This window comes from Panthera leo, chromosome A1 (assembly GCF_018350215.1).
Source record: "Panthera leo isolate Ple1 chromosome A1, P.leo_Ple1_pat1.1, whole genome shotgun sequence".
In the NCBI taxonomy this organism is placed as follows: Eukaryota; Metazoa; Chordata; class Mammalia; order Carnivora; family Felidae; genus Panthera; species Panthera leo.
The window spans coordinates 112,042,668-112,186,386 of record NC_056679.1 but is presented as its reverse complement, the minus strand read 5'-3'; the positions used below and the strand labels follow the sequence as shown (position 1 = coordinate 112,186,386).

Here is a 143,719-nt window from a genome sequence, read left to right as displayed (position 1 = left end):
AATTTCAGGAGATTCTGGGATTACCCCAAAGTCATCTTTACGGTTCCTTAGACTCTGTGTGAGCAAGTCCTATCTTAGACCACCCCAGATGGGGCATCCAGAGGCTGCCTGAATGCTTCTTCTACTACCGGGAGCCTCACAAGGCATAAAGCAGCCCACTCCGTGGTTGGAAAAGTGCTAGAAAGTTGTACGACTCTTCCTTGAATCAGGAAACTGAAAGATGCTTCCCGAGGTCTATCTTTGGAGCAACACAGAGGCAGTATGATACCTTCTTCAGGGGCCAACCCTTGACATTTGTGGAAAGCAGGACCCATGCTCTGACAGGTCTGATCTCTCCAGGCTAACCTGTGCGTCCTCCCAGCCGTTCCAGGTGATGGCTTCCAGGCCCTCTGCCATCCAGGTCGCCGTGCCCAAACTACCTCCTGCATGGCTGTGGGTCCTTTCCTTTATCTAGGACACTGTGCTTGTAGGGACCCTCCTAAGTCTGAGCTACTGTTCTTAGCCACCTCATCACATCCATTAGGCAAGCATTGAACTGATCCCCAAGGCCTCATCGTACAAGAGCAGAGTTTCATGCCACACATACTCCCACTCCAACCTTTCATCCGGCCACCTGATCTTTTGAACCTAAGCCCACCACTATACATCTGTCCCAATCAAATTTAGTCTCACCGATTTCTTCCCTGACATTCTAAACCCCTCGGAAGTGTTTGAAATTCACATTCTATCACCCGGTATATTAACTCTTGTCTCTCAGCTTTAAGACATTTGCAAATCGCATCCAAGATAAGCCAATCAATAAGACTTACACATCTCCCTGTGTTAAGCTCGGGGCAAAGTGCCTTACACATGTTCTCGTTAAATTTTCACGTCAACTCTATGAACTAGGCATCGACGACTGTACTGTCAGCCCTGTTTTATGGAACAAAATGGAGTCTGACGGAGAGTCCGTCACTCGCATAACAGCCGAGGTACTAAACAGCCGAGCCGCAATTTCAACTCAGCCCTGTCCAAGCCGTACTATTTCACCACACCTTCAGCATTTCTACACTGAATGGCATTTTTATTTCTAGAAACGTCTGTCACTGCACCCAGGCTGTGGGATCTCTGGTAATAGTGAATGGGTTTTGTCTCTGAATTCCCAGCCCCTGGCAAGTGCCTGGGGCAGAGGAGTTGTTTCAAGACCAGTAGAGAAAGGAAAGCAAGGAGAGGGGTCACCGGGGCCGGTGTGTGAGAAAATGCTTCTAGAGCTGAGCCATGAAATTCAGGTTCTTCCTTAAGAGCATTTAATCTACCCTGTGGAAACTTAAGATACATTGCGGTCCACACATGACCAGAAGGTTCCAGGTCCCCCAGGGTCATGCTGGCCCTAACACTGCGACATTCATTCACCCAAGTCATCGGAAAGCTGACCAGAGGGTGGCCTTGCACTCACAGCCCGGTCCACCTGAGCCCAGGGGTGGCTCTCCCAGTGTGTCCCCAACCCCACTGCTGGCCTCCTCAGCACAGGGGGCTGCGTGGTGCGAGAGAGAAGGTTCAGGAAGCCTGAGGCCTGAGATTTCTCAAATATTCCTGAGAGGACACCCACATCCCTGACTAACTCAAACGCTCTTTTTCATGAAATGGACTCTGGGAACGAACTCACAGAACTTATATACTGAGGAATCAGGCTGAGGGGAGCTGAGGGAAAGGGGCTTAATACACTGTCAGAACATCACCACTGGGGTGATGTCCACACAGCACCACGTTTCCTGGCACACCGCCCCTCGGGGCATACAACCCCTCCCGTGGCCTGCTCCTTTCACTACAGGCGGCAAGGTCTGAATTCTTCTGGGAGCCACCAGGGAGGAGTCCCACTCAAGATCTGCGGGGTAACTGACGCAGAGGAAGACCCGGGCAAAAGGCAGTGTTCACGTGAAGGAGAAAGAGCGAGGGCGCCACCTTGTGGTGACTTGACAACTTGCATGCTGCCTAACTTCCCGCTTCGGCAGTAACACCCTGCCAGCCTCTGGCACTTTCCTCTGCAAGCCCCTGCCCCTGCCCCTGCCCCAACCCGGAAAGCCTGAGGGGGCTGTGAATCACGACGTCCACGCCCACCTGACCCCAGCAGTAGGCGCGGTCCCTGAACCAGGATGGCCAGGCGGGGCCCAGCATCCTCCACCAAGCATGCCGATTGGCTGAGACATGGACACATGATGCAAGAAAGCCAATCAGGAACGTCACAAGATTTACTAGGTGGAAGCGGGAGAAAGAGGCTTCTCTTTTCTCTGGTCACAAGTCATAAGAACGTGGACTCAGAGCACCAGAGGTCACGTGTGAGATCGTTGAAAGAAAACCTGCCTGAGCACAAAGCCAACACAGAAGGAATCGGAGCAGAGAAACGGAGGGCCGGGACTACAAAAACGACGTGGGTTAGCCCCTGGATCAAACTCTGCCTGAACTTGCACCCGCTCTCTCTTCTCAATTACAGGAGCCAACTCATTCTGGTTTTGCTTAGAGTCAGGTCTCTGTCACTTTTAATCAAGAGACATAACATATGAATAAAAGAGAAAACATATTAAGCCCAGTTGTAGGGAATAAATGATGCTCGCAATAACTTTATAATAAGGCTTGTAAGAATAACTATTCATAGGGGCACCTGGGTGGCTCAGACGGTTAAGCGCTGGACTTTCGCTCAGGTCACGATCTCATGGTTTGTGGGTTCGAGCCCCACGTCAGGCTCTGTATTGACAGCTCAGAGCCTGGAGCCTGCTTCAGATTCTGTGTCTCCCTCTCTCTCCGCCCCTCCCCCACTTGCACTCTGTCTCTCTCCTCAAAAATAAATAAACATTTTAAAAACTTTTTTAAAAAAGAGTATTCATAGCAGCTCAAATCTCTCTTTGCAGCCTTGTGGAAATATGGAAATATCCTCAGGGACTGCAGGATATATCCTTTCAGCCAATATGATTTCTAAGGAGTCCATCCTAAGAAAAGAATCCCACTCAGGAAAAAATAATACTTGCATGGAGATGTTCACTGCAGTATTATTTACGATAGGTATAAATAAACAAATAACTAAGCAAATTCAAGAGGTTATGATACAATTGAATATGTTATGGTACATAGTTCAATTTCATTATATATACATAGTCAGACAACCTATTCTATGCCAACTACAGAAATATTTATTCAGACAGTCGCTGAACACCAGCAATAATTTACTGAGTTCTTATTGTGGGCCACATATTTTACATCCTTCGTGACGTTTCACCCTGAAACAATTTAAATGTCATGGACATCTTTATCAACCCTTTTAGAAATGAGTAATCTAAGGTTTGAAGGAATTTACACCTTTTTGGTGAAAGCGACAAAGAATTGGAATCCAGTAGTCCTAATACAAAGTCCACACACGTGCTCCCTTTGCTATTCTCCACGAACCAGGTGAGGCAACAAGGTCACCTGAGTTACATGTAGAGGCAGCACCTGGCCTTTGTGGGAGGTATTCTGTATGTTTAGCTGTCCTTTCCAGCTCAAGGTCCAAGCAGAAGCAAAGAGCCCTTCTCGTCATCTCCCAGGGGTCAGGCACTGAGCCAGATGCTTTGTTTCCACTGTCTCCATTAACTCTTGCAATGATCCCCAGAGAGGAGAGCTCACAAAACCTTTATTTCTATGGGAGGTGACTTCAGAGAGAACCAGAGCTTTGTTCCTGATCAGGGGCTTGGCCTCTTATCCACATGTATAATGGGAAGATGAACGGGAAAATCACAGAGACCTGCCCAGTCACAGGAGAGGATGCAGAGCTGGAAATGGTCTGAAGGGCTCTGAAAGTCCGGCAGAAGGATATCTGTACCATAAAGCCTGGAACAGTAAGAACACTAATACTACAGAAAGGATTACTACTATAGGGCGCTTACTCCAAGCCAACGCTGTCCACGATTTCTCACCTCATCCAAAGAGCAGGACTTCAATCCGGGCATTATTATCCCATTTTACAGATTAGGACATCCAGCAGGTGGCACAACCAGGCTTACAGATAAAGACCCCACAGCACCTGGCCTCTCTGGAGTCCAGCAATCTCCACACCTGCACAGTTGAGTCTGTGGCACATTTCCAAGCACCGGAGATAGAGAGGGGCCGGGTGGTGTACCCCACGTGGCTCCTGGAGGGGTTCTGAGCAGCAGCGGCATAGCTGGTGAGAGACAGCAGCCCAGCTCCCCACTAATTGTCTCCCTTTGTGGTGTTTCGTTAAGGACTCAGAAGAAACCAATCTTTGTGTCTTTTCACGGTTAAAATTCTACATAGAACAGCAACCTCAAAGCAGCCACCAAGCCAGTCTTTGTTGGGTTTCTAGGCAGTAAGGACGCTGCATCTCAACACTTAGTGCTCAGAGAGAAAGGGGCTCGGTTATTCAAAGCGGAGCTTAACAAGAGCCTTTTTCTCCCGAGTCCTTGCAATTTTGGACTCACTTTTAATCCCCGGAAGAAATCTTGGATCGCTTTTCTCCTCCACATCTCAACGTCGTTCCTGCAAGTTCACAAACTGTCAGTGGAAGATTTTCAGGAGGTGGGCAGTTCCCACTTTCTACCCCATTCTGGTAGGACCAGTTTGGTTTTCAGAACCTTGAAACCTCCATTTTTGAAAAACATCAATACACTCAGAAACACGTATTTTTTTTTAACTCAGGTTTCTAAATACAAATAAATTTATGCATTGTAGTTTCACAAACAAGCCTCAACTGTATTCCTTCCAAATAAGATGCCAGGCAGGTTTCTGAAGAAGCCACTCTGTGGAAATTGGCCGAATGCACTTGTATTAAAAGAGCATATGTATCCTGAAAGAAAAGCCAAAGGCAGACTTAGGTGCCTGGGTTCTGGAAACACACCCTCCCAGGTAGGACAGAGGCTGTTTCTAGTGCCTTGAAGAATAAAGACCTTCTAAAGACAAAGATCTCTTGCCTTCTCTGGGCCCCAAATTCCTCTATGGGCCACTCATCATCATTATCACCAAAACTATCACTCATAGGGCAGCTAAAATGTGCGGGCCCTCCCTGGAACACGTGACATACTTTATCAAATCCTCAAATTTACAGAGAAGAGGAACGTTTATCCCCATTCTGTAGATGTGGAACCTGAAACCCAGACCCTTGAAAAAACAACACAGCCAGCAAGGGGCAAAGCCAGAGTCAAGCCAAAGCTGTCGGACCCAAGTCCAAGTCCTTCCTGCCTCAACCTTTCACACCCCTGCCCCTCTCCACATCCTGGGTTCTGCTAATGAGGAGATCTATACACCTGTAGCTTAGACAGGGATACCGAGGTGGGAGGCCTCCCTCCTCCTCTTCGAGAGGCTTCCCGTTGACATACTCACACAGGCTGTTCCCAAGCAAATGTTCTCTGACCTGTCTCCCCCAACAAAGTAGTACTCCAAACTCTCTCTTTTCATCACTCCAGTCAGCCAACCAAGTGTATGCAAAAACCCTGCTCAAGGAGCCTGAGATCCAAAGGCGGCAATGGTTCAGCCATTTTGGAGAGTAGTTTGGCAGAATTGTCATTATCAAAAGAATTATTATTATCAAAAGTGCCCGTTTCTCTTTTTTTTTTTAAGTTTATTTATTTTGAGAGAGTGAGAGTGAGCTGGGGAGGGACAGAGAGAGGAGAGAGAGAATCCCAAGCAGGCTCCACCCTGTCAGCATCGAGCCCAACGTGGGGCTCGAACCCATGAGCCGTGAGATCACGACCTGAGCTGACGTCAAGAGTCGGACACTTAACCGACTGAGCCGCCCCCAGGTGCCCCCCAAATACTCATTTCTGACACCCTACAAAAGATCTGACTAGTATTCCTTAAATGGATAGCACACTCCAACCCAGCAATTAGAGGTAACTTAATAAAGGAAAATCAGTGACGTGCTGGGGCCAGCACTACCAGCCCACGAGAGCCAATGGCTACATTTTCATAATGTTTATAAGCCAGCTGCTAAACTGTGCTAAGCCTGGAACAAGCCATAATGGGAGCATTTATTTGCATGACAGGAATCAGGAAATGCTACAAATCAAATTGGTTTAGTTAGGGTTTTCCCCAGAGAGACAGTGATTATACATTTACCAGCACACCCCTGGAAGGATTTATAAAAATGTGGGCAAAGTTAAGGGAAATCAAGTAGGATAATGCAGTCCTCTGGAGTTAGCGACAGGGGGGAGCTGTCAGCAGTCAAGCCCTGAAGGAGCAAGGAATGGCACCAAACCCACACGGGAGCCGGAGGGCAGGGCAACTGGTAGAACCTTTGACAGAGGCAATGTAGCAGGCAGGAGACAGGAAAAAAATACTCCAATTTCAGCCCCTTCTCAACAAACACCTCTGGCTGCCGCCTGCCATGAATGGAGCCCACCTGAAAGCAGAGGGCGTGGGAGCCCCCCAACCCCACAAGGTCCATAACGATTAGCCTCGGGGGCACCATGCAGAGTGATGAAAGGTAGAAGGTGGATCTGGGGCACCCTGTATCCAGAACAATATGCCACCAATTGTTACCACACACACACACACACACACACAGTCTATGCACCAATACATATATGTATTTCTGGAAGAGCCCCCAAATGGTAACAGTGGTTACCTCCAGGGAAGGATGCTGGCAACTGGGTCAACAGAGGGAGACTTTCTTTTCATTAGACTCTCTTTGCTATTGTTTAACTGTCATTCCTGCACATATATTACCTTTTTGAAAAGAAGTCAGGGGCGCCTGGGTGGCTCAGTCACTTAAGCGTCCGACTTCGGCTCAGGTCATGATCTCACGGTTCGTGGGTTCACGCCCCACGCCAGATTCTGTGCTGACCGCTCGGAGCCTGGAGCCTGCTTCGGATTCTGCGTCTCCCTCTCTCTCTGCCCCTCTCCTGCTCACTCTCTCTCTCTCTCTCCCCAAAATAAATAAACATTAAAACTTTTTTACAAAGCAGCAACGTTTTTCCCTCTCTTCACACACTTGCGGTGGCGCGCCAGGGCAGAGCTCTCATCTGGTGTGGCAGCAAGGGGCTGCCACAGTGTGTGACTTCGTTTGCTGAGGAGAGATGGACACCTGGAATCATGCCATGCAGCGACCTAAGGGGAAGACAGCACAGAGCCCTGTGACAGAAGGTAGGCTCCGCACTCGGGGTGGGGGTGGGGGGGGGAGAACGTGGACTTGGGACCTGGACTCTGCCCCAGATTGGCTCTGGGAACCCGGCAAGCCCTCCAAGCTTCCGTTCCCTGGCCCGTGGTGGAAGGAAACGGCCCCTAACGTGGTGGGGCAGGAGGGGCTGGGGTGGTGCCAAGGAGAAAGGATTTCCTTCAAGGCAGAGAGTTTGTGATGCTCGTCAAGGGACTGGGGTGGGGGTGGGGGGGGTTGCTTCTGAACACTTTTCTTTCCAAGTCCTTTGCACCCATCTCCCAGCCCGGGAGTCTGGAAAAGGCTTCCCGGAGGGAGCCGATGTCTTTCGGGGCTTGGTGCCGAGCTCCACCTGGTGGCCGCTCAGTCAGCGACCTGGAGGGGGCAAGGGAGTCCCAAAGGGAGTGCAGGGGCTGGGAAACGTTCCTAATACGCTTCGTTCACCCACAAGTTCACGGACACCTTTGCCTCCTCCTTGCTCTCGCCCTGTCAACACTGTGCCTTCAGAGGAAGAGCCGCCCCTGTGAAGGCTAGCCCAGGTCCCACCGGGATCACGGCTGTAGGGCAGCTCCGAAAAGCCCCTCTCAGGGCCTCTTCACACTGCTCCACTGAGGCCTTCCAAAGGACAAAATGCCAAAACAGAACGCTGTAGCATCTCTGTTCTCCATTTAATGAGTGGGTGCTTTTAACCTTTGCTAATCACTAAATGACATTTTGTCCTAGACCCCTAAAATCTGGCAGACTTTTAAATTTCTTTTTCATGTTTATTTATTTTTGAGAGAGAGAGAGAGAGAGAACAGGGGAGGAGCAGAGAGAGAGGGGGACGCAGAATCCGAAACAGGCTCCAGGCTCCGAGCTGTCGACACTGAACCCGACGCAGGGCTCAAACCCACAAACCACGAGATCATGACCTGAGCCCAAGTCGGACGCTCAACCGACTGAGCCACCCAGGCGGTCTGTAATCCGGCAGACTTTTATGGTATGATGTAGAAATAGAGGCAGATTCAAAGTAGGAGGATACCTGCCTTCTCTCCAGCCTGCCATTTTTAATTATAAACTCACTGGAGATAATAACATTCAAAGTTAGGGGTATCAGCGCAGCTCAGTCAGTTGAGCCTCCATCCAACTGTTGATATCAGCTCAGGTCATGATCTCACGGTGGTGAGCTCGAGCCCCATGTCGGGCTCTGTGCTGGGCGTGGAGCCTGTTTGAGATTCTCTCCCTCTCTCTCTGCCCCTCCTCACCACTACTCTCCTCTCCCTCTCTCAAAAAAAAAAAAAAAATAATATTCAAAGTTAATGGCAGCCCCTCCCTGAGTGGGAGGAGGGGCCAAATGGCACTCAAGGCCCCTCCTCCTCACCCCCTTGCTCCTGCAGCTGCCCCCTAGCTCCCCTTTAGGGAACACTTGCTAAGCAAGAACACACACAGCACTTGCACACATACAGGGCTCTGATTCATTCCCATTAGATGTTCAGGAAGCGCATTCAGGAAAGCAAGGGGAGAGGCTGGCCTAAAGGACCTGGTCTCCACACCTGCCATTGAGGGACCAGGGATGGTTCTGGCAAAGTTGGAGCTGGAAAATGCCTCCTCCATTGGCCTCTTGGCGACCCAGGGGAAGAGACTGAGGCCTGAAAGGGGAAAAGACCTCAGCCCAGACCCAGGCCTGTCCCCAACTCCCTCTCCAATGTTCCTTCAAGGAGCTACACTGACCCTGACTGGGGCTCAGAGAAAGATCATCTTTAAAATCATGGCAGAAAGGTGGAGAGAGGCCATGCCCACCTGAACACACTGGACCCCCACTCCCTGGGAAATGTTGTGAGCTTCCCAATGTGTTCATCATCATGGCCACAGGGGATGAGTTCTAGAAGGCCTTAGCAGGTCCCCTGGTCCAACCCTCTTATTTCTCAAACAGGTAAACTGAGGTCAGAAAGGAAACACAGCCCAGTTAGGAGGCCTAGGAGGCTCCCCCACGGCATACGAGGTAACAAGAGCAGGCCAAGACCCCCATGACCAAGGCCCTGGCACCAGCCACAGTGCAATATGTCCTAGCTGCTGTAGCCGACAGAGTCAGGCCTAAGACGCAGGCAGGGGCCGCAGGGCAGGGCGAGGGAAGGAAGATCAGAGGCTTTACCAGCTGCATGTGACCTCTGCCGCCGTAAGACTGGAAGCAGTGACCACCTCTCTGTGACCAGGGTGTAGCTGAAGTGGTTCTTACAATAATTTTAATGGAAACTAAGAAAAAGAAACAGAAGGCATGCCTTTGTTTTTTAAAACGAACACAGAGCACTTGAAAAATAAAACACACCTGCTCTGACAGTAAAAAAAAAAAACAAAAAAAAAACCAACCGCCATTTCTCTTTGACCCTCTATGTTGGAGGAACATTCACTTACCGCTCACGCTTTGAGTCTCCACGTAAGCACTTCCATCTCCCTGAAGCCTTCCTAGTTCTGTCAGGCAGACTCAAGGGACTCCCTAACTGGGGCTCACCAAGTGCTCCCTTCTCTCCTTCCAGGCGGTAAGCCCCTCCTAGGGCAGAACCTGGGACCAAGGCTTCTTTGGGACAATCCCAGGAATAAGCGCAGTACCCAAACCTAGTAGGTGCTCAGTAAATATGGGACAGCAACTAAATGACGCATCACCAACCTGGACTCATCATTAATTACAATTAAGTACAAAAGGCTCATGAATGCAACTTGGTGAATCTTGATATCCAGAAATCAGAAACAAAGCCTTACAAGAATCCTTTGAGAAACAACATATCTTCCACATACGAGGTCTATAGGGTTTCTAAATCAGTGGGTAATCCTCCAGAAAAGTTCTCAGATTCTAGAACTCTGGGCCACGCATGATCCACAAAAGTTGGTCAGCTCTAAGACCCAAGGAAGCAAAGACCCAGGGGAGGAGAAGCAGGGCCAAGCTCCAGTGGGATCAGAATTTCATTTTATTTTTGGTTTGTTTATAATTTTCCTGTTTAAAAAAACCACTAACTTGAATATGGAATAATATACTTAATTTGAAAATTAAAAAATAATCAAAAGATACATTATCCCTCCCATTCCTGCCTCCATCCACTCACTCTGGCAACCACTGTGTTAACAGTGTCCTGAGGAGGCCTCAGAGTTTTCTTAGCTTAGGCAAGCAAAATATTCCTTCTTATACCCTCTCTTTGTATATATTTCTATCCCATGGCATACTATACAAAGTTAAGTCTTCACCCTTGTTTTTCTCTCTTAATACACCTTGGATACTTTTCCCTGTGGGACCTAAAGAGGGTTTTTTATTGTTTTCTTATAGCTACATAGTATGCTTTTATAGGAATGCAACATACTTTATTTACCACTCCTCTACTGATGGACACATGGCACGTTTTTACCAAAATTTTACACGTCAAACAACACTGCCGTGAATATCTTATGCAAAAACACTTGCTTGCTCAGGTTTGCCTCATTGCCAGAACCTCTCCAAGTTCCTCAAGCCCACCCAGATCCCTCACTTCTGGCACATCCATTTTGTTGAGATCCCCGGTACCCATAAGGAAAGACCAAAGTAGGGAGCTCCACCTCCCAATTCAGCCTTTTCCATTCTGGAAGCAGAGCTATGTCTCCGGGTTCTTCTGCATACTCTTACCCACCCCATCCAGGGCAGGCCGTACCCAGTAGATGACTAGCAAATATTTCACGGGTGATGATGAATCGACCTGATCTCGTGTCATACGATCATCACTCTCTTTCACCAACAGGTGGCGCTGCTTTCCACCTTTAGACAGCTAAGCAACCCCCCCCCCCCCCCCCCCCCCCCCCCCCCCCCCCGCCGCGGGAAGCCCTGCTCCAGAAAGAATAGGGAAACTCTTGAGGATAGAAGCAAACGATGACTTTTCCATCGTATGATTATCCACACACCTCTCTCCATGATCTTTCAACAGCCTAAGGCCATGACTACAATTTTCTCTGGTTCTCCCTTCTCTGTCCTTTTCCATGTCACAGGTACATGCCGTTTGTACTGTTTCCTTGGACACTGGGAGATCAAATCGCCTAGTGGTTATGAACTGGGGCTCTTGAACCAGACTTAGGTTCAAAATTTGATTCCACCACTTGTCTTGCTGCGTGGACTTTGGCAACTGGCTTGACCTGTCTGAGCATCCACTGCCTCCGTAGGACAGGAGCACAGCAGTATGTTTGTGGGAGGATTAAATCAGGTGTAACACTAGCATTGTGCCAGGCACATGGTACCTGTTACAAAGATACGCACCCCCTGTCCAAATTCTGCACCTCGCTTAGGAAGGCTTTCTCAATATACACTGGTCTTCCATCAGTTCTTCACACACAAGCCTGTTCCTGCCCCAGAGTCCTCACTTCCTAGGGCCTCCGCCTGGAATGCTCTCCCCCTAGAACCTCCCATGGCTGACTCCTTCTCATCCTTTAAGTATCAAATTCCATGTCATCTCCTCAGAGATCATCCTTGTCACCTCAGCTAGAGTAAGTATCTCCCGCTTTGCCCCTTAGTGGCACCCAGTTTGTTTGCCACTTGTTACCACCTGCTATCTTAGGGGTTTATTCATCTTTGGGACTGTAGTCTCTTCCTGTTGGGATGTAAATTCTAGGCAGCTCCAGTTTTCTTGGGTTTTCCAGCACTGCACACAGTGACCCTTCCACCTGGGAGGTACCCCGTAGATGACTGGTGGGTGATTGGCTGAGTGGATGAGAGCACACAGGCAGAGTTGTGTCTGAACTCTGTCCACTGGCGTGGGGTTCTATCGTGTAATGGTTAGCACTCTGGACTCTGAACTCTGTCCACTGGCTGCTTTGCACACCCGTGTTCTGATTCCCAGAGTACCACCTCTTTGAGGGCAGGAATGGCTCCCACGTGCAGCCCTCAGCTAGAGCCCCTGCCACTGCTCAGTGGGCAGAGCCAGGATTTGGGGGACGAAAGGGAGCAACTGAGAGGGCTGCTGAGGGCTTGCTGGAGGGTGGCATCACTGACATTTCCACCCAAAACATACCATCACGCGTGGATTCCCGGAAATGACAAGAGATGCGCCTCTGGCCCCTGCCACTCCACATGGCTTTCCTAAGAACCAGTCCCAGCTTGCTTCCTGCTGATGGTCACCTACGCAGGTGAGCCTTGCCCCCAGCAACTGCTCAGTCCCGACTCTACTCTGAGGGGTTCCTTCCTCTTCCCTGCCCCTTGTGAGCATTCTAGGGAGGTCCATTCTCCACTGTGGACTGGAAAGCCTGCCCCATGCATTCCCACACTGCTTAGAGAGGCATGCCCACACACTCTTTCATAAAGAGAAGAGACATCTCCTTCAGCAGTGTCTCCTCTGGGCACAAACAGTGTGATTCAGGATGTCCCGTGGATTCCAGGAAGACACAAGATCATCCCACGGGACTCAGACCCAAGTAAGAAATGTGCCCCATCCAGCCAAGTCAGAAAACATCCCCGTGCCTAGAGAGACACTCATCTTGGACACACTCCACCCAGAAGCACCCAGTTTCCCACTGTGTCAAACTAAATCCCTCGCCCATGACTCAGTCTCTCTTCAGCCCAGATTTTCCTGGAGCTGGGAAGGTGGAGACACACACAATAGAGAGACGGACAGATTTCACCATTTAAAATACATCCAAATGCACGTCCACATTCCACCGCAAAACGTCCTGGGCACCTCTTACGTAGCAAACACTGTTCTAGCTACTGGGGAGACGGAGGTTAATAAGCCAGAGATGGAACTGCCACACACAGAACGTTCAGTTTAGTCAGAGACACGGACGAGGAGCAGCAGCATGCAGTGTGCAGACCAGCCACCGATTCGTGTGCTAGTGGGGGCAGCGCTGTGACGAAGGGTTGCTCAGGATCGTCAGGAGGTCCTCCTCTGAGAAGGAGCCACATGGGGAGAGCGCTTCAAGCAGAATGACAAGGACAAGGCCCCGAAGAGCATTAAAAGCACTAAACGGAGAACAGTGTTGCTGGAACCCAGAGGGCCAAGGGGAGAGGAACTGGCTGTGAGGTTGAGGTACCCCACAACACACCCCCAAGCCGGCAGGAGGGGGACAGATAGCACAGAGCCTTGTTAACTAGAGTTCAAATTAAAAGATGGGGGCACGTTACACTGAGTGCCGTGGGAAAACTGTGAAGGGTTTTAGGCAGGGAAGTTGAATGATCTTCTACCCAAGAGAAGTTGACTTAACATCCTGGTGATGAATGAAAGAGTGAGTGAATGAATTGCATGAACAACCACAGAACCAAAGAACATGAGTAACTTAGAGTTTCTGGGTGCTAAGATCATGCTGAGTTCTTCAGGGACACGGGGACAAGTAGACTGGGACAGCCCACACACTCAGAAGCACGAACTCCACACTAAAGAGAGCACACAGAATGCCTCCTTCGCCACTCAGGGAGGCTGCTGGCTTCGGCTTCAGCACAGGTCAGCTCTCTGGCCCCTCATAAGCTCTGCTCACCGAGCAGTTAGGGAGACCAGAGAGGAGATGAAACCATTTGATGTCATATGGCCAGGTGACTCCCCAAGACCTCAGGTGTCAGCAGTACTGGAGCCTAGATGTCTCCCCCTGGACTGCAAGCCCCTGGGGACACCTTACACCCCCTCCATCTCCCACACCACCATTCTTCTGTGAGATTCAGAGAGTGAGAGAAGAATTTTCTCAAGGCTGCGGAGGGCACAGAACCCAGACTGCTCAATTCTCACCAAGAAAACGAGAACAGAAGCTGACTTCAAAACAACAACGTCTCCTGTAGTCCAGGGTCACAGCCCTTCTCCACAAGAGTGACCAACCAACAGACAAGAACAGACCTCTTTCCACAGAGTCTCACCCACACCTGCAACAGCTGCCCTTCCCCACAAAGTAGGGCTGTGGTTTCCATCCCGTGTCCACCAGCCCCTGGGTGGAGCTGGCCACAGAGTGGATGTTCACATAAAGTGAGAAAAGGGAGATGACCAGTGGTCAGTGTCCTGCATGCTGAAGCCAGGTAGCCCTGGGCTCCCATTCTGGCTCTACAGCCTGCCAGCCCTATGACCTTCGTCATGTATCTTAACCTCCCTGAGCCTCAGTCGCCTCACATTTGAGAGGCAGATTAAAATGCACCACGCACAGGCTTGCAAGTTTAATAAAATCACACAAACTGAGGGTGAAGCTTAACATCCCTCTAGGAAAAAAAAAACTGTCCAGAAAGGTATTTATATGAATATGAATGTTGATGATGAGGAGGATGGTGGAGTCAAGCAGTAAAGAGGACTGTCATGGAACATCTCGACTCTGGGCACTCCCAGGGCGCATGCTCACCAGGGGTATCTGGGCCGTATTTGTTAAAGCAGGAAAGAGGACAGGGATGCTTTAGAAATATCTCCATGTTTCTAACCAAAGTTTTCTGCAAAGCCCTCAAATAAGCAGAAAGTCTAGTCCTACCGGCTTCCCAGCACCCTACCCCTACCCCACCCCAGACTCCAGGACAGCCGCTTCCCAGCCCCCACCCCAGGATATACCTCTCGATGGTAACAGGTGTTGCGGTGAGCAGCTTGTGGCCAGAGCTTTGAGAGCTGGTGTTGTCACTGCGATCGCTCCCCCCCCCCTTTCAGTGTCCAGAGGGGAGGCTGGGAGCATCTGAGGGTACAGAAAGAGTATCATGTGGCCGGCGCTTTGGCAGAGCTTGGCTACAACTTACCTGTGGCCATGGGTGTGATTGGCGGTGGAGGCGTGACCAAGGTTTCAATCTGCCCTTGCCTCGCCCCCACAAGCCAGCAGGGGTAATTAGGGACCTCTCATCGGATTATGGGCCTCCATTTCCCAGCCCATCCCATTCTAACTCCTAAACTTACACCACCACAGAATGAGTGAACAGATACCCCCCGGCGAGCCCTCTGCCAGCCGGGGGCTGGGCACCCAGCAGAGCCTAGGGCTGTGGTGCCGACCTGAGGGCCAACACTCAGGTTACAGACGTGGGGTAATCCCAGAGAAGAGATGCAACCCAACTCCCTGCTCTGAAGGCGAGGAAGGGCTGCGTATATGTGCACACATGTGTACACGCGCATGTGAACCACACACGGGCATATGTGAACACCCAGTGCCCACACACAAATCCTCTCTGTCCGAAGATATCCTTCGGGCACCAGGCATGCCAGGCCAGGCACTGTGTCTGAGAGCACAGAGAGGGTGTGGCAGAAAAGAGTGGCCTCACCTGTGGGCAGATGTGACTCTGTCACCTCAGTAAACAAGGGCTATTCGATCATTCCGTGGCAGTCTGCTTTGCTGAGATTGCTAATGAGTAGTATATTCCTGTGCCCAGACTCTGCAGGCACTCACAGGACCTCAGTGGCAGGTGCACTGAGAAGTTGCCTCCTTTCCTGTAAGGAGCCATCATTACTTTGTCCCTCAGCGTGTGCTAGATGCAATAGAGAAGCACCAGAGGCCCTAATAATAGCAATGATAATGAAGGGAGAAGAAGGGTCTCTAAGGCGGAGTCTGCCCTAGAAAGGAAACAGGAGAAGCAAAGGTGACAGAGTCACATCTGCCCACAGGTGAGGCCACTCTTTTCTGCCACACCCTCTCTGTGCCCTCAGACACAGTGCCTGGCCTGGCATGCCTGGCGCCCGAAGGATATCTTTAGACAAGAGAGGATTTGTGTGTGAGCACTGGGTGTTCACGTATGCCTGTGTGTGGTTCACATGCGTGTGTACACATGTGTGCACATACACACACACAGTGTGAGCTGATTTGCACACTTTTCCTGCTCATCTTTCTCACTCTGGTTTGTGTCTTCCCCCACCTGTTCCACACTCAGGATGCCTCTCGCCTGGTCCCTACTTCTCTTTCACTATTTCTGCTTCAGAAATACTAAAGTGTCCATCCTGGCTGCAATTAACATCAGCTGAGGCACTCGGCACAGCACCCTACTCAGAATAACCAGATCCTCTGCATCTTTTTTCCAACACACACTGCTGATCTGTCATCAGACAATAGGGCACTGCACCCTCTCATGAGCCCCCTGGGTCAGGCAGCACTGGGCTCTTGGGGACTGAGTCCTCCTGGCTGTCAGAAGGCAGTCCTTCTGAGAAGTCGGAGTGGGCTGTGTCCTCCCTCCCACCGCCCCCACCCCCACTTCAGATGCAAAGTGCACATATGGCTCATCTCCATCTTTGGGGGAGGTTCCGTCTAAAGTCCTCCCAAAGATTCAGATTGTATGACAAATCACGTTCTAGACTATCCATGGCGAGAAAGGGCTGGGGCATTTGCATCATTACCCCCAGACAACAGCTTCATTAGGCTGAAAGAGAGGTTTGCAGCCGCGTGAGCTCCGCCACTGACCTGGGCCTCTCACTTCCCCCATTGTCTGTGGGCTCCAAGGCTCTCGCTCCAAACCATATGGTCCATTTGGGCACCTCACACTGCCTTCCAGGAAAAGCGGGCTTGTTGGGAAGAGCTTGGGACAAGCCAGAGGCTTGCCTGCAAGATCCCAGGTGCAATCCTGCCCAAAGCGGGGTCGCTCCGGGCCCACAGAGAGAAACTTCCAGAGATCAGAGGGGGCTGAAAAAGCAGTGTGTGGGCCTGAGAGAGGAGAAAAGCGCCTTAGCAAGAAGGCAAAGGAGAGAACCTTGACATTTGTCCTTCACAGAACAGGCAGCCTGTTGTCCCAGACCTATGACAGCACATGTGGCAGCATCTTGGTGTGGAGAGCACTGGAGTATTACTGCTCATGTTAGGTCTACCCTTTCTTCCCTATAGCTCCTAGTCGGCCCAAGTATCTGGAGACCCCTCAAGGGTCCCAGACTTCAGGCCTTTTCTGCACAAATATAAGCAGACCCACTGTCTGGCAGGCTGGAGTCTGAGACAGCCATTCCCCTTCCCCAGTCCCCAAGAACCTGAAAACCTGAACACCAGCCACCCATTTCAAGAGGACACCCTGAGGTCTGGCTTAAAGGAGGATGGGAGACAAGGCTGGGTGGATGAACTGTCCCATCCCTATCTCCTCAAAATCCCATCGCCTCGAAAATCCACTTTGCTCCAAGCTTTTGCAAGATGCCAAACAGATGGAATGAACCTCGGAAGCCAGCACAGCGACAGGAGCCTGGCTCCCAGGGGCGGGGGAAGCGCAGCACCCCTGTCCAGAGACGGTGGGAGATGTCGCCTTGGGCAAACCAGTGTGCCCTCCTTGTCATCAAGAAATGGGCTGCCGAAAGGGTCCTCACCTGATGTAAGAGTAGGGAAAGGAAGCATAAACGACTGTAGCACTGCACTCCAGTCTGCCAACAGGGCGGATTAGGGCCAGGATTAACATTTTAAACTCAAGCGGACTTTCTGACTCAAAGATCTTCGATCGCTAATCGTATTACTATCCCTGGGATCATTGCTTTACTGGCTGCAGAAAAGATTCTAAAATCAAATTGCTTAAAGTTGTCTCCTGTTTTCTCTTGGCTCCTTTTGGTTGGGTTGGGGAGTGGTAGCTTGTTAAGGGGACGACTTCTAAAGTCGAATCTCACTTAAGATTTCTCTCCTTCCCTGCGCCAGGCGGCGATAAGAAGACGGGCGACACGGTTCCTTTATTCCCGCCCACGCCTGCTCCTAATTCCTGGTAATTTATCCCATATTAAAACTTCTTTAAGTAAGAATGGACAAGCATCAGCACCTGCTATGCAAATGCGGCCAAATCCAGCCCGGGCCGCGGGGCGTGAGCGCCCGCCCGACCGCGAGCGGCCATTCAGCGCTCCCAAGGCGCCCGGCGCGCCCTTCATATGGAAACGGGGCCGAGGGCTTGACAGATTGCGACGTGCGCTCGCCCGGGCCGCGGGGGCGGGGGCCGGCGGGGCGGGGACCGCGGGGCTGAGCGCGCGCCGGCTTCGGAAACGCCCCCTGGGGGGTGGGGGCATCGGGCCGGCTCCCGCGGGCGTCCTTCCCGCGAACTCCTTGTCTGGCAAGCTCCCCACGTGCGCGGCCACCCGCGCATGCCCGAGCACCCCCGACGACACCCTAGCCAGCGGAGTCTCAGGCCCCGCCCCGCCGTCCCGCAGGCTGGCCCGGGGCTGCCCCCGAGGCCGGCGGGCTCCGGGAGCGGGCGGGGGAGCCAGCGCGGAGCGGCGGGCCCCGCCGGATAACAAGGATTAGTTGGGGGGGCACCTTTGAAGCCCGGTCCCTCCTCACGTGGCTGGAGGCCGCAGCGCAGTCGCCTCTCGTGCGGCCCTAATCCCCGCACGCGGCCCGCCCCGCCGCGCCCTGGCCCGGGCGCTCTCCCCGGCCGCGCCGCCCGGGAGCCTGTATTGGGGGCTCGTGAAAGGAGTGGCGGCGGCGAGGGAGGGGGCGCGCGGGCGCGGCCGGCGTCCCGAAGACGTGCAAAGTGATAAATACATTGTTTCTCGGCCGCCCGCTCGCTCAGGACTGGGGAAGGGGGGGTGGCATAGAAAATGAGGCACTTTCTTCCCCCTTTAACTCGAGGGGAGTACCAATAATTCATGTATGTTATAATTCTTCATTGCCCCTAGGTAGTCTGGGAAAACTGGAAGAAAAGAAAATGCCAGAAAGTTACGGTAAAACTTAAGATGCGGCCGAAGTCGCTTTCTTTGCCCCTGCTGTGAGTGTTTGAATAAGAAGAATGCTCCCGGACTGTAACAAGCAAAAAGAATGAAGAAGACAAAAGATTTCCAGAAAAAGGTTTAGCTAGAAGACAAGGCAAGTGAAACTGAAAGGAGAAAAAAAGCATTTACAATGGAACAATAAGTGTACTAATCGCTTTGATATATTATACAAGCCCAAAGACCCAAAACATTGTGTAATTATTTATAAATGACTTCTCCACTCCTGTGTATAATGCAGAGGAAAGAATAAAACTGCAGGCTACTCTCTAAACTATTTCTAAATAGACCTGGTTCAAAAGAAGGGAGAAGTGTTTGAAATAAAATAATTAATGGTGGATTTTATGGTTGTCTCATTAAAACATTTTAATTACTACAAACAAAATGCATTTGTGTTCCAACCCAACATGAATTTATGTGACGGAGCGTTAAGGTAGAGAAAAAGCAAAAGGAAAACACCTCCACTATATCTCCATTCTCTGTGTTTATTTCAGAATTGTCTCCATAAAACGAGAGTTTCAATTCCATTAGGATAAATTTCACCGTGACTTCTTTTGTACACACAGAAGAAAACACCCTCGTACGGTTTTCCCACATTTGACCCACAAACTTTTGGGGGGGGGGGGTTGTGTTTTTAATCCCCAGGGAAGATGTTCTTAAGGATGCAAAACCATGAAACAGACAAAAATGAACTCTGGCTTTAGCAATATCCCGTGGCAGGTGCGGCCTGGATGTGGGAAGCTGAATCTGGTGACAGCAACAGCAGGGCCTACTGTTCTTAAATCTGAGTCCAAAAGTTTTCACTTCAAGAAATCTAGGAAGGCAAAACTCAGAGGCTTTGAAGGAGGTTCTGGATTGATTCTAGCCTCAAACAGCTGACGTGAAAATGATTCCAAGCCTCACTCCTGGGGGGGGGGTGTACCTTCTGCCCTCTCCCTCTTCATTTCAGGGTCTGCACCCCATGGGCCCTCCCGCCACAAGCATGCACACCCCCCCTTCGCCTCCCCCACAGTACTTAAGGCACAAAAAGGACATTGTTTCACCCAAGACTGGCCCAAACCACAAACGCACCTCAAACCTTGGGCGAGGCCAAGCACATATTGTTCCTGCTACGAGGCTTGAGAACTCCAATCAAATTTGAAAATTTCTTTTGGAAAGAATTTATCCAGCTGCAGAACTGCCCCATGTGTTTTTGGAAGGCACATCTTGCACAGCACTAGAATAAAGTTGATTTGCACCAGGACTTCCCCTGGAGGCCAACATTCATCCCACAAGTAGGCAGACTGTACATAACCAAACACATCAGTATACAATGCCCCAGAATATTCAAGCAGACATCTCTGAGGTGGGAAATGCATACAGCCGGCACTGTATTTAGCAGAGCAGGGGCCGAGGGGGCCTCCACGGATTTCTGGAAACCATGGATAATTTGCCATTTTCCTTGCTCTGTCACTGAAAGACCCCTCTGTTTCCCCCCTCCTGCCTCGTTTCCCCCCTCCCTTTTACCCCCCCTTCCACAACTGTCATGGGTCATCAGTAAAGAAAATAGGGAATTGTTTCTCCGTTCCTTTCCCCACCCCTACCCTGCTTCTCTTAGATGGAAACGCATATCTGCGGGTGTATTTAACAGACTGAAAGGAACACTGTGTGCCTCTGGGTCCAACATCATCCTTCATCGCTTCCTCTGGAGTAACTGCACCTTTTTCTTCTTTTTTTTCTAAAAAAGATGACAGTGTTTTCTTTCTAAAATGCCACCCACCAAACCAATGCCATCCCTCCCCACAGGTAGCTCCAGAAAGAAAACTATGATGGTAGTTTAACGTTCTTGTTTGGAAAGGGTGGCCCTCATACTTTAATTTGTGCAAAAATCTGCCTTATAAACTCAGTACACTGCCCAGCCCTGTGCCCAAGACCCAGGTGGATGAGTGGCTGAGTAACACGCCAACAACCTTCACCTATGTTATCCTAAATGGCATCTGAGAGTTCATGTATACTGGAAAGGAAGGAAGGGAGGGAGGGAGGGAGGGAGGGAGGGATGAAAAAAGGACAGACCCTGCCCATAACAAAACTCAGATCTACATGTAGATGCCACAGCACTCTTGAAATTGATATTCTAACAACTGGTGTGGATAGGGAATGATAAATTTCAACTAAAGCAGTTTGGGAGAAAGGTATGAAGTGTGATGGTGTCCTCCCCATGCCCCAACACATTCAGATGCTCATGCCAGCACTTGGAATTATAAGACACTAACCTTTCGGCCTCATTCCCGAAGCAGCATCTCTAAAAGGTAGGTAGTTTGTTCAACCTCAGGCTTACATGTTTCTGATAATTGAAAGGGAGCACAGCAAGGAGGCCATCTGGCTCAGCCTCACGTCCACAAAAGGGCTCAAAGGCTGTGGGCACTAACTCCAAATGAAGTCACACACATGGCCACTGAGTCACTGACAAGGCTAGAGGAAGAGGATGTGCAACAACAAATTTAAATCTGCTTCCATCCTTGCATTTCCATATCTACATGTGTGATGATTTGATGTTCATTTAAAAATTCTGAAATTTTCTGGGGTGCCTGGCTGGCTCAGTCAGTAGAGCATGCCACTCTTGATCTCGGGGTTGTGAATTTGAGCCCCACACTGGGTGTAGAGTTTACTTAAAAAGAAATAAAATTGGTTAAAAATTCTGAAATTGTCTTGTGAACAACACAGTCAGCTTTGTATATGTACATGCTGACCATATTAATTTATTACAGGTAAACATTTATAATATGCCACTATTTTCTCCTATTTTGGCCTTTCTTCAGCTTAAAAAAAGAAAAACACCAAGAATTTCAAATTTCCCTGGAAACATCAGATGCCCTCCTCAACCCTGAGAGCCTCTCCTCCCATCTCTCCAGAAGGCTGGTTCCTTCAGCAGGGTGTGGACAGCAGAATGGTCTTCTCAGTAAGGGACTGAAATCACCTCCCTGCTGGTTCCACAGCGGTCTTGAGTCAGACCTCCAGAACTGCCCAGAAGAGGCTGTACCTTCCAGCCCCTAAATACCTTCCGGGAATCCTCCCCTAGGGACACCCCAGGGTGTCACACAGGCAAGCAGAACAACAGAAGCCCCAGTCTTGGCATCACTTAGAACACCTCTGAGCTGTCACAGAAACATGTCTGATCTGCCTCAAGGGCTTAGATAAGCACGGACAGGAAGGTGAATGCTAAAGAAAGGCTTTTATTCCAATATGAGGGGCAAACAGAGGCTCTAAGTGTCAGTCAATCACGACTTCAGCATGTGATCCGTACTTCCAGATTCTGACGGGCTGGGGTCCCGCATCATCTGGGCTGGGGTCCCCCATCATCCCTACCGCTTCAGGTGACCACAATGTGAGAAACTCTGGTTTAACCCAAATCCTTGGAACATCTGCCCTACCCACCTACCTCCACCCCCAGCAGAAGGGCAGCTGGACGGCTCACACATCAGGCAGCCAGAATACCTACTGCAGCCCTCGCCACCTGGGCGCCTGCTGTGGCTGGATTTACTGCGTGCCCAGATAGCATCCTATTGTGCTCTGAGACAGACGTGCCCTTCCACAGACGTGCCCTGCACTAGGCTCCAAGGGATGCGGGGGGTCAGGAGAAACTTCTCAAACTTTTTCTTCGGAAGGGAAAGCCCTGAGCCTCAAAGGGGACACACCTGAGCCTAAGCTACCACCTCATTCTCATTCTCCCAGAATTCAGCTCCACCCTCAGCGGGTCACTTGCAGGAGAGGTCCCCCTCCCAAGCCTCAGATGTACTTACTAAAAGCAAAGTGGGCAGGCACCAATGTCCAGGGAGGAGCTGCCCCATGCACCGCTCAAGAGCCAGGAGCACGCAGGGCAAGGTTAAGATGCCTACCCAGTCAGGTCACGAAGGTACTGGCAGAGGAGGGGGACACAGGCAGGAGGGAGCACAGAGCCACTGGGAGCTCATAAAGTGCCTTTGGGCACACTTGAAAAGCACACCTCTCTGGAAATATGCAATCTCACATCACGATGCACGGCTTGGCACATGGTAAAGAGATTGGAATGTATTCCCCACTTGCGATGGATGCCCTTGTGCAGTAAACCACTGAACAACTGTGACAGCCCTGCTCAGAGAAAGCACCATGAGAAGGAAACAAAGAGGAAGAAGAAAGACCGCCGTGGCCATTCAAGGCCCATCACAACTGCTTCCGACCCTCTTCCCGCTGGCCCCCACAGTGCTGCCACAGTCATCCCCACACACCCCCTTCTACCTAAATTATCTGTTCATGTCCCATTCATTCTTCAAGGCCTTCTCAAGCCTCCCTCTGCCAGGAAGGCTTCCCTAACCACCTCCTTTCCTTTTGGAGGTGCACGACGCTCTTCAGGTCTGCTCCCTTAGTAGGCCCTCAGTGCTTCTCTCAGCCAGGGAAAGGTCACTTTTCTGTGGCCACATCTCCCCTGCCCCATGACTACAGGTCTGCCCGACTCTATATGAGCATCTGGCACAGGGCAGAAAGCAGAAAATGCTCACCATGTACTTACTGATTAACTGTGATGGAAAAACATGGAATAGGGGCTGGAAGTTCTCCTGAATCCGGCTCTAGTTTGACCACCAGAGATCCCTGGGGTCACCTGGAGAAAAGACCCCTCCATCTGCCACTTCAGTTTCCTAAGTATGAGGTACAATGCATGGATGAATAATCTCCAAGAGTTCTACCAGCAGTGAACCCTAGGCTTATGAGGCTCAGAGCCCATGACCCCCATCAGCCAGGTTTTCATCCCTGTTAACCCAGTGTCTGGCACAGTTCTTGCCCCAGAACAGGCAAGCAATATGGTATATGGGTTGCCTCAATCACCATGCTTTGGCAACTGAATGTTTAACTTGGGTGTTTTATTTAGCACACACAGACATCAAACCTAGCTAACTCAAGCAAAAGAGCCCTACTAGGAAAAGCACTACTATGGAGTTTCTTGTGCAGTCAGTGAGAAGACTAGAGAACCAGGCATGAAATCTGGGGGGCTTGGGGGACAGGCAGACCCAAGGAAGAGCTAAGGCAGGATATCCACTGCTCCTGGCCAACCCTTCCACCACTGGCCACTGGTCCTTCCAGATTGTCAGCACAACACATGTATACTCTGAACTGTCACTGGCTCAGAGCCTAAGTTCCAAGCAGGGCATACAATTGACCCCACTTAAGGCACGTAGCCACACTCCAACTGCCAAGAATGGGGAGGGAGGTGCTCATGCATTCAGATTCCTCAACAGGAAGGCTCCTCAGGTGCAAGGCAGCCAAGAAATGACAAATGGCCACTCCAGTGACCCTAGTCCCCTGAACAGATTCTCTCCTCCAGGGATTCAGAAAAAGAGTTGTAGCATGTTGAATAGCGGCTCGCCAAAAGACACGTCTATCCAGAACCTCAGAACGCGAACTTATTTGGAGTAAGGTTCTTTGCAGCTGGAATACAGATAAGGATTTCAAGATGACCTCATCCTAGATCAGGGCAGGCCCTAAATCCAACGACAAGTATCCTTACAGGCAACAGAAGACACAGAAGCACAGAGAAGGAGAAGGCAAAGATTGAAAGAGCAGCTACCAGCCAAGTAATGCCAAGAACTACCAGGAGCCACCAGAAGCTAGGAGAGGCCTGGAACACATTCTCGCTCAGAGCCTCCAAAAAGGGCCAACCCTGCTGATGCCTTGACTTCAGACTCCCAGCCTCCTGGAGAATAAATACCTGTTGTTTTAAGGTGCCTCGTTTGTGGTGACTTAGTACTCCAGTCTCAAGAATACAATACAGGGGCCCAGCAATGTCAAGTCACAGGTAGTGGGAATGCACCAAGGCCTCAGGAAAGCAGGAACGGAACAGGCTGGAAGCAGGGCTGAGGATACCTAGGCTCCTGTAGGCTCACACAAATGCCGGCAGCTTTGTGTTCCTTGAAATGCCTCGCATCACCCAACAATCTCCCTTTTCTTGCTTAAGCTGATCAAATCCACTTTTTGCGACTTCTAACAAACCTAAAGCTCTTATACATGACCATGTCCAGCCTTCTCTCCAGGTTGGGAGTACATGTAAGGCGCAGCAGAGGTGAAGGCAGGGCTGGATAGAGTCCACGAAGCCTGAAGACTGTCACTGGACAGTTTGCGGAGGCAGGCTCTGCCTCCAGACAACACCTCTGTAGAAAGGGGACGGTGTCGCAGGCAGAGACAACTCTGAGGACAACAGGCCACAGACCAGGCCTGAGGCCATCATCCAGATGTCACAGGGAGGACAATGAAACTTTGCTGAAAGGTGTTCATTTCGTTTTTTAACTTTCCCACCTGCATCATCTGGTGCTGTTCCTTAGTGACTATTTCCCCCTAAGTACAAACGTGGGGGTGCCTGGGATCTACTGCTCCAACATGAACACTGGTGGAAAAGCGACTGCTGACCAGCAGAGTGAAAACCTGCTCTAATAGGTGCGTTTATATCACTAAGGTATAGAAAGGAATCAAGGGAGGTGGGTAGTGACTGCTACTGAGTGCTTGCTACCCTTTCTCCTGGGCCAGGAAAGCCAGGTCCCCTGTCTGGCTCACATTCCAGGGAGCCTCAGAGGCCACAAGCACCTTCTGGAGAGGCAGAGCAAAGTAGGGGGGGCAGAGAGGAGCAAGGAGGGTTCCCTGAGAGGAGGGGATTCTGTTACTTTAAAAGTCATCTGAAAGTGTTGGAATAAGAGGGCTGGGGGACTAGGTTGGTGTTAGGAGTATTTGGCCAAGATTGCACTCGAAAAAATCATCCATTCTTTTACTTTCCAAACTGCTCCTCCACCTCCTGGCTCCCGGTCCCCAGCCCCTGGGCGACGGTCAGCAGAGACCTTCCCTTATTTCTTCACCAACCTGGAAGAAGCGAGAGCGCTTACGCCTGCCCTCTGCTCTATGATCCACACCCGGCCACTCTCCGTCTGTGGATAGGGTTTTCCCTCGGTTCTGAGGGCGCTGTCTCTCCCAACCATTTATCCGGCGCTGCGTTACAAAAGCGCCGCGCCAACTGTCCTCCGAACATCACTCCACAACATCCTCAACAGGGTAGACGTGTGTCCCATTTTACAGACGGGGAAAGTGAAGTCAAAGCATTTGCCCAAAGTCACGCGGCCATTCAGCAGCGGGAGAGAGGAAACGAACCCAGGCTCCCAGCCGGCTCCAGGTTTCCGCAACTTGCTCCGCGGCTCACACTTTCCAGCCCGAGCCCCGCCTCCCCATCCCACCCCAGCGAGGGGCGCCGGGCCCGCCCCCGGAGGAGCGTGCCTCGGCCGCTAATCGCCGGGCGCCCCCGCCTCCGTTTCCCTGCCTGGAGACGCCCCCGCCAGCTTAGCCCGGAGACTGCTCCCGGGGCCGCGCGCGACGCCGCCGATTGGCCCGCGGTAATTACGGGCACGCTCCGGGAGGGGGGAGGGGCCGGGGCGGCCCCCCGCGAGCATAAATTATGCAAATACCCGGGCGCCGCACGGGGCTGACCTGCCGCCTCGCTCCATTCACGGGGGCTGCCGCGGGGGCGGAGGTGGCAAGGGAGGGGGGCGCCCATTGTTGGGGCGGGTACTTAAGGGGTCCTGAGGCCGGTCGTGTGCCACACTCGGTACTCACACGAGCTGATCTGCTCGCCGGCGAGATCACTCGGGAGACCGACTGGGAGCGTGGCCCCTGCAGCAGACGAGGCGAGGAGGTGAAACCCAGCTCCAGGTGCGCCCCAGCACCTTTCCTGGCCTTCACGCCCGCAGCGGCCACAGGGTTGGCCTGGGCCATTTGGAACGTAAGTGCGCCCCGGCGGCCCTACCCTCTGTCCGGGCTCCTGTCCTCCAGGCGCCCTCCTACCTGCCCGTCGGTCCTGTGCCACGCAACGATGCCGGCCCCTCTGGAGAAATGCCTCTCGGACCTCGACTGCGCCAGCAGCAGCAGCAGCAGCAGCGACCTATCCGGCTTCCTCACCGACGAGGAGGACTGTGCCGGGCTCCAGCCGCCAGCTTCCGCCTCGGGGACGCCCGTGCCAGTGCGCAGGGGCGCTCCCGCGGTTCCTGCAGCGTCCAATACTCCCCGGGCGCAAGACGACGAGCAGGAGCGGCGGCGGCGCAGGGGCCGAGCGCGTGTGCGCTCCGAGGCGCTGCTGCACTCGCTGCGCAGGAGCCGGCGTGTCAAGGCCAACGACCGCGAGCGCAACCGCATGCACAATTTGAACGCGGCTCTGGACGCGCTGCGCAGCGTGCTGCCCTCCTTCCCCGACGACACCAAGCTCACCAAGATCGAGACGCTGCGCTTCGCCTATAACTACATCTGGGCTCTGGCCGAGACTCTGCGCCTGGCCGACCAGGGACTGCCCGGGAGCTGTGCCCGGGAGCGCCTCCTGCCGCCGCAGTGCGCCCCCTGCCTGCCCGGGCCCCCGAGCCCCTCCAGCGACGCAGAGTCCTGGGGCTCGGGTGCAGCCGCTTCTCCCTGCGCCGCCGCGGCCTCGCCACTCTCTGACCCCAGTAGCCCCGCTGCCTCGGAAGACTTAGCCTACGGCCCCGGCGACCCCCTTTTCTCCTTCCCCGGGCTGCCCAAAGACTTGCTCCACACGACGCCCTGTTTCATCCCTTACCACTAGGCCCTTCAGGGACACCGTTACCTTCCCCCTCCCAAGGCAACAGGCAGTAGATGGAGCCCCAGCTGCAGTCTCAGGACCCCCAGTCTGGGCGGAGGGAGGAAGCGGGAGCTTTAAAGGGGTGGGAGATACCTGAGCCGCTTGTTAGGTCGCTGCACCCTCGCCGCCGGCTGCCCCTTGGTCTGTTTCTCCAGCCCTCAGCCCTGGGCCCCTCCTGCCCGCCCCTAGACGGCCTTTCCTTTTGCACTTTCTGAACTCCACAAAACCTCCTTTGTGGCTGGCTCAGAGCTGACCCCAGCCACCACTTCAGTGTGATTTAGAAAAGGGACAGCTCAGCCCCTGAAGACGAGGTGAAAAGTCAATTTTACAATTTGTAGAACTCTAATGAAGAAAAACGAGCATGAAAATTCGGTTTGAGCCGGCTGACAATACAATGAAAAGGCTTAAAAAGGAGAGACAAGGAGTGGGCTTCATGCATTATGGATCCCGACCCCCACCACTGCAGGCTTGCTCTAGGAAGAACCCAGACTTGCGTAGCTATTCAGGCACAGGGCTGGAAAGTACTTTAATTTATTCAAGATGCTTCTTTCATATGAAAATGTATTTTTGTACATAAAGAGTTTATTCTATTATTATGAAGTATCAAAGTTTACATTTTTGTACTGCAGATGTTTCGTGTAAATAAAAACGAAGTAAAAAAATAAGTCACCAAGTTTCTCGCCTCATGTTGGTGTCTCTCTGAGGCTTTCTTCCCATCCCCTGGCGGCTCAACCACTAAAGTGAAACACTATCCTCACCCACCTCCAAACTCTCCACTCCCTTTTCAAAAACACTTAAAAATATACAATGCACTTGATTTCCACCAAGAAATGGATAAAGACGGGCCAGGGCATTTGGGATACATCATTTCCTTTCACCTTATAAGCACAAGGGAGATCTTTCAGGCTCCCTGTAAGCCAATTAAGACTTTTTAGTGGGGAATTAGCCCCGGATATGCAGCTACCTGTAGAGGTAGGGGCGGTGGGAGACTCTTTCTTTTGAGGAACTCCACATCAGCTGGCTCTGTGTTTCAAAGAGAGGGGATTAAAAAGATCAATACAGTGTGACCACTGGCTAGGAAGTCCCAGTGACAGGTGGGCCCAGGCTGGGCAAGCAGAAGGGTCCAGTCTTATAACAGCCTATTTAGAGGGAGAAATTGATTGGTAAACAATGCCTCCAAATTGTTGTCCATTGAGGCTAGGATCACCCTGGCTGTGAGGTGTGGGATGAATTACCCTGGTGTGGTATGTCTGGATGGCGTGTGCACCTGCCTAAAATTGTGAGTTAGGGTGCCTGCACACCCCCCCCCCACACACACACATATATCTCCCCAGCTGTGCCTACAGTGAGGGGGGCGGGTAGGGAGACATTCGGTGGGCTCAGTCCTGTTTTGCTCAGCCCGTCTTTAAGGGCAACAGCCAAAGCTTTCATTTGCTGCCAGAGAAATCAGACGCCCAAACCCAGTGGGGATTTTTCTGACTGCAATGAGTTTGTCTGTTGTCTGACAAGCAGCTAACAGCATTGGCCACTAGCAGTTTTGTTGTAAATTTCAGAACGTGGATGATTACAAGAGATACTTCCTAAAATGTCCTTGTGGCCTGTTCCCCGGCTTACAAGTTACCACACATGAAGACCAATTTTTTTCCCCACTGGGTTGTCCCTTTTCATGAATTGAATTATTTAGAGGCAGGAGGTAGAAATGGGTTCAGGAAAATAGTATGCTCTAATGTTAAAAGAAATTGTACCTGTTTAGGAGGTGAGTAGAAGCAGAGGGCCAAAAGGAGAGCCATTAATAGCATTTGCCCCTTGTGCACGTGTTAACCCTCCTCACACATCCTGATGAGTTGGTTCCACCGACTCATATGCTGGGTCTCCAGCAGGCATTGCTAAGCCTAGTCACCGGCAAGGAGCCCTCTTTCAGATAAAAAGGCTCCTTTACAGAAGGTTCTGGAAAGTTGGATGCCTTCTCTAACTGCTCTTGGAGCAAACAAAGAATCCTCCAAGAAAGCTTCAGAAGTTGTGAGGGCTCAGAGTGGAGTTGTTTCTGCTGAAAGCTTCAAGGAAGAAGTTGTGTCTCTTGAATGACCCTGCCCGGGGCCCCACTCTATTGTCTGTCCTGGAATTAATTCACTCTACTAGCTTTGCATTTTCCTATAGCAAAAGACACAAACGGGTTGCCTCAGATTTTCTGCTTTCCTGTGCATAGGATGTTCGGAAGTGACTCCCTTTCAGGCTGGGACAGCAAGCCGGGCAGGGGACCCTGCTCAGCCATGGTGTAGGTGCACGTAGCTGGGCCAGAGGAAGAGAACAGCTGCTTATGTTTATTATTGTCCAAAATCCTTGGGAAAACTAGCAGCAAACACCCTGAAACCCCCCAGGCATCCTGGAGCTCACAGCTACAGTAGGACCTTTGTCTGCTATAACTGTATACAGTCAGCACCGAAAATGGGAAACATCACTACCCCCAGGACTGTAGAAGAGCTAACCATATTCCCGACTTTGTTGCCAAAACAGGCTCACAACTTAAGGTGCAGGGCCCAGAGCACCTTGCATCTAAAGGAACATCTTCGGCAACATCAGTTGCTGGGGGGGCGTCTTCACCCCTGCCAGTTAATGTTGTCCTTCCAAAGAAGAAAGCATCTATGTTCAGCCCTTAGAGCTCTCAAATGGAAGGAAAGAAGGAAGGTGATTTAAAATGCTCATCCCCAGCTCAGGGGCCTCTTTGTTCCTGCAGCAAACTCTCATCTATCCACTGGCATCTGTGAAGACAGACCAGAGGTTACTAAAATATTCTACTCAAGGATAGAGCACAGAACTTCCTGCTGACAGCCGTGTTTCACTTCTTCAACAGAAACTTCCACTGAGGAATCAGAAGGCAATGAGACAGGCTTATTTATTCTCTACCTTTGTCTCTCTGTTTGCTTCTGTCCTGGTGTGATGTGTATTTTTACACACTGCTTCCAAGCTTTCAGGAAACCAGGCCAGGAAAGCCCGGGATGCTCAGGAAATGCAGGATTTCACCCTTATCTTTAATAACTCTTTGTGAAGCCCCTGCTGTGTGCTGAGCACCATTCTAGGCACCATGGGGACCAGGGCACCCCAAAAGGAGCTCACTGAAAGTTTGGAGCCTCACAGGGAAAGACAAAATAAATTCATGAGAGACTGTGGTAGTTGCTGAGGGGGAGAACATGAAATCAAGTAAAACAAGGGGAATATGGAATGCCAGAGTTCAAGGGAGGCTGATCTTTTAGAAAAGATGGTCAGGGAAGGGCTTTTAATGAGATGACATCTGAGGGGAGGCTCAGGTGAGAGAGGAGAGGAGCAAGCCATGGCATTATCTGGAGGGAGGTGTCCCAGGGAGACCAGACCGCAAGGAGAAAGCCCTGGCCGTGCATGGTGTACAGAGGGACAGCAAGGAGGCTGATGTGACAGGCACACAGGGCGTGGTGGGCAGGGGGCGGGGGGTGGGGGTGGTAAGGATGGAGACAGATGAGGGGGAGTGCAAATCATGATTCTTTTTTTCAAGGTAATTGAAAGGTTGAAACAGTTGAAAACTGATATGTGTGTGTATATATATATATATATATATAAAATAATAAACTTATATAACTTATATAATGTATATTATATGTAATAAGTTTTTATTATATATATACATATGTATACACATATGTACTGATATATATTATATATATATAATAAGTTTATTATACATATACACACATATATACACATATATATACACACATATGTATATACACATATATATACTGACATATATATATAATAAGTTTATTTACTTTGAGAGAGAGAGAGAGAGAAAGCATGAGCAGGGGGAGGGGCAGAGAGAGAGAGGGAGAGAGAGAATCCCAAGTAGGCTCCACACTATCAGTGCAGAGCCCAATGCAGCGCTGGAACTCACAAACTGCAAGACCATGCCCTGAGCTAAAACCAAGATTTGGACGCTTAAGGACAGAGCCACTCAGGTGCCCCTCCTCCCTCCCAACTTTTTTTTTTAATGAACTGATTTATATTTTTAAAAGCCACACAGAGGGATGTAGGCTTCAGAGATCAGGACAGAAGCAGGGACCCAACCAAACCTCTGTGTATTCGTCCTAAAGAAAGGCTTACAGTGGGAGAAGGGGTGAAGACCTGTCAGAACCAGTACAACTTGTGAAGAAGCCAAGTGTAGGATTTGTTTGGGGTCATGAAAGAAAGACAGAAATCCAGGATGCCCTCAACAACTTAGATCAGGAGCAATGAACACACAGAATCCATCCCCCCAAAGCCCTCTGCAAGCGGGTAATTTTGCTGAAACTGCTCATTTAGCACCCAAAGCAAAGATGGGAACGTGAGTTGCAGTGTCCATAATATTGAAGATAGATTGCTGCTCAAAACGACCATAACTTGCTCTGGGCTTGGGACTACAAGAAAAATGCCCCAGAGAAAATTCACAATGGGATAGGGGAAGGGGGCTCCTGATGTCCTGGGCAACGTCCTCAACAATATCATCACCATTGACATCACCATCCTAGCTAATGCTTATGTAGCACTTATTCTGGGTCCTAGGTACTTTCTGAAGACACAATGCATATTAATCTAAACAACTCGTGACGTCAATAATATAATTATCTCCATTTTTCAGATGAGGGAACTGAGGTACAGAGCAATCAAAGAACTTTCCTGAAACCACACAGTCGTGAAGTTGGGGTTTGAACCTAGGCAATCCTCTAGCAAGCCTGCTGCTTGTTACACTGTCTCAGAAGGAAGGCAAATGGAAGCATGCAGGCCACAAGTGGAAAGGCCCAGAATGATACAGGGGTAAGCTTAACCAAGCAACAGGGCTGCAGCTGCTGTACAGGGCCTGTGGAGGAATGAGGAATAGCACCTCTCCTCTGCCTCCACCAGGTACACCACCCCTGTGGCAGGCTGCACAGTGGGGCGTGGACCCCCCTCCCCCTCCTGTGCGGGCTGTGCACGGGGCACAATCTGTAAGGGCTAATCTAGTAGCCTGGCTTAGGTGCAAGGATGGTCACCTGAATGTGCCTTTTCCTGACTAAAGCCGAGAGAGCCTGGAGAGTGTATGGGGTGAGCTTTCTGGCAAGCAGCTGGGGTGTCACTGTTAATTTCAGTTTGCAAAACCAGCAGGGCTCAGAACCTGGTGGCATCCTTGTGTGAAAAATCAGTTTCTTCATCATTTATTTATATCTGGCTAGAAAGTCCCCATCCATCTTACCAAGTCCTACGGTTCCTTTAGAAAATATTTCTGGGGGCACCTGGGTGGCTCAGTCAGTTAAGCGGCCGACTTCGGCTCAGGTCATGATCTCGCGGTCTGTGAGTTTGAGCCCCGCGTCGGGCTCTGTGCTGACAGCTCAGAGCCTGGAACCTGTTTCAGATTCTGTGTCTCCCTCTCTCCGACCCTCCCCTGTTCATGCTCTGTCTCTCCCTGTCTCAAAAATAAATTAAAAAAAAGTTAAAAAAAAAAAAAAAAGAAAATATTTCTGGGATTGTTCCAACCTAGGCTACACAGGGAATCGAGGCTCTAAAGCTCTACACCTAAGAGCCTAATGGTGAAGGCAGGAGCCTGGTCACACCGATGGCCTGTATAACCCATAAGCCAAAGCCCAAGGTGTATGTAACTTTTGGAGCTGTCACTTCCTAGGGCTAGCTCAGAACAAACACCTAGCTTGAATACTGTGCTTACCTGCTGCCCGCCGGGCTGGTGTCTGGGAGCCAGGCATCCTGGAGGCAGATGCAAAAACTGGAGGTTAGCGTTTCACGTGGCTGACCTGCCTTCCTTTCTGGCAGCAGTCCCGGTTGCCTGCTGAAGTCATTCTCTGGTTCAGGCGAAGCCCACTACGCCGCTGACCAGCATGCCTTTCTCCAGTTTTGATAGGAAAGGACAATGTGCACCCAGCATATGCCAAGGTGGTCTCAAGTTATTGAGTCACAAACGAAAAGACACTACTACTTTGTCGCCTCAAATTTGATATTTGCTCTACCCAAAGAATTGCACTTATCCCTTAAAAATATTCTGGTTGGATCTATTAGATTAACCTCACCCTCAACACGACCTGGGTACCTACTGTGCACCTGGCACAGTCCAGAATTATTTTAGATTTCACTTGTTTGGAGACTGGTGACAGAAACTGCTGGTTATTCACCAAAGCCCATTCTCCTCTTCTTCCTGGGCCCATGACTATCCTACATTTCCCAGAATTCTTTGCAGTTAAGCACGCCCATATGACCGGGTCTTTGAACTGGATCATGAGTGGAAATGTTGCAAGCCACTTCTAGGATGACACTTTTATGATGATGGTGGAGGGGCACCTGGGTGGCTCAGTTGGTTAAGAAGCGTCTGATTTCGGCTCAAGTCATGATCTCATGGTTTGTGAGTTCGAGCCCCACATCGGGCTCTGTGGGGACAGCTCAGAGCCTGGAGCCTGCTTTGGATTCTGTGTCTCTCTCCCTCTCTGCTCTGTCTCTGCCTCTCAAAAATAAATAAAAATCATTAAAAAAGAGTTTATGATGATGGTGGAAATTTGCACTTTTGTATAAAACATAGAAAGCTGCAAAGAACATCACTCCCGGTCTAAAAAATAATAAAAAGTCATATAACCTACAAAATCATGATTTTTTTGGCAGCTAATCAAAGATGGAAGGTCACAAGCCATTTAAATAAAGTGAATTACAGGAAGAGAGTGCTCCTCCAAGGAGAGACAGAGCATGTGAACTGTTTCACCTTGGGCAAAGCATAGGAGAGAGAAGTGGCTGCCATACAGATAGGTAAGAAGATATTGGCTAAAATATTAATAAAATCTAAAAGTTAAATGCAGGCAAAACCACTTTGGAACAGTTTGGCAGTTCCTTCTAAAGTTAAACATACGTTTACTATAGGACTCAGCAATCCTACTCATAGGTATTGACTTAAGAGAAATGAAACCATATGTTTATACAAAGACCTTTATGCAAATGTTTATATTAACTTTATTTATACTCTCCAAAAACTAAAAAGAGCCCAGGTGGCCATCCACAGGAAAAGGGATAAAGAAACTGTTGCTTATTCAACTGAAAGTAGTTAATTGACCTATAGGAGAACATAAATGAGTCTCAAAATCATAAAGCTAGGTGGGGGGGGGGCAGACTTAAAGGCTACATATTGTATGATTCCATTTACACAGCATTCAGAAAAAGCAAAACTATAGGAATAGAAATTTGATTAGTGATCTCCAGGGGCAAGTCGGGGAGAAGATTAGAAATGGAGCAACAGAGATCTTTTTGGGGTGATAGAAATACTCTGTATCATGATTGTGATGATAGTTACACAATTTGCCAATGCTCATACATCTTCAAAGGGTGAATTTTATTTTATGTAAATTATATCTCAATAAGACTGACTTAAAAATACAAAGAAATGATCATGGAGTGAGGTAGAGTTCCTTCCCATGACTGTCACCTGGACATGAGGCAACCCAGCTTCAGCCATGAGGATGATAACAATATCCAGACCAATGCCACTCGAAGGGTTCTCCAGCACTAGTCCCTGATGAAATACAGACAGAAATGGAAAAAGGTGTATTTAGTAATTATTTTAGATTTCATTTTATACCAATATAAATCTGTTATATATAATAATAAAATACTTTGAGCTTGTACTTCGCATGTCTTTGAGAGGTTTCCCCCTACATTGTTCCAGTAACACCTTTTGATTTTTTTTTTTTACAAAAATGCTGGTATGAAATGGATTGAAAATGTTAAGAAAAAGTAAAAGGAAGGAAGGAAGGAGAAAAGGAAGGAAGGAAGGAAGGAAGGAAGATGGAAAGGAAAGGAAAGACAAAAAACAAGAAAAGAAAGAAGAAAAGAAGAGAATGATAGAGCCCTAAGGAATGGTAGAGCAAGTCAGAGGAGCCTGCAGCCCTGAATGACTGCATGCAGTAAAGCCACCTGGCCACCTAGAATGCTCCTTTTGGAGTGTTAGGTGAAAGAGAAATAAATTTTGTTCCTTAAGCCACCATATCATTGTGCATCTCTGTTATAGAAACCGAGGCCTCCCCTAACTGTCTGGGATCACCGCAAGGGCATCCTACCTGCTGAGTCTGAGATAATGCTTTCATCCCACAAAGAGCTAGAAGCAAGCTCTTTCCGGAGAGAGCACAGGCTCAAAATATATGGGAAAACAAACAGGTGAGCCTTAGTTTTCACACACAGAGAGTCCCCACACAAGTGAGGAGGTAAGAGCTAAACTCCTCTTAGCTCTTTAGCACTTCTTTAGCAGGGCACAGGCAGGCTGGCAGCAAAGACGGAATGTGGAACCATTCTAACACCCTGCAAGCACCCAGCAGGACTTGGCTTGCCCAGACAGGTTGTGGGACAGGCAGGGCTTCCAGTAGAGCAGTATATCAGTGGCAGCTGAAAGACTGTTGCTGCCCAGGAGAGATGTCTCTCCAGCCTCCCCTTAATGGGACCAACTTACTGGGAATGGGTGCTTCTTACTATTCTTGAAAGTGCCCCAGCAATGTAACTCATCGTTCCAGTTCTGCCCATTCCTAATTGCTCACCTCTTTTCACCTCAGTCTCCTCATCTGTAAAATGGGGAATAGGGACAGCACCAATCTCTATCATAGAATGTTTTAAGGTTTCAGTGAGAAGTAATTCACATAAACAGCTGAAACTGTGCCTGGCTCATTAAAAGAACTTGATAAATGTTAGCTATCGACTGATTTAGCTACAAGCCAATTATCCTTTGTAATGAGATGATCTCTTTCTTTGGTCACCAGATGGTCCCTATGGTGCTTGAAGGCTATAGGCCTTAGATACAAACCTGACTAGTGTAACTTGATTCTAATGCAGCAATTTGAGTTTAGGGGCCGATTCTATACTTCAAATGTAAAACTGTGATTAGAGGACTTAGGAGGGATATTAAATTATACCTAGTGATGGTCTGGTTGAAGCCAGACACAAATCTCACAGCCTTTAAGAACTCTTCATATTGAGTGTAAGTACAGTGCCTTCCAGTTTACAAAGCAATTTCACATCCATCATCTGATATTAGCCTCACGATGTCCAGTGAGGTAGAAGGGATTATTGTATCTATTGCACAGATGAGACAAGGGGCTCAGAGGTTAAGTGGTTCACCCAAGGTCACGGGGTTAATGAGAGGAGAAGGTGGGGCTCAGAGTCGCATCTGGTTCTAGGCCCAATTCTTTTTCCCAGATACTTTTCTGCGTCTCCAGGCTTGCCTCACCTGACCCTGGGCACACCTCTGCTTCGCAGCCATTTATACGTCAGGAATTGGAACCAAGCAAAAGATGAATAATAATGATGATATCATTAGGTGGAACCACATAAAATTGCCGAGATTTAAACTACAGAAATGGTGCTTTCATATGGTTCAACCTAGTATCTAACACTTACTTGGATACTTACCACAGGTTAGGCACTAAGCCAAGTGCTTTATGATTGCACTGGGATTTTATCTAATCACAATAGCTCTGTTACCTCCATTTTAGAGATGAGGAATCAGATAGCAGGGCTGCAAGACTAATGAGCGATGGGTGCAGGATTTAAATCCAGGCATCTGAGCCCAGAGCACAAATGCTTCACCAGTATACTGCCTTACCATTTATTTCTGAAGACACAAGCCATAATAACAGAAACCATGTCTTACTTGACTGTGTAGTGCTGTGTGCAACACTCGCTATTCATTCATGCCTTTGCTCAATAAATTTGAGAGCCTACCATACTTCTTATTGTGAGACAATGCTCCATGAGTCTCAAGCATTTCTATACATCTTGTGAGTCGAGGCACTGGCTACTCTTCACTCCAGATTACCTTTTCAAAGATATTTGTATATCAAACATCCTTGGAAGACAGAGTTAGTGTCTCCCTGTGGGCAAAGGGAACTATCCAGTATAAGAGAATCAGGTTCCCGAAGCTCAGGGTTCCTCTCCTGTAACTCACTGTGTGTGTGTATGTCAGCCGGCCCTCTTCGTGTCACCTTTGGAAATCGGGGCTTGGGAAACCATCACAAAGATAGTAATACTCTGATTACTGCTAGTGCTGTGAGTAAGAAAAAATCCTTTGCCTCTGACCCGAGAGCCTCATATCTTCTACTAATGCGAAACTAGGGCAGGCTAAGTTGTTAGCCTGTAAGTAGGAAATGATCAAACTCAGAGTTCTTGACAGTACAATGCAAGAGCTGGCCAAATGAATGAATGCATGTAATGAACGCTCCTTGTATACAGGCCACTGTGCCACAAACATTCTAATAGCATTTCTTGGAAGCCACAGGCTGCCACTCCCAGAGAGATAATGCTGCAAGGAAACAGCCAGGAATGTGGGTCTCTTCTCCCTGGGCTGACCACTGATCTGCAAAATAGCCACATCAACACTAGTATTTACTAAGAATCGACTGTGTACCTCGATCCAATTTTCTTTCTCTTTTTAATTTTTTTTTTAATTTATTTTGAGAGAAATCATGAGCATGGAGGGGCAGAGAGAATCCCAAGCAGTCTCTGCACTGTCAGCACAGAACCTGACATGGGGCTCAACCTCATGAACCCAGAGATCATGACCCCAGCGGACATCAAGAGTTGGACGCTTAAATGACTGAGCCATCCAGGCGCCCCCTGGCTCACATTTTCTGAATGCCGCAGTATCTCCCTAGAAACTTTTTGTAAGTGCTCCTTGAGCAGACACTCAGCTATTCAACAAATATTTATTTTTTGTGCCTACTATGTGCCTGGTTTTGTTCTAGGATATGGGACAATGAGACAGACAAGATCCCTGCTTTCACAGTCAATGCACAAAACACCAGATCGTGATAAAAAGCTCTGCAAAGATTTAAAGAGGAAAATGTGCTAACGAGTGAATGGAAACCACTCTAGAAGTGATGGTCTAGAGGTTTCTTGGAAGACAGCCTCTCAGCTGACACCTGAGTGATCAGAATCAGCCCTGCTCAGATCAGGGGGAGTGAGATCCCTGTGCTCTAAGGACAGTGACAGGACCAGTATGGATGGAGCTCTGCCAAAAGGGGGCGTGGTGGAGGCTACAACATAAAAAGAGACAGGAGCCAGGTCCTGTGGGTCCTAATGAAGCTCCAAGGATGTTTCCTGTCAAAATGACAGTGTGCGCAACTAAGCGCGTTCAGTCAGAACCCATCAGCCATAATGGCAAGGATCACCACGCTGAAGAAGGCCCTCAGTCCTGGACCATGAAGTTGCCTCAGCAACTCTGTCATCTGTAAGGTGACCACTTGCTGGGGGAGGGGGGGGGGGTGGATAACTTAGCTACCATAAATCTCCAGAAAATGGATTTTTTATTGTTTTATTTATTTTTGAGAGAAAATGTGAGCGGGGGAGGGGCCGAGAGACAGGGGGACAGAAGATCCAAGGTAGGCTCTATGCTGACAGTAGTGAGCCTGATGCAGAGCTCAAACTCACAAACTCATGACTTGAGCTGAAGACAGATGCTCAACTGACTGAGCCAACCAGGTACCCCATCCAGAAAATGGATATTTAACAAATTAAACATATCATGGGATTTTTTTTTTTTTTTTTTAAGAATACAGCTTCTGTGACCCCAGCTGAGCTCAGTCAACCTGGGTTCATACAGAAACCCTTTCTTGGAGATTGTCTGAAGAACAAAAATAGTCTGCCCCCTGATTTTGGGCTATACAAGACCACCAATATGTTGGGGGCACTGCCAGACATCAGAGGAGGGGCTGAGGAACACCTTGCAGGTGCATGAGAAGCCTGGAGTTTTTCAAGGAAGGGAAAGGGGTGGGAATGGAAGACTGGGAACCCTTGCAAATATCAAAGCACCTCGCAGAGCCACCTTTTCTAAAATAGTTAAAGGAAATATTTTTTAAAAGAAAACACTTGGGGCACCTAGATGGCTCAGTCAGTTAAGCATCTGACTTCATCTCAAGTCATGATCTCATGGTTCGTGACATCGAGGCCTGCGTTGGGCTCTGAGCTGTTAGCCTGCTTCGGATTCTCTGTCTCCCTCTCTCTCTCTGCCCCTCCCCACTCTCTCTCTCTCTCTCTCTCTCTCAAAAATAGTAACTGTTAAAGATAATTTTTAAAGAAAACCCTCAATGGCCAAAGATGCAAATAAGCCATTGATAACAGCAACCACCATACAAACTTCGACGTACGCAACCCCAGGGCAACAACTCAGGAAACAGAGCAGAATCATGCCATGGAAAAAGTATTCTCTGCTAAGAATGGCTGTTAACACTATATGGGCACATAAAGCTTAAATAAGATGGTAAAGGGAAATAGATTACAAACTTTACATACACATTGATGAAAATGGTGCAAAAACTAGCTATGTGTGAAAATCAAGACTGGAGGAGTTAGAACTATCAACAGAAGCTCAAAAATGGTGAGAAAGTAAACTTACAAATTTTATAAGGCTGCTTAGTCAATTAAAAATTATAAATGAAAACTGATTTCAAAACTGGAATACAAGTTTTGAAGAAAACAGGATTTCCAGAATGGTCAAGACCTAAAATAACTTCTAGAAGCCCCTTACTTTAGCCAAGTGATTCGCTTGCAAAGATACAAAATTTGATAGTAATAAAAATGCACACCATTAGCTTTTAAATGTCCTTAGGCATTTACGGCTTTCCCTCAGCTACAGGCAGCAGTTTTAATAAGTCGCCCTGTCCAGATTCCCTTAATGATATGCTTTCTACATAAAAAAGGGCTTGTGAAACCTAATTCCTCTGACAGAAGCGAGCTCGGGTCTCTGAAGCAGCGAAGATTTCAGATTTCCGCTGGGTTTCCTTGCACCTGCCCTTGCAAGGCATGAGGTTTTGTGTGCAGAAGCCTCCAGGGGTTGAAATTTAGCCCTGTCCATGTAGCAGGAAGGTCAGCTGAAGTCACTGGGTCCCAAGACACTGGACTTCAATCTCCGACCAAAAACAAAACATCAAAACACTTCTATTCACCAGGACGTGCTTAGCAGCGCGCTGGCATTCACAAATGTAACGCAGCACCACGCAGCTCCGAGAAGGGGCTCTGCTTAGAAATTCGATTGTTCTTCGGAGATCTGACAACCTCTATCAGATCTGTGTCAGGCCGGCTCCAGCAAACACTCTGGAGAAAGCCGGCCTCCTCCAGGCTGGGCCTTGGTTGCCACCTGATACCTGAATGAAGAGCAGAGCCAGCAAAATCCAAACTCCTTTCGGGATGCCTGCTCCTGTGGGAAATGGTTTTGATTTTCTCAAAAACCATTAATGTGGAAGAAAATTAATTTTTGATTGGCTTTTAAAGATTGATGTTACACACCACTAGTCAAAGCAGAAGTCTTTTACCAGGAAGAAAACCCTTGCTTCATTTACCTGTGTATATCTTAGTACTTTCCCTTACTTTATATTATTATTGTTTGTTATAATGACAATAATTGCAATAGCAGCCAGCATGAACTGACATTTACCGTGTGTCAAGCATTGTGCCACTTAGGCTTCACAACAAACAGGGAGAGGTTTGCCCCCTCTTTGCAGAAAGAACCCTGAAGTTCAAGGGGTTTGTCAAAGGAGGTTATGCAGCTAGCAACTGGTTCCACTTGAAGTGAAGTTCTCAGCTGCTCTGGGTTCTGCTTCAGTCCCCCGCCCTTACAGTGAGTGCATATAGAGGTGATGCCAGCTCTGAACTTCCCCCCAGAAACTTCTCCCCAGTCTCACAAATCCCAGCTGAATTTGACCAACTTTGTACAGCTGCCCACCACGCACAGGGTTCTGTGCTAACACAACCCTCCCACCACTGGGCGACCACAGAGCGTGGAAGAGAGTACAGAGGCAGGAACAGTAGCCCAGGACAGAATGCAAATGGATTGGCAGTGGTCCCAACACGGTCAGAGGGGATTGAGAAGAGGGGACAATTAACTCTGACAGAGGCATTGGGTAAGGCTCGCAAAGGGGAGAGCATCTGAGCTGAAGCTTCAAAGATGGAGAGAATGTGGGGCGCCTGGGAGCTCAGTCAGTTAAGTCCCCAACTTTGGCTCATGAGTTCAAGCCCCACATCGGGCTCTGTGCTGACAGCGCAGAGCCTAGAGCCTGCTTTAGATTCTCTGCCTCCCTCTTTCTCCGTCCCTCCCCTTCTCACACTCTGTCTCTCTCAAAAATAAATAAACATTAAAAAAATTTTTTTAAAGATGGAGAGAATGTTTTCACAGTGACAGTGTATTTTTGAAAAGGAAAGTGATGAGATCATTACTGTAGAAAATTTAGAAGCACAGAGAAAAATTAAGAATAAAATAAAACTTTAGGGGTGCCTGGGTGGCTCAGTCAGTTAAGCGTCTGACTTCAGCTCAGGTCATGATCTCACAATCCGTGAGTTCGAGTCCCGTGTCAGGCTCTGTGCTGACAGCTCGGAACCTGGAGCCTGCTCGGCATTCTGCGTCTCCCTCTCTCTCTGCCCCTCCCCTGCTTCTTCTTCTGTCTCTCTCTCTCTCAAAAATAAATAAACATTAAAAAAAGAATAAAATGAAAAATATCTTTACTTCCATCACCCCAAAATAACCACATTTCCCTTCTCATCAAAACAACTTTATGAGGTATAATATATAGGCAATGCAAGGTGCACGTACATACAACTTGTAAACGTGTACAACCTGTAAACAGGTTGAGTATTGACAAAAGAATACACTGGTTTAACCACCATCTCAATCAAAATACAGAACATGTCTATCGCCTCACAAAATTCCCTTTTGTCCCCTTCCATTCAATTGTCTTCCTTCCCTGACCCCAGACAACCACTGATTCACTTTCTGACACTTTAGGTGAGTTTTGCCATTAGTTTCCACATAAATGGAAGGAATCATATAATATGAACCATTTTATGTCTTTGAGATTTAGTCATGTTGTTATGTGTATCAGTGATACAAACTATTCTATTTGCTGAGTGATAATCCCACGCATGTGTGTTTCACCTGTTAATGGGCATTTGGGTTGTTTCTGGGTTTGGCCTATAACAAAAATGGTCGCTATACACGTTTCATGCACAAGTCTTTAAGGCAACATATATTTTCACGTCTCTTGGGGGAAACACCTAAGAGTGGAGTTGCTGAGCCATATAAGAAGGGCATGTTTAACTTTATGAGAAATTGCCAAACCGCCTTCCAAAGTGGTTGTACCATTTTTGACTCCTATCAGCAACTGAATCCACACCTTGGCCTAACTTCTTCCCCTGCCGTGTCCTGCTTCCCTCACCCCTGTGCACCCTGGGAACACTTATTCAATAAACCACTTGTTCAAGAATGCTTGAATTGGGCTCTGCTTTCTGGGAAGGCAACCTAGGCAATTAACTAGGCTTCCAGGAAAGGATGCAGCTAGCCCCAACGCCTACGTTGTCATGTCTCTTCCCTGGGCTTCAGTCTCCCCAGTCAGGGGACTGATTAGGATCCTTTGCTGTACTCACATTCTGTCACCTCTAGTGAGGACTCTGTGTGATCTAACTGGGACAGATGATGCTTTGTCCCCCTTCCCCTGTAGAAAAAGTTTCCCAGAATATACTGCTATATGCTAGCTCTCGTGGGTCAGCAGCATGCCTTCCACTCTGCCAGTTTTAATATATGTTATTTCAACCAGGGGATGCCTACGTCACTCACCTTGGACTAAGTCGTGCCTTGAGCTAAAGGTGAGCATCTCTTTTTATCCATTATCCAGAATATAATATGCAAACTTTCCGAGAGGCATCATGCCACAGTAGGCTTGATTCGGGCGTCTAGAAAACACAGCCTGCAATTGCAAACCCATGAAATGCTATACCATAATTACAGTTTCCAGGCACCTCTAATGACCCATTAAGGTGGATTTGCAGAGCAGGCAGACTACGCAGTCAGCAGCAGGTGAGGCTGCAGGGTCTGGCGCTTTCTCTCCGAGGGCAGAGACCCACCAGAAATCATCTTTGTGGAGGAAAATCATGGGGGGGGGGAGGTGAGATCTTATCATCTAATACCAATACAGAGGAGATAAATTCTGAGGTTTTTGCATTTCCTAGACCGAAAAAAATCACTTTGAGAATGGAGAACATGGTGGACTTGGCTCATGAGAATGCAAATTGGTACATTCACTCTGGAAAACAATTGACTTCATTTTGTAAAACGTTATCCACCTGGAGCCCAGCGATTCAACTCCTAGTCATATATTCTGGGAAAACTTTTGCACGTGAGCAGCAGCAGAGAGGTAAAAGAAACATCGCTTAATTGCCCCAAAGTGGAAACAACAACGTGAATATTCATTTTCAGGAAAAGGAATAAATATCCTATGGTACCAGCACATAGTAGAGTGTATTAAGCATGAATGCATTACAGCTACATATGTCAACATGAGTGGGTCTTAGAAAGATAATATTGAATGAAAAAAGCAGGGCACAAAGGCACTGTAAGCTATGTAATACCCTTTTTATTAAGAAAAAGAAAATACCAACTTCAGGATGGTGGTCAAGGGCAAGGCAAAGGGATACAAGAGGGGCACATGGGTAAATGTAATGGTGATTGCAGGGGGTTGAACAGTGTGCCCCCCACCAAATATGTCCAAGTCCTAACCCCTAGTATCTGTGAATACGACCCTATTTAGAAATAGGGTTTTTGCAGCTATAATGAAGGTAAGGATTTTAGGTTGAGATCACTCCAGATTTAGGGTGGGTCTTAAATCCAATGACTTGTGTCTTTCTAATGGAAGTGAGAGGCAGATTTGAAGCACAGACCCAGGGAATAAGGCTATGGGAAGACAATGGAGAGACTGGAGTTATGCTAGCATAAGCCAAGGAACATCAGGAGCCACCATAAGCTGGAAGAGGCAAGGACAAAGTCTCCCCTAGAGCCTTCAACAGGGGCGTGGCCCTGCTCACACTTTGCATTCTGGAGCTTATAGCCTCCAGAGCTATGAGAGAATAAATTTATGTTGTTTCAAAAATTTTTTAAATGTTTATTTATTTTTGGGAGAGAGAAACAGACAGCAAGCAGGGAAGGGGCAGAGAGAGAGGGAGACACAGAATCTGAAGCAGGCTCCAGGCTCTGAGCTGCCAGCACAGAGCCCGATGGGGGGCTCAAACTCACAGACTGCAAGATCATGACCTGAGCTGAAGTTGGGCACTTAACTGACTGAGCCACACAAGTGCCCCAAAATTTCTGTTGTTTTAAGCCACCTCACTGGTGTCGATTTGTTGCAGCAGCCCTAGGGAACCACTACAGGGATGCTCTAGATCTTAAGTTGAGTGATGAGTTTCCAGGGGCTCTTTTTTCAATTTTGTGTCATAACTTATATACACCTTACATGTGTTCTATTGCATGAAGCAAATACTACAAAACATGGTCAGAAAAAAAAAAAAAACACTTCAAAAAAGCATGTATAAGCAAAGCAAAAGTTCTCAAGCCTATTTAAAATCCCTGAGGGATTTGAGGAATTTCACAGGTATTGAGTCCCTACTATGTGCCAGGGATCATATGCTAAGCACTTTCCAGACAATGTGATACATGACTCTCAAAGCAACCCTGTAGTAAATAAGTTTCTCATTCTGCTGATAAGAACACTGAGAGGGGAGGAGTCAAATGCATACTTGAGGTAACACAGGAAATAAGCAGAAGGACTCAGGGGTAGGTCAACTTGCAAAGTCCCTGCCTTTCCCACCCTAACACCTCAGGTCACCTCTGCTTACCTCAAGTATGTTAACCCCCAACTCCCTAATGTTACCACTTAGAACTCTAGACAAAAAAGGTAAACATAAACCTCCTTTGTCTCCTATTCTAGATTTCTCTTCAGATGGAGCTAGACACACATTGTTTGATCTCACCCTCTTGATATGAATTATGCATTTCATGGTCCTCTTATCTTCCAACACTCTCACCATGACCTGGGTAGATAACGTTACATTAATCAGACAGTGACTCATCCAAGAACTGTGACCCACTCCTTGACCAGTTCACACCAACCACAAGGCTGGCAATGCAGAAGGCGAAGATAAAATCAAGTTTCCTCCCTCTCCCTCCTGGGAGCGGGGGAGGGTGGGGGTGATGTTGCCACTTCTGTAGTAACAGGGATCGATTCAAGAAGAATAAACTCTCAGGGAACACTTATCCTGGTTTGCCTGGGACAGTCACTGTGTGAGCACTGGAAATCCCACACCCTGGGAAGCTCCTCAGTCTGGGACAAACCAGGACAGCTGATCACCCTTCCTGGGGGGAAAAGGTTTTCTTCTGGGATCTGAAGTGTTCACAAAGGGCAGGAAAGAGAAGCCATAGGAAATCTGGGTCATCTGATTCAACTGTGCACTTCCTTCTGGAGACCAGCTTCAGGTCATGCCCCCTCCTCATTTCTTGCGATGAGGAAAGACATTTGTCAGAGACTGAAGCCAAGCCAGGATGCTGGGGTTGGTGGCTCACTCCATTGGAGCAGGTGCTAGACTCATTCCTTCCCTTCCCCACCCGCTTCAGCAGTCAGTGGGTTTTAATTAATTGATAACCACAGGTCAGCTTCCAATGCTGCATCCCAACTCCCCTGCCATGGAAGCTAGGAAGGAAAAGCCATGATGACACCTTGGACCGAAGTCCCAAGGGTGCCCCACACTCATCTAATGCCTGCTATTCAGGCCCTTCCCTTCCCCAACATGGGAAAAACAGGCAGGATCACATCAATCTATAGTTTATAAAACTTTTTGCAGATAATGGCTCATTGGGTCCTCAGGTAAAGAGCATGAACGTGTTTGTCTCCATTTCTGGATGGGAACAGACAGAAAGGGTAAGGATCAAGCAAGTGGCAGAGTCAGACCTGATGCTGGGTCTGACACCAAGCCTCCCAGGGCTCTGAGAATAGCAGGGGAAAAGTCAAGAAGGAATCACCATTTCCTCACTCTCTTCTCTCCCCGACTCCCTCAAAAAATGTATCATAATCCTGGAAAACACACTCAGCAGATGGTTGATTCAGGAATAAATTCAGGACTGCCAGATTTTCTCCACTACAAAAACCTGACACTTCTCCTCCCCCACCATCTCACACACAGGGTGGGAGCTGACGACCCCAAAGGTGAGAGCCCAGAACCTGGTATGGGGCCAGGTGGGGGTCAGGGGTGAAGGGAAGAGGTACAAGAGACCACGAGGACCCTCCAGGGTCAGTTTGAGGGTTCCCTACCACCCTCGAATGGAGAGGGCTGGTTCAAGACACTTGCAGGCTGCCCCCCAGAGCCTGCCTCAAAGTCCCCAGGCTGGGCATGACAGATGTAGCTCCCTTTGAGATCCCAGTCATTTAGCAAAAAAAAAAAAAAAAAAAAGCAAACAAGGAAGCAAGCAAGCAAGCACACAGCTCATCTTTCGCTTCCCTGGCTGTGAACCTGGGTTGGGGAGGGAATGGGGTGGAAACAGATCTGATAAATCCCATTCTGGAAGATGGCTCTGTGAGGTGGGGGCATGCACAAAAAGGACTCTGCAGAAAGGGCTTTAAAACAATGCTTGAGGGGCGCCTGGGTGGCTTAGTCCGTTAAGCATCGACTTCGGCCCAGGTCATGATCTCGCAGTTCATGGGTTCGGGCCCCGCGTCAGGTCCTGCGCTGGAGTCTGGAGCCTGCTTCAGATTCTGTGTCTCCCTCTTTCTCTGCCCCTCCCCAGCTTGTGCGCTCTCTCTCCCTCTCTCTTTCTCTCTCTCTCTCTCTCTCTCTCTCTCTCTCAAAAATAAATAAATACACATTAAAAAAGAAAACAATGCTTGAATCCATTTGCCAACATCATCGGCTTACTGGGCCTCCACCAAAAGGGCTAGACCCTGTGCTACAAGTTGTTGAGGAAGCAAAGATGGGTGGGCAGGCTCTAGTCTTCAGGGGAAATAAATGCAACCACTGTCTTTACCCCGAGGGTACACTGAGCCAGGCATAGCAGAAGTGCTGGGAGAACATAAAGACTTACTGACAAGGCTTTCGTTACATTTCCAATGGGAGAAAAGGGGAAAGAGAGTTGGTGGAGCTCTTTTGAAACAAGTCCCCTCTTTTCCAGTGGAAGCAGTACAGAGTTGAAAGGGCAGCAGATCAAAGCCCCCCACCCCTTGTTCTCTGCTGTCACGTAGTGACGTGGTCACCCAAGGCCTCCTCCATGAGCAGTCACTGGGCAGACCCCAGGGAAGGGACCTGCAGATCAGACTGGAGGGTCTCTGGGCCAGGCCCCGTGCAGTCCTGCAAGCTGGGATTCCTACCTTTTGCCTCAGGGTCCCTGCACGAGCATCCTCTCCCATCTCCCTGCCTCGGGTCTCACCCATTCTGTCCTCCAGAAGCCCACCCATGGGCTTTCAAACAGGTCTGACAACCTCATTCTTTAAGTCTCGCTAGGGCCACAAAATAAAAACCCTACACGATAAAATTCCAGACCGTTCACCTCTTCACCTCCCCAGTGTCATCTCTCTTTATGCCTCCACATGGGCCCCCCCATACCCTGTTTTCTGGGACTTCCGGCTTTTATCCATTTCCTATGCTGGGACATTCTCTTCCCCCACCTCATGTCTTTCAGACCCTCCAACTCCCACGCAGCCCCAAAGCTCACCACCTCTATAAGGCTGACTCTGAATCCCTTTGTACCCCCAGCCTCTAGGACTTGTCTCTACACTGCACTGACCACACTGTCCCAGGACTACTGGCCCACCTATGTGCCCCTCCCCTAGATGGTGAGTCCCCTGAGGCCAAGGGTTGTGCTGCGTGTAAGCCCAGGGCCAGCAACTAGTAGGATCTGACTGAAGGATGTGACTGAAGGACCCCATTACCCCCTCAACTCACCCAGGAACGTTCCTGGGTGGTTCCGGGAATCTCAGCATGGGTGTGCACAGGTGCTTCTGGCCAGGACACACACCTGAGGCGTTATCCAGGCAGCGCTGAAGCACCTGAGAGAGTTTCTCCACTTCTCCTGCAGTCTGTCTTAAGAGTCAACCACCTCCGAGGTTCAAGTGATATTAACACGATTTTTGAGAGCTTACTGCTTAAGATGTACTTTGCATTCATTGTGTCATTTAATCCTTAAAAATACCCAGCAATATTCCATGTCTCCCATGAGGAAAACTACAGCATAAAGAGATGAAGAGGCTTCCTTTCATTTTGTTTCCCTCGAAGCAGAAGAGTCATGTGCCCATAACCCTTTCTCGCTAGCTACCTTGAAATACAGGTGGGCCTTACTTTAACAACAACGACAACAAAAAGCCCACAGACCCAACACGTGACAGTGAGAGGCAGGAGATTTTTGTTTTACAAACATAAGTCAGAGGCACCGACTACCACCTCCCTCACCCCCTTCAGGCCCTGGGAAAAGAATTCCATTCACGCTAACTACAATTTAATAACTATCTGTTGAGTGCCTCTATGTGGCAGACACGTGGACACGTGGACACGTGCGAAGTCAAAAGGACAAAGATCCCTGGTCTCAGAGAGCTAATGGAGAAAGAGTAACCATGAACACCGCGGGCGATACCTAAGAAGGTATAGACTACATTATAAGGTGTGACAGCCAGCCTCCCAGAGGCCCCCGACCATCCTCAGCTCCCATTACTCATGCCCTGTGTAGTGCCCCCAGATGTCGTGGACGTGATGGCATACGACTTCCGAGGGGAGGGCGGAAAAGACAGTGCAGGTTTTCCTTGGTCTCTCTTGAAACGCTTGCTTTGGGGGAAGCCAGCTACTCTGTCTTGAGGACACTCAAGCAGCCCAATGAAGAGGTCCGCAAGGCGAGAAACGGAGGCCCTTGCCAACAGCCTGCACTAACCTGCCATCCTTGTGAGTGAGCCATCCTGAAAGCACATCCTCTTATCCCAGTCACCCCTTCAAGCGGCATCTTGCCTGCATCCTTGTCACTGTCAGCTCCAACTACTACTGTCGCTTGGGAACCTCCAGAACTCCCCGGGTGAAATTTGAAACTGGTCCCTGGACAAGGGCAGCAAAGAGAGCCCAAGGAAAGATTGGTAGATGGCAATTTTAACAAGCAAGGGAATTTACATATCAGGCTTATCTCAGGTGGCCACAAGAACAGTAAATCTCAATGCCCTCCTGTTAGAATCTGAAGAGTTTATATATAGGCTTTAATGGGGTTCGGTCCAAGGTGGTCTCAATAATACATTACTCTCTCAAGGCTGTGTCCTTGATGTGGCTCCTAGCACAGGAACAGTGGGTGTGTAGAATGCACATTCCAAGGCCAGAGTAGGAGGTAAGGAGCCTCTGACTGTCCGGGCCCAGCTCAATGGTCACCCGGTGGTCATGTCCTTTCGATGACCTCCTTGAACAACCATTGACTGGGTGGCTTATAAACAACAGATATTTATTCCTCACAGCTCTGGAGGCAGAAAGTCTGAGATTGGCATGCCAGCACAGTCTGGTTCTGGTGAGAGCCCTCTTCCTCAGTTGCAACCTCTCACCATGTCCTCATCTCGCAGAGGGATTGAGGGAGCTCTCTGGGGTCTCTTTTATAAGGGCACTAATCCCATTCATGAGCACTCCACCTTTATGACCTAATTATCTCCCAGAGGCCACTCAGGTAAGGACTTTCACACTCCTTACCAAGTTTCTAGAAATCTAGGACAACTCCAAGTTTCCAATTTACAACTATCTGATGTGTGCAGTTTTCTAGAAATGTCTTCTAAAGGGGCACTTGGGTGGCTCAGTCAGTAAGCATCCGACTTCAGCTCAGGTCATAATCTCCCAGTTCGTGAGTTTGAGCCCTGCATCGGGCTCTGTGCTGACAGCTTGGAGCCTGGAGTCTCCTTCAGATTCTGTGTCTCCCTCTCTCTCTGCTCCTCCCCCAGTCACACTCTGTCTCTCTCTCAAAAATAAACAAACATTAAAAAAAAAGAAAGAAAAGTCTTCTAAAGACACAAAAGGCTACAACCTACCTAGGACATGATGTCAGAGCCCCAGGTAATAAAACTCTGTGAAGGGGTCTCTCTCTTCTCTGATTCCTCACTCCTATAGCTGCTCCATCATTCTGCTGGTTGTTTCTCAGCACCTGCTGTGTGTCAGACTTAGCAGAAGTTCTGAGGACCCTGAAAGGAAAAACCAGGCCAAGTGCCTGTCATGTGCTTAGAGAACTTTCACCTCAATCTTCAACTACCCCTTGACCACATAAGGAAAAAAGAAATTAGACTTCACTGTCAGGGACCTCCCAAGGTCCCCAGGCCACCAGCCCGCCCAGGCCCTCTGCAGGGAGACCTCCCCAGCCTCTCAGGTCAGCCAATGAAATTGGCCTGCTGCTTCTCCAGGCCTCCATCCCCAGATCTGAGGCAGGCCTCCAGGGGCCTCTGTGTGGGACAGAGGGGCTGCTCCAGCCCTGTGTCCTGGAGGGGCGAGGCAGGGAGACCTGAACCCCTGGTCACGTCAGAGCAGTACAGTGTGGGGAGGGATTTGTGTCTGTGCAGCCCCACACCAAGGGAATCTTAATGATTCATCAGGGCAGCTAAATAGTTAGAAAAGAGTTAGAAATAGTTAGATAGGCTAAATAGTTAGAAAAGAGAAGCCTCTTCCTTAAAGGTCCAGCCCTTATCTCTTTATTCTAAATGTTAGGAGTTTGTCAGATGGAGGGTCTATTACAATGGGCGGGGGGGGGGGGGGGGGGGGGGGGGGAGGGGGAGAGTAAGGGAAGAAGAGGGAGCAGCAGCAGCCTGACCAACCAGTGCTGTGGCCTAAATAATGGAGGTGACCCAGAGGTGTGGGAGAGCTGCACCAGCAACCAGAACGAGGGAGTCTCTGCCCAGATTCTCCAGGACACCCCTCGGGAGCCTTTGCCCATGGCGCCTTAAGCCCTGCCTTCAGCTCTCCGTAGGGCTGGGAGTTATGGTCAGGACAATTCCCATGCCTCTTTCTCTAAAAGCAAATATTCTCAAGGCTCCAGGGGGCAGAGAAGGCTCTACGTCCACTCCTCAGTCCTTCCCCAATGCCCTCTTCCCAGCCACTCTGTTGCTCTCTTCTCTTCAGCTAAGCCACCCATAGAGTCTGTTTCCCAAACAAGGCTCCAGGGCTCTCCCCTGGCAGCTGGCCAGCAACTGTGGATGGTTAAATTCCTTCCATTCCTGACTTCACCTCAAGATGTTCATGACCTGGCTCTTAGAGGGAAAACCTTTTAAGCCTCCTCGTGGTGGTGAGAGGCCATCAGTGTCTCTTCAGGGACATAATGATTTGTTTCAGAAAGAATGGATTAACTTCCACCTGTCCAAAGTAACTGGGAGGATGAGGCCCTCCCTCTGCCTGTCTTGGCCTCTGTCATGGTGGATGACAACTTTAATGGTGACTGTTCTAACTCACAAAAGGAAAACAGAATCCATGTCTCGAAGCCTGAATCAGCCCTAACCAGTCATGTCTCGAAACAGGCTTTGTTTTACAATATCCTGAACTTGACTCAGTGACCAGAAAGAGAGCTCAGGTGAGGCCTTCTCTGCTCTTGAGATCTCCCAGCAGAGCTTCTGGCTACAGAGAACCGGGTCTGAGTCTCTGGTGGCTTCTGGAAAAGAGAGGCTAACACTCAGTAGAGAAACACTCATAGACTTGGGCCATCTCATCCCTCACTGTATGAACCCTGGTTTTCTGTTCCTTGTGGGCTTCCATGGATGTTCTGGTTTCTGGTTCAGTAAAGGTTCGTGAGAACCATCGTCTGCTTCCACAGGGCAGCATAAACAGTGAGGAAACCAACAAGACGGCATTTGTGGACCAGTCCCACGCCTCATGCCATTAGACAGCCAGTCTGGTGCAGGGCTAGAAGGGCAATTGAGGTTGCTAACAACAGTCCTATCTCTATTTCCTGGCACTCTAGAACAATGCATTGGCCCTCCAGCCCAGAGAATCACTGCCCATTCTGCCAGGAGAGGTGGACATGTGTCCCGTGTGGAGTCACCCAGTATCCGTTTGCCCATGACAACACTTCAATTTATTTTGGGGTTACTGCCACTAGCTGGCTCAGTAGAGTCTGCGTGAAATGATAAATCCAGGTGTCTGAATGTCATCAGTGAACATACAGGGCCACCCACACAGCCAGTAAGAACAGCCGGTGCTCTCTGTAGACTTTGAGTCCTTAGCAAGCAACCCAGGTAGAGTGTGCACTTCTCACACTGACTGTCCTATCTCTTGTCGCTCAAGACCCCAGACCTCTACTGCAAGGGATGGGTATGGGCTGTAACCGATGTGCTAATCTGTCCCTAACATCAGCAGCACAAGGGGTACTCAGTAATCCCCCTCTCAAGGGGGCTGGACAGTGAAAATGGGAAGCTAAGTGGTAGATGAAGTGAGGGAATTGAAATAAACTTTAGAGGGACAGATCACATCTATTAGGTAGCCACTGGGACAGGGGAATTTAAATCACCAATTTATTATTATTTTTTTATTTTTTAATATATGAAATTTACTGTCAAATTGGTTTCCATACAACACCCAGTGCTCATCCCAAAAGGTGCCCTCCTCAATACCCATCACCCACCCTGCCCTCCCTCCCACCCCCCATCAACCCTCAGTTTGTTCTCAGTTTTTAACAGTGGATCCTGAGAAACATAACAGAAACCCATGGGGGAGGGGAAGGAAAAAAAAAAAAAAAAAAAGAGGTTAGAGTGGGAGAGAGCCAAAGCATTAAATCACCAATTTAAATTACATGCTGACACTCATGTAATAAGCCAGGGTGCCTCAGCACTGACCCAGCCTCCCCCATCAGTCACGTGACCACACCGTTGATCCGTACATAGAACTACAAACTGCAATAACAAAAGACCATGGGAGGTGACCTGAATGGGTGGGGGTATGGCCAAGAAAGGTAGCTAAATGGTCAAATCTTCAGCTTCGCTGACCTTTGTAGCCTCCTGAAGTGGCCTCACTTGGAAGTACTTGTGGCCTCACAGTCCCCTTTCCCCACATGGGGCCTCCCTCTTCACCCCAGGCAATCGGGAGCAGAGGGCACTTCTGAGGACCTTCCCTCAGTTCCCTGACGCTGCCTACCTGACAGGTTAGGAAATGCACTCATTGGGATTTCCTCCATCTATTCACTGCCCATCGCCCCTCAACTCCAACCTCTGTCCCCAATCTACATCGCTAAATCAACACTGTCCCTCTGGCTCAGCTAAGGGGTCCTTAACGAAGGAGAGACCTAGCCGGCGCGCTGACAGACCGGGGAACCCAGAGGCACCTGGCTGCCGGCACGCTCACCTGCAGCGCTTTCTCTGATCAGGATCAGGGGGAGCAGTGGGCCGAGGAGGCTCCCGCACCCACACGGAAAGGGGCGGAAGGCCAGGTTCCCGACCTGTCAATCACGGCCGGGTTCGCAGCTGCGCGCTCCGCGGCCCCAGCGCACTGCTCCTCGGAGGGAGATAAACATCGAGAAATCCAATCCAGCGCGGCTTCACAGATAAACAGATGTGCAGGCCGCCATCGGTCAGGAGATAACGCCCCCGCCCCGCCCTACGCGCCCGCCTGGGCCCTGCACCTGCCCAGGGCGACCGGGACGCGCCTCTTGGGAGGGAGGCTGCGTCCCCCAGCCTGGAGAATTGGTCTCTAGTACCACGGGTGGGGGTGGAGTTAGAGGAGAAAGACGCTCGGTTTGTAACAAACTCGCAATAGAACCTGGGCTTTGGAACCAATTGCCAAGGTTCAAATCCTGACTCTGTCATTGTTTGACATGCGACAGCAACTCTAGGCCTGGAAGTTCTCATCTGTACCATGGGGATAAACACTGGTACCAGCTCAGGGGCTTGGCACCACTGATGTTAAAGGAGGTTGCCCAAAGAAAGCCTCAGGAAATAATGGGGGCCAACATTAGCCAGCCTATGATCTAGGTAAGCACCCCCGCTGCCACCACGATTTTGGGGGGCATTCAAAGGCCGCCCAGGCCTTTGAGGTGAAGGAAAGTGCTGTTGGCCACACACAAAACACCAGCTTTAAGAGAGGCATGTTTGGATCAGGTCTGGGGCTGGGATCCGCTACTTCCAGAAAGTGACAGCCCGGGGCTGACATAGCAAATGAAGACAAGTGAAAGTGACACCAAGGCAGAGGGAAAGGGGCCTGGCAGCAGAGAAGGCTGCTGTGTGAGAATGTGCGGGGTGGAAGGTGGGGGGATGAGGGGTGACATCAAGAGAGGGCTTCTCCTTCCTTGGCACTCAAAATTCCAAAATCTCTCACTGCTGGACATTTGGAGACTTCCTGCCCTGAGCCCTTCCATGCAACTCATTCATTTGTTCCACCCGACACCCAGGGAACATCCCTAAGGGCCACTGCCTGTGAGGAGTGAGATATGGCCCATGCCCTCAAAGTACACTTTAGGGACTGATCCGGTTCAGAGACACCCACAGACTCAAATGCCCCCAGGCTTGCCACTGAAGCCCGAACGTTCCTGTCCTTCCACAGGGCGATCATTTCTTCCTGCCCCAGCGATTGGATTAAACCGACCCCAGCTGAGGTATGAAAGGTTGGTGACTCTCTGGGACTACACCTAATGTATAATTTGATTTCTGTCACTGAGACCACCAGGCCGGAAGTTCGGCGATCACAATTCCCCCAAACGCACCGCAACCACCACCCACCCACCACCCACCACCCAGCCTCAACAAACATAGATGGTATGTTAGGTCGCACAGTGCGGGAAGAAGGCGAAGGAGAGAAGGGCCATTCCGGGCGGGTGCCTGCAGGGGCTCAGCCGCCCAGCGCGCCCAGGGCACATTTTGCCAGCGGTGTATGAGAGGGAAGGCCTTAGACTGGAGGCGGTGGCCACTTGGCTACATGCTGGGGACCAGCAGCTGAGTTCGCACCCACGCTGGAGTCTTTTGCTGGAGCTACTCCCTCCTCAGGTCTAAGATCCCGAAGTCTTCATGCGGTCTTCGGAGGGATGAAGAAGTGCCCAAGCCTCTAAGCCCGCGAGGCCCACATGGGCGCGCGGGACGCATGGGTTTGGGGCGAGCTAGGGACTGCACCCGCAGGCCTCAGGAGCTTCTGCTGGAGAGGTGGGAAGGAAAAGCCTGGTGCTATGCGCTCCCGGCTGCCCCTGGATTTCTGAGGGACGCGGAAGGCAGAGTTCCCGTTACCCCCAGGGGCCAGGAGGGTACACACCCGCTCTCATCGCGGCGCGGCACGCACAAAGGGCGAGGCGACGCCGTCGTGCCTACTAGTTAAAAGCTTATCAGTCCCCTTGGAGCGGTGTGATCCCACTTTGTTGCTGAAGGGCCTGAGCGCGCCCTTTCATGCTATTGTGCACGCCGCGATTTAGCGCGGCCTTTGTGGGCCTGAAAGGACCCGCGCCCCCTCCGGGAGCGCATTCTCGAGGCACCAGCTTCCTCGGCATCGCGGTCCTGGACGGCCCGAGGTGCTGGGGTCCCCAGAGCCACTGCACCCTCTAGCCTGTCTTCGTGCGCGGCAGCTGGGGTAGACGGCACAAACCATTGCACCAGAGGAGCCCTTATTTAGCCCCCGCTCCCACAAGGCCGTCTCTTCTTACACCCCCGCTTCCAGCCAAAGTGAAAAAATGCGTGCGGACCCTTTACCTCTACTTAGGGGCAATTGGACTGAGTTTAAAAGGCTATTGAGGCTTGGAGAGGCCGCCTCTCTCTTTATAGCTTTGTGAAATGTTTGCAGAGACATTTGCATCTGTTTGCGCTTGGGGGAAAGGCCCTGAAGGCTCAAGAGCAAGAAAGCTCGAGGATTGTTCTATGTCGCCCTCCCCCTCCTCTCTCGGATCCGTGCTGGCCGATTCGTGCACCGAGCAGAGGCATGCAAAACCCGCCCGGTTCAAAGATTGGGCGCCTAGGCTCTCGGTCCACTTTTAAACAATTGCTGTTAACAATGCAATTTTAAGCAGAAAATCGTCTAACTAGATTAAATCCACATGACATAAAAACCAGAGGGGAAAAAGTCCGCATAGGCATAGGAGTGCGGACGCCTAACAGGATAGAAAGTGTGAAATGCATGCAGAGGTGGAGCGACCGGCAGGTGCCCTGGCCTCCCTCCTGCCGGACTAGGGCTGAACTGCGTGCCTCCCTCCAGCCCCAACGCCCCTGGAGAGGAAGGGGCTCCCGGGGGCGCCGGAGCGCGAGGCTAGCCTCCCACCTTTGGCGACCCGGGGAAGGGTGCTGTGTGCCCAAAATCAAGTCCTCGGCTCGCCATCCCCGCACCCCTGCGGGTCCGGCGATCTAGCCCAGTCTGCGCCCTACTGTCCCCAAGGGCGAGGGGCGCAGGGCAAGACTGGAGAAGACGGAACGCCCTCTCCGTTCGCGAGACTGAGCAGACAGGCTTTTTAATGGAATCGAATGAAAGTCAGGCCATAGAAAGCCCCATTGCTATGGCAGCACAGTACCCATAAAGCGACAAAGCCCAGAGCCCCTCCCTCCCTTCCTGGCCCTGCCCTGCGCTCCCCTCCCCCTGCGCTGCCTGGAGCCACGCTTGGAGCGCGCTCGGACCGGTTAATCACTGTAAAAACAAAGAGATGAAAGGCTCTCCAATTGGAGAGCTCTCGGCGGACTCCTCCCCGGCCTGGGGGAGGGGAGGGGGGCCACTTGGGCCGAGTTTCCCCGGCGTGCCCGTAAGACTCCCCTGCCCTCAGCCGGGTGGGAGCCACATCCCACCATCCCCAGGCGACGCCGCCCACACAATCTGGCGCCTCCCTAAGGGCCTGCGGAGGCTGGCGGAGGGGGACAGGCTGTCTCCCCCCACAATCCCCCTGCAGCCACAACCCCACAAAACAGAAGCACAAAGCCTCGGGCTTTATCACAGGCCTAAGGAAATGCTTGAAACTTGAAAAAAATTACTATCTCTGAAAAACAAAATAACCCAACTCCAGCAAAATTGAAATTAATAAACATTTAAATGTCTGTATATATAACATCGTTAATTAGTCAACTGTAAATCAACCTAACTTTATACTCATAGAAAAATTAAATTTAACATGGGATCTGGGAGTATTTTTATATCTTTTTTTAACTTTTAAAAAATTTATTACTATTATTTTTTTTTTTTATTTTGAGAGAGACAGATAATGGTGAGAATCCCAAGCAGGCTCCACGCTGCCAGAGGAGAGCTGAACCCCGAGCTCAAACCCACATCCATGAGATCATGACCTGAGCCAAAATCAAGAGTCTGAGGCTCAACGGACTGAGCCACCCAGACACCCGTATTTTTATATCTTGATATGATGTAGGGTGCAGCTCAGGAAGTTTTTAAAAGTTTAAAATTTTCCTTGTAAACTTCAACTGGGAGCCAGGCAGGTAGAATCCAAAGCCAGCAGGTAGGTGCCTAGTGTATGTTCTGTGATTGCTTTATTGGGGTTCCTGGCCCTGCCTTGCACCCACCTCACCCTTACCCTCATCCTCTCAGGCATAGTGACTGGCCCCCCAGTGAGCCAGACACCCTGAGATGGGAAGCAGAGAAAGGACCTGTCTGGTCACTCACCCTGTCAAAGGCCACGCAGAGATGGGCCTGTGGTTTCTGTCTGGGGCTCTGTCTTTCCCAGTTCTGAGTGTCTGTCCACTAAGAGAATGGGGCAGTAGGAGGGAGAGGGGCACAGAGGGGCTAGTTTGCAGGGTATCAGGATCCAGGGCTCCAGGGGGAAGTGGCCTTCCCACAGACTGACTCTGAAGTATGAGAAGACCAGTGGGCTCCTGGAGGGATGAGGGAGACTGGCACTGGCCTTGGAGCACTGCCTCTAGGGACGGCTTTTCAGTAACTCGCTAGAGCGGCTTGGAGATTTTTTTTTTTTTTTTACGCTGTAAGTCTAGGACTACCGCAGTTTACAGTCTCACCTAAACCAAGTGTCATCTTGTCCCCTTTCCTATGTTATCACATCCTCCAAGGGAAAAGACCACCTACCCCCCCCACCCCAACACACGTATATCACCCAACCTGATTCACTTCCTTAAGTCTCCGCACTTAGCACCTAGAGCCCTCAGATATTTCCGAGGTCAAAAATAACAGTAAGAAAAATATCGTTTAAAAAAAAAAAAAAAAAAACTCTTCCCTTTTTTGGGCCTCAGCATCCACATAATAGTAGTAAGAGATTCCTGAAAAGCTCTGAGGGCAGAGGCATGGGCAAGAAAGGCCCAGCCCTGGTCTGAGTGAGGCTCTTTTGATGTTCCTGGGCCTGAGGGTGCCTGGTGGTGGCATTAGCTTCATTTCACACACTGACAGAGGGCTTGTCTGAGGTCGCCCAGGGTGAGACAGCTTTGCCACCCCAGTTCTTACCCGCACCATTTTTCCTGTCTGTCCTGGCACAGCCACCTTACTAGGGCCCCCAGCCTGTTCTAGGGGATCACTGAGGCAAGGTCCCCAGCCTGTTCTAGGGGGATCACTGAGGTAAGGTCCCCAGTGATAAAAATGCTAGAGAGGGAACTGTCTCTCTCCGTGAGCTTTGCTCCCAGCCTAAGCCTCCTCCTTCAATGAGCCAGAGGTTTCTCTTCCCTTTTGCCTCTCCGGGGACGGCCATCTGTTCCATCACTGCCATATCCATCACTGCTGTGGAGGGGGGCGATGAGCCCCCCTGGGAGAGGGAAGAATGGGGAAGCTGCTCAGTCCAGCCATTCGATCCACTGTCTCTGGTCCGTGCCTGGGCCTTGCTGAGTTGCTGAGTCTCAGGGACCTTCTCTGTGTCCTCAGCTCGATGGAGCCAGGAACCAGGCCATCAGAGCAACATTTCCTTTGACTTTAAACTCTTCTGTTTTCACATCTCCTATTTTCTATCCTGAGGATACAGGCTTTCCTCACCCCCTCCTACCCTTCTTCATAGAAGAACATAATAAGGTAGTAGGGGCACAGCCTTCTGACTCTTTTGGTGCATCATGCCCAGGGCCAAGGCCAGGGCAAGCCTAGCTATGGAGCAGCTACACCCCTTCTAGGCTCCTGCCCCAGGCCCAAGACCAGAGAAGCCTCAATGCCCCTTCTCTGGGTGAAGGCAGAGTGGGCTCCCTTCTCTGTCCCCTCCCCCACAAGTGCAGGGTGACTCTGGGACTTCTGTTTTCTTCTTCTCTACCCAACCCCAAACCACTTTCTGAAATAGCTGAAGGTGGTAGGGGCCCATCTAGTAGTTGGGGGAGCTTTTGTTTAAAAACTCAGACTCTGACTGCTGGTGGGAATGCAAACTGGTGCAGCCACTCTGGAAAACAGTATGGAGGTTCCTCAAAATATTAAAAATAGAACTACCCTACGACCCAGCAATTGCACTACTAGGTATTTATCCAAGGTATGCAGGTGTGCTGTTTCGAAGGGACGCATGCACCCCAATGTTTACAGCAGCGCTATCGGCAATAGCTGAAGTATGGAAAGAGCCCAAATGTCCATCGATGGGTGAATGGATAAAGAAAACGTGGTATATATACACAATGGAATATTACTTGGCAATCAAAAAGAATGACATCTTGCCATTTGCAACTACGTGGATGGAAATAGTGTATTATGCTAAGCAAAATAAGTCAGTCAGAGAAAGACAAATATCCTATGACTTCACTCATTTGTGGAATTTAAGGTACCAAACAGATGAACATAAGGGAAGGGAAGCAAAAAGAATATAAAAACAAGAAGGGGATAAAACATCAGAGACTCTTAAATATCAAGAACAAACTGACGGTGGCTGGAAGGGTTGTGGGTGGGGAATGGGTTAAACGGACAAGGGTCATCATGGAGGACATTTGTTGGGATGAGCACTGGGTGTTAATAAGTAGGGGATGAACCACTGGATTCTTCTCCTGAAATCATGACTGTACTATGTCCTAACTAACTTGGATGTAAATTTTTTAAAAATAAATTTTAAAAAAACCCAGGCTCTGAATCCAAGATGGGCTTAAAACCAGCTCCACCCCGAAGCCGTATAGGGCTCATTGTAAAATGGGGAGGGTAGGAGCACCCCTCCATGGGGCTGCTGATAGGGAAAAATGCCATAAGAACTAGAAACAGTGGGCATCTGCAGTGGGAGCAGCCACTCCACAAACGTCAACGATCCTCATCCACCAACGGGACTTTCATCCCTTCTCCATCCTGGGCTGCAAAGAGACTCCCCCAAGAACTTCAAACATCAAGCAGAGTATCCAATCCTTTCTTCTCCTTGTTATTGTTCCTGCCTTGTCATTTATCAAGCACTCATCATGACGCTCAATAAGTGACACTGCCTTAACACCTGGCTTTGTAGATGGAAAGCCCACCCAGAAGCACAGAAACGTTGATGACCTGCCAGATTTCACAGCCAGTGATGGAGCCTGAATTGATCCTTGTATCTCCTGGCTCCAGGGCCATGCTTATGAAACCCCAGCGGGCCCCTGGTTGTTCCTCTGTCCACATCTGCTGTCCTTTCCTTAGACCAGCTGCCTCTCTCTGACCCACCAAGACAGGAAAGGGCTGTCCTGGAGGAGCCTGTGGCCTTGGCCCCAGATCCCTGAAGGGGAGGTTTGAGGAGTCCTGTGAATGAGAACAGAAAGCCCCCTGAGGGGGAAGGACCAGGTGAGCAATTTGTCTCCCCTCCCTTTCTTTCTCCATCATACCACCCACAACACTCAGTGTGCCTCTTCCACGTGAGCTCTGAACCCCCGGGCTGCACAGCGGGCGTGGGTGCCACCATCCTGACAGTTTCCCCTTGGCACTGTACCTGACTGGTCAGAGGCAAGCAGGTGGAAGAATATCCCACCGCCCCTTCTGGAAGGACCCTGCTGTGTTGGCAGGACAAATCAACCCCCTCAAGCCTTGATCTCACCCCACTGGTGGGGCCTGCTGGACTCCAGCCCCTGTGAATCAGAGCCATCTAGATGGGCAGATGCGAGAGGCTGATGCACAGCTTGGGGTTCATCCCCCCTCACTGCTCCATTATAGACCAGCAGGGCCTTCCCTCATCCCCAACGTTTCCAGAAAAAACACCTTGCAGCTTGCTGGCCATCTTCCATGTTAACCACCGTGTCTAGCCTAACCTCCTCTCACTGCCCAAGAGCAGAAATATATTTCAGAGCTCAAATGGACCAAGACAATGAGCCATCTGCCTTTGGTAACCAATCAAATCCAAGGTCCTAACTGGAAAGAAAGATGGGGAAACAGAGAGACCCAGAGAGACAGTGACTTACCCTTATCAGAACCAGTTCAGTAATTAGAAACTGGGGGAAGAGAGCGTCCAAGCCAGGAAGATGGTGTATTTCCTTAGTAAATGAATCGACATTCCCTGCAAGCCTACCTCTGCTCTAGGGTTTAGGAAAATACCTGGAGGTACTTGTCTCATGGCTGATGGGTGACCTTCAGGGGTGAAAGCTTAACCCCTCTTAACCTTTGATCTCTGGCCATCAGTCCCCTCTTGGCCCCAACTCCATCTCCCAGGCTGAGTGAGTACAAATCCAGCATCAGTCTGTGTAGAGGCCACCTGGGGGGACAGCAAGGCCAAAAGGCCTGGCAAGCACAGAGCCCCTTTAAGCGGATCAGCCTTTCCTCAGCGAAGGGAACCCTGGAGGGAGCAGGGTTGCCGCCTGGCAGGATAATTGCTGCAGGAGGGAAGAGCTGGGCTAGGCCCAGCTCCTGGCTCCCACAAGGGCCCCTCTGTCCACATTCCCCGGACCGAATACCATGCCTGGGATGTGCAAATGCTCTCGGGACTTGGGGGAAGCATCCAGGGTTGAAAACCCCACAGCCCAATCTAGAGCAGGCTCCTGCAGGAAAGCTTGAGGCCAGAGGAGGATGTTAGCCTACTTCAAAGAACAAATAGCTTTCAAGGGCTCTCTGGAGCACCTACTTCTTTGCAAACTCTTGTTATGCTAATGAAAGATCCTTCTTCCCTGTTCACTGGAGCACATCTCCAAAAGACCTCCTTCTAGCTACTGTGTGTCTGTGTGCCTTTGTGTGCAAGTGTCTGAGTCAAACACAGGTTCCAGAAAAGGCCTGGGGCTTCACTGTACACCCCACCAGCGTGTGATGTGACTGGAAAGGACATGTCACCAACATCTCACCTATTTAGAAATCACTTCAAAGGGACCTACCCCTTCCCAGAGCACCACTGAGCTTTGGGCAGCCAGCCAGGGAAAAAAAATGTCCAGGCTGCACAGGAGATGTCACCTAGCTGTGCCCAGGACCTCAGTGGATCACAGTGGTGAGTCCCTGATTCCCGTCTTGGCTCTGCACTCAAAGGCAGGTTCCCGAACCCCCTTCTGAGACTGACAGTGTCTGTCAAATGGTGAGGATTCTCCTCGAGGCCAGGAGCTTTGGAAAGCATTTGGCACAGGGCCTGCACACAGCAAGCAGGCAAACCCTCAGGGTGTCGTCTCCACGTGGTGAGTCTTGCTCTGTTCCTTGGCTCAGCGCTCAGCGCTTAGTAAGAACCCAGGACGGGCAGGTTTGGATGAAAACTTTGGAAAGGAGGCCCCTGGGTAAGTCCTGGATGTGTGGCTGGCACTCGGTGACCAAGTTGGGTAAGAGCTCAGGCATGCTTCATAGATTGCCTTTTCAGAAAAGCTTGACTGGAGGTTTTCATCTGAACAGAAGACTGAATAGGAGTAACTTCCCAGAAAACGTAAAGGTGCAGGATAGATTCCTCACTTCTGTCAGAATCAGCCAGGGGTCTGCTCCTTACCATATGGGCCTGTGGGTGCTCTGGACGGAACGCCCCTCCCCATTCATATGTTAAAGCGCTAACTTCCAAGGTGGCTGTATTTGGAGATAGGGCTTTTCGGAGGTAATTAAGGTTAAAGGAGGTCATAAGAGTGGGAAGCTAATCTGACAGGATTGGTAGCCTTAGAAAAAGAAGAACAGAAAGGGACCTCTCTCTCCCTCTGCGACATGATGGGTGACACACTGAGAAGGTGGCCATCTGTAAGCCAGCAAGGGAGCTCTCGCCAGAAGCTGACCATGACAGCCCTGATCCTGGGTCTCCAGCTTCCCAAACTTCTATTGTTTAACTTCTCCCATCCATGGTATTTCGTTACGGCAGCCTGAGTTGACTAATGTATTCGGCCTCTTCCTACCTTAGTCTCCTTATCTGTAAATGGGGATAATAATAATACCTTCCTCATGGGGTTGTCAGACATATTAAGGGAGCTTAGCCCAGGGCCATGCATCAGAGTAAAGGCTCAATAAATGGCGTCGATCGATATCATGGTCATCCTTCCATGATGATATGCAGCTCACCCCCTACAACCATGATAGGAGGTGACAGTCCAGATGCAGACCCTGAATGACATAGCAGTCTAGAAAAGCAAGATCTCTCAGGCCTCTCCTGGGGTCAAAAATGGCTTCCTGGAAGAGGAGAATATTGAAACACATGTTGCTAGTGGCTTTGTTGGCCCACCCCCATCCCCTGCTCTTAGGGGCAGGGAGGGATCAGGCTGGAATAAGGTTTAAGTAGTCAGCAGGAGGAAACAGCTGTAATGTGGGGCTCACCTGTGCCTCGTCCCCCACCCCCATCCCTTACCTCAACCCATTCTGGGGCCATGCAGGGGCAGGATGCTCACACAGAGCGAGGAGAGGGCTGTTGCCTTGGGGAAGAGAAAGCCCTCAAGAGCAGGCCACTGATCTCAAAGGGAAATAATGGGATTTTCTGGGATTCACATTGATCCCCAAAGGAGAAAAGCTTCTGTTTGCCTTTTTTAAGCCGCCAAACAAGGAACTAAAGCCTCTTTCAGCCCTGAGTCAGGGCTGTCCTTTCTGAAGTCCTTATTATCCCTGGGGCACTGGGAGAACAGGCCCCAGTGCTGGGCCCTCCACACAGGGAGCTTTCCGCCAGGCAGAGGCCTGCCTGGTTTCCTAGCGACCCATACCCCACCGGACCGCAGGCGCTGGCACCTTGACCCACAGTTCTTGACTGTGGCCTAGCGAGGGCCTGGCTCCTCTCCTCGATCGGCCCGGGGATGTGTTTCCCCACCCAGGAGGATGAACACAAGAAGCAATAGCTCTCCACGCCCCCGGATACCACACACACATCCCTCACCCCAGCTGACCGACAAGGATGTCAACCATGATAATAGTCACCGTAAGAGAGAGGCTAGTTCTTGAGCAGTGTGATTTTCCAGGCTCCATCCTCTTTTCCACGTGGCCTTCCCTCTGGAGACCCTGACACCTGGTGGGACAATCAGCCCTCACCCCCAAAGAGCTGCTCATAGCTCCAGGCCCACCAGCCACCTTCACCTCTTGACACTTGAGTTTTGCTCCTCTCATAGCCACACTCTACATGTGATTGTCTTTCACCACTACTCCTTCCCCTTCTGCAACTACACACACACACACACACACACACACACACACACACACACACATCACTACAACCCTTAACTCAGTCTCCGGCCTTCTCTCTGTCCAGCTTTTAGACCCTCTGTTCCTTGGACGCTCCTCCACCCCACCTGCTCTCCTCACTCCTGGCCAACTTCCTCAAACTCAAGAAAGAGAACCCCTCTTCTCTTTCCTACTACAGCTTGGCCTTCCTTCATCCACCGGTTACCCAGCTCAGAGGCCTAAGAGGCTCTCTCTTTTACTCGTACTTCCTCTCCTGCTTCATCTTCTCTTACAGATTTGACTTCTGGAATATTTCAGTTTAGAAACTGACCTACAGTTCAGTTCTATAGTTTAGACTATACACTACACTTGGAGATAAAGCCAAATCCCTTTTTGAGGTGCACAGGGCACACACCTAAGGCTTGCCTGTCTTTCCAGCATCAGCCCTGGACGCTGACCCCTGTCAACACGGGTACATGTATTTATGCACACACACACCCCTGTGCACACATAACATTGGCATGCTGCCATATGTCAACCCTATGCTCTGCTCACACGGTCCCCTCTGTCTGGAATGTCCTTCCCCTCTTCTGCAAATAGCCTGCTCCAGTTCATCTTTTAAGATACTTAAGGGCCACCTCCTCCAAGAAACCTCCCCTAATTCCTACTGCTACCACCACCTGTGTCTGTGACAGAGAGATGGCTGATTGTCTTTTCTTCTCCCATGGTAAATGGTCAAGAGAAAAACTACACTTCCCAGCCTCCATTACAGCTAGATGTGGTCATGCGGCTAAGTTCTGGCCAATGGAATATAAGCAAAAGTGGCATGTGGCAGCCATCAGGGACCTTTTCTAGGACAGAGCTGAAGTTGTGCCCTTTGCCTCTTCATCTCTTCCTCCATCTTGCCCCCCGCAATACTGCCACCATCTTGGATGATGAGATGTAGGTCCCAGGCTAGGAATGGAAGGGACCTGATTCATGAGGGTTTCATGAAATAGAGCTGTCATGTTAGGCATGGACAGAAAATCCAGAGAGAAAAATAAACCTTTAAGTTGTATAAGCAATTCTTGCTTTGGGTCACTCCAAAGAGCATCTTTCCATGGTGCCCTCTCTAAACGGCAGGTGTATTCAGAACATCCTATTGTGATACAGTCACTTTTTGTGGATCTGCCCCCTAGAGAGTGAGCTGCCTGAGGCTAGGGGTGTATCTAACTCAACACTGCTCCCTCCATCTGGGAGCACTGTAGGCACTCAGTAGTCAATGGAGAAACAAATGGTTGCTTGCTGAGTAGACACAAAGATTTGGAATGAAAGACTTGCCTGGGGAGGATAAGTGTTAAGTGTGGTAGCATGCACAAATTGTCCCAGACTCAATTATGTACTAGCTCAGATCTGCACACTGGCCTTGCTTGCTAGTTTGCATTGTTCCAATGGCTGTTTCTGGTCCCTCCTGTCACTTACAGCATGACCATCCCGTTTGCCAAAGGACTTCCCACACAGGCACACCAACCAGCTCATTCCCCCAGGCCTGTGAAGCTGAAGGCTATACAGGTGGGTGGACATGCTGGGGCACACTTGGAGGCCAACACTGCTGTCTCAGAACCTGGTTTCTCTGTGACTGCTGGAGGGCTAGGTGGCACAGCCTAGAAGGGCAGGGGAATCGGCACCCTGTGGAGGTGAACTTTGGCCAACGAGAGACAGAAGCCAATCAAGTTTCCTCTCTGCCTCCTCTGGACTGCTTGGAGTTATAGTCACCTCATACAGCCTCTGAAGATGTCCACAGATAGCAATCCGCTATGCTGGAAGCCACACAATGGCCAGCTCTCCCTTATATTTGTTTCTCTCCTTGCCTCTCTCATTCCCTTTCCCCTTATTCCTGCTTCCCTGGGATTGAATTCCCAATAAAATGTTACCACTTGAATTTTGTGCTCTATTTTGTTAAAGAAGACCCAAGGGTATCATGTTCAGGGGACAGTGAGGGATCTGGTGTGGTCAGAAAGCAGGGAGTGATATGACATGACTGGTGAAGTCAGCTGGTGGTGGATGGGATGCCCAGGAAAGATTGAATGCCAGGCCAGGAGTCTTCTTCTTGAAGCCACTTGGGCACCATGAGAACTGTGAGAGCTATCATTGGGTAGATACCTGCATTTTCCCTGCCACAAACTGGTCAAAAGCTTCCCTTACCTCCTCCCCTGCCATGAACCCAAGGGCTTCCGTGATGCTCAAATATTGGCAGAGAAGATTCTATATGCTGCAAATGAGCCTTCCCTTTGACCCACCATTGCACTTCTAATAAAATATGTTCTAGGTCTACTGTCATGTGTACAGTTGAAAAGTTTCAACTACAAAGTTGAAAGTGTAAGTGACTCAAGTCAGGCCAGTTAGACTCCTTTCCAGGACTTTGCCAGAGTTAACAAGAAATTAACACCCTCCTTTTGGCTTAACTGGGAGGATATGAGCCTGGAGTAGATCTTGCCTTTGCATGTGGAGAGACTGAGAACAAAGCCAGACAGAGAGGAGCAAAGCCAATAAATGAGAGAGAGAGAGAGAGAGAGAGAGAGAGAGAGAGAGAGAGTGCTAAAGCCATCATATGAGCATCAGGATTGCACGGACATGGAAGTTGTAGCCAGACTTATGCCACACGAACCAATGAATTATTCTTCAATGAAGCCAGTTTACATTAGGTTTCTAACATTTGCAGATGAAAATGCACTCATCACTACAGTAAATGAGGATATGGCAGTGTTGTTTTAATAGCAAAAATGTGGCACTATCTAAATACTCATCGCAGTACTTAAGTAAATGGAACTATTTGTTCATAATGGAACTATGTAGCCATCACAAAGGACCTTATCTTTGCCCACATGGAAAGACATGCATGCTATGTTATTAAGTGAAAAAGATGAGGTGTAGAATAGTGTACATGGTATTTCCCAATAAGTGTGTGATTTTTATTTTTATTTTTCAACATTTACTTATTTTTGAAAGACAGAATGGGAGCAGGGGAGGAGGGGCAGAGAGAGAGAGAGGGAGACACAGAATCCAAAGCAGGCTCCAGGCTCTGAGCTGTCAGCACAGAGCCCGACGTGGGGCTCAAACCCACAAACTGTGAGATCATGACCTGAGCCGAAGTTGGGCACCTAACTGACTGAGCCACCCAGGCGCCCCATAAGTTTGTGATTTTTTAAAGGAGGCACACGCATATGCAAGTACAGTTACATTTACATGCACATTTGTTTGAATTTACATAAAATTTTCTGGAAGTCGCAGGCACAACACTTTGTTGCTAAACCTACCTTTTATGTATGTGCATTTGGAGTGTGTTCAGTAAATGCATTATTCTGAGAGCTCCACGTGTTTTATCTCATTTTATTCTCACAACATTCCAGTGGGATTGGTACTGTGATTCGTCCTATTTTATAGCTGGGGAAACTGAGGCACACAGAGATTTGCACATAGACCAAAGTTAAAGAGATAGTAAGTGGCCTTTAACTGGCTCAGAGTGCTGGTTACCTCTAGGCGGTGGGCATACAGGTCAGAACAGGCCCTTCACCTTTTTACACTCTTCCCTTCCACACTGCTTGTTTGGTCCCAAAAGTCACATATGTGCAGGGCAAAATAATGGAAGAAGAGCTTGGAAAGGACTTTGGGGAGTCCCTCTGCATGGTCCACCAGCCGGAGCACTTAGAACAAGGTGGCTTGCCTGCGGGAAACCTCTGTGACTCAGACGGGAACCTGAGGGTCCCCCTTGGACCTTGAAGCTGTCTGTGCTAGGCCTGACCTCATGGGCTGCCCACTGTCCCCCTGTCCAAGTGGGTGGAGCCTGCTGACCATCACCCAGCCTCCAAGAGGTCTCCAGTCCCCAGGTCCCAGGAGTTAGAGGGCATCTGAGGCTCAGCTGAGAGTAAGGCAGCACCACCAGTCCTATGAATGACATGGCCTCAGATGTCCAGCAGTGTATCTTCCAAACAGGCGCCTTAACCCCCAGGCCTCACCCCCAAGGCTATGCTCTTTGTTGAGGGATGAAAGGCTCCCTGGAGGACACTACAGTGCTGCAGTGACCTCGTGGCTCCAGAAGGAAGACCTGGCCTTGCAGGGAGTGGCCGGCTCTGTTCATGTTGCATTTGGACCCCAGGCTGCCTTGCTGGGTGCTGTGAGCCAGGCTGGTCTTGGGATTCACTCTGAGCCCAGAGCTCTACTGTGTGCGGTGTGTATGATCAGCCCTGTGAGGGCTCGGGTGGTTACCACCGGGTGGGAAGTCTTCCACAGACCTCCATTAACCCTTTCAGTGCAGGATTAGCCTGAGCTGCCCCCCTCCGCCCCCAGATGCTTCCATCCCTCTCCCTCAGTGGCAAAGTTTACTGCCCCACCCCAGGCCACCTGCAGCCCCAACTTGATGTGACTCCTGAACACCTGGAAGCCCCAACCTGCTGATCCCATTACATGCCTTCCTAGGAAGCCCAGTGTGGTCAGGCTGAGAACCCAGGTTTGGGTTCAAATCCTAGCTTGATCACTCTGCATGCATTCGTTCATTAAAGATTAATTGGGTGCCAGGCACTGTACTAGGACCTGGAGATAAAGCAGTGATAGAGAAGTGAGCAAGAGCAACACAGGCCCTACTTCCATGGAGCTTAGAGTCTGGTGGGGAGACAGAGTTTTAACAAACTGTTCATGTGGATTTTTCTGTGAATGTCTTACTAGTACAAGGGTCACAGAGTAAAGGTACCAGCTCAGAGACTGCTGCGGGTGGGGGACTCTGACCGGGTCAAGGGGACGGCTACTAAGAGGAAGGATGTATGGGAGCTCAGTTGGGAAGAGAGCACAAAAGATGTTCTGCTCGGTAGGAATGGCATGTGCAAAGACCCTGTGGTTGGGGAAGAGTGCCTCCGATGAAGGAAGCAACTCACACAGGCCTCAATTCAGGGGCAGGTAGGACAGGGGCTGTTGCTATTTTGCAAACAAGGAAACAGGCCAGGAAGGTGAAGTCACTTATTCAGAGTCACTTAGCTGGTAAGTAGCCAGGGCAGGCTGTGAGCCCAGACTATTTCCTTCCAGAGCCAACAACCACTGAGCCAGATTCACACCAGCAACAAGGGCAGATATCCAGGGACAGGCAGAGAGCCCAAGAGGGAAAGGAGCAGGGGACACAAGGACCGGGCCCACCCCAGAGCTGCCTGTCCTGGCCTTCCCAAGGCTTGATGATCCAGCTGTCCTGTGTGCCTGGGCACGTGTCTCCTTTCAGTTTCTTCTCTCCCCAAGCCCATCTCATTCTGCAGTAAGTCCTGTTCCTGACAACCTGACAGAACAGAAGTCTTCTCAGAGGAGGTATCAGTGATGCTGAGCCTTGAAGGATGGACGAGAATCAGCAAGGGCATTCCAGGCAGAGGCACATCAGATCAAAGGGCTGGAGGCTGGAATGGAACTTCCCAGCCCGGGTGGGGATTGAGAGCAGCCCGACTCAGCAAGGATGAAGGCGGGGGGGGGGGGGGGGGCGGCAGGAGAGGGGGACATTGGGAGATGCTCTTGGGCCAGTTTCTGGGAGGCCTTGGGCATCAGGCTGAAGAGCTGATTGTTTATCCTGTAGACAATGGTGTGTGAGTGCAAGACCCACAGGATAAAGATGACTCTTTATCATAGAGATGGACCTGGGGATCGGGGGAGCAGAAACCAGGTCAATGCCTGGGAGGCCCGTTGGGGCAGGTGTTTGCCTGGCGGCTGGTGGGCAGACGAGACAGGTGCAGAAGGCTTTGGCCCTGGCCTGCCCCCCTCTCCGCAAAGGCAGCTCCAAGGCCTGATTCTGGCCCAGCTAGCTCCCCTGCTGATGGCTTGTGCCCCTCTCTCGCCCCAGCACAGCTAATCAGCTTAGGATGGCGGCAAATGAAGGCTCCAGAACTGCAGGGCCCTCGCTCTTGCAGCTACAAATTAACACTTCAATTAAAAGCCAGCCAAGCCAGACCTGACATCCACACTCTCACTGGCTGAGGATTTAATTAAGACATGGTGGGGAGGTGGCGACCTCGGAAGGCCTCACCTTGAGCTGCCCATCTTGGTCACTCTATTGTTTCCAGCTCAGACCATGAGATTGAGACCACAGAGCACACTGGAAGCAGCAGGGTTTGTCGAGGTGCAACAGAATTCCCTTTAAAGGGGAGGGAGAGCGCTTTGTCAAAAACATCCATTCACGGACCCTATCCCAGTGCTTCTGAACCACCTCTCAGAGATGGGCCCAGGGGCCTGTATTTTTATACATGCCAGGTTAGGGGCAGCAGGAGGGGTTTCATGGCCATGAACATTTGAGAACTACTGCTCTGGTAGGTTGTAAAAGCAGTGTGGTGGATCAGCATTGTAAACAATGGAACAGAATGTTAGAATAGGAAATATCAGAGGGCGTTGCCTAGACTCAGGTAAGGATTATTTTGTGAAACTTTTGCTTTAGCTATACATCTATGTGTGTATACATCTATGTGTATATTTGCTTTAGCTATACATCTATGTGTGTATATATATATATGTGCATGTATATATATGCATGTATATATATGCATATATACATGCATATATATTACTATGGGCCTCAGTAAAAAGAAAGTTTAGAAAACCCCATACCCACTCTTCAGCAACAAAGAGAGGCTCTAGGCACACAGCTCATAGATGTGCCCAGCAAGTGAAACATTACCATAGCTGTCCCTCCAAGCCTACTGATGGGAAAACATCACGCCCGCTAGCAGCCTGCCCTCCCCCAGGGGTCAGCAGCAGACAGGTGGGAGGGTGTAGCCGCCAGCTGCTCCTCAGGGTAATGGCCCTATTTCTGGCCCAGGATAGGTGGGGTATTGGAAAGGGGACCCCAAAAGAGACCAGAGCTGGGGTTTGTAGCTATGTCAAGCCCCGAGTTCCCAGGCCAGCCTCCCAGCCAGCCTGTGAGCCCTGGGCAGCACGAAGGCATTAGCAGCCACCTCCACACCTTCCAGAGCCCAGTGCCTCTTGGGAGGAAGAGAAGCAGTGCAGGGAAGAGCCTGAAGACATCACAGGGAGGCAGAGCAGAGGGAGGAGTGGATGAAGGGAAGCACGGGCCGCGCAGGAGGGTGGGGCTGGCAAACAGGCTGCCCTCTGGAGTGCCACATTCCCCAGCCCTTGGGAGGCCACACAGTCCCTGCCCTCTCTGCCTTGGAAATCCCTTTGAGCTCCAGAGGGCAGATGGGGGTCAGAGAGTGATGAGCCCTGGCCCCAGCCCCGTTTGAAATCGAAGCATCCTGGGCCAGGGGCAAGGCCTGTGAGGTGGGGTCGCTACCTCCAGGGCAGCGGCCTCCTCGCGCCTGGGCCAGCCCGTTGCTAGGGCCCCTCTTCGGAGGCATCAGGTTATAGGGCCGCGTGGAGCAGCCCATCTGCCGGCTAACTTCTCACTTTCCCCCCTAAGGCTGCCTGTGACCCGGCTCCCCAGGCTCTGGCCCGTGTGTAAAGTGGCGGGGGGCCTTTATTCCCACCGAGCCCCTTCTCAGCGGCTCCGCGGCCAAACTGCTCTTGGATTACATTTTGATGAGTTTTCAATTTAGGCCCAGCAGACAAGGGAAGGGAGGGGATGGGGGTGAGGGGGTGGGGGCGGGCGGGGGCGGGCAGGGGAGCCCGCGGAATAAATGCAACAGATGGGTCCAATTGTGCTGCCTAGGCAAATGAAGGAAGACATCTGTAGCTCCCGAATACTGGTGGTCTGAAACGCAATTAGCCCTCTGTGAAAGGGGCCCCTCGCAGCCCCCTCGGCCAATCCCCTCCGAGGCACTGCTCACGTTACAATGGCCTTGACCACAATCCATTGAGCAGAAAAAGGAAAAAAGAAAAGAAAAGAAAGAAAGAAAGATTAATCCAGGAGTTGCTGCGCGGTGGGGCCACAAGGAGAGCTGGAAAGGTTACTTACGTCTCTGCTTTTCCCTTTTTTTCTTGTCTATGTATCTACGGTAGGGTAGGTTTGCCTTAAAGAGGAGGGGAGAGGGGAGTGTCTTAGTCCTGGGCTTAGCCAGGCTATGTGGACCCACATCTTGAGTCCTCACTAATCTGCAAATGGCTCAGAAACCTCAATTTTCTACTGACTTGTTTGGAAAATAATGAACGGAGGCACAGTCCCCGTGGTTGCTGGTGGGCCCCACCTCCTGCCCCCTGAGGGGTGAGAAAGTTGTTATGTGATAAGACCCCTTCTGCACGTGGTGATTACAATGGCTGCGGTGAGGTTCAGCCAGTTGTCTTGCGCAGCTGGACACACGAGTTCTGCTGGATTTGGAGGACGACCTGCCCTTTCCCCACTGTCGGGGAGCCCAAATGCAGACCTGGGACAGGGCCGGAGCCTTCTTTATCTATGCATATTTCTGATCAGTGGTACTCGGTAGAAAAAGGGGGAAAGCCCAGTACAACGGTGTGCCCTGACTCCGGGAGGGTACAAGGGGGTCAGGGCACCTTTAAGATACCCTCCTGGCTTTTGCTCCCCTCGGTTCTTTGGCATCTGATCCAGGAGGTGGTGGCTCTGACCAAGGAGGTGAAAGAAAGCCCAAGTTCTGGAGACCTCTTCTTGTGTTTCTGCTGCCCATGCCTCATCGGAGCCTTGGAACAGCCCAGAAAGCTCCTGAACCTGGATCACAGGGACCCCTCTGGGACATGCACTTAGAGGCTGAGTTCCGCCTTCACCAAGAACCTGTACAGACTGAGAGCAGAGGGGGCGTGTTCCTATTGTTCGTTTTATTGTAGTAAAATACAAATAACATGAAATTTACCATTTTAAGTGTACAGTCCAGTGGTATTGAGTATATTTACATTGTTGTGCAACCATCACCGCTATCCATCTCCAGAAATTCTTCATCATCCCCAGATGAAGTCCTATACACATTAAATAATAACTCTCCATTTCTCCCCCTTCCAGCCCCTGGCAACCACCTTTCTACTTTCTGTCTCTATGAGTTTGCCTTTTCTAGGTACCTCATAGAAACGAAAGCATACGTATTTGTCCTTTTTGATTAGCTTACTTCAGTTAACATATCTTCAAGATTCATCCATATTGTACCATGTGTCAGAACTTCCTTCCTTTTTTAAAGCTGAATAATATTCCATCATCTGTATAGACCACATTTCGTTTCTCCATTCATCTGTCAGTGGATCCTAAGGTTGCTTTGACCTTTGGCTCCTATGAATAATGTGGCTATGCATGGGTGTACAACTAGCCTCCCGAATCCCTGCTTTCAACTATACTGGGCATGTTCCACCCAGGAATGGAAACAGTACATCGAATGGCGATTCTGTGTTTAATTTTGTTTTTGTGTTTTCCTTTTTTACTCCTAGTCTGGAAGCTTCACGTGAATGAAATATCAGTTCAGTCCCAGGAAGATGCAATTTAAAGACCATGTTGATGATTACTTCTGACAGCTTTAGGCAACTGATGCTTGGATTCACGTTGAATTCGGGGACCAGGTGCTTTAGTTTGCCCTGAGTTAGACTGTGTGTGATATAAGCCCCCGGGGTTAGCTGGTTCCTGGAGCTGGTTTGGGCTCCCGTTGCATTTGGCTCTGATCTCCATCAAGGCTTGCTCCTGCCAGGCCCTTTCTCTTCCCAGGTCAGTGACAGTGAGCCAGCTGTCAGGAGGTTTTTGTTGTTGTGTTTACAATTATTCTCATGTGTGCTTAGACAAAACAATGGATGCTTAGACTTAATTTTTATAAGCTTCCCTAACCAAATGTTCTAAGATTCAGGGATTTCCTAATTGTCATCACCTGATGCTATCTGGTTACTCAAGGCAGCGGGAACTGAAATGTGGTGGGCATAGGATTAGTTTGAAAAAGTTGGTGACCACTCATCCCTGATTTTTCAGGTGCCCTGACCCCCTTCTACTCAGGATGACCCTGAGTTCAAGTACTGTGCTCCACATGTCATTTCCTTGAACCTTCATAATCCAGAAATCCCAGTGTTTCATCATGCAGGCTCTCTCTCCTGTCCTGGAAATGGGCAAAATCACTCATCTGTGAGTCTTTCCCTGACAGAAGTTTGCATATTTACAAGCCACTCTCTGTGGGCCTAGCTTCTAATCAGCCTGCACCCATGGGCTGTGATTCTCCCCTTTGGGACACTGATTGGTCTTGGCATACCCTCAATTACTGGGATCCACTAAGAACAGAGTAAGCTGCTTGGACAATCACAAAGACCCCATTATAGTCAAAGGAGTCTTGAAAAGGAAGAACAAAGCTGGAGACATCAATGTTCTGATTTCAAACTATATTACAAATCTATAGTAATCAAAACAGTATAGTATGGGCATAAAAACAAACACATAGATCAGTAGAACCAAAAAGAAAGCCCAGAAACAAACCCATGCATATGTGGTCAATTAAGTTTCAACAGAGGAGCCAAGAATATACAATGGGGAAATGTTAGTCTCTTCAATAAGTGGTGTTGGGAAAACTGGACAGCCACATACAAAATAATGAAAATGGACTGCTATCCTACACCATACACAAAAATTCAAAATGGGTTAAACAGAGGGGTACCTGGGTGGCTCATCTAGTTAAGCGTCTGATTCCTGATATCAGCTCAGATCATGATCTCACGGTTAGTGGTATCAGTCCCCGAGTACAGAGCCTGCCTGGGGTTCTCTCTCACCCTCTCTCTCTGTCCCTCCCTCCCTTTCTCTCTCTCTCTCTCTCAAATAAGTAAATAAACATTAAAAATGGATTAAATGGGGGCATCTGGGTGGCTCAGTTGGATGAGCACCTTCAGCTCGTGTCATGATCTCCAGGCTTGTGGGTTCCAGCCCCATATCTGGCCCTGTACTGATAGCATGGATCCTGCTTTGGATTTTCTGTCTCCCTCTCTCTCTGCCCCTCCCCGACTCATTCTCTCTCTCTCTCTCTCTCCCTCTCTCTCCCTCTCTCTCAAAAATAAATAAAAACATAAAAAAAAACTAAATAAAGGGATTAAACATTTTGGTCTTGAAGAAATGACCTTGAACAAAAGACCTAAAACCATAAAACTCCTAGAAGACATCATATGGGGTAGGCTCCTTAACATCAGTCTTGGCAATGATTTTTTGGATTTAACACCAAGAGCAAAGATAACAAAAGCAACAAAAATAATAATAAACCAAAACGAACAAAAACCAGAGGGACTACATCAAACTGAAAAGCTTCTGCACAGCAAAGGGAATCATCAACAAATGAAAAGGCAACCTGTGGAATGAGACAATATTTGCAAACCACGTATCTGATAAGAGGTTAATATCCAGAGCATACAAGGTACTCATACAACTCAAGAGCAAAAAACAAAAACAAAAACAAAAAAACCAAATAACCCAACTTAAAAATGGGCAAAGAACCCAAATAGATTTTTCCAAACAAGGCATACACATGGCCAAGAGGTACATGCAAAGACTCTCAATACCACGAATCAGGGAAATGCAAATAGAAACCACAATGAGATGTCACTTCATACCTGTTAGGATGTCTATTCTCAAAAAGGCAAGAGATAACAAATGCCAGCAAGAATGTGGAGAAAAGGGAACCCGTGTGCACAGTTGGTGGGAACGTACATTGGTGCAGCCACTATGAAAAACATATGGAGTTTCCTCAAGAAATTAAAAATAGAACTACCATATGATCCAGCAATCCCACTTTTGGGTATATATGCCAAGGAAGATAAATCACTGTCTCGCAGAGGTATCTATACTCCCGTGTTCACTGCAACATTATTCACAATAGCAAAGGTAGAAATAGAAAACAACCTAAGTGTCCATCAACAAATGCATGAATAAGGAAAATGTTACACGCACACACTCACACACACACACACACACTGGAATATTATTTAGCCTCAAAAAAGAAGGAAATGTTGCTGTTTATGACAATATGAATGAACCCAGAGGGCACTATGCTAAGGGAAATAAGCCAGAGGAAGAAAGGTCAATACTGCACCGTATCACTTACCTGCGAAATCTAAAATAAAGAAAAAAGGAAGTTGAACTCATAGAAACAGAGTAGAATGGTAGAATGGTGGTTGCCAGGGACGGAGGGATAAGAAACTACAAAGAGGCTGCTAAAAGGGTACAAGCTTTGTGTTGTAAGGTGAATAATGTCTAGGGATCTAATGTATAACATTATATGTTAGAGTTGATAATATTGTATTGTACAATCAAAATTTACCAAGAGAGTAGAACTTAATTGTTCTTACCCAAAAGAATACAAAGAAAAAGAAAAAAAAAAAGTAAATATGGGCAGTGAAAGATATGTTAATAAACTTGATGGTGGGAAGTCTTTCACAATGTATACGTATGTCAAATCTGCACACTGTACACTTTAAATATATTACAATTTGATTTGTCAGTTGTACTTCAGTAAAGCTGAAATTAAATGAAGTAACAATCTCATTTCATGTTAACCTATGACATTTTTAATGAAAAAGAGCTTTGTTTTTTGAAACAGTAACTAGCGAGAAAGGTGACATTTACATGTTTGCAAATCTCTTTAATATCTGGCTTAATAGAAGACAACTAGATTCACGTATCTACTTCTGCATTCAAGCTGGTCTGATGTGGTTTTGAACTATATGAAAATGCTTTTTCACATAAATATGTAGCTGGAAGACAAAGACCTTACAGACTCCATGTGAGGGTCTCAGGGATCCCCCCTCCCCCCACCAGGGTCCTTGGGACATAATTTGAGAACTATTGGGCTAGAGCATGCCCACTAGTCCTACTTCAGTGTGTTTCCTAAGAAAAGAATATTTTTTTAAAATTTTTTTTAACGTTTTTATTTATTTTTGAGACAGAGAGAGACAGAGCATGAACGGGGAGGGGCAGAGAGAGAGGGAGACACAGAATCGGAAGCAGGCTCCAGGCTCTGAGCCGTCAGCACAGAGCCCGACGCGGGGCTCGAACCCACGGACCGTGAGATTGTGACCTGAGCTGAAGTTGGACGCTTAACTGACTGAGCCACCCAGGCGCCCCAGAAAAGAATATTTAAAAACGTAATCTCAGGACAATTATCAATATCAGGAAATTTAATATTGACATATGCCAATATCTAATATCCAATCTGTATTCAAATTCCTCCAGTTGTCCCAATAATGTCCTCTTTAAGTATTTCCCCCCTAGGCCAGGATCCCATCTAGAATCATATACTGCTTTTGGTTGTCATGTCTCCTCAATCTTTTTTAATCTAGAATGGTTTTTTCAGCCTTTCTTTATTTTTTGTGACCTAGACGTTTTGGAGAAGTATAGGCCAATTATTTTATTTTATGTATGTATTTTTAAGAGTTCATTTTTGAGAGAGAGGGAGAGAGAGAATATGTGTGTACATGCACGCATCAGCAAGGGAGGGGCAGAAGGAGAGAGAGAGAGAGAGAGAGAGAGAGAGAGAGAATCCCTATGCTGTTAGTGCACAGCCGTTCACAAACTGTGAGATCCTGACCTGAGCCGAAATCAAGAGTCAGACACTCAACCGACTGAGCCACCCAGGCGTCTCTAGGCCAATTATTTTGTATAATGTCCCTCAATATAGACTTTTCTGATCTTTCCTCATCATCAGATTCAAGTTTTACATTTTGGCAGGAATACTACAGAAGTGATGTGTGAGAAGTGAGAAGTGATTCTCAGTTCGTCAGACGAGGAAGCACTTGGTATTTACTGAATTGTCCCAATATTGTTAATCTTAACTTTAAGCACTTGATTAAGGTGATGTGTTCCAGGACTCTCCACTGTAAAGTTACTATTCTTATCATTAGTAAGCTTATTACAGGAAGATTCCTTGGGACTCTAAATATTCCTATTCACATCAAGTTTTCACCCACAGTTTTAGCATCCATTGTCCATTTTTGCCTATAACAATTATTACTTAATGTTTGCAAAATGACAATTTTCTAACTCCGCCATTCCTTCTCCATTCATTAGTTGGCATTATACTGTAAGGAAAAGTTTCTCTTTCCCCCCATTTATTCATTCACCTATCGATTCATTCATTCATGTGTACATTTATACCATTTGGATTCATGGAATTTTATTTTTATTCAATGGGTTATCATCTTTCACTGTCATTATTTGTTTTTTGATGTTTATAATTTTCCAGATATGACTTGTGGGAGCCGCTTCCAGCTGACTTCTGAGACTTTTTAATTTGTCCCTGTCATTCTTTCTGACATAAACAGATGTCTTACACTCATCTTATGCTTTCCCTGCCCCAGCCATCCTCCAACAAACCCTTGTTCCTTTTTAGTAAGGAATGGCAGTTAGAAACCAAGATTTAGATATTAAATGTGCTCATTGTAACTAAGGTGCTTTTGCTTCAGGACGTTTCATTGTACAAAGGTAGAAAATGTACGTATGTATATATGCATATTTGTTTATGTATGTATATATTACGTATACTGTATGTACTGATACCTTCAATCTTACAGTTCGAATCCAACTCACAGAGTTCTTTCTTTTTTTTTTTTAATGTTTATTTTTCAGAGAGAGAGAGAGACAGAGAGAGAGAGAGAGGCAGAGCACAATCAGGAGAGGGGCAGAGAGAGAGGGAGACACAGAACCCAAAACAGGCTCCAGGCTCTGAGCTGTCACACAGAGCCTGACGCGGGGCTCGAACCCACGAACCGTGAGATCATGACCTGAGCTGAAGCTGGACGCTTAACTGACTAAGCCACCCAGGCACCCCTGAATTGATTTTCTTTCTTTCTTTCTTTCTTTCTTTCTTTCTTTCTTTCTTTCTTTCTTTCTTTCTTTTTAAATGTTTATTTATTTTTGAGAGAGAGAAGCAAGGAGAGGCAGAGAGAGAGGGGAACAGAGGATCCGATGTACATTCTGCACTGACAGCAGTGAGCCCCATCTGGGGCTTGCACTCACAAACCATGAGATCACGACCTGAGCAGAAGTTGGATGCTCAACCGAGTCACCCAGGTGCCTCACAGAATTCTTTCTAGGCTTCCTCTATCCTCTGTTTTGTATTCCCTTCTCCAACAGTGAGAATCTGACTCTCAACATTATGTATTTACTCATTTGCTTAATCCCACAATACCACAGAAAATTGCTATACTCGTATAACTGTGAAAAACACATTACAAGTAGAGTTTAATATTTGCAGTTCTTTTTGCCTTAACCTGAGGGTATATAGTCAAAGTATTGTGTTCAAAAGTTACTCGGGTTACTTTTCTGTTTCTTCCTTCAGTATGGTTATGTTATTCACTGGAAACACCAAGTAGGTTCATCTGTTTCTATTTTTAGGGTTTCCTCCTCCATCATTGTTGATTTAATGGGGCCTGGATCCTTAACTACTAACTACTGTTGCAATTCTTATTCAGGCGTGGGCCCTGAATAAGTTGGGTAGTGTGGGGCTTTTGGACCTAGTTCTATGGTTTTTCTTAGCCCCACAACAATACCTATTTTCATCCTGATTTACATTTCTGGGACGCTTTCCCACTATCTTTTACAAACTTAGCAGCCACGAATGCTCTTCTCTCCTTCCAAACCTGAGTTGTACATTCCCCACTCCGGGCCTTTGTTGTGCTGTCCCTTCATGCAGACATCCCCTATCTGCTCTCTCAGGCATCAGGCCATTTAAGGCCCAGGTGAAGGCGTGGCCCTCCTAGCTGTCAGAATGGCAGACTGGGCCCAAGGGAGGTCATCTCCAGATTGCCAACCGTTACCCAGAACGGCTCCTGTTGCTGCGGGTGCCGTTCTGCCTCTGCCTCAGCTTCTTTAAGGGGAGACCTTGAGTCAGGTTCAGTGCACATTGAACCAAGTCTTCCTACCACGTGGAGCCTGCGGGAAGCAGGCCCCCAGCAGAAAACCCTGGGATCACGATCTAGAGCAAAGCACCTTGTTTTCTCTGTGAAGAGTCCCTCCTAGAGGGGCACAGGCAGCGGCCTTAGATCTGGGACAGAAGCCCCTCTCCTCCAAGTCTAGATACTTCTGCGATCACCAGCCCTAGGCAGCCTCCCATCCAGGGACTCACTCCCCTCGTTCCTCTCTGCTGGGCCCTACATGGGGAATCCCATCCAGAAGGGGGAAAAGCAAAATCACATGTCAAATGTCATTATCTCATGGCTGAACAGAATAGTCCCATCACCAGGGTCCCATCAAACCCTCTTGTTTCTTAGCCACCCCCTTCAGTTCCAGGACTTCGGTCAAGTTTTCTAGGATACAAACCCTTACTTGGCCTGGGCTATGAGGCATGCAGATTCCAGAGCTGTCCACTGCCACCTGGGGCTCATGAGGCTCCCTAAGTCCAGGGTGGGTATTGAATGTCTTGCGCCCCAGAGATCCTGCCCGGTCCACTTGCAGTCCCGAAGCCCCTACCAACGCATGCTCGTCTTGGATCTCTAGCCCCTGGGACAGAATGTCTGACCTCCCTGTCGGGTCGCCCCGGCCTGACCCTGTTGCCAAGAGTAGCAGATGCCATCGAGTGCTAGCGTTCCGGGCAGTCTGTTTCCACTTGGGGACAGTGAGTGCAAATTTACCTCCTCTGACCAGGACATACGTCACTCTGTGTGCACTTCTAATGAGGCAGCACACAGGCACGCACACACACACACACACACACACACACACACACACACACACAAGCTGTTAAACTGTGGACACGCTGCAGCTTGCCAATGAGAGAGGATTTCAAGGGTGTATTTTTATAAGGAAGAAATGACATAAGCATCTGCCTTTGTTATTTAAATTTCATGAAAATCAACTATAGATGGTGTGTAATTGAGCACAAAATAGGTCCCAGAATATATTCTGAAATAACGGGAGCTCTTTTATCGGGCTATATATGAAGGGGGGAAAAAAAAGTCAAAGAAAAGCAAAATCTCCGTGCAAAATAATGAACTATTTGAAGGAAGAAAAAAGCGAGAGAGCGAGGATCAAGCACGGCTGGGAGAGTATTCAAGAGGCTGGTTTTGAGAAGTCGCTTGAGAGCCGGGGTTAGAGACAGCGTGGGTTGTGGGCATTATTGGTCGACTATGGGCTCAGAAACAGGCTATAAGCAGAACTTTGCCCAGGACCCAGGGCCGGGAGAGTGAAAACCCGGAACCCCCCAAGGTGGGCCAGGTGACCCAGCCTCTGTACGGGGACAGAAGCGGCTATAGGTTCTAATAGGACATGCCCTCCCCCACCTACCCTCCCCTACCTACCCTCTGTACTCTGTACCCTGCGGCCCTCAGAGGCAGTCTGACTCTGGAGCCAAGCACCCAGGGGACAAGCAGAGCTGGTCTGGGCGTGTGGTCAGGAGCTGGCCTGACTCAGGAAGAGGCACTCCCCAGCTCTCACATATATGCTCACTAACAAGCCCCCACTCCTTCACCAGCAAAGGGGTCCTGGCCCTAGTGTCTGCCAGGTCCCCCACTCCCTGTGACAACAGCACAGCTTCTCATCTGCCACTCACCCCAAGTACACCAGGGCTTGAGGCTGTCCCTTTCCTGAACCACTGTGATCCTCTCTGCCTAAGCAAAAAGAGAAGGTCTCCAGAAGGGCTTGTCGTGAGGAAAATGCGGGATACAGTGCCTAGCACGGTGCTGGCCACAAAAGAGGTGTTGTCTGTAGGATACTCTTTTCTCTTTCTATCAACCCAATGCCTCCACTTACTCCCTTCTGCTCTGCTTCCCTCTTCCGGCTACTGCACCAGCTGCCCTGTGGTTCGATGTCTCTTCAAGGCCAGGTGCAGCTCTGAGTCCTAAGGAGCCCAGGAGTCCCCAGGAAATGATCACACTGCTGTTATCGGTGCTGCTGGTGCCACTGCCATGCCCCCAGCATGCCCTCATCTGCTCTCCTTCATTTCTCGAGCCCCAACAGTGTGCCTGGCGGTGCCTGGTCCCGAATATTCCCTCAGGCACAGCCTATGAGAACACGAACTCCAGCCTTCACCCTAGACGGTGCAAGGCCACCAAGCCTGGTGTTTCCCCAATTCTCGAGTTCCTGCCCAGGACCCAAGTGTCCTAGACGAGGTCACGCTGAATTGCCATGGCCTTATTTGTCCTCCTCATTGGACCGTGAACACTGAACACCGAGAAGACAGCACGGGTCCTGATACTCAGCAGGTGTGACACAGTTTCTGCTAAAGGAAGAGCAGTGAAGAGACAGCTCGCCCTCTGAACGTCTGGCGCCTCCCACGGACTCTGGGTCGGGCAGGCTGACACTGGGATCTCCGGCACGGAGAGCGGCAGGGAGCGGGGTCCGAGCGCCATCTACAGGCAGCGTTGCAGACTGGCAGGAAAGGGCTGATGAAGCCGAGAGATCCAGGGCGCCTCCCTACCGCCCCTACCGCTGTGATGTCAACCGCGATTTGCAATGCTTCTCCGGAGTCCACGCTCTGCACGCTGCCTCGCAATCACCAGAAAACGTGGTCGCCTCATTGAGAAAAGAAGAGGAAGGCCCGGGAGTGAGTCGAAGTCTGGATGGTGTTGAGAATATGCAGGAAGGGCTTCTCTTCCACCAGCTTGTCTAGGGCAGGAACTACCAAGAAACTCTCCTGCGTAGAAGGCTTTGGGCAGGATGCAACGACCGCAGGTACTGCAGAGCTGAGGTAAGGGCCTCCTCCCTGGGAGACCAGCAGGCTTTGGGGTCACACAGACCCAACTCTGCTGCTGCTGGCTCGCTGTGTGACTAAGGGCATGCTGCTTTCTCTGTGCGTCTGTGTCCCCACCTGAAACACAAGCTCCATGATTAGAGGGTTGCTGTGAAGATGGAAATCATATCTGTAACCCAGAACCCACTGCTCCCAAGGGTCAGGCTTCTCTCTCGGGCCCAAATAGCACAAGAGACCCAGCCTTCACCCTATCTGCTCATTGTACGGCCAGCTTTGATCAGGTTCCCTCCCCAGTGTTTCTGGGGGTCTGCAGGTTAAATTTGCCCTTCTGTCACATCCTGGCTGCAGCTCCTATTTTGTTACACCTCCTGACCCTGGCTCCCCACTCTCCTTTTCTCCAGTGAACTCTTGCCACCTCATAACAAGATTTCCCAGGTTCCAATGATGCCCAGACCTCCTCATCCCAAACGTGGTCAGGGATGCCCCCCAAATACCCCAAAACCCAAAAGGACCAGACTTGCCTGAAAGAATGACAGGAGCCACAGAGCATGCTGGGAAACCCGTAAGTAGCTCCTGGGGGTGGCCAGGCTCAAAGTCCTAAAGCCAGCCTGGCCCCAGGTTACTCTTGACTCTGTCTCTCTGGGGTCCTAGACTAGCATCTCCTCCAGAAGGGTGAGTCCAGTCCCTCCCTCAGTTCCAGAAGCATCCAGCTTTCTGAGTCCCTGAGAGGAAAATTGCTTCCCTCATATTTCTGCAAGCAAACTGGCCAGAGACCCAGTTCTCCCCTGAACAAAGGCCACCTTTCGTGTGATTCTACAAAACAAAACTCTCAGGTATTTTTATTTGGTGGGCTGGAAGCTCTCCATCCCAAGACAGCATCATGGCTTTTTCTATATAAAACCAAATTTCCTATTAGTTATTTTTCCCCTTTTCAGAAAAACAAAGCAATGGCTTATTCTCATAGTCGTTTCCTACAGAAACTAAAGCTCAAACAACAACAGTTAACATTTCTAATCTCCTAGTCTAACACCCTGCTATAGGCCCTTTGCCTGTTTTAGCTCTTTGCATCTTCACAACAATGCTGAAAGACGGTCACTGTTGTGTCTCTCCTTTACAGAGGAGGAAAAGGAGGGAATATGGCTTTGCTGACACCTTTCAGCCCAATGATAGTGATTCCAGACTTCTGGCTTCCAGAACAGCATGGGCTTAGAGTCTGTGTTAGTTTGTTACAACAGCTACAAGAAGTGAACGTGCCAACCCAGCAGCTCACTGCTGAACCCCCCGGGCCAGACCAGTGCCCGGCACACAGCAGGTCCTCGATATGTATGTGTTAAGTTATTGAATGAAAGAAACTACGCCTAAACCAAACTATCAGAAAAATAGATGGGGTAGAAAACAACGAAATACGGCTGTAGGTTCTAAGAGAACATGCATTCTAAGAGGTAGAAAACAGGGAGATACGGAGCTGCTACATTATGAGCGGAGTAGATAGTAAGGCAACGGGGCATCAATGGGGAGTGTGTGGGTGCCTAACAGCTTGATCTCGATACAGATAAAGCAAAATTCAACTAAATGAAAAGGATTAAAAGGTGATAGAGATGAGAACATAATCATAGTAGGCAATTGCATTGTTCCTCTCAAAATTGATGCAGATCTCAGTTGGTTAAGCGTCTGACTCTTGATTTCAGCTCAGGTCATGATCTCATGGTTTACGGGATCAAGCCCCCCATCAGGCTCTGTGCTGACAGCGCAGAGTCTGCTTGGAATCGTTCCTCTCTCTCTCACTGCTCCTCCCCCTGCCCCACGAAAATCAATAAATAAACATTTAAAAAAATGGACGGATCAAATGGAAAATGAGTAAGATGGTAGAGTTGACCATGACAATGAGAAGCTGGAGCCTGTCGGTGAATGAACGGAGACGAAAGAGTAAAGGCAGGCCACGTTTCAGAGAGGGGAGGTGGGGCTGTGGGGCCACCTGAGAGCTGGAGATGAAGCTGGGCCAGAAATCACAACCAAGGAGGGGGAGCGGAAGGCGGGGGCAAGGGGCCAGCTTTGGAGAGAGAAGTGGTGAGGACTGAGCACTCAGTCTATGACGGTGTTCACGGCCTGCTCTATCACTGACGAGCTCTGTGACTTCAGGCAAGTGAGGGAAACTCTCTAAACCTCAGTTTACTCCTCCATAAAATGGGGGCAACAGACTGACATTATATGGTCATCAAGAGGGTTAAAGAAGACAATGAATGCAGAGTACTTAATGTGTGGTAACACTCAGTGCATAACAGCCCTTCATAGCACTTGAGACTGGGATGACGGACACAGGCAAGTGGAAAGGTGGGTCCGCCTGCTTTGAGGGCAAAGAGGGGAGTGGGGGCTTGAAGGTCTTGTCCAGGCACCAGCCAGCTTCCCTCCCATCATTTCCCTGAGAGGCAGCTGACCTGAGTCCTGAGGAGCCCCCCCACTTCCTGCATGGGACCTGGGAGACCCTACAGGGCTCCCCTCCACTCCCAAGGGCTAGGTCCCGCTTTCCTGAGGGGGTCCATTTAGCCCTCACAGTATCTTTATCAGGAGGCAGTGTGTGGGGTGGTTAAGGTCACAAGACTTTGAAGACATCATGTTTATCACCTGTGTGATCTTGGGTGAGAGACTTAACTCCTCTGCCTCAGTTTTCCCCGTTAGTAGAATGAAGGCAAGAACGGCCCTGGCTTTATAGGCCTATTGAAGAAATCCAATTGGTCAATGTGTGGAAAGTGCTCACAGCATTGCTGTCACACACTAGCACAGCTAGGGACCCCCAAAGCACCCCAGTCTAGAAAGGCCACCCACTCACTTGTCAGGCTTTGCTACTTTGCAGTGATTTCTGTCATTTGGTCCTTTGGGGATTCGCTGCTGAAGAAAAATCACATCTTAGTGAATACACCTCACCTAAGAGCTGCAAACTCAAGGCAACAGGAGCCTAGAACGTAAAATAGGTAAGTGACACACGGCGGGAGGGGGGGGTGGGGCGGGGGGGGGGGGTAGTGGCTGGGCAAACGGGGACAAGTCCCAGCTCACCCCAAGGGTGAACAGCAGCCCCAGTGGCCTCATTTTATGACTTTTCAAGAGAAGCTACAAGCAAGGTTTATACTTCCAGGTCCCTAGTTTTCAAACGTTGACAACCTAGAATGTTTAAAATACCACACTCTGCAGGCCAACGATAGTCGCCAGTTTTTTCTTTGACAGAGAATCCCTGAGACAGAAGGGGCAAAGTCCTAGTTGCTCGGCTCATCTGGGGTACCTGAAAGGTAGGACTTCCCTAGGGCTCCATGGGGGACTGTGATTCTCCTGAGGTAAATCATCATAACCAATTTGAATGCCGATGTGGCTCTGTGTTTGCAACACTTAAATAAGAGTCATGACACGGGTGCCTGGGTGTCTCAGTCAAGCGTCTGACTTTGGCTCAGGTCATGATTTCCCGGTTCACGGGTTTGAGCCCCGCATTGGGCTCTGTGCTGAGAGCTCAGAACCTGGAACCTGCTTCGGATTCTCTGTCTCCCTCTTTCTCTGCCCCTCCCCAGCTCGTGCTCTGTCTCTCTCAAAATAAATATTTAACTAACTAACTAACTAACTAACTAACTAGAGTCATGACAGTCATTCCAATAATGACAGAAAATACCAAAAATGAATGAAATGTTGTGTTCTGGATTTTTTTTTAATGCTGGTTTGGGGGGTGGGGGGAATTCAGTTCATACCAAAACATCCCGCGGGCCCTTGAACTTGTGGAGTACAGGGAGGGAGGGGGAAAGATGCAGTCCTGCTCACTCACATCTCCCCGGCGCCTCTCCACCCACGCTAAGAGGCACTGGGCTGATGCCACCCAGAGGGACAGGAAGTGGACTCTGAAGAAGTGAGGTAGGGGGAGCTCTGGCCCTGACAGAGGAGAGACTCTGCTAGGGCCCCAGTGAGCTGACTGAGTATGGGACAGCCTGCCCCACTGAGCATCCTGTCCTCCAAATATACAGCCAGGGATCTGGCAGGCATGCTCCTTGCTGCATACTCAGATGAGTTGAAAACTCAAGTCCACACAAAAACCTGCTCAGGGAGGTCTCTAGCAGCTTTACTCATAATTGCCCCAAATCAGAAGCACCCAAGACACCCCTCAGTGGGTGAGTGGATGAGTAAATGGCGGTACATTCCAGCAATGGAGCGTTATTCAGCACAGAAAGGACATGAGTTATCAAGCCGTGAAAAAGCCTAGAGGAATCTTAAATACGTATTACTCAGTGAAAGAAGCTGGTCTGAAAAGGCTATGTACTGCCTGATGCCGACTATATGACATTCTGGAAAAGGCAAAACTACAGAGACAGTAAAAAGATCCGTGGTTGCCAAAGTTTACAGGGGAGGGAGGTGTAAGTTGGCAGAGCACAGAGATTGTTTAAGAAGGCTTATTTATTTTTTTATTCATTTATTTATTTATTTATTTATTTATTTATTTATTTATTTTTGAGAGAGAGAGAGAGAGAGAGAGAGGGAGCAGGGGAGGGGCGGAGAGAGAGAGGGAGACAGAGAGAATCCCCGGCAGGTTCCGTGCTGTCAGTGCAGAGCTCACTCAATGCAGGGCTCGAAGTCACACATCGTGAGATCATGACCTGAGCTGAAATCAAGAGTCGGACGCTTAACCAACTGAGCCACCCAGGTGCCCCAAGCACAGAGATTTTTTAGGGCCGTGAAACTGTTTTGTAGCAGACTGTAATGGTGTTACCCGTCATTATACATTTTTCCAAACCCAGGAGTGAACCCTATGTAAGCTACGGGCTTTGAGTGATGATGACATGTCGGGGTTCATTCAGAGATTACAACACACATATCATCCTGGTGCAGGATGTTGACAGTGGAGGGGGCTGTATGTCGAGGCATGGCGAGGGGTATGTGGGAACTGTCTGTACTTTCTGCTTAATTTTGCCACGAACCTAAAACTACTCTAAAAATTTAAGTCCATAAAAAAAAATACACACACACACACACACACACACACACACACACACACACACAAGCAAGACCCTTTTTGGAGCACACGAAACTTGCCCAACAGTGCCTCCTAGCACTCACAAACCGTAAACGTTCTTAGCATCGGGCTTCCAGATTAAGTATCCCAGAGCAAGAGACTGGGGGAAATCTTGCTTCTTTGAGCCACACTCATCCATAACCCGCGCATGTTGGGGGTTAGAGGGACAGGAAAGGGAGGGAAAGAAAGGCAGGCTGAGGCTGGCATTTGCCAAGCCCTGGCCCTGGTTGTTAGCCAGGTTCCCGGGTTTCCAGGCAGGCCAGATACTGGCTTGTACTAGAGGTTCTCAAAGGCCCGCGGAGGTGGAGCAGAGAAGCCCCTGGGCTTTATTTAAAGGTGTTGGAGGCATCCCGTGGTCTGCAGCAAGCCCGTCAGCAGCGGGGTTTGCCTTGAAGGATTGAACCACAGTGGTCCTGGGCCTCAAGTAGAAACCCAGAGGGGAGCATATGCCCATCTTAGGAACAGGTCCGCTGGCAGCCGGCATGGAGGCAGACACGCAGAGGGCAACACTTACACAGCGTGGACGCTCTGAGTCGATGGCCGCCAAACAGAAATAGCCACGCGCTAGGCCACCGGGTGACAACTTGAGCGGAGGCCTCGTTGGTGATTTACGCTTCGGGAGGTGACATGGTCCCAGGGAGCCTCTGGCAAACCGCTTGGAGAGAGAGCTCTGGAGGCAGGATTTCTCATTTTCTCCTCACTTCTCCATTTTCATGATATAGTGCCCCCCTGGGGCCGAGGGAAAGGGGAAAATGCTTTTTATATTATAGTAGCGGCCATGTGGAAAAGACATATTTCCCACGACATTCGGTTCGGAATGAAGACGCACATTTGTAAAGCATATGTGAAAAATGTCATGCATGAAGGGCATGAAATATTTGTTGTTGTGGCTGGGGCTAGTTGTGTGAAATATCATAGGACAGGGAGAATAATTTTAAGAGTGAGAAACCGCTGGGGAGAACGTGAGCTGCTGGTCTTAAGGACACCTTCACAATGCAAGGCACCAGGCAGTGTTTAGGAAAGAGGAGGGCATGGCCAGACTGTATACTCATACATGCTTGGAACTGCATAAAGAATATCTGGAAAGGGGCGCCTGGGGGGCTCAGTCAGCTGAGTGTCCGTCTTGGCTCAGGTCATGATCTCACAGTTCGCGGGCTCGAGCCCCACATCGGGCTCTGTGCTGACAGCTCAGAGCCTGGGGCCTGCTTCAGATTCTGTGTCCCCCTCTCTTTCTGCCCCCTCCCCTGCTTGTGCTCTGTTTCTCCCTCTCTCTCAAAAAATTAATAAACATTAAAAAAAATAAAAATATCTGAAAGGATGCACAGGACACAGGCAGTTACCTGATGGGAAGGGTGACAGAGACTTTTCGCTTGGCTTCTTGTAATCTTTTCAAGGGTTGTGAATTATGTGAGTCTATTACTTTTTCAAAACGTTGCATAAAAACAAGACAAACACAAAGCCTTTCACTCTGTGAGCCTGCATCTCAGAATGGACCTAGAACGTTCAGGGAAATGTTGCATATCTAGACTGGAGAAAATAATCTCAGAAACGAAACTTTCTCCCTCGAGCCATGAACTTGAGCACGTCCCCTGGGCATGGAGCCATCCAGACTTCCCAGCTGGACGCTGCAGGCTCTCTCCCCCTTGGTCCCAGGGGGCAGTGACTGCATGTTCTTTATGAGGGGCTGTGGCTGCACCCTAATAAACAGGACATTCAACAGCACAGCAGAGACAGGACAACGAGCTAAGCGATGAAGGCCAATATGCTGCATCAACCAGCCTTGGGGGCTTTGACAGGGTCAAGGGAGAGATTGGAGGGGAAGAGCAGGAGTAGCTGCGAGCAGTGATGATAGCAGATCCCCAGGTGTTTCTTCCGAGGCAGAGGAAGTAGCCCACTCCTTCTGTGGTTCTCCTGACATCGGCTCTCTCGAACTTTCCAAGGGAGACTTTGCTTGTGCAAGACCTCCTCTTGGGACACCCGCTCCTCCTTCTTAACTTAGCCAACACATACTGTTTCTTCGAGACCGAGCCTTGGCATCACCTGCTCGAGGAAGCTCTCCTTATGCCCCCAGGCTGGTCTTGGACCTTGTTGAAACTCCCTTGGACTCATGATGCTCTTCTTGGTCCCTCCGGCTGGTATGTGTCCAAGAGTCTGTCTTGTGCACTGGCCTGGATCCCCACGAAGTAGAGTTTGTCTCTTTGCTCGGCCAGTACAGAGCCCATGCAGGTCTGGGTGCAGAGGAGGCCAATTCCCCCCGGGCCCGGACCTCTTAGGAAGAGGTCCAGGAGGCCCACTTGAAAGCACGAGCTGGTGTCTGGGGGCACCAGTCGGTTAAGCGTCCGACTTTGGCTCAGGTCATGATCTCACGGTCCTTGAGTTCAAGCCCCTCATCAGGCTCTGGGCTGACAGCTCAGAGCCTGGAGCCTGCTTCGGATTCTGTGTCTCCCCCTCCCTCTACCCCTCCCCTGCTCATGCTCTGTGTTTCTCTGTCTCAAAAATAAATAAACATTAAAAATAATAGTAATAAAAAAAAAAAAAAGAAAGCATGAGCTGGAACTTGGTTCTGGAGCCATGATGGGGTAGGGTCCCGAAGCAGGGAAGCCTGGTTCTGTTTCTGGGTGTGGAGAGACAGCTAATAGTCCCTATGGACTCAGAGCATGTCTACACGTGGGGGTGGTCCAGGAGCTGCAAAGCCTAGAGATCCCACTCTGCCAAGGCCCCTGCTCCCTGGAAGTTTCCATAGTGTCTCTCTCTTTTTTTTTTTTTTTTTTTTGGTCCCAGGCTGAAATGCAGGTCATGTGGGATCTGACACCTAACTCCAAAGTGGGTTTTCTGAATGTCACTGGGTTTGAAATTCCAATAGGTATTAAACTGGTAAAGGAGAATTAAAAGCAGACAATTTAATTTTGCAAAACAAATCCACAGAAATTGCTGGAGGGCCTTGCCTTTGTTTTGGCAAAATGAAGCCAGATGGCGCTGCCCACGGTGATGGCAGCCTCTTGAGGTAGCATCTGAGGTTCACGGCCTCAGCGCTGGGCCAAGCCTATTTTTCTTGGCATCAGAAACTTCCATGATTTAGCGGCTTTCCCCAGGAAACTTGGGTCCTCCTCCAGCTCATGATAACTATTCCACGTTCAGGCGGGGGCCTGAGGGGGGGGTAGACAGAGGTGGTAGACGTGAGTGGACCCCCACTTGTGGGTAGCACAGTCCCCTCAAACTTCCTCTCCTGGCGGCAGTCCCCACAGTGGGGACCAGTTTTCCTTGTGGGAATTAGCCAACGGTTTAGACAACCAACTTTCTAGGAAGAGTTTTAAATTATGAGCAAACTCAAAAATTTTGAAATGCTTTGAACCTCTGGGGTTTGTGAATCTACCGTACTGGGGGCTCAGAATTCTCCTCATGGGCTCTGAGTCTGGGACCCAAACCCATGAAAACTGGTACACAGTGGAAGCTGTCTGGCTATGGCTTTGTGCAGAAGCCCGTGGTAACAAAAACACAGCACTAACACTAACCCTTGCCCTTAAAATCTGTGACGCCAGGAGCATCAGGCAAGGGCAGAGAGCAAGGGCATGGGACCCAGTTTACAGGCAGGAAATGGTGGGCTCGGGAGCCTGGCAGCTCACAGCCATCACCGATTTTCCCACTCACACCTCCATGAGACTTATATCGTCAGAAAATAATCTGTACTGCTGACAGTGTGGCATGTTATTTATTCCAAATGAAGAGTATTTCTGTTCAGCCATAAAGATGGGAACATAAAATTAACAAAAACTACAAGGTAAATTTGGAGGCACTTTGTTTTACATTGTTACCAAGGTATGTAAAATATTTTATGTTGCCTCATATGGTCAAATACGGTACATTGTCACCATCAGTCATAAATCTTATCTGAAAATAACTCTTTGTAGGGGTGCCTGGGTGGCTCAGTTGGTTAAGCGTCCGACTCTTGATTTCTGTTCAGGTCATGATCTCACGGTTGAGCCCCACATCAGGCTCTGTGCTGGGTGTGGAACCCGCTTGGGATTCTCTCGCTCCCTCTCTCTCCGCCCCTCTCGCCTCCAACAAAAAAATAACTCTTTGTAGGAAAGCTGCACATCCACATGTATTTGGACCTTGACCTTAGGTGGTATACAAAAATTGTTTCAAAATGGATTAAAAATTTAAACGTTAGAGCTAAAACCCCACAGCTCTTGGAGGAAAATCTTTATGACACTGGATTTGGCAATGATGACTTAGATATGATAGTAAAAACCACAGGCAAAAAGTAAAAATAGGTACACAGGACTATATAAAAATTTAAAACTCTGCATCAAAGGATCAATCAACAGAGAGAAATGGTAACCTATGGGATGGGAGAGAGTATTTGTAAATCCTATATCTGATAAGGGTTAATATCCAGAATATATAAAGAAAGTGTACAGGGGGAGTCTGGGTGGTGCAGTCCGGTGAGCGTCTGACTCTTGAATTTGGCTCAGGTCATGATCCCAGGGTTGTGGGATCGAGCTCCACGTCAGGCTCTACACTGAGGGTGAAGCCTGCTTAGGATTCTCCCTCTGTCTCTCCCTCTGCCACTTTCCCCTGCTTGCGCGCTCTCTCTCTCTCTTTCTCTCTCTCTCAAAAAAAAGAAAGAAAGAAAACAATGCCTACAATAATAGGAAAAAATAACTCAATTTAAAAATGGGCAAAAGACCTAAGTAGACATTTCTTTATTTTTTTTTAAATTTTTTTTAACGTTTTATTTATTTTTGAGACAGAGACAGAGCATGAACGGGGGAGGGGCAGAGAGAGAGGGAGACACAGAATTGGAAGCAGGCTCCAGGCTCTGAGCCACCAGCCCAGAGCCCGATGCAGGGCTGGAACTCACGGACCTCGAGATCGTGACCTGAGTTGAAGTCAGACACTTAACCGACTGAGCCACCCAGGCACCCCAGTAGACATTTCTTTAAAGAAGATGTTCACTTCAAATGACCAACAGCACATGAAAAGATACTCAATATCAGTAATCATTAGGGAAACGCACATCAAAACCTCAATGAGCTATCACCTCACATTCATTGGGATGGCTACTATTTTTTACAAAACAGAAAATAACAAATGTTGGCAACGATACGGAGGAGTCGAAATCCTTGTGCATTGTTGGGGGGAACGTAAACTGGTGCAGCCACTATGGCCGCCATGGTGGTTGCTCAAAACATTAAACATAAAATCACCGGATGATCCAGGAGTTCCACTTCCGAGTATATTTCCAAAAGATTTGAAAGCAAGGAATCAAACAGGTATTTGTACACCATGTGCAGAGTTGCATTATTCACAATAGCCAAAAGGTGGGAGAAACCCAAGTATCCATTGACAAATGGATGGATAAACAAAATGTGGTGTATTCGGTGGAGTGATACAATGGAGTATCGTTCAGCCTTAAAAAGCGATGCAATTCTGACACAGGCTACAACATGGATGTGTAAGGGTTAAATTGTACTGTAGGGCTAACGCTTAGCTTGAAAGATAACAACTTTGTTCTGACACTGAAGGTCAAAAGATAACAACCTTGCTTTTACTCTTGTAAATCATACTTCATACTCTTGTGAATCAGGCTTTACCAATGAAGGAAACAAAACCTCAAAAAAGAGCATCAGAGACAAGGGCAAGGAGATCCACTGGTTGCAACTCAGCGGCAGAAAGTCTAAAATAATCACCTCATTCGATAACTGTTTCTGACTCATCTGGCAACTGTTTCTAACTCATCTGGGAACTGTTTCTCTGTTCTGTTCCCAGATAATGATAAAACGATGTGATCGGCTTTAAAAACTCTGTACCCCGGCTGTTCAAGGCCACACTCTTATCAAGAGTGTTGGTCCCGATCGGTCGGCCTTGCCTCTCATTGTAATAAACTTTGTTGCAACTGTCACTGGTGCCCATAGCATTCTGTTTCAGGAGTCGCGTGGATGCAACAGATGAACCTTAAAGACATCGTGTTACGCGAAATAAACCAGTGACAAACGGACAATTACTGTACAATCCCACTTATATGAGGTCTCTAGAGTAGTCATGGAAAGAAACACAATGGCAGTTGCCAGGGGCTGGAAAGAGGGGGAGTTTTGTAACGAGTTTAGAGTTGCAGTTCTGCAAGATGAAAAGGTTCTAAGATTAGGTACACAGCAATGTGAATACACGTACCACTGTGAATTGCACATTTAAAATGGTTGAGGTGGTAACTTTTATATATTGTACACTTCACCACAATGTAAAGGCAGGTAACTGTTTGCAGAGGGAGAGTTTTCTTTTTCTTCTCCCTCCTGGGTTGCTATCAGATCTGCATGGAGTGTTTCTAGGCGCCAGAAACCACCTAAATTCCCACAGTTTTTTTCCCCCATGGTATGTTAAAAGTCTGCCTTTGAAGACACGCTAATTTCAAAATACACTTTATTCCTAAACTTTAGTTAAAAGTATTTATGCTAGGCTTTTACCTCACTTAATTAAAAACAAAAAGGCCATGTTTGATGTGTGTTATGCTGTGTTTGAGGCCATCTTTCCTAGCCAGATGCATCCTCTAAATAAGACCAAGCTGTATTTCTTCAATATGGGTTCTTGATGGAAACAGAAAAGCAGCCATAGGCAAGTCCTTTCAACCAAGTGAAAGCTGACCCCTCATAAAGTGTTAAATGAAGACGGTGGCTATAGAGCAGGCATGATGATCCCCATTCTACAGATGAGGACACTGAGGCCCAGAAAGGAAAAGCGACTTGCCCCAAATTATGTCCACAGGAAAGCCAAGGCTGGCTCTCTCTCTGCCTTTTGGACCCTTGTTGCTTTGGATCCAGTGGGTGGAGGTGGAGGGAGTGCATGCTGGCTAAGAGCCAGGATGCCTCCTCCTTCCCTGAGCCCTTGCTCCCCAGGCAACCTAAGGACTGGCTCTTAGTTCCGTGGGGAAAAAATAGGTCAAACTGTAAGGTAACTGGTGGGCCTACAGGCACCAGCTCCATGTGTCCTGAACACCCCACCCCAAGGTAAGAGCCAAGAAGGCCTCAGAAATCCCAGGCACCCCATCCCCAGGCCTGTTCTGGGCACTGGTCAGGGCTCCAGGATTTAGCTCTTAGGTAACTCCTTATTATGGGATTTAACAATAAGTAAAATGGATACATATTAAGCATTTAGCACAATCGTGAAATCAGTAAAATCAGGCTTGGTAGTGGCCCCTGGAATGGGGGGGGAGGGTCTGGGTGGCAATGGTGGCAGTTCCTGAGGGCCTTCCCACTGTCTCTGGCTCTTGGCAGGAGGAGGCCACCCAGGTCTGCCGGCCCGCCCAGCCTCTGCAAGGGGCCCAGCCGGCACTCTGGGAGTGAACACAGAGGGAATGAGCAATCAGGGCAACCCCGATAGCCATCTGCTTCCCACCGGGGCTCAGGCCAAGAGACCGGTAGCGCTGGACAAACCCTGGTCACTCATTCAGTGAGCCCTCTCATTAACCAACCATCACCTGGTGGTTAGCCTTCTTATTAACCAAGAGCATGGGGCAGGGGGAGGCAGACGCATCTCTGGAAACTGGGTATGGTCTCCCACCTTCCTCCACCAGGCACCGTCCCACATCCCACCCTACAGAGTGGGCACAAGCGTCCCCTCCTCCAGGAGGCCTTCCCAGGTGTCCCCCACCCCTGGCAGGTTAGATGCTCCTCCTGGAGGTTCGTGGTTCTGTGCCCACCCCCCCTCACAGCACCTATCTCTATGAGTTACAGGTGCTCTTTGTCTTACGGGAGAGCTCAGTGGGGGCAGGGAGCAATCAGGCAAGATCAGAGTAACAGTAGGTACATGGTAACAATCATAACAGACATGGTAACTGCGGCCATAGTCCACTTCCCCTGCATGAGGTCCTGGCCTAGGCTCTGCGCATTGCATGTATTTCCTCTCCTGCTGTCCCCCCTCCCTGGAGGGCACCCGCGGTACTCCATTTTACCGGAGCCGACCCGGCTTCTCACCCATTCTTGCTGTGCACTAAGTCTGTGTCCGTGGGCAGTTTACTTACCCTTCTGAGCCTGTCTGGCCCAGCACCCGTGCTTGTGACCACTGCTCCACGTGGCCTCCTGCGCTGGCTTCCTGCTTTATCTCCACGCACGCACAATGAGTTTTGAGGTCCTCTGGTGAATGACTCCCCATGCTTTGCCCATTCTCTCCTTCCCCCTCAGAGAGCAGGCCACTAGGTTTGTGGGTGCTGCCACCTAGTGGTCACAGGCCACCGGGACATCAATAGAGTGGCCTCTGCACAGTTTGGCCGGCTGCTGGAAGCCGGCCCCTCTCTCCCGAGCGCACTGCCAGCCAGGCGGCAGGAGCACGTTTGCAGAAGGCAGGACAGCTGGACTCCAGAGAATACCACCTTGGAGGCCCAGCAGCTTCACGATCAGGCCCAAGAGTGCCATGGAATGGGTCCAAGTCCTGGTTCTGCAGCTTCTCAGATATGAGACCCTGGGGCTAGTTGACTAATTGCTGTGGGCTTCAGCTGCCTCATCTGTCAAATACGTAACCTTGTCCTCCTGTGTTAGGGCCACATGCCCCAGGCCATAACTTGGAGAGTCTTCCTGGAGCATGCCCTTTTAACTTCATTATCATTGAAAATGGAATTTATGTTAAATGCGTGCAAATTAGGTATTGCACTCCGAAATTACGTTCCTTTAAAGCAAAACCTGGGTCGGGGCGCCTGGGTGGCTCAGACGGTCAAGCGTCCGACTTCGACTCAGGCCACGATCTCGCGGTCTGTGAGTTCGAGCCCCGCGTCGGGCTCTGTGCTGGCAGCTCTGAGCCTGGAGCGTGCTTCCGATTCTGTGTCTCCCTCTCTCTCTGACCCTCCCCCGTTCATGCTCTGTCTCTCTCGGCCTCAAAAATAAATAAACATCAAAAAAGAAATTTTAAAGCAAAACCTGGCCTTCTAAGAATTTGGGGTTTGTGCAGGCTGTTAGTCTGCCCCTCCAGCGTCTCTCACAAGGTGCATCTTCGCGGTCTTCTGCTGTTAAGGCTTCTACCACGAGCAGCCCTCACGTACCAGCTTTGAACCATGTCTTGGGCACTTGGCGCCTATCTCATTTAGCCCTCACACAACAAACTGTCCTTATTTCACAGAGCAGAAATCAGGTTCAGAGAGGCCAAGTAACTTGTCTGGGGTCACACACACACCTGCTATAAGAAGGAACCAAGCCTCACACCAGAGCCTGTGTGACCCCAGAACTCTCGCCTGCCTGCCACTGTAGAAAGCCCTGGAAACTGTTGTTCTGTCCCTGAGTTTTCCCAGGAGCACACAACAGAGACATTTGCTCACTGAGGTACACTCCTCGGGGTCCCAACACCAACTAGAGAAGGCCATCCTGGCCAAGGGGGCCAAGTAGAGAGAAGCCAGCACTTGCTCTCCCCCTGCTCTCACTGTCCCCTCAGGAGACTGCCAGCCAGTGACGAACAGGACTTCCTATTCTCCTTCAGAAGACACAGCACAGGCAAGACTTCCTCGTACTGATGGATTTCCTGGCTGTTTCAGTTCTCTTGCTAGGGAATGCTCTCAACCAAGGTCCTGAGGGCACAGGGGGCCATGAACACATCTCTTCTGCTCACCTACTCTCCCATGCCAGGGCTGGAAGTGTGGACAGAGCCCTTCTCTCACGGAGACATGGTCGCAGGGTACAACGGGAAGGCGGTGTCCCATCCCCAAGGAAGGAAAACTAAGACCCAGAGAGGGGATAGGACTTGCCCAAGGTCACAGAGCAAGAGTTAGCAAAGCCCCTGCCCGGATTCTGCCTATTGCCCACCGCCCTGGGTTCCTGACAGGAATGCTGATATTCTGTGCGGATCCCCATGGGGACAGGCCTCCCACACACACACCTGGCCCAGCTCTGTGCATGCTGGAGCTTAGAGAGCTAGTGAAGAAGATGCCTCCAGGGAGGCAGCCTGGAGTTAACGGTTGGTTCCCCCCCCCCCCCCAGGGGCAGTTCCCATCTCCGGAGGACCTGGTTTCCTGGGGGAGCCCTCATGCTTGTGTCACATTGGCTGGGACACATGGGGACAGATGACCATTTCGAGATTTTCCTATTTTCCTTCTTAGTTACTAAGCAACCAACTAGAGTCTAAATGCTCAGGAGAGATAAAGCAGACGAAGCACTGAATAGTGCCCAGAGGGGCTTGGCCCCCACAGTGTGGCCTGCTGAGTTCTCAGGGGCTACAAGGGTCATTCTCGAGGGGAGAGTAAGCTGTGGGTTGGGGACAGTGAGGCAGATCGGGAGACCAGCGGGCTGTACCACCCACCTGGATACCCCCCAAGAATCCCCAGGATAGCCCAGGTTTGATGGGAAAAAGAGAAAGGATTATATGCTGACCTATTCTGGGGCCTTGGGCCAGGCACTGCCTCTCTTAGGGCCCCCGTTACCCCCTGTATACCATGGGCACCTGTCTCTTGCCAGCTTGGTGGGTACAGTGAAGGCAGTATGAATACACTGGTGGACACTGGGTCACTTCCAGGATGGCCGGGGCTCCCAGTGCTGGGCAAGCATCTATCTCAGTCTGCTGAGGAAGGCCATGCTGCTCTGGAAGGCCAGCAGACCCCAGAAGGGGTGAGCATAGAAGATGGCCTTTCTGCTGTCCTGTGAGACAGGCCGCCCACCATGAGCAGCCCTCACCCCCATCCGCTGAGGCCCTGCCCCTCCCGAGATATTGAGTGGACTGCTCTGTCACCCACAGCCCTCTTGGCTACCGCCGGCCCATCTGTAACGCTCTCCTCGCACTCTCCCACATAAGTGGGGGCTCCCCTCATTGGCTCTCTGTTCAAAAAGCCTCTCCTTTCTAACAAGCCCGGGAGGCCTTCACCCCACACACCCACACACCCCCGCGGTTGGCAGCAGAGAAGAGTAGCAGCACCAGTGACGGGTGCCCTGGACACAGCTCCCGGGGTGCCTGGGGACAGGCTGCAGACCCAGGCAGTGTACTGAAGCCCAGCGGGGAACCCCACCCCCCAGGGGCCAGGGCTAGCAAGGATCCCAGGCTGCGGTTTCTCAACCACTCAGCGCTAGGGTTGCACTTCTGCAATGGGAAATCACACGTACATTTTCCTTCCTAACGGGAAAAAGGAAGAAAGCAGCAAAACTGATGAATGCTCTGACGTATCACATCCCCAAACCGCAGCCTTAAGTGCCAAGCCAGACCTGCCCTGGCAGGAACCCATTTGCTCCTGAGAGCTCATGGCTGCCGAGTCACAGCCAGAGGTGCCCCTGGCGGTAAGGTAGGTGGAGGGGGACTTGACGTACAGCCAGGGGAGATGGCCTGGGGCGGCGGGGGGAGGTGGGGAGCAGAGCCCCTGCTGGCTACTCACCAGGCACGTATCTCAGTGTCTTTCTGCTGTCTCCTCCCAGAGACGGCATTGGTAGGGCTGGGTTCTGCTTCCCCAGAACAACTGGAGGGTCCTGGAGATGTGAGACCCTCTTCCGGGGCTCTGCGCTGCTGGGGGATTTCTGTCGGCTCTGGAGCGCGCAGTGGAGCAGAGAGTAATGTCTCACGAGCAGCGGTGAACCCTCATTTCTGAGGGATTTTCTCAGGGTCCCTGGGATGTGAGATCGGGTCCTAGAAGTGAACTCTGAGTTTCTGGCCTGGCCTGAGGACTTGGATATCCCGCTTGGCCATTCTGGGCCCAGCTTGTCTTTTGTAGTCAGGAGGTCTCCTGCAGGCTGGGGCCAGAGGGGGTTGTGGATGGAGACATGTGTATATCTGTGCTTTAGGGAAAAGGGAGGGGCCTGAGGGGCCAGAGGGGAAGGTCTTCACCATGAACCTACTTCACCCAAAATGCAGAAGGGGTGGAGGGCCCCAGATTCAGACCACCTGTGACAGGATTCCAGCCCCCCCCCCCCCAACACAGCCCTTGAGCTCTAGGCTCACATTTGCTGCGTACCTAAACTTGGTTTCACATGATTTTCATGTGTGCGCGTCTCTTCATTGAGCCATTTGTCAAATGTGCCCCCAGACACATGTGGCCAGGCCCTGTTTGTACAGGGCAATGGGACACTGGGCAACAGGGCGGCTCAGACCACAGCCTGCCCCTGGGAAGTCTCAGAGACAGAGCAGGAGGGCTCAGGGAAGACAGGACGAGGACCCACATAATTCTGACGTGTAATGAGAAGATGGACTGAATGGCGGTGTCCGGAAAGGGTCAGAGGGCAGAGACAGGAAAAGAGCTACATTAGAAGACGCCACATTGGAACTGGGGCTTTAAAGAGGAGTGGTATTTGGTCAGGGTTTGGGATGGAGGATACATTCTTAGCAGAGAAAAACCTGTAAGCAAAGTCTGGTGCCGAGAAAGTGTACAATTAGTTATTCAAACCCACTCATCCCCTGGTTCCCAGTGAAGGCTCTGGCAGGTTCTGGGCCATATGGGGTTGGGGGATGTGCCAGAGAGTTTATATTCCTCAAATGCATGCAGGAGCAAAGCCGACTATTGTAAGTAGCCTTACTGCATGTGCCAGTGACATTCTAAAGGACAAATGATCAGAGATGGAGTTGCTGGAACAAAGGATGTGTGCGATTCACACTGTGGCCGCCTTGTTACTTGGCCTCCACACAGCCCCTGTCTGTTCTTTTTTTTTTTTTTTTAATTTTTGAGAGAGAGAGAGAGAGAGAGAGCATGACTTGGGGAGCGGGAGGGGAGGCAGAGCATCTGAAGAGGGCTCTGTGCTGACAGCAGCAGAGCGAGCCTGATACGGGGCTCGAACTCACAAACTGTGAGGTTGTGACCTGAGCCGAAGTCAGGTGCCCAACCAACTGAGCCATCCAGACGCCGTGAGCCCCTGTTGGTTCTTGAGTGACATCTCTCATGGCTCTCCACCTTCTCCATCAGGATCTGTCCTCTGCCCATATAATGAGACATTCATGCCCAAAATACACTTGGCATGGGGCCAGGCCCATAGAAGCAACTTGAAACATGCTAGCTGTTTTTCTTCATCCTCTGGGTCTCCAGGGAGCCTTTCTGGTTCCCCCAGGAGCCAGCTGGGCTTCCCTGTTCTGTCTCTCTCCATAATTCCTGATGCTAGAGGCACCTGTCTCCTCCCCCAGCTGGGTGTTCTGGAAATCAAGTTCTTGTTCTCCTATTGCCTGTGCTCATTGCCAGCAGCTGCTCAGTGCCTGGCTCAAACAAGGGCCCAGCAAGGGTATTTTTGTGTGACGGTTGAATAGGAGGAAGGTGTATCCTGTCTGTCTGTTCTTCCCTCCCCTCAAAACAGGGCCAGATTGTCTCCAGATGTCAGTAGGCCACCACTATAACCACACCGCAGAAGCTGGTATCCCATATACCTTACAAAAACAAGGAGGGGCATACTGACAGTACGGAAAAGAAAACTAAAGCTCAGAGTGGATGGGTGGTAAGGCCCACTCACAGAATATGATCAAGGTGACACTGAGATTAGAACCAGTGGGGCTGAGGGGCGCCTGGGTGGCTCAGTCGGTTAAGCGTCCGACTTCAGCTCAGGTCACGATCTCATGATGCACGGGTTCGAGCCCCATGTCGGGGTCTGTGCTGACAGCTCAGAGCCTGGAGCCTGCTTGGGATTCTGTGTCTCCCCCTCTCTCTGCCCCTCCCCCACTCGCACTCTGTCTCTGTCTCTCAAAAATGAATAAACGTTAAAAAAAATTAAAAAAAAAAAAAAGAACCATTGGGGCTGAACTTCCACACCAGCTTGAGCCTCGGTGTTATCCTGGCTTGAGCAGGATGACCATGTCCACACTCCGTGCTCCGCTCTGTTGGGCTGGAGGGGGTCCAGGGCCCCTGAGCCGGGCAAGCATGTCTAGGTTCAGGGAGTCACAGAGGTGTCAGGCTCCAACCACACTTCTCTGTCTGTGTTCCATCCTTCCCAGGCTCCCATCCACAGAGAAGCCTCTCACGGTCCTGCATGTGAGCCTGTACCACCCCACGCAGGACCCAGACACCTTTGCCAACGTCCCACCAAAGCTGCAGCATGACACCAACCCGCTGCTGGTGGGGCGGGGCCCGGACGCCCACCTCCAGCTGCGGCTCCCGTGCCTCTCCCGCAGACACCTGTCGCTGGAGCCCTACCGGGAGAAGGGTGGCACTCCCCTGGCCTTCTGCCTGAAGGCCCTGAGCCGCAAAGGCTGTGTGTGGGTCAACGGGCTGACTCTGAGGTTCCTGGAGCAGGTTCCACTGAGCGTGGTCAACAGGGTTGCCTTCTCCGGCATCCAGATGGTGGTCCGCATAGAGCGAGGCACCTCCCTAGAGGCCTTTGTCTGCTGCTTCCATCTCAGCTCCTCGCCCCTGATTCACAGGCCCCAGGCTGAGGAGACTGATGAATGGGAAAGCAAACCCCAGGAGCAGCCGCCCCCAAGTTCGGGGCAGCGAGCTCCAGATCACCCGGGGCTTCTCCACGGCCCTTCCCATCCAAGCCCTGGAGGAGGAACAGAAACACAGCTCCAGAAGGAGCCCTCAGAAAGTATGCTCTGCTAGCCCCAGCGGCCCAGAGCAAGGCTTACCTGAAATAGAACTTGAACTGTTGTAGCTACATCATGTGAGGCTGACAAGCAAGACGGGCCTGGTAATAATGAACAGATTCTGCAAACGCGAACAGCCTGGGCTGGGGGAGCACCCTCCATGGTTACAGCTACGTAAAGGAACGGGAACTTCGCATACGTTAGAGGCCCTGAGGGCTTCTGAGAGCCTCTCTCAGCCTTTCCCCACATTTCCCCCGGCCTGTCTGCCTAGGAGTTACTTTATGTGGCTAATTTCGTGAGCCGCTTAAGAGCTGGAGTCTGAGGTTGCACGAGGAATGCATGGACACATGTACCAATTACGTTCGTGGTAGCTCGGGGTTACCTTGGGCTTTCTAATACCCACAGGCACTCAGGGCTTAGGGAAGCCTGTGTTTAATAAACTGTAAGTATTTCATTAAGCTGGCATGCCCAGTAGGATTCCCTGATCGCCAGACGGGGTGCGTGCACGCCACGTTGTCACGCAGAGGCAGGGGCGGGAAATACAGAAGAGGTGTAAGAGGAAATTGGAAAGGTGGGGGCTCACATTTCTGGAAAGGATGTGGGCAGAGCTCAGGGTTTCCTGGGGGCGGGGAGCTGGGGGCTGGGCCTGCCGGGAAACTCACTGTCACACGGTCATCCTCACACTCCCTCCCTCTGTTATTTCTGGATCAAAGCCTTGGCTGATGGGAGGGCAAGATCTCCAGGGAAAGGTGGCTTCCCAGAGCAGAGAAATCTTTCAGGACTAAGTCCGTGAGGGTGGGGGGAAGAGGTTGTGGTAAAATTCAGCTCAACGGTAATTTTACTCAAAGTGGGTCATATACCAATGGGGGTGGGGTGGTCTTTCCAATATAAGGGACTAGTTAGTAAGCCATGCAGGTTAAGGGTGGGACAACTTCTCAGTGAACAGAGGGGCTGAGCACAAGTACCTACTCTCCACATCATCTCCATTCCAACTCCCCAGGGGGGGGCTTGCAAGCATCATTGAGAAACAATGTTCACCCGTGCGGTGAAGGGAGGGACCTACAAACTCAGATGGCCATCATCATCTTAGACCATGCTCTAGGATATTGGAGACACTGAGCCTGGCAAGAAGATTCAGCTGGTCTGCCAGGCACTCCCTGAGCATCCTCTCCATGGGGAAGACAGCAGTGGGCAGGAACCAGGCCTGTCCTGGCTTGGGAAGCTTCCCTTCTAATGGAGAATAGGACAAGTACACTCAGATTACAGCAAAAGGCAGAGGAGGGCAAGGGCTGTAAGAAGAAGGGGCTGTCCAATGCTTGAATGGCATGTGGGGGCCCCCCAAACAGTCCTTCACTCAGTTATTCAACTAACTTTCACCAGATGCTATGCAAAGCCCCAGGAACCCGCAGTGAACTAGGGTGACAAAGTCCCTGCCCCCAGAGAGTTTACCTGGGCTCATGAAAGACACCTGTTGAGGAACTAATCACTGAATTATTTGATCACCCCTGTTCTTGGTGCTGTAAACATTGTGTTTTCTCTCTCTTCGGGCTGGTGTTAACATTAGTTCTACCATTAAGTGGCCGTGTCTGGTGAGTGCTTACGTGTGCTTAGCCCTCTGCTAGGAGCTATGTGCCTTGCCCAGCTGAATCCTCAAAACACTCAGAGGGACAGTGGTGTTAACACATTGTACACCTGGGGAAATTGAGGCTTAGAAAAGGTATCTTGCCCAATATCATGCCACTTACTGGCTGTGTGATGTTGGGCCAGGGACTTAGCCTGCTCTTGGTCTCCATTTCTCCCTCCGGCAAGTGGGTAAGATAACAGTCACCATTCACTGGTGATGTTATGACGGTCTTAGGAGCTCATAGTGAAGCATCTGTCACATAGTAGGCACTCAGGAAGGGTTAGACACCATCATGAAACCTGACAGAGGGAACGTGATGGGTCCGTACCCAAGGGCTCACCTGCAGTCTGTGATTTCCTGATAAAGGATTTTGCCTTTGCTGCAGGCCTGGTGGGCAGTCAGGAGGGGGCTTGAACCTGTTCCTTGCACCAGAAGGCCCGATATTTAGAGTTTGTTGGATGGGAGACACACGGTCGGGGCTGGCAAGCAGAAGCCATGTGCTGGGCCGTCTGATGAAGCCCACTGTTTTGGAGCTGCCTTTGTATTTCACGCACGGGTTCAAAATGCAGCGATGATCCCTCCGGAGACCAAAACGTTCGCCAAACTGTGTATAAGGGAGCAGATACAGAACATACAGAGCAGGGAAGCCACAACCTGGAGACCACACCTGAATTTCAAAGGCAGAAAAGAGGAAGCTGGCTGGTGGCACCCTACCCCAGAGTCCCAGGGAGCAGCTCCCCTGCTCCAGCACAAAACTCTACCACTCAAGGGGTCCCCTCCCCCCGGAAGAAAGTAAACCCTAGTCGCGGGGGGTCTATGAGAGGAACCGAGTTACCTCCCCCATGAGGAGTGGGAGATTCAGAGGGAAGTGTCTGGGAGTCCCTCCGGGCCCGGGGATGAAGTGTGCAGCAGACTGAAGGATGCCTGCCAGACACCAGGCAGGAGGGAGCCCAGACACGTCCGGCTCGTTGTTTTGGACTCTGCTGATTCACAAACTCTCCTTGGAAAACTCACCGCTTGCCTCCTACCAGGTTGCAGGGCAGCAAAGCTCCGCTCCGTGCTAGATTCCATCTTTCTTGACCAGAGAACCATTTAAATCACCGGGTCCCTGCACCCACCCGCATTTGCATACTTGGCCTGCACAGGCAGCCTGAGCAGGTTGGAAAGACCCTCCCAGAAACCTCCTCTGCATTCTCTCAGCTCCCACACACAGGGCAGTGCACGGAGGCGAGGGGGTGCACATGCACGCGCGGACACGGGCTACGCCCACCCGCTGGGGCGGCTCCAAGCCGGGGCTCTGCAATCGGGTGCTGTCTGGGTTGGAATTCCTACTCCACCGTTACTAGCTCTGTGACCTTGGACAAGTGAATGAATGTCCCTGTGCCTCTGTTTCTTCTCCTGGAAAATGGGAAAAGTGACAGCCAGCGGTGGTGGTAAAATGAAGCAGTGCATATAAAGCACCTAGTGTGGTGCTTGGCGCATAGTAGGTACTCAGTAGAGTAAGCTTTTACTGTCCAATTCGGTGGAATGAATTGAATGCGGTTGACACATACATTCAGCGTATACACACATGCGTACGTCTGCTACAAAGGGCTACAACAGTTACCCCCAGAGCACTACGATTCTCTGAAGGCATGTCCGGAAATCTAGAAATCACCCCTTGTGCCCTTTAAGACATTTTAACCTTCACATTCCTCTGCTCTTCCAAGAATGGGACTCTCCCCAACCTGTCTGTAAGTGGGACACCGTAACCTCCCGAGCCCCATTTCCAGGGAGACCTGAGAACTCCACATAAATGTGCAGGGCTCTGAGGCGTGAGCAAGCAGGGTGAAGATGTGATGGCAGGACAGCACAACCGTGGCTGTGGCCGGGGGCAAGGAAGGGCACCGGACACCCCAATGCTGTCGCCGTAGTTTCTGTGTCTGTCTCCCTGTGAGACTTAGGCTCCACACAGATGAGGACCATGGGTGGTTTGCTGTTGTGTTCCAGGGGGCCGTTAGGGAGCTGGTCAGAGAATGGATGGACAGACAGACGGGCAAGGTGAGTTGTTAAGGCGTGAGCGAGGCAGGTGAGGGCATGGCCAAGGCTTGTAGTGGCAGGAGGAGAGATGGGTCGGCCAACTGGGGCAGCAGGGCCTGGAAGCCGTGGGCAGACAGTAAGTCTCTTCCAGCTCTAGGCCTCAGTGAGGAGAGCCCAGATCCTCCAGCTGGGGCAGAACACAGCTTGTGCTTCTCTCTGGGGCTTGAGCCTTTGCAGCCCAAGCCAGCCAGGATGCTGCATTTTTGAGATTCTGTGAGATGACTGCTGGGGAAGGTCGACAGATATGACAGGTCCCCATGTGACTGAGAGACAGCTCTCAGCACTTCCTAGAGGCACATAGCTACCTCCAGGAGACCCTAGGAGGGGCTCCAATCACTAGGAGTCTTGAGTTGGACCGGCAGGATGGAGTGTGGGCCCCCTGCCCCCCACATCTCCTTGGATCTGGTTTGATACCTCTGCTCCAAGCCCATATGATGGAGGCTACCCTCCACAGAACCTCCTCCCCCAGACACTCGCTAGGAACACGCTGCCTCCCTAAACCGACACCCCACCTGCACAGACCAGAACTGTTCCTTCAAGGGATTCCCTGTGGCTTGGGAAGCTAAGACATCACACTGCTGAAGGCATCGGTATTTCCAAAGAAAGGGCTGGAGAGGGTAACGCTTACCCTGCAGGAGTGAGTTTCATTGTAGAATGAGCGGCATTAAATGTTTCATTGTAGGCCAGGGGCGCCTGAGTGGCTCAGATGGTTAAGTGTCTGACTCTTGATTTCTGCTTGGGTCATGATCTCATGGTTCGTGAGTTCTAGCCCCGCAACGGGTTCTGTGCTGACAGCGTGGAGTCTGCTTGGGATTCTGTCTCTGTCCCTCTCTGCCCCTACCCTGCTTGTGCTCTCTCACTCTCTCTCAAAACAAATAAATAAACTTTAAAAAAAAGCTTCACAGTAGGCCAATGAAGAAAACATGTCCCTTTCCCCTCAAATGGATAGTCACTTCATAAATGTATAAAGCAAGACATAGTCAAGTGGCTGGTTCAAGGTCTCCCTGTGACTAAATAGAGCTGAGACAGGATTCCAACAGAGCTAAGAATGGATTCTTTGCCTAACAGCCCACTGAGTAGCTAGGCTGCTGTCAGCAAAGATGTGTGTAGAAGCAAGTAAACCACAGGCAGTGTGGACAGTTCATCATCACCTCCAGGACCTTCCCCCACCCCCAAACTGGGCTGCGGAGGGGAGACTATCTACTCTATCTACTGTGTGAGCTCATTTCCTCCTCCTCAGCTTCTACCCCATGGCACCTGGTGATGCTGATGCTGCCATCGGGTTAGCTGGTCCCCAAACTGGACCCTCCAGCTTCCTGTCGCTGTGGCCGCCCTGCCCACATTCCGGCGCGCTCTGGTCGCTGGCCGGCACACGAGGCCCAAGCCTGTGCAAGGCTCTGGGAGAGGAGTAGACAGACCCAGCTCCTCCGCCTCTAAGTGGAGATGCCAAGTTAATGAACTCTATTCACATTGCAGGGCTGTGATCCCTCTTACCTTGAATGTGAACTCACAGGCGGATTAAAGTGAAATAAAACCTACCATTTGAATTACATTCTCAGCTGATTGGAAACATACATTACCTCCCTATGACCGGGCCGTGAGAAGGGAAGTTATTATCTTTCTTTAGAGTTTGTAAACTCTTTATGGCTGAGGCAGCTTTAAGCCCGCCGGGGGAAGAAATGATCCGGGAATAAATTGCTCTCATTTACCTTTGTTTTCCAATCACACGCTCCAGTGGGAACAAAACATCCTAAGTGAAGGGATGTGGGAAGCCAGGTGATCCCCAGCAGAAGAGTTTAATTATTTTCTTCTTTAAGGACGTGAGTTGAAAAAGCTTTAAAGTGTCTTTTGGTATGGGGCTTGCTCCGCAAAAATGTGCCCTCCCCCGATAATGCCAGCCTTCCCTGAACTGTTACTGTCTCTGCCTCTTCTTTCCAGGGGAACATAGCCTCCATTTCCCCCACAGTGCCTACCTTTTTAAGGGGCACTGGCAGCTATAGTGCCCAGCTCCAGACCTTTGGGAACCAGGAAGGAGTCTGAGAAGGGGCAGATTTGAATAAAATTCAAATCACAGTCCTGGAAGGAGGGAAAGGACCCATGGGGTCTGGAGTTCTGAAGGGGGGCTTTCTTCCCCACTCTGTTATTTCTCCGATCCTCTGTGTTACCTAACAGAGAAATTACACAGAGCAGGTACCGGAGCAAAACCATCACGACGTCCAGGCGCTGAGCCAAGCATTCAAACTGCTGGAAGGAGCCCCAGCTGAGACATCTGCCTTGCTTTCCTTTAAAGACACAGAGGCAGGGGGTAGGGGGTGGGGACTCTTCAGAATAAAGCAGAGACGGGGAGGGGGGGGCGGGGGGGTTCCCAGGGAGAGCTCAGTCAGGCAGCCAGCCACGGGTTTCCTTTCCGTAATTTCTTCTCTGAGGGATCAGGACACCATGATATCATTCCTCCATTCATATGCAGTTTTCTGCACAATGGGTCCTATTAGGTCACCTTGCCTGGGGGGAGGGAGCGGCGGGGGGTGGAGGGGGTGGGGGAGGTAGGAGAGGGTGCATAGCAGGATCCAGTCAAGAAAACAAAAACCACTGTAAGCATTGCAAAAACATAACAGGCCACGCACCTCAGAAATCAGCAAGAGCAGAAGTTGCTCCCACCTCTGGGGCTGCAGAGTCAACCAGAGCAGGCATTGCCAGGCACAGACCCCCTCTCCCACACGTCACCCCAACCACATATCCTTTGGCCTCTGTAAGAAAGGAAGAGGAGGGCACAAGAGGACAGGTACTGACAGTGAGGTCCAGAGAAGAACCAGGTGGGGCCATCCTGGCCTGGGTCATGCAATCCAGCCCGGGCGCCTGCTTTGAAAACCCCTCTCCCCCCACCTCAGAGGCAGGGCAGCAGAGGAGGGTCCAAATCCCCACCGCTGTCCACTTACTGACCCTAAAACTTGCCTCATCTCCCAAGCCGCCGACGCCCAAGTACAAAACGGGAATGCTGTCAGTACCCGCGCCCCCTCTGTGCAGACGGAAATGCACACATACGTGTAATGGAACTTAGCATGCACGCCTTGGAAACGCTCAATGACTGCCGGCCGTGAGTGTGAACTGCCACCAACCATCCCCAAACGTTTCTCCCTCCAGAAAGCTTTCCTGACTTTTTCCAGAAAGGAATGGTCTCCTCCCAAGCTCCAAGCCTGTTGTGGGACACTCAGAGGGGTTTCCAGGCAGTGATCCATGGTATCAACCACATGGTATCTCCTCAGCTGGGAATACGTGTAGTTGCTGTGTGCTCTGCCCCGCCAACATGGCCCCGGGCAAGGCAGAGACCAACTCAGCAGACTGTAGTTGCTGTGTGCTCTGCCCCGCCAACATGGCCCCGGGCAAGGCAGAGACCAACTCAGCAAGTCTGCGTATGGATGGGACAGCCACCTGGCTCCTCAGCAGGGGTCTATTGACTGCCAAGAAAGTGAGCTGGGACAAAGAATTTGCGTGGGGTGAAAGCAGGTCTTCGGGAATGAGCTTTGAGAAGAACCTCATGTCACAACAAAGCTGCTGGTTTAACAGGTTAAAACGGACTTTAAACAATGAATTACTCAGAATGAGAAGAGGCCAGGGTAAGTGGTTTGTTCCATGAGTGCCCTCATCTTCTCTATAGGACCCTAAGCCCGGGAGGCAAGGACAAATCCAGCAAGGCCCTGCAGGGCTCACACCCCTGATTCTTCCACTCTCTGCCAATAGGTTTTCCCCGTTTCCAGATGAGTCCTATGTCTATGGTTCAACACAAGTGCCCAGCCCCCCACCACCCAGAAACACACGTACGAGGTGCGGAGCTCCCAAACTTGGACCTCTGCCCCGGGGAACACTGGAAGCACGCAGGCTGCATGCTTGATGTCAGAGGTTTCCAGAATCATCCTGGCCCTCATTACTGAGGAACACATGGTCCCCTGTAGACACTTGTTGGAGGCCCAGGAGGGAAGCTAATAATCAGGGGGCTCCATCTTTCACTTTTACGTTCCTCTTCCCCTGGGGCTGTGGTTGCTGTGCAGATTTCAATTTGAAATGTCAGGAAAGCCTCATGTGGTTTGACTTCTCCTTCTCCATGCCATTCCCCATCTCGCGCGCACACACACACACACACACTCACACACTCACACACTCTCACTCTGGGCTCTGTCTAGCACCCTGGGTAAAGTGTTGGTTAGAAATTCCCAGGGTCATTATGAGCTGTGAGTTTTGCTTCTCTGTTAAAGAGAAAATACCTCCACTTGAGACTCTCAGCATGCTTCACAAAACCAAGGTGAATATTTTGGCTGAGCTCAGGGAAAAAACCAGAAGCCAAGGAGAGACCTCATTACAGGAATGGTAGGAGGCATTTGGAGGAGGCCAAATTCAGAGTGTGCTGAATAAAGCAATGCCATATACCCTGCACCTGAGGGCCTGGGAATGCTGGAAGATCGAAGTCTGATGGACAAAGCAGCAGGTTGAGAGAACGACGCGGCATACCGAGAAAGTCACCAAAGGCTCTAGAGACTTCACTCTGCCAATCTCTACAGTCAGTCAGGGGCTGGCAGACGGTTAACCACCAGCTCTCTGGGTGGTGGGAGACCTCTGACTGTGTAGTGTTTGCCGATTTCTGATTTCCGTGATGGAAATTCTCCCACCATCGTCAGTTTCAAGGTATCAGGGTGACACCACTGAACCTGGAGTTGGAAAGAGATGTGCAGTAAACACACACAGATAGACTGGATGCAAATACCCCAAGAGCACAGATGTAGCCAAATATAGTAAAATAATTAGGAAACTGTGAGTTTTTATTATTTAACTTTGTATTTAATGTAACTTATTCAACACTAAGTTCATGTGCTTTCATTTTCTTTTTTTTTTCAATGTTTATTTTTGAGAGGCAGAGACAGAGGGTGAGTGGGGGAGGGGCAAAGAAAGAGGGAGACACAGAATCCAAAGCAGGCTCCAGGTTCTGAGCTGTCAGCACAGAGCCCGACGCGGGGCTCGAACTCACGAACCGGGAGATCATGACCTGAGCTGAAGTCAGATGCTTAACCAACTAAGCCACCCAGGTGCCCCTTTGTGCTTTAATTTTCACTGGTGGATTGTTTAACAATCGGCTCTTATAAGACAGTGTGGGACCCTCTTAGCACACCACCATGTGGAGAAAGTTCCAGCATCTGAGAATGGTGGGCCAGAGAAACAAACAAACAAATAAACAAACAAACAAACAAACATGTGATAATGCCTTGAGATGCATATGGTGCCTACACAGAAGTGCCGGAAAGGTCAGGGTAACCATTCTAAGAAAACAGTATGGTGTTTGGCCATTTTAAAAGTGAAGTCATTTGTATTTATAATGTTAGATGTTTCAAATAACCTTATGAGGATTTTAAACCGTCCCATGCTACAGATGAAGAAACAAAAGCGCAGGGAGGGGAAAGGCTCCCAAATGCACTCAGCTGGTAAGTGGGGGACTCTTGCCCTTCTCCTCACCCCCGCCATCCGTGCACACCTGGTGAGAGGAAGCCCACAAGCTCTGGCTGAGCGTGGGTTGTAGAACCCCACTGTCGATGCCCACCTAGCAGATGCCACGAGACATGGTTCACAATTAAAGTGCTGTGCCTGGACCCTGTAATCAGTCCCCTGACTTCAAACGTGCCCACAGGTATTAGCTAAGAGGCTGTGTTCATTTCTTTCCTGAGATCTCACTCTCAGAGCTCAAGGAAGTACAGGTCGCCTGGCATTTAGAAGTCACCTTCTTTCTGAGAAGGGAGGAAAACACAGCTCTCTAGGCCCCACCTCATCTCCCTGCCCTCTTAGACGCTGGATGTTGGAGTTTCTGGTGAACTGATCAGCAGGGAGCAGGGAGACTTTGAGCTCAATCTCCGAACTGTAGCCCAACCCCAAGGCCTCCAGGACCCCGAGATCAGGGGAGTGACTGGTTGGTCACCCAGGCTGTGTGCAAGCATTACCCGACAGCCCTTTGGGGACCCCAGGCAGGTCACCACCCCAAAGTAGAGCAACGAGCATTGGATTCCAGATGGGATCAGGACGCTTGTTGGAGGCTTGGATCCCAGACCCCAAACTTACATGCATCTAGATACCAGTCCCTGCAAAATCCTCCAGTGCAAAAGGGAGCCCCTCTCTCACTTTCCACCTTCTCCTGGCTTTGCTACTACAGCTCTGGCTTCTGGGTAGGACATGCCCCATTGCCCAGGCCACATCCCCCTCACTCCTTTGTCATTTCAAATCTTCTGGCATGTAGGTTCCGTATGCTTGGCTCTTTATGGCCGTTTGCAGTGTAATTCTGTTCCTGTCCTGCCATTCAATTTGAATTAAATATCAAACAGATGTGAGTCATTTTTTGCTCTTTTTAAAGAAAAAGTTTAATATTAGGGAGCATGCCCTCCTATATGATCAGGAAAGCCATTCAGAGAAATAAGCCCCTTCAAATTAAAAAAGAATCGCATTGGTTAACGTTAAGATGCTTTCAAGTGATACATTTCGAAGTGTTAAGGGAAGGTGTTTCCAGCAAGCTATAAAGCAGCCAGGAGAAAAGAGGAGAAGATATACGGCCACAGGCCGATGGGGAAATTGGAGCTCAGAGAGGGGGCAACCCCACCTGGGGAGGAAGCTCTAAACTTGGAGATGAGGTTCACAGATGATGGTGGGGGAGGCCATCTTCCCCCCAAGGGCCGGAGGTCTCTGCTCTCTGCAGCCTGTGTGGTCAGAGTAGGAGGGGAGTCAGCAGGAGCTCCATTCTGCTCAGAGAGGCAGCCTGACCTGGGTACCTGTTCCCCCTCCTCACACTCTCGTCAGTCTGGCACATCTCCCCCTGCCAGCCGTCCCAGGGGTGAGCGTATCTTAGAACATACTGAATGGCTTAATCTCTTGGTCCCTACCTGCATCCTCTTGGATAGCAGGATCTTGGGTCTGGGATAGCTCTGAAAGCCCAGAGAAAGCTATGGCCGCCCATTGGATACAGGAGCATGCATGACACTCACATACAACCTCAGAAGCCCATGGTCCCCTGATTTAGACCGCGCCCCACCCCCAAGGCAGCCATGGCACAGAACATTTCATCACCGGGCACTTAGCCCACAGGACCACGGCCCCTCTGTCACCAAACAGGGATCTACATTCTCAAGCACCCATATGCCCAGCACTGTGCAAGGCATCTTCACGTGCTGCAGGAGCTGGTCAACCTCCAAACCCCTCTGCCTTCTTGGCAACACGCATGCCTGGAGCTCAACATTATTGGACCTGCCGCCATTCATGGCTAAGAGCCAGGGCCTCTCCGATGCTGGCTCAGGCACTGAGTGTTTCCATGTGCTCCTTGTAGTCGCTGCACCTAAAAGGCAGCTCTCCAACTACAGCCGGCTGATTGCAAATGACATTTCCATGTGGCAGGGAAAAGGGCCAGAATGCCTCTGATTCCAGCTGGTTCTGGACACCCTGGACTTGGAGATGAGGCTCTGCACACCCAACATTTGCCTGTAGGGATGATGTGCAAATGCCCAGAGACCCTGCTCTGCGGGGAGCACGAGGCCCTGCTGATGAGAAACAGAACCAACACTTCCTAGAATTCCGCAGACAAAAGAGAAGGTTGAGTGGAGGGATTTAGAGCAAAGGAAAGCCTAGACTTTGGAATCAGACAGTCAAAGTCTGGAGCCTGGCTCTACCTCTTACTAGCTCCGTGACCTTGGGCAAGAGACCAATCTCCTCCAGCCTCAGGGTCTCCCATCTATAAGCAGGAGCACTGCCTGTCTCGTGGGGTGTTTGGGGGAATGAAACCAGATGATGCCTACGGGTTGCTGAGTGCAGTGTTTGGCTTTCAGTGAGCAGTCAGTGTTGGGAAGCTCTCTTTCTTTGCTGTTCCCCCCGCCCAAAGGTGAACAGCACCCTGTCTGATGGTTCTAGGGTGCTCAGAGGTGGATCAGAATCAGGCTTGTCCCCAAAGTAGCCATAGTGATACCACAGGAGGAGCAGGAGCAGCAGAGGGGGGCGTGTGAGTTACTGTTTCCTAAGTCCTGTCTGCGGCAAAGGAAGAAGTGGGATGGGGGAGTGGAGGAAAGCAGCAGAAATATCTGCAAGCGGTTTTAGAAGAGGAATTGAAATTCACAAATCATTGCTACTACTCCAACTGCTATTCTGCATCTGTGGCACGGAGAAGGCACGGAGATCCGCTCTGAAAGCCCCAGGGTGGGGAAGGAGGTGCTGTCCAGAGAGGGTGAGGCCTGGCCCCTGCTCTCCTCAGACTCAGCACCAGATCCAGATTCTAGAAGCACTCTGAGCACAGGCTGGCAAGAGCTGAGCTGCTCAGAAGAGGTTCCTGGGAGCAGGAGGATGGAGCTACGCCTTGAAATATGGGAAGTATGTTGAGCAAGAGAGATGCCCACCCTAGGTGCCTTGCAGCATACCTGGCAGGGGTCCGAGGCCAAGGTAGAGGTAGGGGTAGGGGGCTCAGGGGGCTCAGTTTTAGCCCCCTCCGTACCTCAACCTACACAGTCACTTGTGGCAGCCATTCATTTGTGCTTCACTAAGAACAAGAGGTCCCAGGGCGCCTGGGTGGCTCAGTGGGTTGAGCGTCCGACTCGATTTCAGCTCAGGTCTCATGGTTTGTGAATTCAAGCCCCGCGCTAACAGTGCAGAGCCTGCTTGGGATTCTTGCTCTCTGCCCGTCCCGCAATACTCTCTCTTTTCTCTCTAAAAATAAATAAATAAACTTAAAAAACAAACAAACATGATGTCCCTTCTACAGTGCTGCTTAGGTAACCCAGCCTTAGAACTCCTCACTGCAGTGAAAACCCATTTCTCGCACCCTACAGCTAGGGGCAGCTGTGTGCTGGTCAGAGCCCTGTGGACCCTCCCACCCCTCTTCAGAGACCAGGGGATTATGCGGGGTCCTGAACTGTGCCAGAGGCTTAGCCCCATTTCCCCCAGGATGCCCAGAACACCCTAACCACAACCTCACGTGGGTGGCCACACTCACTTTGATGACCCCGCTTTTATGTCCCCCCACAGTGGCCAAGCTCCAGTCACAGGCTTTTCTCCAGCCTTTGAGATCCCATACATCCTGTCCTGGACAGACGACATGGGGTCTCATCCTAGCGGGAACTCGATAACTTACACATATTCATATCAATCTCTGTTCTTACTTAATTTTTATTTTAAATTATGCATTTAAATATTGAATGACAAATATATTTAAATAAACAATTACTTGCATCTTCCTCCAGTCTTCCTTGAGGTACACATTTTCCACACATCGTAATCGGGGGGCATAGATTTGTCTTCAGTCGTTTCCTGGGCCTTTTACATGATTTCACACTCATTACAGTGATCTGTTCGTTATTCGGTATTACGTCAATGACATACCTCAGTCTGCAACCAACTGAAGGGCATTTTCATTGGTTACATTTTTTGTTGTTGTTGTGCTGTGTCTAAAGTAATACTCTACTCATAAAATGATTTTCCTTTTGAGCACTGCCCTTGGGAACGTTCCCGGGAGCTGGATGGTCAGTTGAGAGCCGCGCGAAGATTGTGTGCTCCTCACAGACCGAGGGTGTCTCCTCAATCGGCCAACACAGCAGACTTCATTCCTAGGATGCCCATTAAAAAACTGAGGTGGGTGGGTGGGGGTGAGCCTCTGCCCAGAGCTAGCCAGTGTACCTTCCCGTGCCATTTCTCAGGAGGCCTGCTCCCTCCCGGCGCGCTCTGGATGGACGGGGAGCCCCAGGTGCCTTCACTCGCACAGTGAACGGTTGCTGGTGGAGATGCCCCTACGGCAGCATGGGGAAGCCATAGGACGAGGAAAGCTCCTTCTTTGGCCTCTGGAACAAGCCCCCAGATGGCTGTCTCAGACCGAGCCCAAGGCGGCCTCCCCAGCCCTTCCAGAGCCCCTTTAAGCAAGGGAGGGCATGCTTTGTGGCTCTTTAAGCCCTTCAGAAGATGTGAAAATGGGGGCAGGTCAGCCACGTGAAGAGCTGGCTACAACGTGTAAACACCGCCTCAGGGCGCCGCTAATCTTCCAGGTCAGGCCCTGGTGCCACCAGGCGCCACTCTGGGGCGCCTCTAGCCAAGTCGCCTGCGTGATCTTGTGTCAGCGGTGGGCAGGCACGGGGGCCCCGGGACCATCCGTGGGACCATTCGTTGGCACCCCTGTCTGCCCTGCAGGGGCCCGAGTGCCCTGTCCAGCCTTCCCCACGGGCAGAGCCACAGCAGCTGCTGGGTCACAGAAGCCCCGGGCTCACAGGCATCCCTGGCCCCCAAACGTGCCCCTGGGCGAGGTGCACGGGGCTAACCAGAAACACCTGTGTACATGGAATTTCCTGCCCCAGTTCAGCCTTCATTTCCTCCGCCAGTAAAAACCCAAGGCGTGCAAAGGTGAAAGAAACCAGCCAGTCAATCACCCAGACGACGGCCACCAGGGCCGCAGAGACGGGACTTTCTAAATTAAATTTTAATTCCCACCCGATGGCCTGGCCGCCACAGCCATGATTCAAACCGTGCAACTGGCCGCCTTGGCCAGGCAGATGCCCGCTCAGGTCCTTGCAGGAATTAACCTCCCCCCCTGGGCCAGGAGATGGTGGCGTCTGCCCTGGCCCTCGGGTTGTGGAATGAGACCCTAAGAATGAAAGGGACCCCTTCTCTCTCGACCTCACTGTGCAGCTGCAGAGTCTGCCCAGCTGATTAGCTGCTCACTGCCCAGGCTGTTTGAATTATTAGGTGCTGGGGAGATCAGAGCCCACTGGTGACTCAGGGACATTTACCAAGACGACATCAAAGCCGGAGGCGCCGGGGTCCAAAGTGTAGGATAACGGTCAGGGCCCGAGGGTCTGCGCTCTGTCCTGGCCCAGCAGGTTTAGGTGAGGAGAGAGTCGTAAAAATGCCTCCGTTTTTCCAGAACATTTTTCCAGGGATTCCTGTTGGCGAGAGGAGGCGGGGCTTGGGGCATGAAGAAGGGAGGTACTGAGCTGCCCGTTTTATGGCCAAACCAACTGAAGCGGTGTCTGAGATAATGACTTGCGTGACCACACAGCTGGTTGTGACCAGGTCAGCAGACAGAGAACATCACCGCGGATGGAGTCTGCCCCCCTGTCCCCATCTCAGCCAGGGACGGGAGAGGGCAAGACAGTGGCCTTGAGAGGCAATGCTTGTGGCCCAGCTCGGGGCCTTAACGAGATACTTCTTTCGGCATCGGACTCTTGGTGCCTGAACTGGGAAATCATGACAGTCCCTCCTCTGTAAGATGTTGGGGAACAAAGGAGTGTCCAGGAGGTTGCTTCACCCTGACGAATGTGACAAGCCAGGGGACCAGATGAGGCAAATGATGTCTGTGTCTCTACCTGTGGCATGCCAGTGACAGTCACCATGGGAACAGAGGTGAAGACCCTCTTTTCAGGAGTGCCCAGCCCCATTTGGGACACCCCAGGCCCCCCTTCCTGTTCAGCCTTGTGCAAGCCGCACATGCCCCTCTCCCTATCTTGTCTGATCGGTCTCCTCATCGGGGGTGGGGGGAGGGGGTTCAAACACGAATGTGCATCACCGGTGACAGCAGGTGAGCCAGGGGATGGTGAGATCAGCCTACATCCTCCCTAGACTTGGAGAGCCAACTGGGAAGAACAAGGCAGGAGGCAGAGGACCAAGGGCTGGAGGCCATGACCAGCTCCCCAGCAGAGAACTGTAGAACATTCATCGGGAAGTGGAAACCATCCCAGGTTTTTAATAGCTGCCATCTGCCGTCTTTGTAAAATAGCTTTATGATTTTAAAAATAATATACGCTCGTTATAAAATAGTACAACCACACACCACAACATAAATGAATCGTACCAACAGCGTTGAGCCCAAGAAGCCAGATACAAAATAGTTCACACTGCATGCACAATCGCATCTATATAAAGAATATAAAGCTGTAAAGTATGTAAAGGGAATCTATGGTATTTAAATCAGGACCTGGGTCATCCTGGGGGGAGGGAATGACTGAAAGACGACACACGGGGCTTCTGAGAGGGCTGCTGATATTGTTTCTTGATCTGAGCCCCGGTTTACACAAGTATATCCGCTGGGTGAAAATCCACTGACCTATATGCCTACAAACTCTTTTTGGACATACGTTAGATCAGTAATAAACTTCCTTAAAATAAATGAGTGGATCCATGGCCACGCTGTGTGTACAAATAGATAAATATGAAACACCCAGGATCCGTGTAGAAAATGTGGTGGTTTCCTTATTCCTGAAAAGAGAAAACTTGGAAAGAGGTCACTTATCATCCAGAATTAATTTCCTTTCATATGTTAGTATTTTTCCTTCCCACCTCTTCCCAGGTATGATGTGTGCTTACTTGTACATTTAGTATTATTCTTGTATAAAAAATTATATCTGCAACTTTTTTCTTCTTATTATTATATTGTAAGGATTCTGGCACACATCCTAAATCACTCCTAAAAGCCATCTTTTTCTTTTTTTTTTTTTACTTTTATTTATTTTTGAGAGAGAGACAGAGCATGAGTGGGGGAGGAGCAGAGAGAGGGAGACACAGAATCTGAAACAGGCTCCAGGCTCTGAGCTGTCAGCACAGAGCCCGACACAGACTTGAACCCACGAACTGGGAGATCTTGACTTGAGCTGAAGTCGGGTGCTTCACTGATTGAGCCACCCAGGGGCCCCCTAAAAGACATCTTTAGACATCTTTAGGATGCTGTAATATGTCACCGTAAGGGCACATCACGCGTTCACCTAAGTATTTCCCAACTGCAGTGGATTTCGCCCCTCCCTCAGGGGGCATTTTGAAATGTCTGGAGACATTTTTGGTTGTCACAATGCAGGGTGGGGTGGGGGTGGCTACTGGCATCTAGTGCGTAGATGCTTTTAAACACCCTACAATGCCCAGGACAGCTTCCACAACGAAGACTCACCTGACCTCAAACACTGACAGCTGAGGCTGAGAAAACGTGTCTCTCTATATCCTTATTGTTACACCTATAGGCTACTTTCAGCTTTTCCTGTCACGAATGAAGCAACAACACACCTGCTAGGTAAACCCTCCTGCACATGTCCACCTCCTTGCCATCAGCTTCTGTGGGCACGCTCGATGCTAAGGCCACTTGAAAGAGCTGGGCTATCTCCCAGAACGTGGCCTCAGTTGACACTCACCACCTGACCTTTTCTCTACTTCTGGAGTGACAAACTAGAGCCTTTTAGCCTTTAGAGTGTCACAGACCTGCCATACCTGGGGATGTTCCTCTTCGCCCGCCCGTCCTTTCTGACTATGGCCCATCCGCTTTCTCTTAAAGATTCCTGTAAAGGCTGTCCGCATCCCTGTCCCCTCACCTTGTTCGTGTCCACCGCTCGGGGCACCGCAGAAGGCTCTGACCCTCACTGTTCCCCTGCGACTGCCTCCAGAGTTCTATGACATCATGGTAGATGTTCAACGCTCACCTGCTGCCGGTAAGCTCCCATCCCCCATCTCTCTTAAAGATTGCAAAAGACGCCCAAGCCCGCCACCCCTCAGGGTCCATCCTCCCAGGGCTCCGAGTGACACCAGCCTTTCTCGCCCAGGAGCAGAGCAACTTCCCCCCGGGCCTGCTCTCCTGAACTGCAGACCCATGTTTCCGACTGAAACAATGTAACTTGTTCTCTTCCCGGGGCTAGAAGGTTTGAACCTTCCAGAGTCCACCCTTCCCTGGGTGAGCTTTCTAAAACAAAAACTGTAACTGGAGTGTGCACACTGCCTTTGAAACCTGATTCAGACAAAGCAAACTTGAAACAAAAACGTTTGGGGACAATGTGGGAAATTTGGTTGTGAACTTGGGATGACATGTTAAGAAATTACTGTTAAGTGTGCGAGGTGTGATAGCAAGTAAAAAGAAAATCTGAATTTGTAAAGGAGGCACACTGAAGTTTCTAGAGAAGATGGCTTGATTTGCCTTAAAATATTTTAGCAAAGAAATACATAAGAAAATTTGGAGAAGCATTCATAATTGTTCAGTTTAAGTATGGGCTCCTGGTTCATCACACTCTTCTTTTCTTCTAATGGAATTTTCCATACATTCAATAACCCTGCAAATCTGACCACAGCACTCTCCTGCTCAGAATATTCTGGTATTCTCTACTGCCTACAGGATCCAGTCTGGACTTGTAAGGGTGTCATTCCAGTGCAAGGGATCAGGCCGCTTTGCATCCTGCAGCCTCCCCTCCCCTCATCTGGCCCCATATTGACTGGTGATCTTTTTCATGGCTTGGAGAGCTCGGGTCCCAACCACATCCTGTCTGCCTAAAAAACCATACCCATTTCTCAAGAGTCTCCTCAAAGTGTCCTCTCATTTTTGATCTTCCCTGAATCCTCCAATCTATGACCCATCAGGCCAAGCCTCTGGCCCTCCTTCCGCACCCCTGTCTTGCCCACCAGTCAACTATTTTATGGTGGCCGGTTGACATGTGCTCCCCACCCCCACCCTCACCCCTCCTGGGACTGAGCTCCCCAAAGGCGAGAGCTGTGTCCTGTCCACTCTCACTTCCCAAGGTGCAAACCCAGCCCCTGGTCAGGATTCGGTAGAAAGCAGGGGAGTGAACGAGCGAGCCTCTTCCCTTCTTCGTCTTTCCCTCCTGAAGACGAACAAGACTTAGATTTGAGTTTCCAGGTTCAGCCTTTTTTTTTTTTTTTTCCCTCAGCTTTTCTCTGGATGGGGCATTATCAGAATAGTTTCTGAAAATGAGTCTTAGGAACTCAGAGTAGAAGTGTAAACCGATCTCAAAGAATATTTGAGTTGCCAGGCAACAAAAGAACATAAGCACAAAACTCTCAAATATCAGCCCAGCGAGGTTGTGTCATTGTTGGGTCGTTCTCTTTGCTAGTAATATGATTACTTGCATGCAAGAAAAGACATAGTCAATAAATACAGTAAAGTGCATTAGTCATGGGGAGGGGAATACCGGAATGGAGATCATGTACCACCGAGGAAAGAACAGCAAACTTGACCCTGGCACTGGGAGAACTAGGGAGAAAGAAGACAACATGACCAACTCCAGAAGCAGCCAGAACCCCAAGTCAGCTCCTGCCTCTGGCCTTTGCTGGAGTCGGGAGGGAAGAATGGCTGGGCAGGTGCAGGCTGGAGAAGGACAAGGGACAGGGCTCCGAGGACTGGCATGGAGACCGGTAGGCGCCATCACAAGACCCTGGACCTCAGAGTCATGGTGTTGGTCGCAAGGTCCCTGGCCCTCCCTTCAGATGCAGCCTGTGTAGCAGACCGGTGTGCCCGTCCTCACCAGGCCAGGGCGTGGCATGGCCTACTTCTCCTCATCAGGGTGTGTGAAGTGGGCGTGTCCTGCCTCAGGAAAGCTTGGCCCGCCCTCCTCTTTTGTTTCTTTATGTTTCCCAAGGAAGGCAGGTGGCCTGACCTATCCTTATGCATATCTGCATCCTAAAAGAATCCCCTGGATCACCCACATCAGAGACACTTGACAAGTCATGATGGAGCTCCACCCTGGTCATACTGATTCAACAAGCTTGGGAGCATCCTGGGAAGGCGCATTTCAGCAAGCTCTTGTGGTAACTTTTTTTTTAAATTATGGTAAAATAAATACCACATGAGATATGCCATTTTAACCATGTTTAAATGTTCAATTCAGTGGCAGGCATTAATCACATCGACACTGTTGTACAATCTTTACCACGGTTTCCCAAACTTTTTCATCACCCCAAACAGAAGCTGTACCCACTAAGTAGTAACTCCCCATTTACCCCAAGGGTCTGGGAATCCCTAATCCACTGTCTAGTTCTATGAATTTGCCTATTCTAGAGAGTGTGTGTAAGTGGAAATGTACCATGCGTGTCCTTTTGTGTATGGCTTATTTCACTTAGCATAAATATTTTCCAGGTTCATCCATGTTGTCGTGTGTATTAGAACTCCATTCCTTCTGGGGCTTCTGAGTGGCTCAGTTGGTTAAGCATCCGACTTTGGCTCAACTCATGATCCCTCATCGGGCTCTGTGCTGACAGCTCGGAGCCTGGAGCCTGCTTCAGATTCTGTGTCTCCCCCTCTCTCTGTTCCTCCCCCACTCATGCTCTGTCTCTCTGTCTGTCAAAAATAAATGGACGTTAAAAAATAATTTAAAAAAAAAAGAACTCTATTCCTTCTTATGGCTGAATACTATTCCAGTGTATGGCTATACCACATTTTGTGTACCCATCCTTATTTTTTTTTTTAGGTTTACTTATTTATTTTGAGAGAGAGAAAGAGAGAGAGCATACAAGTGGGGTAGGGGCAGAGAGAAAGGAGAGAGAGAATTCCAAGCAGACTCTTCTCTCTGTGCTGAGCCTGACTCAGGGCTCAATCTCACAACCATGAGATCATTACCTGAGCTAAAATCAAGAGTCGGACACTTAACTCACTGAACCACTCAGGTGCCCCCATTCTTCCGTTGATGGACGCTTGGGGTTCTTCTACTTTTGGCTATCGTGAGTACATCGTGAGTACATTATGTGTGCATCAATATACAGGTATCAGCTCAAGCCCCCGTTTTCCATTTTTTGGGTGAATATACCCACGAGTGGAAATGCTGGGTCACATGATAATTCTATGTTTAACTTTCCGAGGGACCCCAAAATTTTTTCCACAGCAGCTGCACCACTTGCCGTTCCCACCAGCAATGAACACACAAGGGTTCCACCAACACTTGTTATTTTCCATGGTTTTGATTAGAACCATCCTAGTAGGAGTGACATGGTATCTGTGCTTTTGCTTCAGGTAATTCTCAAGCACACTACATCTGGAGAACTCTGCTGTATACAAAGGAGACAGGACATTCGTTAGAGAGAGAGAGGGACTCACAGTAAAGAAAAGGGGATTTGGGTTACTTTTCAAAGAGTGAATTTTCTTCTTCTTCTTTTGTAGACAGTTTCCTAGTGCTGAGTTCAGTGCCCATCAAGAGCACATCACAGCAGTGAAGAGAATGTGAAGGGTTTGGGGGTTCCCAGGGCAGGGGCAATTCTGGGAAGACCAGGGCAGGTGAAAATGACCAAGCTGGGGGAGAGCCACTCAATGCTGGGGATCCACTCTCATTAAGCTATTGCCAGTGAAAGGGATTGAGTCTGAACCTCTCTCCAGGGTCTAATGATTTTATCTGTGGGCTTTGTGGGATCACTCTGCCTTTTAGGAAGAGCTGCAATGAGAATTCAGAGCGGGAAAAGTGCCATGCAGCTTTTAATAATAATAATAAAAAAAAGTGAGTCAGGAGTGGAGAGGCTAACTTCTCTACCTTCTCACCAGCAGTGTCTGTGGAACAACTCTTGGTGGGCAAGATATCAGGCTTTGGGTTCATCTTGACAGACAAACAATCAGAGGGGTTTTCTCACATTCCAGGATTTAAGTCCAGGCCGAGTGAAAATCTCTCCGGAGGCAGGAGATGCTCCTTATGACCCTCCATCACCCTGATCAAGAAATGGCTGCCCATTAGCTGAATCTGGGTAGGGTCGAGTGGGATCCAGAGCTGACCCCTGAGCCCCCGTAGAGGCTGCCTTCTCCCAAACATCAAATCCTGCCAGAAGAAACACTCACTGCTTTAGGTGGGATTTCGCTTCTTCGGCTACCCGGGGCCAATTAGCATAGCAGAGCTCTGTGGGTAAGCGCACCCTCAGTGGGGCTTATAAGAGCCACAGTCAAGAGATCAAATAACCCCCTTGCTCTCTGTGCAGCAGGCCTGGACTCCATCAGAAGGACACGCCCAGCCAGCCAAGACATAACTTTGGTGCAGACAGCAGGGCAATGAGGCAAGCAATAAAAAGGCCTAATCTCTTAAGGCAACATGAATTGTTGGCGAGAACACAAGGGGGAAAGCAACATTAGCCAAGGATCATTTTCCTCTTGTTAGAGATGCCTGCTGACTGCTTGGAAAAACCAAAGTGGGAGGAAGAAAAAATCCGGCTAGCACCGGCGGGCGGCAAGCTGCCATTTACAGAACTGGTTTTCCCCACTTTCGAACAGCTAACCAGGTAGTCTTATGGCAACCATTGCTGAGTTCCATTGATGGAGTGCTTCTTCAGAGAGCTTGCCTCAGCCCGTGATTGTGTAAGTGTTAGCACTACCACCATCCTGTGCCAGTTGGGTTCAGTGCAAGGAACGGAAGTTGTTCTAGGTGTTTCTAGCAAAAGAGGGCTTTTGTGCCAGGAGCCAAATGCTTAGGAGGCTATGGTAAGGGCTGGAGGATCATACGCAAAGGAGTGACAGCCGGCTGTCGAATATAAGGATCCATCGCATGACTGAGACTTCGGGAAGCTGCTAGAGCTTCCACCACAGCTGCTGTCACAAGGACCTGGTGACTGCCTTTCCGGTCTGCTCCTAAACTCTCCACAACCAGGCTTGCCAGCGACCTCAGCAGAGGGAAGGTCTTTCCTCAGCCCCACACTCCAGCCTCCCCATGAGAACCGTCTGCTAGTTGAACTCACTTGCCATCCAGTACCCTCGCTGCAAGTTGAGTCTGGGGAGTTCGCCAGGTGCCCCGAAGGAGGAGAGGGTGGGATTGAGAATAACAATGCCTCACACCCCCACTTTGCAGTCCCGTGCAGAGAGGCCAAGTCCCTCGTTACGGGGTCGCACAGCCATTACCTGAGCCCAACTTTGCAGGACTGTGGAGTCTGTTCTTACCCACTGATTTCTGAGCAATTTAGGAGACAAAGCCCTCCACGGGTTCTGGGCTTTCCTATTAATTGTAACTACGTTGGTGGCTAATATGAGATCTCAGATTAACTGGCCAGGAGATTACTCTGAATTGTACAAAGATAACGACCCCAGCAACTGTGAGGAATGAACCGTTCCGATTTCAGGGGAGACGGGATAAAGAAGGGCTGTGTGAAGGAAAATAAATGGTGGGCAGCTAGTCTGGACTTCACTGCAGGCCAAATCTAGTTTCCCTCAGGTCCCCGTTCCAGGCTACGGGTGCTGGGTCCCCTACCGAGGGCAGCCTGGGGAGCTGTGCAGCACCGCCGTTGAAGGGTTAGCGTGAAAGGGCAATGCTCACAACTATTCCCCGGCACTTAGAGGCCAGACACCAAGGATTAGCTCAGTTCCTCCACACAACAACTTAGGAGGTAGGTGACTGTCTTCTCAGAACTTTAGAGATAAGGAGCCTGTCTCAAAGAGGTTAAATGACTCACCCAAGGTCACACAGCCAGGTTATGATAAAGTCAGAGTTGGCACTCGAGTCTGCCCAAGTCCATATTCTACATCCTCAGCTCCTGGCTATGACTGTGCACCAACAACTCTACGAGGTCCGGCAGCCCACACGGCACACACAGACTCGATGAAGCCAAAACAAACGAACACCAGCGGGGTGAGCACGGCTCATGGCACAGCACTGGAGAATGACCGCCCGGACCACAGTCTGGAGAACTCAGTGAAGACGGCCTGGGCCTGGGCACAAGCTGGGGCTACAGCATCTGTCTGCACAAACGATGCTGTCCAGGCCTATCATGCATTTCCCCCCGTCACACCCATCCTGTAGGATTTGGAGCAAGTCCTAAAACCGAGCTGTCCCAAGGTGAGAAAGCTTAGTGGTTTGTCAGTCCAAACCTCCCATAGTACACATGGGAAAACAGAGGTTCTAAAAGAGGAACTTACCTGTCAGAGGTAATTCAGATGTCTGGAATCAAGGGGAGGGCAAGCCTCAGGGCACTTTAGCATTTCCTCAACTTTGGGGCTAGCCCTTTTTTTCTTAAGTTTATTTTTTTTTATTTTGAGGGAGAGAGAGAGAGAGAGAGAGAGAGAGAGAGAATGCAAGCAGGGGAGGGGCAGAGAGAGGCAGACAGTGAGAAACCCAAGCAGGCTCCATGGAGTCAATGCACAGAGCCCATGTGGGGCTCGAACTCATGAAACTGTGAGATCATGACCTAAGCCGAAATCAAGAGTAGGACGTTTAACTGACTGAGCTGCCCAGGAGACCCTGGAGCTAACATTTAAAGGAGAACCCAAGCAATGTACTACAATTCAGCGCCCCTAGAATACCCTCTCACATCACCAAGAACCCTCCTGTCCACCCTTACTTGTCAATTTCTAAGATGAGGTAATGTTTTCATTCTTGATGGTGATAGTCACATGGCTGTATTGACCTTGTGAAAATTCACTGAACTATTTCCTTATGGGCCGGTGGTTTTTCTGCATTTTTCTATATTATGTCACACTTCAATAAGGAGCTTACTTAAAATAATATTGGCCAATTAGATCTATCCCAGGACCAGGAAAATATTCTGCGTTTTAACTGAAAAGCCTTTTCCTTCTAGTCTTAAGTGGCTGACAAAATCATATCCCGTGTTGCCGTCATCTCAGGATTTGAGTAGACTGAGAACATCAATGACTAAGAAGGTTTGGAGGCTTTTTGCAACACCTGAGACATTCTTCTTACTTTTTCTTTGGAAGGCAGAAACACACACACAGACACAGACACAAGACCTGTGGTAGGGACTTGATAGCTGTTCACAAACCATTTACCTATTCCTCCTGGGCCACCACTAAGCTATACTTCCTAGCCTCTTTCTCAGGTGGGTGTGGCCATTTGACTGGATGGTGGCCAATGAAATGCCCAAAGTGGGTATAATTCCAAGTCTGGCTCATAAACTTTCCTGTGTGCAAGCCTTGATTACCTTTTCCTTGCTACTGGCTAATTGGAGAGTTCTCTGAGGCCCTAGAAGAGGGCAGAGACATCAAACAGAAACAGCCTGAGTTCCTGTGACATCAGGTGGAGGAGAGCCATACAGGAGAGTCACCTGACCAGGAAAATCTATGGTGGGACACTGCACAAGAAAGAAAACAATTTTTTTTTTAACAAACCCTTCTATTGAGGGCTGACTCTCAATACATCACAGCAAGGGGGTTGCTCTGCTATGTAGGAAAGCCCGACGCAGAAGAAATAAACTTTCCTGTGTAACGTAGTGAAATGTGTAGCTTATGTGTTACAGAAGTTAGCCTACCCTGGAAAATACAAGAGCGGTTTTGAAATTCGGCAAATCCTCTTCTCCCCAAATCACGCCTACCTTCTCAACCTAGAGCCAGCCCCAGGGTATTTTTTAAAACCGAGAGGCCAAAGTGTAGTCCTGCTTGTTACTTATTGATTCTTAATTCAGAAACAGTTATCACAGGTACAATTCATCAGTCCCTGGTGAGTTAGGGCAAGAGATCCAGGGGGAAAAGACTCCTTGTAATAAGATGTGAGAGTTGGCAGTCCTTTTTCTCTTTTAATTGTTCTGTCTCCTCCTTTGTTGACAGGGTTCAAAATGGCAGCATTCTGGGCCCATTCTATAAGGGACCAATAGTTCCATCCACCAGAGAGCAATACTATATAATAGCTGGTGCACATGATGGTAACGCAATCATCATGAAAAGGAAAATTGGAGTCAACATTTATGGAAAGGGACAGGAGGCAGATACCAGAATTGTGGAAAGTTCCCTGGGTGATGGAATGGGGGACAGTGAGGTAAGCATCTTTGAGATGCACGCTCCCCACCTCTATCTCCCTTGCAATTGTTCCAAAGACTAACTCTGCATTTTTCCTTCACGCAGAAAGTTCTTTAGTCTACCATATGCTTTCACTCATATGCGGAATTTAAGAAACGTATGAAGAAAACGAAGAAAAAACGAGAAAAGTCAAGAAGACTCTTTAATTTTTTTTTTTTTAGAGCGAAAGAGAGCACGTGATCATGGGAGAGGGGAAAGGAGAAGAAGAGAAAGAATCTTTAAAAACAAAGTTTATTTTATTTATTTTGGAGAGAGAACAGGGGAGGGGCAGAGAGGGAGACCGAGGATCCCAAGCAGGCTCCACAATGACAGCAGAGAACCCAACATGGGGCTGGAAGAACTCATGAGATCATGACCTGAGCTGAAGTTGGACACTCAACCGACTGAGCCATTCAGGTGCTCTGAGGACTTAGCACATGGTAAACTCTCATTAAGTAGCCAGAATCTGAAGCAGGCTTCAGGCTCTGAGCTGTCAGCACAGAGCCTGCTGCAGGGCTCGAACTCACAAACCGTGAGATCATGACCTGAGCCAAAGCCAGACGCTCAACCGAATGAGCCACCCAGGTGCCCCGAGAGAGACAGAGAGAGAGAGAGAGAGAGAGAGTTTTAAGCAGCGTGGAGCCCCATGTGAGCTTGATTCCACAGCCCTGAGATCATGACCTAAGCTGAAATCAAGAGTCAAACAGACGTTCAACTGACTGAGCCACCCAGGCACCCCAAGAAACAGACTCTTATCTAGAGATCACGCTGATGGTTACCAGAGGGGAGGTAAGTGGGGGTTTGGGTTGAATGGATGATGGGGATTAAGGACTACACTTGCCGTGATGAGCACAGGGTGAGGTATGGAAGTGCTGAATCCCTATACACCCGAAACAAATATAATGCTGTATGCCACCTCCACTGGAATTAAACATTTTTAAATTTAACAAAAAATAAAATTATAAGTAAATGTTAAGTATGATCTTACATCAACATTTTTCAAAACCTTGACCATTTTCTAGGAAAATATATGTTAGAAAAAAAATTCTCCAGCTGAGAGATCCAACTGTATATAGCAAGGAAAATTTTACTAAAGCTACCTTCCACCAACACACTCAAACATGGAAAGCTGTTAGAAAACAAAGGCAGTGAGAAACAACAGAAATAAAAAGGTGCGTGAGGGGCAGAGCCCTATTCTGTTCTCTGCCGGGCCTGGGGCCTGCCAGAGTCTGTAAGGAAACAGCAGTTTTTCTAGCGGTACCCTGTGGTTTCCTATGAAAACCCAGGGTTGTGAGTTCTGCTTCCTGAAATGGAGAACTAGCTTTTTTTCTGAACCAAGCTTCTAGCTAAAAATAACTAGGGAAAGAAAAAAAAAAAAAGGCAGAAATATATATCTTTAAATGGTTTGATGGCAAGAAAGAGCAATGCAGGATTTCTAGAAGCAAGATCTCGGAGAGAAGGGGAGCCCAGGAAGCTGAGCCTGATATTTGGCACTCTTTTTCCCCTTGAGATATTGGCCAATTGGGACTTTTTGGTGGAAAAGGTGATCAGAAAATGGCGGCTGAGAAGCCGAGTACAACTTTTGGCAGCCTCTCAGCAGGAGCAAGAGCTGGAGTTCTAGATCTGCCAATCAGGAGGGCCACTCAGGCTTTTGGTCAGGACCCCAAAGATCCAGAGCCTAGAATGAGAGAGTCTTACTGCCGATTTCCTAGAAGAAAGAGCCAGAGGCAAAAGCTTGCATGCTGACACTTTTCTAAGAAATGCACTTGCAGTGGGGGCTGGAGAGAGGACAAAAGGGAAGTGGGGAAGAGCAGGAGGAACATGGGTGCGAGGGAGGGCACTGTGAGCTTGACACAACACCAGGACTCTTTGGCACTCTCATTAACGTCAAGGAAAATTGGATCCTGTAACAGACCAGAGCAGGAGGAGACGTGGTGACCAAACATGAAGTGGTATCCTGGAACAGAAACAGTATGTTCGGGAAAAACTAAGGAAATCCAAATAAAGTATGGAGCTTAGGGAATGATCATGTACCAGCGTTGGCTCCTTATGTTGTAAATGCACCACTTAGTGCATTAGTGACATTAGTGACAGGGAACAGTGGGTACAAGGTGTGTGCAACTTGCTTTGCTATCTTTGCAACTTTTCTGCAAACCTAAAACGAAGATAAAATTTTTATTTCATTATTTAAAAAAATTCTTTTAATGTTTATTTACTTTTGAGAGAGAGAGAGAGAGAGAGAGAGAGAGAGAGAGGGGGGAAGGGCCAGAGAGAGAGGGAGACACAGAATCCGAAACAGGCTCCAGGCTCTGAGCTGTCAGCACAGAGCCCGACGCGGGGCTCGAACTCATGAACCGCAAGATCATGACCTGAGCCGAAGTCAGACGCTTAATCGACTGAGCCACCCAGGCGCCCCGTTAAAATTTTTATTTTAAAGAAAGTAAACAAGTAGTTTAAACCAAATGAATTTTCACTTTGAAAACATCCATAATAATGTCATGTGGGATTGCAAAAGTATATATTTAGCATTACTTGTAATTAAATCATACACATATTACATATTAATAAACACACAATTGTATTATGTACATAATTAAAACATCCAACAGTAACAGGAAATGCAGGAGGAGGGAGGTAAGTGAAGACATTCTTAAATCCTTGTATTATGCAGAAAATTGTAAAAATATTCATTTATATTAGATTTTAATAAATAAAAAATGCACACTGTAATCTCGGCTTATCGCTAACAAAATAATTACTAAATGTGTAACTCACAACTAATAGAGAAAAAATAGAATAATAAAAGTGCATAATAGAAAAGAGAGTAAGAAGGGGAATGGAACATAAAAGAGGTGGAATAAATAGAAAATAAATAGTAAATTGCAATGCTTAGCCCCAAATATCAGCTCTAACATCACGTATAAATGATGGAAATGCTCCAATTAAAAGTCTAAGTTAGAGTAGATTTAGAAATAATGACAACATTTACCAAATGCTTCTTTAAATACATACTTTATAAGGATACAGAATTATTAGAAATTAGTAGGATGGGGGTGCCTGGGTGCCTCAATCGGTTAAGTGTCCTACTCTTGATTTCAGCTCAGGTCATGATCTCACAGTTGGTGGCATCAATCCCATACCACAAGGGTAGGATTCTCTCTCCCTCTCTCTCTGCCCCTCCTCCACTCATGCTCATGCTCTCTCTCTCTCTCTCAAAATAAATAAATAAATAAACTTAAAAAAAAGTAATGGGATGGGGGCACTTGGCTGGCTCAGTTACTAGAGTATGTGATTCTTGATCTTGGGTTGTGAGTTCAAGCCCCACATTGTGTGTGGAGCCTACTAAAAATAAAAAAATAATGATAAAATAAAAATCTTAAAAAAATTAATGGGATGCAAGAGACATTCAATTCAAACAGTCACTAAAAGGAAGCTGGTTTGCTCAGTGGAATTTAAAACAAAGTGTTTCCTAGAGATAAAGAAGGATAATGCATATTAAAAGGGTCAATCTACCAGAAATATATAACAATTCCAAATTTGTATGTGCTTCAAAACAGGGGCTCAAAATATAAAACACAAAACTTGCAAGAACTAAAAGGGAAAGGGACAAACTTCAATACATTTTTCTTGATGACATAACAAGGAAAAAAAATCAGTAAGGATTGAAAAGAATTTGAGTATACAATAAAAAATGTTGGCCTAACTAACATATATAGACTACTACCTCCCAACAGCAAAAGAATGAATTTACATTATTTTTGCAAGCACATGACCATTGGCCAAAATTGAACACATGTTGAGCCATAAGGCAAATTTCAACACATTTCAAAGAATTGAAACCATACAGAAGATATTCTCTAAACATGGTGGAATGAAGTTAGAAATCAGTAAATAAAATAAAATAAAATTACCCCCCAAATTCTTAAAAGTTCAGAAGTTAAGTGATATACTTTTAAGTAAGTCATGGATCAAAGAAGACATCTCAATAGAAAGGAGAATCCTATTGAATAGCAACGAAGACAGCATACTAAAACTTGTGTACTATGGAATGGGGTGCTTATGTCTCCCCAAAACTCGTATGTTGAAACACCAATCCCCAGTGCGATGGCATTCAGAGACTGGGCCTCTAGGAGGTCATTAGGTTTAGTTCAGGTGACACTGACAGAACACCCGTAATGAAAATAGTGCCCTCGTAAGATGAGAAAGAGACCAGACTCCTCCCCATCTTTCTACCATGTGAGGACACAGCAAGATGGTGGCTATGTGCAGACCAGGAAAAGGGTCCTCACCCAGCACCTTGATCTTGGAATTTCCAGCTTTCAGAACAATGACAAATAAATGTTTGCTGTTTAAGCCACACACATGTATGGAATTTTGTTAGAGCCATCTGAGCTGGCTGAGACATTGTGGGATACAGTAAACCTGGGCTTAGAGGGAAATTTATCCCCTGGAGTTCATGTAAGAGAAAAGAGGAAAGAGCATCTGTCTCTGGTAAGTTAAGATAACGACAGCAAATTCGACACAGGGTTCCACTTCCCGGTTGATGAAGCTTGTGGCAAGGCAATGCTCCCACTGACAAGACCTAGAAACAGCAGACAACATTTAAAAAAAAAAATAAATTTAAAAAAAAAATATATATATATATTAAAAAGAGTGTGAGACAGGGAAGGACAGAGAGAGAGGGAGACAAAGGATCTGAAGTGGGCTCTGTGCTCAGAGCAGAGCCAGACACGGGACTCGAGCCCACAAACCATGAGATCATGAACTTAGCTGAAGTCAGACGCTCAACCAACTGAGCCACCCAGGCAACCCATAAAAATCATATATTCTAAAGCATCAGAGAATTCTGGAGGCAATGGAGATTGAAGGACCTAAGATTTCACGAGGGAAGACCTCTCACCAAATGACTGCAGAATACCAAATTCCTTTTGAAAGATGTGTATATATGGTCAATTCATTTTCAAGAAATATGCCAAAGCAAACCAAAAGAAATGTTTTCATCAACTGATGCCATAACAACTGATGACCCAAAGGAGACAAAACAAAGCTTGATTTCCCTGTCTCACCCTACACACAAGATTTGATGTGCCATAGAAGGTAGACCTAAATGTGAAAGCTGAAAGTATAAAGCTCTGAAGGAAAAATATCTTCACGATCAGGGGCCAAAGATTTTGACAAAACTGTAAAAGAAATCATTGACAAAATGGAGTTTGTCAAAAGTAAAAACACCTGTTCATCAAAAGACATCACAAAGAAAATAAACAGGCAAGCCACAGACCAAAAGAAAATATTTGCAAGATATATAACTAAGAAGTAATTAGTGTCCAGGACATAAAAATACACCTACAACTTAATGGTTAAAAGAACAAACAATCTTACTTTTTCTGGGACATTTCACAAAGGAAGATATTTGAATGGAAAGGGGCAAGGATGTAGAACAATCCAAACTCTTCTACTGCCGGTAGGAACGTAAAAGGTCCATCAAGAGGAGAATGAATAAACAAATCATGATATATTCATACAATGCAATGCTATTCAACAATAAAAACTTATGCAGTATTCATTCACACAACAAAATGCATCGATCCCTCAAACAAGAACAATGGACCATGAAAGAGATAAACTGTATTATGCCATTTTTATGAGGTTCTAAAACACGCAAAACCAATGTGAGGTGAAACACATCAAATCAATGGTTGCCTCTGGGGGTAGAGATTCACTGGGAAGGGACTCAAGGGAACTTTTTAACATGATGAAAATGTTCTGATTGTGAGAAAGGAGGCAATTAAAGTAGGGTATTGTTTGTCAAAATCACACAACTAAAATGTGTGTACCTCCATGATGCACATTTTACCTTAAAAATAAAAGAGCTGTTAAAAATCATCATCATCATTGTTTTTATTGGTCAGGCCATACCCCACTGCCCATCTTCTAAAAATCATTTGCAACAGGTTACCTAAACCTACCAAAACTTCAATTCACAAGTTATGAGTTGCTAGATTACAATATCAGGGCATAGTTGAGTATTTTTCACCATTGTTGCAACTGTAGTTCCTAACTTCCTTCCTCAGAAAACAATTGGATTAGGGGTGCCTGGGTGGCTCAGTCAGTTAAGTGCCCGACTTCAGCTCAGGTCATGATCTCAGGATCCATGAGTTCGAGCCCCACATAGGGCTCTGCGCTGACAGCTCAGAGTCTGTAGCCTGCTTTAGATTCTGTGTCTCCCTCTCTCTACCCCTCCCCTGCTCATGCTCCGTCTCTGTCTCTCAAAAATGAATGAACGTCAGAAAGAATTAAAAAAATAAAACAATTGGATTAGTCTACACCATAAAGAAGCAGCTTAGAACAAAATAACTGATTTCACCAACATAAAACCTGTTTTACTTGTCAAAACACTTGCCTTTCTACATATTCAGATACTAAAATTTTAAGGTTTTGTTTCCTCCATATTTGATTTTGTGAGACAGATTCTGAAGTGTCAGATTTCTTTTGCCCACTTTTACAACCGATCTAAACAAAAAAAATCATTCTGGCTTATAGTCTATCTTCTGAGAAACACTGACAAAGTAAAGCTGTCAGGCTGGTGCTTTCCATGATTGATGAAAATTTTCCTTCCTTTGCATTTTCTCTAACACTGTTTTCTCTACAGCCACACTATCTTATTTTTTCCTTTTATCTTTTGATACATGCATACATCTATCTATCTCTATCTGTATCAGATTTTATAATGCAATTGATACACTGAAATGCCTTGCATTTCCTTCTCTTTTCCCATTTTTAAAGAAAAAAAATTAAAGACCATTGTGCAACATTCCTCATTAAAAAAAATCAGCAGCAGCAGCAGCATTACCATCAAGTTGGGGTGCAGTTGGGAGAAGATGTGAGAATGGCCGAATTCGGTAATTGTCACAACTAGGTGATGAATCCATGGGAATGCGTTACACTCTCCTCTTTACTTTGTAAATGTCTTAATTTTTCCATAACAGAATTTCTTGTGAATGAAGGTGAAGTAAAGAAGTTTTGAGACTTCTTTAAAGAAGGAAAAACAGAGAATTAGTTGCCAGCACTAATGGTAGTTTTTTTTCAAGAAAAATAAAAATGATCCGCATGACAGCATAGGTGGTGCAAAGGAGAATGAAGAACACCAAAAAGGGTAAATATAAATGAGTAGAACTGCACAAAATAATCCTAGTGATGTAGCTGAATTTAAAGCGGATGTAGAAGATTCATGAGAATAATGAAACGTTGAAAGAGTTAAAATATCCTCGGTTAAATATTCTGGGGTCTTGTAATCATTGGAAAGGTAGAAAAAAACAATTTCTTGGTAAAATGTCGAGGGCACATCTTGCTATATGTGTGGCAATTTGTTGTAACGGGAATCAGAAACTAATGCAGTATCCCCTGAGGACTTTTGCCCAAACTAGTCTTTATCAGCATCATTGTGAAAGGCTGATGTTCTTCTAACTTCACCCTTCCCTCAACATTTACCAGTTATTTCAATATTCTACTAAAGTAAGAGAACTTCTTCCCCTCACCTTTATAAATGCATATTTAAAATGTATATATATGTGTGTGTGTGTGTGTGTGTGTGTGTGTGTGTGTGTGTGTATATACATATGTATATATATATACACACACATATATATATATAATAAGTATAAGTGATCATATGTGTATGAGATCTTTTTATTCTCAGTATGGATTTAAGAATCCCTCATACTGTCCCAAATTGAGCCCATGGGGTGCCCCCTCAAACTGGCCACTTTGCTCTTGTGACATGCCCCCATTGTGTGTGTGTGTGTGTGTGTGTGTGTGTGTGTGTGTGTGTGTATTTCCCTATTTTTCTGGCATAACAAGATATCACAGGCTTATCTTGCATACTTCCTGCTCCAGCCATGGAATCAGCCATTTCTCAAAGGAGCCCTGGCTTCTTTTAGTAGGTAGTAGTATTAGAAACCAAGATGAGTGCTAGATGTGCTTATTGCAAAGGGGTGTCCTTGCTTGTGGACAGAGCTAGGAAACATGCATGTGTACAAACATACGTACGTATGCATGTATATATACATGTGTGCACATATACAAGCACATACATATGTATGTATATTTTAGAAGTGAGTTCACACCAATACCTCTAGTCCCAATTCATCCTCACAGGGCTCCTTCTTGACTTCCCTCATTCCATACTTGGATGTCCCTCTCCTACTCTGAGATCCCTAACTCCCAACAGCATCAACACATGTACTCATTTACTAAAACCTATGGTAGATCCAAAGTTGCCTTAGAATTGATTTTCCCATGTCACTGCGAAAAACCAAGTCAGTAAAAGTAGTCCAGGATTTGTTTGTAATTCTTCCCTGATGCGCTTTCTCACCACAGACCAAAAGTATCAAATACTGTGTTCATAAATAAAGTGGATTACTTCTTTCTCCCTGCCTTCAGGAGGATTATGACATTCACTTGAGATACACTTGGGTTTTAGTTTGATTTCAGTTTTAGGAATTTTCTTCCTGTCTATTATTATAGATGAAATGCTAGTTTTTGAGTATGCAGAGCACTAACATTATTCCAAAAGCCAAAAGTATGCAAAACAATATACTCAGAGAAATGTCCCTCTGTGTCCCTTTCTTTCTGTCCCTCACCCCTCACAGATAGGTAACTGTCTTTAGGGTTTTCGTTTATCCCCCTGCATTGCCATTTGTACAGATAATATGCATGTGTTCTTATTTTCCCTACTTTCTTACACGAAATGTAGCATCCTGTATATATGCTCGCCTGCCGTCTGCGTTTTTCACAACAATATCTCCTGGAAATCACTCCGTCATCAGTTCACAGGGATCATCATTTGTTTTTACAGTGTATAGTTCTTAGTGTGTACCTATCATAGTTTATTCAACCAATCTCCCATGCCTGGATATTTCAGTGTTTGCAATAAATATTTTGCAATGACAAATAATGAAGCAATGAGCAATCTTGTGGGTTTGTATTTTCATATCACTGGGGTGCATTTTCAGAGTAAATTCTATAAGCAGAATTCCTTGGTTAGGGACACTTTATTAAACGCTGTGAAAGCCCCCTCTGTAGGGCCATAGCAGCTTGTAGTTCTACCAGCTATACATGAGAGCCGGTTTCCTGTGCTAACGGTTTCTAACTTTGGAACTTGTACCAGCCTGGTAAGTAGAAATGATAGCGAGGTGTGATTTTTTTAGCACTTATGAGTGAAGTTGAACATCTTTTCATACTGTAAGCACTATTTTAATCTCTGTTTGTTAATTGTTCACAGTTTTTGAGCAGTCTTTCAATGGTTTTAATTACCCTCGGTGATTTTCACTATATATATATATATATATATATATATATATATATATATATCTGCTATGGACTGAATTATGGCCACTCACAGTTCATATTGAAGTCCTAACCCTCAATCTGACTGTATTTGGAGATAGATTCTTTGGGAGGTAATTGACATTAAATGAGATCATAAGGATGGGACATTAATCCAATAGAGAGCCCTCCCTCCCCTCCCCCTCACCCCACCCCTGGCCCCATACACACACGTACAGAGGAAAGGTCATGTGAGGACAAGTGGCTTTGCTTTGGAAGAGAAACTGAATTGAATCAGAACCTTAATCTTGGATTTTACAGCCTCTAGAAGTGTGAGAAAATTCTTACTTTAAAATTTTTAAAATATTTTTATTTTTTTGAGAGAGACAGAGACAGAGACAGAGAGAACCAATGGGGAAGGGGCAGAGAGAGAGGGAGACACAGAATCTGAAGCAGCCTCCAGGCTCTGAGCTGTCAGCCCAGAATCTTACACAGGACTCAAACTCATGAACCACAAGATCATGACTTGAGCTGAAGACTGACTGAGCCACCCAGGCACCTGGAGAAAATTCTTCTTTTTTTAAGCCACTCAGTCTATGGTATTTTCTTACAACAGCCTAAGCAGATTTAAGACCGGGACAATCCTTTTTATCTGTGTTATATTTTTCCAGTTTCTTCCAGTTTGTCATTTGTCTTTTGACTTTTTTATGTTGGATTATTTTCCATGCAAAAGTTTTATTTTGATTTTTATGTAGTCAAGGGAGGAATATTATAATAATTTTTCAAATAATTGTAGATATTGTTCTCTGATTCTACACCCAAACTTGACAAGTGGTAGTTTCTTAAAATACCTTCTTAGCATTATGTCGATTATTAAAACATATCACTGAGCTCTTCATACTCTGAGATATTAAATCCATTGCTTTATCTTGCAGTTTGGATTTTTTAAACCTACTCATGATGATGTAGCCTCATACATTAGTCGTTTGGAAAATACTAGTTCACTAGTTTGTACTGTCATAAATCACTAAGATATATAAGATCTTTCCAAATGTTGATGGATTTTATTATACAACATCAAAAAAAATTCTTTAAATGTCTGTTAATACCATCACGTCTCATCAGAATGTTCTTTTTTATAGTTTTTTTTTTTTTTTTTTGAGAGAGAGAGAGAGAGAGAGAGAGAGACAGAGTGCAAGCAGGAGGGAGGCAGAGGGAGAGGGAGAAAAAGAATCCTAAGCAGCCTCCACACATAGCTCAGCCCAATTCAGGGCTCAACTTGGGGCTCGATCTTATGACCATGAGATCATGACCTGAGCCAAAATCACGAGTTGGACACTCAACCGACTGAGCCACCCAGGTGCCCCAGAAAAATTTTAAGTATTGGGAAGCTGTCAAGTCATGGTGGCAGATACAAAAATTTTTAAATCTGTTTCATTAAGGACATTTTAAATTAAATGAAACTAGCTGTGTGTGTGTGTGTGTGTGTGTGTGTGTGTGTGTGTGTGTGTGTGTGTTGAAGAATCCCATGACTGCTAGCAGTTTGAAACCACTGCCTTGATTCATACTGTGGCACCAACGGTCTACCCACCCGTGTTTCTCTATCATCAGTGCAAATGTCAACATAGTGAAAGAGGCAAGTAAAGCCTTAACATTATTATGAAAGTACTTTTGATGCACAGACCCTATTAAAGTGTCTCAGGCACCCCACCATGGTCCGTGGGCCACACTTTGAAGACCACTGCTCTACAGGTAGTCTAAATCCTTCACACTATATTTTTCAATCCAGCACTAACTTCACTAGGGAAAAGATATTTAAATTTAGAGTTGCCTGGAAAGAGGTAATACAGCCCCTCTTCCTTCCCACACCCATCCTAGGATGGTTTTCCTCAGCCCCTTGTTACACCTTACTAAGGGTAAATATGTACGTGTGCTCCTCTTGGAGAAGGGCATTAACTGCTTAACAAAGACGAGATGGGGTATGGGTTGTTGAAAACAAAGGAAAGTGTCAGATGTTGCCGCCAATTGCAGATCAAAGAAAAACTAATCTCTGAAGTAATCAAGTAAGGAAGAAAGTCCCCATCCAGTAGAGATGACAAATGCACCTGTTCCGTGGAAAAGAACACATCTGTCTGTTTGTGGGGGCAGAGGGTGGTGGGGGAGATGTGTACCAGAGGCTTTGTTTCCTGGGATTCCCCCCACTCCCTCAAGTGCACACACATTCTTCTTGGTGTGGTTTGTATTGATCAAAAGCTTAGGAATTAACTGGACCCCCCCTCGCTGCCCTTCCACAATCAAGATCAAGGTAAAGGGTCGTTGGGAAAGAGGTGACACCCGACTAAACAGACTCTCAGATCATCACAGGTCTTGGAGAACACTCAGTGTGGGGCAGAGAGGTGCTGGGGAATGGAGGAATGTTCAGGCTGCCCACCAAGGCACGCTGTCCTGCCTTCTCTGTAGGGCCATTTGGCTCCCTGTGTTAAAGCTTCATGCAGTGGCTCTTTGATCAGCAATCGGATGTGCACAAAGATGTATCTCTTAGGGTATTCATTGTGTCTTTGTAATAGAGTTGGAAACAGTCTAAAAGAAAAAAGAATAACATGAAGGAAACAAAGTATGATGGTACAGCCCCAGGATGTTTGGGACAGTGGTTCACAAAATGGGGTCTGCAGAGCCCTGAAGGTCCCTGAGACCCTTTCCAGGAGTCCACGAGTCAGAACTTCTTATGACAAGACTAAGACATTGTTGAGACATTTCACTGTCTTCATCTTTGCACCAAGGATGCAAACACAGAAGTGAGTAATACCGCTGGTGACTTAGTACAGATCAGCAAGGACACCACACTGCACTGATATTCATTTTCTTCTTTGCCAAACACTTGCAGGAAAAAAAAAGTTTCATTTAGGAATGCCCGTGACTAAGCAATAAAAAGTATTAATTTTATTGAATCTTGATCCTTTAGGATACATTTCTAAACATTCTATGTGACCACATGAGAATCATGGAGAAAGCACTTCACCATATCACAAAGACGGTCGCCTTGAGGAAAAACTTTTGTGTGATTGAGTTGCGTGCTAACCTAGCTGTTTTTTACAATGAACACCATTTTTTCTTGAAACAATAACTGCAGGACTTCATTAGTACTGTCACGGGCCCTGAGCATTTTTGCCTCTGTGGACCCTTTTCTCCATAAAAAGATACAAAAATTATATTTTATGATTGCAATGGTAGAAAGACAAATATTTTAATATTTTTATTAAGATATTTTCTTCTATCTAAAAGAATTAACTTTCATTTTCTCTTTCTGATTTTTTTCATTTCTTTTCAACGTGTATTTATTTTTGAGAGACAGAGAGATGGAGCACAAGCAGGGGAGGGGCAGAGAGAGAGACACACACAGAATCCGAAGCAGGCTCCAGGGTCCAAGCTATTAACACAGAGCCCGATGTGGGGCTTGAACCCACAAACTGCAAGATGCTGACCTGAGCCGAAGTTGGACGCTTAACCGACTGAGCCACCCAGGCGCCCCTTCTTTTTCTGATTTTAAAAGAAAATGTTTCTGTGGGCCTATAAAGTCTTGTGAGCCTCAGCAATGGAGAAGTTGGCCGAGTGACTGACAAACTATGGTTGTTTAGACCTGGAATGTGCAGGGCTGAATTCTCTGTAAGGCACAATTTTAATATCTAATGTTAATGTATTTGTCTTTATAACAATGCAGGGTTTTTTGGGTTTTGTTTTTGTTTTAATGGAGGAAGGGACCCATGAAGGGAAAATGCCTAAGGCCTGCAGAAGTCATAATGCAGTCCTGTGTATGTGATAAACAGTTTCTTGAAAATGCAGGAAATGAACCTGTCACTTCAAGGAAAATGACCAAAATTATGTTGCCAATGATAAATTTGAACTTTCAAGCAAAAATTACAGTTTTGGGGGAGCCTGGGTGGCTCAGTCGGTTAAGCGTCTGACTTCACTCAGGTCATGATCTCGCAGCTTGTGAGTCGGAGCCCTGCGTCAGGCTCTGTGCTGACAGCTCAGAGCCCAGCACCTGCTTCAGATTCTGTGTCTCCCTCTCTCTCTCTTCTCCTCCCCCACTCGTGCTCTGTCTCTCTCTGTCTCAAAAATAAACACTAAAAAAAATTTTTTTTAAATACAGTTTTGGGACACTTGTATTTTGCTGCTATAAGCTTTACAACTTACCAATACTTAAAAATCTTTTGATGATATCAATGCTGATACTAAAAAATGTGATTTTCTGATACTGTACAATGAAAGGTGTTCATATTTGGAAGACTGGAAGATCTATATGACTCATTTGAAAAAAAAAACATTTTCCAAATGACCAATGTATGATTTTACCAAATCATGCATGGCTAAAAGATCCATTGAAGATACAAGACAGATTCATGAACTTTTGTGTTGGTTCACAAAATTTATTAATCAGTTTCAGATTCTACATCGCAATGAACCTTTATGAAACTACTACTTCTTGAATTTTGGTATAATATTAAAGAAGAACAGGCAAAATAATCTAAGCAGGCTATTAAAATTCTCCATTTTAGGGGCGCCTGGGTGGCTCAGTCGGTTGAGCGGCCGACTTCGGCTCAGGTCACGATCTCGCGGTCCATGAGTTCGAGCCCCGCATCAGGCTCTGTGCTGACAGCTTGGAGCCTGGAGCCTGTTTCAGATTCTGTGTCTCCTTCTCTCCGACCCTCTCCCGTTCATGCTCTGTCTCTCTCTGTCTCAAAAATAAATAAACTTAAAAAAAAATTCTCCATTTTAATAGAGGATTTATATACATAGAAATAATTTTCTGTGTGTGATGGGATTTTCTTTGTATACTTCAAATAAAACAACATCAGGATCTAGCTATCGTCGATTAAGTCAGACGTTAAAGAAATGTGCACAATGGCAAAAACAATGCCACTTTTCTTTTTACATTTTTTTGCTTAGAGACTGCTTTTCATACAAATACATTATTTATATATATTATACATTTTAAAGTGAATATATTAATAAATATTGAAAATTTTTGTTTTAATTTATAATAGAGAAAATCTTGATAGATATAACCTGCATAACCAAAAGTGCTTTGGAGTCTTCGTTAATTTTTAAGAGGACAAAGGTTTTTGAATCCAAATAGTTTGAGAACTGCTGTGTTAGAATAATGGCCTGGTAAAATGTTCATAAAGGTCCATTAAGCTTAAAAGGCAGGTGACAGGGGCGCCTGGGTGGCTCAGTCAGTTGGGCGTCTGACTTCAGCTCAGGTCATGATCTCATGGTTTGTGGGTTCAAGCCCCGCGTCAGGCTCTGGGCTGACAGCTCAGAGCCTGGAACCTGTTTCAGATTCTGTGTCTCCCTCTCTCTGTGCCCCTCCCCCGCTCACACTCTCTCTCAAAAATAAATAAATGTTGAAACATATTTTTAAAAAAGCAGGTGACAAGTACTAAATGCAGTAGAAACCCAAATATATTTAATATTAAGTAGATATGGATACAAAAGCTGAAAGAGGAATAGTGGTTCTCTCCTAGTGGTGTACTAAGAGTGATCTTTATATTTTGTGCAATTTTATTTTTCAAGTTCCACACGGTGAACATGCATTTTATTTTGCAAGTGGAGGGGAAACAGCTTGTGAACCTCCCTGAGCCAGAGTAGGTGAGGGGACAGGTCACCAAAGGCATACAAAATAAGGAGGAGAGACAAAGGAGAGAAAAGGCAGAGCCTTCTAAAGAGAAATGGACACAGGGCCTCTGCCTGAACAGCTCTGGGGGACGATACTCCTAGTGAATTCTATGAGAACAGTGTGCTGGAGAGGGGTGTTGGGGGTGGGGTGGCACTAAGATCACCTCTGGAAGGGTACAGACTCTAACCCACGGATGGTGGTGTGGGACTGGGTGGGAACAAAAAGACCCACTCTGCATTGGGGGACATGGAAGACTGACTGTGCACATAGAGAAAACCGAACCTCCAGAAGGGCTCCCTTCAGGCCTGAATCATGAAAACTCAGGTCCTGGACAAACCTGGGTTTGAAACTCGGTGTGATCTCAGGCAGATTTCTTGGCTTCCTGGAACTATAGCATCCTCAGCTGTAAAATGGAAGTAGAAACGTACAGAACTAGCCTGCTTGTCATGAGGGTGAAATTATAGGGTATATGTGACCTTCACTGAGTCAGAGCCAATACTGGGGTGGCAGTGAATGAGTTACTTCTTGGCCTCCTAAGGTTGCAGATTGGGATCTATCGGACGGTCATCCTCTGTGTCTGGCCTTGGCCATCACTGAGGACCTGTCGAAGAAGAAGCTTCACATCTGTCTGCTGCCAGGGCACCAACAGGCTTTATGAGTCTCCCCCCACAGGTTTGGTCTTCCCTTCAGCCCAGAGGTTCTCTCCTGTTAAGGAGACTGGTTCTCCTTTTTCCTATTGCCTATTTCCCTATGGGGTTCAAACTCCAACGCTGGGATTTTTGCCTGTTCGTTCACTGCTTCATCTCCATCACCCAAATTGGAGCATGGCACAAAGTATGACCGCAGTAGTTAACCGGATTAATGAATGCATGAATGGCCTGTATTGGACACTGCTTTGCAAACTTTTGAAGTGTGAAAGCAGCATAGTGAGGGGAGGAGGTCACCACCGCGGCTATAGGGGCAGCCTGAGAGTTGGGAGGAGCGGTTTTGGGTTAATTCCATAATCTCTTCCCATCACCTCCAGCAAGAGCACAGGAAACTTCTGCTGGG

General features: G+C 48.8%; 2 protein-coding genes and 2 long non-coding RNA genes across 5 annotated transcripts; 3 read left to right on the top strand and 1 right to left on the bottom strand.

Moving 5' to 3' along the window:
• The first annotated feature begins 26,545 nt into the window (after nucleotides 1-26,545).
• Nucleotides 26,546-27,283, top strand: NEUROG1 (neurogenin 1). The gene has a single exon (XM_042905911.1). It carries the CDS (start codon nucleotides 26,546-26,548, stop codon nucleotides 27,281-27,283), a length of 738 nt encoding a protein of 245 aa, XP_042761845.1.
• A 7,059-nt stretch (nucleotides 27,284-34,342) lies between these two features.
• LOC122217958 lies at nucleotides 34,343-96,180 on the bottom strand. The gene is made up of 3 exons (XR_006201781.1): nucleotides 96,039-96,180; nucleotides 50,176-50,325; nucleotides 34,343-34,862 (listed from the first exon to the last, which is right to left on the bottom strand). It is a non-coding gene; the product is annotated as an uncharacterized LOC122217958 (long non-coding RNA).
• A 3,017-nt stretch (nucleotides 96,181-99,197) lies between these two features.
• On the top strand, nucleotides 99,198-103,042 carry TIFAB (TIFA inhibitor). Its single transcript, XM_042905900.1, has 2 exons — nucleotides 99,198-99,266; nucleotides 101,885-103,042. Exons 1-2 carry the CDS (start codon nucleotides 99,226-99,228, stop codon nucleotides 102,486-102,488), a joined length of 645 nt encoding a protein of 214 aa, XP_042761834.1. The 5' UTR covers nucleotides 99,198-99,225; the 3' UTR covers nucleotides 102,489-103,042.
• Nucleotides 103,043-119,075: 16,033 nt separating this feature from the next.
• On the top strand, nucleotides 119,076-127,642 carry LOC122200334. Of its 2 annotated transcripts, none has more exons than XR_006193797.1 (4): nucleotides 119,076-119,220; nucleotides 119,479-119,632; nucleotides 121,565-121,733; nucleotides 127,441-127,642. It is a non-coding gene; the product is annotated as an uncharacterized LOC122200334 (long non-coding RNA). The 2 variants fall into 2 exon arrangements; XR_006193796.1 differs by lacking the exon at nucleotides 127,441-127,642 and adding an exon at nucleotides 122,062-122,152.
• Nucleotides 127,643-143,719: the final 16,077 nt, after the last annotated feature.

Excerpts from the sequence above, each read along its gene's own strand:
- TIFAB (XM_042905900.1), top strand. The coding sequence starts at position 99,226 with ATGGCTGCCGAGTCACAGCCAGAGGTGCCCCTGGCGGTAAG. Across the intron at positions 99,267-101,884 it reads GAGGTGCCCCTGGCGGTAAG|GCTCCCATCCACAGAGAAGC; the intron begins GTAGGTGGAGGG and ends CATCCTTCCCAG.
- NEUROG1 (XM_042905911.1), top strand. The coding sequence starts at position 26,546 with ATGCCGGCCCCTCTGGAGAAATGCCTCTCGGACCTCGACTGCGCCAGC.